The sequence below is a fragment of the Rhineura floridana genome, chromosome 1 (genome assembly GCF_030035675.1).
Source record: "Rhineura floridana isolate rRhiFlo1 chromosome 1, rRhiFlo1.hap2, whole genome shotgun sequence".
Classification (NCBI taxonomy): domain Eukaryota; kingdom Metazoa; phylum Chordata; class Lepidosauria; order Squamata; family Rhineuridae; genus Rhineura; species Rhineura floridana.
Genome location: NC_084480.1, coordinates 117117604 through 117222827, shown reverse-complemented (window position 1 = coordinate 117222827; position 105224 = coordinate 117117604). Strand labels below are relative to the sequence as shown.

The 105224-nt window shown below is 41.3% G+C and overlaps 2 protein-coding genes across 20 annotated transcripts; both read left to right on the top strand.

The window, feature by feature from the left end:
* The first annotated feature begins 3168 nt into the window (after positions 1-3168).
* Positions 3169-11669, top strand: CER1 (cerberus 1, DAN family BMP antagonist). Of its 3 annotated transcripts, XM_061630130.1 has the most exons (3): positions 3169-3782; positions 5064-5396; positions 9730-11669. In XM_061630130.1, the coding sequence occupies exons 1-2, from the start codon at positions 3270-3272 to the stop codon at positions 5355-5357; spliced, it is 807 nt and encodes a 268-aa protein (XP_061486114.1). In that variant the 5' UTR covers positions 3169-3269; the 3' UTR covers positions 5358-5396; positions 9730-11669. The 3 variants fall into 3 exon arrangements, with proteins under 3 accessions (XP_061486114.1, XP_061486118.1, XP_061486110.1); XM_061630134.1 differs by lacking the exon at positions 9730-11669 and having other exon boundaries at positions 3169-3776; positions 5064-7683; XM_061630126.1 differs by lacking the exon at positions 9730-11669 and having other exon boundaries at positions 5064-7683.
* A 646-nt stretch (positions 11670-12315) lies between these two features.
* On the top strand, positions 12316-93462 carry ZDHHC21 (zinc finger DHHC-type palmitoyltransferase 21). 17 transcript variants are annotated; one of them, XR_009763147.1, is made up of 13 exons: positions 12316-12422; positions 21437-21847; positions 24030-24110; positions 26983-27083; positions 27973-28176; positions 30172-30270; positions 37589-37700; positions 38762-38900; positions 49319-49435; positions 63926-63969; positions 64453-64596; positions 83953-84013; positions 86050-86273. XR_009763147.1 is itself a non-coding variant. In XM_061630125.1 (9 exons), exons 1-8 carry the CDS (start codon positions 25433-25435, stop codon positions 63939-63941), a joined length of 798 nt encoding a protein of 265 aa, XP_061486109.1. In that variant the 5' UTR covers positions 25384-25432; the 3' UTR covers positions 63942-63969; positions 64453-64538. The 17 variants fall into 17 exon arrangements, 2 of the variants coding, with proteins under 2 accessions (XP_061486108.1, XP_061486109.1); XR_009763140.1 differs by having other exon boundaries at positions 21434-21847; XR_009763167.1 differs by lacking the exon at positions 21437-21847.
* Positions 93463-105224: the final 11762 nt, after the last annotated feature.

Here is a 105224-nt window from a genome sequence, read left to right as displayed (position 1 = left end):
TTTACAAGGGCACTCCATCGCATAAACATCATTGGTACTACCACATGTGGAGAAATGATAAAGGAGATAGACTCTTTTGTCAACAGGATTAGGAAAAAACTGGCACTTGCGGGCGTGCTCACAGAAAGCACAATGACCACAGGGATGGTACCCTGTGGGTGCAGCCAGTGGAGGTGGAATACTCCACCAGTTTGTCTAATCCTCTTTAAAGCCATTCAGCTTGGTAGCCATCACTATCTCTTGTGGGAGTGAACTGCATAGTTTAGCTATGTGCTGTGTGAAGAAGTATTTTCTTTTGAGTTTGGTGAGATTCCTAGATGTGTATAGGGTAGTGCCTAAAAAGATGCTCAGGAACTTCTGTGGATGAGAAAGATTACTTCTTGAGGAGCCTGACCCCTGAAATTTGGTGCACTCATAATCCAATTATGAGAAGAATCTGAAAAGAGGACACTTACATTCTTTTCACAAAATGAGGGACTCAAATTGAGTCCCCAAATTAGGGTTCTTCCATGCTACCTAGAAAGTTGAAAGTTGGTACATATGTAGTACAACACATGCTAATTACTGGGAGTCTGAAAGGGAGACATTTGTAAGCTCTTAGAAATGAGGATGCAAGGTGTGTCTTCAAACGATAAAGGTATTTCCAGATCACCCAGAAAGCTGAAATGTGGTACACACATTGCTCAAGACTTACTCTCTTCAGATGAGCTTTTCTCACCCCTGTCTACATGAGCTACCTCCTATTCACACAATCACTGGATATAACCCAATGTGTTTAGGATTAATTTGCATCTCTTCAGAAAATATCAACTGCAGTCCCCCTTCCCTCCCCGTTACATATATAAAGCTGCCTAGAGATAAGTTTTTTTAATTAGTTTATTTTCTACTCAGCAGCATTTTGGACAATAAATCTAAGAGAGAGCACATTTTAAGAAATCGAAGTAAAGTTCAAGGCATTCTACTGGGCAAAAAAGTACTTTAAATCCATACTAAAATGTAACATTACTACTAATGACACATTGGAAACCGGAAAATGCTTTAGAATCAAGCTGATTTCTCAAGTAAATCTGCAAGTCATTTCCTTTGAGTCATTCCATTTGTAATCCCTGTGCAAACAACCATTTGTGTATTCATGATGCCATTTGCTGTTCCCAGGCATTCTGCTTGTTTTCATTTTGTCCTTTTGCCAATCCACAATTTGATTCTACTGATAGAATGCTTTCAGACAGTCAAGCAAACCCAGTATTAGTCATGATACAAAAAAACAGGTTCCTAAAAATAAAAGTTAAATATTTCATTATTTCTCTTATTTAAAAATGAATTATCTTTCTATTATGTATCACAGTGTGTGATTTAATTTTTTTAACCTAATTTATGTATTCAAAATGTTAGACATCAGCTATAGCTTGACTGTTAAGGCATTAATACTCATGAGCTGGTCCAGATACCAGGTGGCAGCGCTCCACTTGGCTCCTAAAGTTGATTTTATATGGGTCTGGTATACTGAGCTGTAATGTGGATATTTAGTTATATCCCAGAGTGTAAGTATTATTATTATTATCATAAACTTGTATTATATTGTACATTTAAAGTATCTGAAGTTTTTATGCACATGATCTCAGCACAAACAGATGCAGATGAGAGATGCAGTGCAGTGGGTAACTGGATTCACACCATACATGCGCTACAGTTCTCAAGAGTTCTCTGGGAAGATAGACTGACTGTTAAACTATTTTGGGAATTGTAGCTCTGTGAGGGGAATAGAGGGTCTCCTAATGACTCTTAGCACCCTTCATAAACCTCACTTCCCAGGATTCTTTAGGGGAAGCCATGAGTGTTTAAAGTAGAATAATAGTGGAATAAATGTATGGTGTGAATGTGGCCAGTGTCTGACTTAGCCTCATCCAACACCCCTCCTCCCCCTCAAAAAATTACACGAACAGCTTTTGGAGACATTTACTGCCCCTAAGCCAAATTCCACTGTATAAATTCAACAAGTTTGAAAAGTTTACTGGGGTGGGATTTTTGCCCTTTCTGGTTGGATAAAGTTTTAAGGCTATCTAGCAAGTTTATGTCTGAGGTAAGATTTGAACCTGGGACTTCCTAACTCCCCAGAAGTTGTGATAGCAAACAGGATTTTGATACAGGGTGTGGGTCTGGAGTGTACAGAGGTATATAATGGAGTTTGAAACTGCTTTGGATAGGCTAGTGGATGTTTCTGCAGCAAAATGTCTGCAGGTATAGGCTGCATATAATGCCAGACTTGCCTGTACATCACAAAAGACCGTTAAGAAGAGCCCCGCTGGATTAGGCTACAGACCCATCTAATCCAGCATCCTGCTCTCACAGTGGCCAATCAGATACCAATGGGAAGCCCCCAAGCAGGACTTGAGCACAAGACCACTCTCCCCACCTGTGATTCCCCTTAGTACACGAGTACTAGTGCTCACCAGTAGCTGCTTTTGAAAATGAGGCTGAGGGGTGGAAATGGGGCTTTATCTGTACACTTACAATAAAAAGCAGGGTTGTGAGAAAAAGGATGGCACTATTCTGGCCTTGTTTGTTTTTTCAGTTTGTTAACAGTTGTGACTGGACTTCTCAACATATGTTTTTACATGTTAACAATACAACCACCTAATCAAGTCACAGAAATTACTCTCTGTGAAGCCACATTAAGTACTAAAAAAATGTATTCACCACAGTGTATGAACCTGAAATGAAAGCTGTCTCACTATAATTTCCTTGGGATTTTAGAAATACATGCACACCTTGCTCAGAAAGATTTGATTTTGCCTGTTAAACTGTACCTGTAAATGTGGCACTCCTTCTTTTGGTGCATTGAAGCCTGAACTACTAAATTCCTTTGTTATGCTGCCTTGAGGGATTCAGCATGACAGAATAAGCTAATACACATATGGGAACTTTCCAGGATTCCTAGGCAGCAGCTAAACAATTTATCCAAACATTTAAAATCACCCTTGTCCTAAGAAAACACATTTTATGGCAGATCCAAACTTTGAATACACATTCTCCAACAGTAAAAGCAAGGATAAAATACCCTTATCGTAGAGTCTGCAGTTAATGAGTGTTAATGAGTGTCACTTATTGGTCCTCCTCTTTATCTCTCCATCTTTGTGTTCCCCCATGTGCAGCAGCTGGAATCTAAAACTTTAGGCCCTGTGTATAAATATAGCAGTCTGCCTTCCACCTTTTTTGAAACTGCACAAAATTGAGGAGGGAAAGGCACAGTGAAATAAACAGCCAGCATCATGTTTTTCTTATTGCTTCAGTTGCTGCTGATTTCATGGCTTGGGGCAACAGAGCAAAGGGAGGAACTACAGAAGAGGAGGAGGAGGAGGAGAATTCTACAGCTCCTGCCTCAAGACAGAAATATACTCCTGAAATATCTAATGGGTTATGAAGGAACTCTAACAGAGACTAGTTTGTTTATGACACACCTCTTGGCAGAACTGGAGAGCAAGAGGCAAGATGAACCCAAAATGTCTAAGTTTATTTTGCCATATATAGATAGTCATGCAGTTCAGGATTTGGGAAACAACACTTCTAGAAGTGCATCCCCACACTCGGGGAGTACAAAAAGTCCAGCTTCCCACCCCCACAGGAAAAGGGAAGCAGAATTGCCCTTCAAGAAAGACGCCAAGAAGTTCTGGGACCTTTTTATGTTGAAAACCAGGTCACGGTCTGAAGAGGTTGTCCTTCCAATCAAGACCAATGAAATGCACCAGGAGAGCTGCAGCACTATACCTTTTTCTCAGGTAAAGGTAAATCTTAAAATCAGCACTTAACTTCCAGCTTCTTTTCTATATTCAGGAATATCCAGTGAAGTACTGCTACTGTTTACATTGCACTTTTTAATTTGGAGAATGGTTCACCCCCCATAGCAACCCTGTGAGGTAGGTCATTGTTTTGCCAATTTTACAAAGGGGAAACTAAAGTGAGAGAGGTGACTTGTCCATCTCTCATTAGAAGTTTATGATAGAAGTTAAGACATTACAAATAATTGGGCAAGAGAGCCTGTAGGTTTTGCCCCTTAAAAAGTATGTTCAATAGCTTTTATATTTTGTTCTAATGAAAAACTTGGAAGCATGTAAATATTTCAAGTACCTGATTCCCATTTTACATTGATGAACTTCAGAAAAATCTAAGGTGAGGGCTTTTAGAAGCCTGAACACAGGAATATCTGTTTGTTTGTTGAATTTATTTAATTTTTATTTTATTTCAGCTATTATACCGCTTAATCATCAAAGTTTCTAAGCAGTATACATAACAATTACAAAAAGCATACCATGGATAAAATCAAATAAAAATTATCATCAAAACAGAAACTTTGTTAAAATGCCTGCTAACATAGAAAAGTCTTCAGCAAGAACCTGAAGTTCTGCAGGGAAGGAGCCTGCTGGATCTGAGCCAGGAGGGAGTTCCATAGAATCAAGCCCACAATACAGAATGCATGGATTCTGGTGGATACAAGCTGTGCATCTGAGCAGGGAGGGGCACTAACAGAAACTCTTCCATAAGATCTCAGATCTCGGGCAAAGATATAACGCATAGTTTAGAAGAACGGTAATTCAGAAGATTGGTTGGTCCTAATAAGTATACTATTTTACTGACCTTAAGAATTGTGTCAGTAGGAATGGAGGCCCCATTTCCCCCCCAACAATCATAGCAGCAAATTTTAAAATGTGACCTTTTAAAAAACTGCCATGCTGTATATGGAATAATGGTTTTACATGGAGCTGATGAAGCACACTAGTTGAGTGCATGAGATATATGCTTAGAAGTCCTGGTTCAAATCTATGTTTAGCTATGAATGCACTAGTAGTCAGAAGCAAGCCATTTCTTTGTAATATCAGAATAACCTTACTGGCCTACTGTACAGGGTTGTTTTACTGAAATACCTTTGTAAAACAATCAACAATTCATCTTTTGTATAGTGATTTCATACACCTAATGGTTTCAAATGATCACCTATATTATATTTAAAAGCAATTATTGTATTTATATGTTATCTAGTGCTTTAACAGCAGTGTGCTTTCTTTTAGAGCATTGTACATGAGAACTGTGAGAAAGTGGTGGTACAAAACAACTTGTGCTTTGGGAGGTGCAGTTCTTTCCATGTTCCCGGTCCTGAAGATCGTCTTTACACCTTCTGCTCCCACTGCTTGCCTACCAAGTTTTCCATGAAACATTTGGAGATGAACTGCACAAGGTCTGCTCCTGTAATCAAGGTCATTATGATGGTAGAAGAATGCAAGTGTGAGGTTCAGAAAACTAAAGATCCTGAGATAGGATTTCTACACTCAGATCTGCATGCAAATGTATATGAACACAACTGAGTTTTTCCAAATGAACTTCATCAGTAGATTTTATCACTGGTAAGAATAGCCAAAACTTCCATTAAATGCTATTACAACATCTTGTTTTTCTTTTTATAAAACATATGATGTAGTCTTTGTGCAAATGTGTGTGATGCAGAGAGAGAGAGAGAGAGAGAGAGATCTTCAAAATATGATTCAAGAGTTAGGTTCATCTGTTACCAGTCACTACTATAAAGGCCATTCATACATTACCTGTTTTTTAGGGGCACACCACAATTTTTTTATATGATTGTGATTTATAGCTAAAATTCTGCCCCTATTTATTTGTTAGGTACCCATGCAGTGCAGTGGGACCCTAGGAAACTGCAGGAGTAAGTAGGTTTAGAAACATCTTTGAACTGATGAAACCTCTTAAAAGTGTTTTAATTGTCAAACTGTATCATATTAACAATGTTTAACAAACGGGGGGAGGAGTTCAAAATCAAGGGGAAAGATTCCTTCTACACATAGCTGTCTCACCACCCAAACTCAGGACCTTACGTCTTTAGCTCTCTGAATAAAGGAACCAGTACCCAATTTTCTAAACTTTTATCACCAGGAAATTCCATCCAGATCAAAGGAATTATTTACATGGAAAACCTGTGGATTGGGCCCTAAAGTGTGAATATGCACCATTTATTAGAAAGGAGGTGTAAAGAGAAAACAGCAGCTGTAGTAATTGTTAATTAGATTAGTGCCTTAGCTTTTGGGGGTGAGTGTTTAATTAACCCAGCAATGATCAGCTGCATGTAATTAACACTGTATTCTGTTATATCAAGGATGTGTTAATTGGATCTGATTTTCAGAGTCAAATTCCATATTCAGAGCAAGTTGAGCCTAGGTGCTAACGGAATATTGCTCCAAAAAAGGAAAGAAGAAAAAACAAATTAGAGCCAGAGGGCAGTGGTCTTACATAGACCCTAAGGACTTTAACTGTAGTCACACTGGAAATGTAGAGGGGCAACTGTTTCTGAAAAGTTTCCTATGATTTTGATTTGTGATAAGAGTTTTATTTTAATTTACAGAGGTTTCAGAGGTGTCTCTAACGGGGCGGGGGAAAGAAATTAACAGTTTCCAATTATTGCAATGCTGTATCTTCTGTAAAGACTGTTGTTTTAAATTCAGTTAATTGTCGGCCTCCAGAGTACACTATATCTCTGCTTCAGAAAATCAGATTAATCATCACAAATACCAGCACAGCTTCATAATGCCAGTAAAGTCTCTAACAATGAATGAAGTGCTGCATGGTTTGTTGTTAACACAGCTTCTAGAGACAGCTGTTAGCAGCTGTAACCCCTTGAAACTCTGTAGTCCTTCCCAGGAGCACAAAACCCTTTCTGTGCCATTTAACAACTGGATTGTAGCAACTGATACTGAAAGATCTACTGTTTTCAAGTTAATACAAGTGGAATACTAATATAAATATAAATGCCATCATATTTCCCAGAGATCTACAAACTTTCTGGATAATTGAGAGTTTGATCTCCATTAACTATGACAATTATGAAAGCTTTTTTTGTATCAGGAACAGATTAAAACACGCCCATTCGGTCCATTAATTAATCTGTAGTAGCTTTGATGCATAATATACAGCCACAAGAGTGGCTGTATACTATAGCCAGCATGGATTTTTCGCATTCCACAATGTTAAATTGAAAATATTCCCCATACCATTCTGATGCTTCCCATAAGGTCATTGCAAAACAAAACCTTACAAATATATAGTCCTGAACTCAGAAATGCTTGCTTAACAACACTCTACGTTTTCATGCTGATACACAAAACACTCAGAAAGAACTGAGAGTTCAAAGTGTAAAACAAGAGGAAAAAAATCCAAACCACTGTTGGACTTTTTTTATGTCAGTGGTCTCATAATTTGTTGAAATTAATTAAAAATCAGCCATGTTCACAGAGTACCTGTAATCCTATCACTGACCTTGCCCCGTACTCTGACCTTCGTCTTCTGCAGTTTAAAAGTTTTTTAAAAATGCCTGGCTGGTTTTTAATTAATTTAAGAAATTTAACATTGAAGTCAATGATAAACATGGGCATGCTAAGTAATAACCAACTGTTAGTGTTCTAAAAGCCAGACTCACAGCTGCTGGGCTTGCCTAATCAAGTGGCTACACCCATGCCAGACCTTTATTTCATGGCTTCCCCCAAAGAATCCTGGGAATTGTAGATTGTGAAGAGTGCTGAGAACTGATAGGAGACTTCTGTTCTCCTGACAGAGCTCCAGTAGCCAGAGTGGTTTGACAGTCAGCCCCTCTTATGGGGATTGTAGCTATGTGAGTGGAATAGGGCATCTCCTAGCAACTCTCAACACCCTTCACAAACTACACTTCCGAGGATTCTTTAGGGGAAGCCATGACTGTCTAAAGTGAAATAAAGGTCTGGTGTGGATGTGGCCAGTGACAGCTTTGGTTTAAATTTGTGTGGGAGACTACATATGCATATTGTAGAATAAAAAGGTGGGGGAAACCCTGAAGAATAATATTGTTCATGTTTTCCTTTTGTAAAGGAAAGGGGCTTTCCTTCTGCCCACTGCCCACCCACCCAATCTCCTCCCCTCCCCCTTCCTCCCCTTCTCTCCTCCTCCCCCAGGTCAGTTTCACCTATCCTAAGCATGATCGTACAGGAATAAATCCCACTGAACTCAATAAGCATGCAAATGATCAATCCATTCTCAGCAAACTTGCGCAGGATCCCATTTCTTACCTCCCGGATTAAAAAGCAGAGAAATTCATTAACAGGCAAAAAACCTTGTGGTAGGCACGTTACCAAATTCTTCCAAGCTGCACAGGAAGTGGATTGGACTGTGAAAGACCAACCCAAATTGTGTCTGCATTTTTACAAATGTGTAGGGCAGCAGAGTATCTCAAAGAGGAGGTCAGATCTCCTGCTCCCCTGGTACATTCACTATAGCTGCCCAATTTCCCTGCTTTTTAAAGTTTGATAGAAATATCTGATCTTGCTGTGTGGCATAGTTGTAACTATATGGTTATGTTTTTTTTAGTTCCTGTGCCTATATATAAGTAACTTAGGCTGCCGTCCTATACTTCATTCATGTAAATACCCCCATGTGTATGTGGCTCTAATATGAGGAACCTGTTAATTCCATGTCTACTGTTTTAATTAAACCTAAAGTCCAGGGGTACAGATACAAACTCACCCTTGGACAGGAAATATTCACATGTGCATATGTATCACTTTGTGATTTAGTCCTAACTCTCTGTAAAGTGGTAATGTTGTGCCAGGTCTGTATCACTTCAGATTACAGGTGGGTGACATGGGACTCACACGTGACTGAATGCTCCTCCCTATCAAAATAAAATAAAATCCTTGTACAAGCCAAGTAACATGTCAGGGAGAAAGATAAACTAGAACCCTTCTCCTTATCATTTGGTTTTCTATGTACAGGAGTCATTATAGCTGTACCAAAGTGCATTCAGTCATGTGAGCTCCCACCTGGAACACCCCAGTGATAGGTTGTTCTAGCTGTTGCTACAGACATTCAAGGATGGACATTGCTGTGTCAACTTGCCATCCTTGGGAAAGTCAGGATCTCTTGCCCTCATATCCATATTTGTTAAATGGGAGCACTGATCTGCCTCAGAGGACTGTTGTGAAGATAAAGATTTTAAAGCATATTGCACATTAAAAGTCCTATGTTGGTAATAATATTTTACTGTGGTTTCTAAACAATATCCAGTACTGTATGTGGTCACTAATGTTTGGCAGCACAAAAAAACCTTGGTGAAACTAAAATATAATCATCCTGTAAATAATAAATGGATCCCAATATGAGAATAGTTACCCACAGGATTTTCTTATCTAGCTACCTAATCTGAAAGTAAATCTCGCTTATTCCAATGGCACTTTATTCCAAAAACATATGATTAGGATTGTAGTCCAAGGCATGCTTCCAGTGCTATTTTTTAAAGAGATGGGTGTGCATGCCTGTGTCTTGAGGGAAGCCAACATCATGTTAGATGAGTTCCGTGAATATTATTTTTGTTTATTAGATTCATTAGTCGTTTATTAACTGAAGGTCTCCAAGCAACTTACATACAAATATGCTTTGAAAGTGGAAAATGCTTCTGTCCAATCAGTATCAGGAAGTTTGCTAAATGCATATCTGTGGAGTGAAAACCTCATATATGTAACCCAGTGATACTGACATGCATCTTAAAACATGGGTGTGTGTACTCATGACAAGAAAAAGTGGAGATTCTGGTTCAGGGATCATGCCTAAATGCACTAGAATGACTGAAACCTGCATTAGCATTGCAAAATATCCCTATGAAGTTGGAGGCTTATAGATAACAAAGTGCAATCCCTTCTCTTGCAGGCTGCCTCCATAAGAGAGCATCAGCTGCTACTACACATGGCATGATTTTAGCATACTGATTTAATATTTACAGAGTGCCAATAAAAATTTTATGATGACAGCTGGTGGTTCCTGTGGTAATTTATAAACAACAACATAACACAGACATCAGGGAACTCCAAGGAAGGTTCTGCATGGCTGTGCAATATTTAGGAATAGCAGATACAAGGTTGTTTTTTCAAACATAAGAAGTCCCCCCCCCTTTGCAGGTTTTAAAGGATTTTTAAGGATTTCAACATTGTTGAAATACTTACTACAGCTGATCTGCAGTTTATACTAAGCTTGTAGAAATCAAAGCCATATTACATAGATGTTCTCTAAGACACCTCTTACAGTTGATGTACTTTAAGAAACAACCTGGGGTGAACTTTACACAAATACCACGTAAAAATAAGAAGGTATATATACACTTCCTGAACCAAATTTTCATAGGCCTGTGTCTACTTTCCTGATAAGTCTGAAATTTCTACCTGGCTGTGAGATGTATGAAATCTTGCAGACAACTTAATTCCAGCTAAAAGTTCCTTTCTGGGGGAAGTGCAATTTCTCAGCACTCCAACTGGTAAACCCAGTTGGGAGTAAGCTGCAACTCTTGCTTCAGTAAGCATCACTGTCACAAGTGCTTCCCCTTCCCAAGCTATTTTTAATAAACGTTTAATCTGTTGTTTTCACCCCCTTTTTTTTTGGAGGCCTCTTTTATAGCACTGGAGTGCATATCTCCAACAATTAACACCCCCACCCCCGCTACTATCTCCCATCAGCATGGCTGGTTGTCACTGCAAGGGAACAGAGTTATCACTTCACGTGGCTAGTGCCAGTAAAGTGTTGAGAAAACAGGATTAATCCTCTCATTCTCCAGGAAAGGCTCATAGTCTGTCTAACCTTTCCAGTTCCTAGTTTGTACTAAAGATCACCAGGCTCAACAAGACTGCAAACAGCCTAGGCATGCAGCATCTCATTATTTTTGCTTTGAAAACCGAAAACTGGCATGCCATTCAAGAGCATCATTCCACTATTTTCCCATTTTGTGTCAAACTAACATTTGCCACTGTTGCAATACAGAGTTCCTTCCAGTGTTGTGGTTTTTCTAGAAGAAAAAATGGAAATTGCTTTGCTGCCCTAAATTAATGGAGATCTGATTAAGCACGTTTCATTCACTTAAACTGAGTAAACAAAAAATTTAAAATGTTAATTTTATATGCTGCATAGATATCTGAAAAGTTGTTCCAATAGCCAAAAATAAATGAACTGAAATATTTGATTAAGTGGAGCAGGGGGGAATCCAAGTGTACATCCTGTGATGGGAAATGCCATGTTCAAACTAATTCAAAGCTTGACTTGGAAATTATTTTTACTGAAAATACTTACAATTATCTCAAGACATGACAATTCAATGGCATATGCTTTAGTTACATGGTTAGATTTTAAGGGAGGGGACGTAAGACACTAAAAACTCTCAACAAACTAATTTTAATGTCTTAAGAGCTGTACACATAAGACATGGGGAAAGGCTGTAACTCAGTGGTAGAGCATCTGAATTCCATACAGAAGATTCAATCCCTGGCATCTCTAGGTAGAGCTGGGAACGTCCCCTGCCTGAAACTCTGCAGAGTCACTGCCAGTGTTGACAACACTGAGCTAGACAGATGACCAATGGTCTGACTGAGTATAAGGCAGCTTCCTACTTTTCTAATTTCCTATGTGATTCCCAGGGAGAGTCACCTGACAAAAAGTGAATTACAAGTTTTAAAGATTTTTTTATGATGTTCATAATATTGAAAAGTTGTTTTTGCTTGCTGTTATACTTGTTATGTTATTGCTTTATTATTTTTATTATTAGGAAATTGTTTTTGCAATTGTTTTTGAGATGTATTTCTGCTTCCCTTGTTGTAAGCCACCTTGAGCATAATTTTTGTGGAAAGGCAGCATATAAATAAAATGATGAATGAATGAATGAAGTTGGCTTTTAGATTTGAATGTAAGAACGTAAGACTAGTAACCATAGACTAGTAACCATCCCAGTTGCCCATTTTAACTTGTATTGTGTTCATCCATTATATCACTAATTAATTTTATGAAACAGTGCATTTCTGAAAGTGGTTGCTTCCCAATGCTAAGGGGTTTTCCAGCCGGGTCTATAAATTATGCAATCCAAAGAGACAGTGCCCAACTAGGCTTCCTACAAAAAATGATTTATCACCCCCACGCACCTGTTCATCCTCATGTTGACTCCTCTTTGTCCTAGCAGAAGGTCCCTGCAATGTTGCACACGGAGATTCTCCATGTAATTACTATCCACACGGTAAGCAGTTCTAAAAATCACAGCCAGGACAGAGATAGCCATAAAGAGGTTGCTTTCAGGAGCTGAGCAGCCAGCGACGAATGTAACATGTACACTAATCCTGATGCGCACAGTAGGGTTATATCACAACGTAGTACCGCCAGTGTTATAACTTGTATTTGGAGCATTTATACCAGCAGGGTCATGTCATCATCTCCAGTACAAACTGGAGGCACGCTGGGTGGTGGACAATGATGACGCATTGTGTTGCTGCCATTGCCTGAACCTCGGCAGGGCAGGCACTTAAGAGCCTTGCTGGGCTAGGCCGATAAGAAATCTGCAAGCAGGGCAGCACGCCCAGGAGGAATAACAGGTATGGTCTAAAACAGCTCGAGAAAGCACCAAGGGGGGTCTTGTGGACACCTCCCCTGCCTCTTTATGTTAGCGTAGGTAATGAAGAAGGTAGTTTCGCCCTTTCTTGTGTGCGGATCCCTTAAGACGAACAGCGGTTTTGCCGCCCCATCACCACAAAGGACGCCAACGAACCTTCAGCCGCCCCGACAGTGGCTGCCCAGTCGCCCTGGTGACGCGCTCGCGGGATCCTCGCAAGAGACCCGGCAAGCCCGTAGCGCAGGCGTAGCTTGCTGCCTTTGCTTTCAAAGGCGGTGGGAGAGGCCTCCCTGGTTATTTTGGAAAGGAGGTGGGCTACGGGTCGGGAGCGGGCCCTGCTTCGAGTATAAAGCCCTGCAAGGGCCAGGCTGATTTTTCATAGCCGAGAGATTGTATAGGTGCATCAGTTGTGGGTGCTCAAGGCACAAGTCCCTGCTGGGAGCAGCGAAGCTGGCGGCAGATGAGCGCCGCGAGGAGAAGCCTGGTGGCAAAGGGGGCCGCGTCCCTAAAATATTTGACATCCTGGAAGATGCTTTAGCAGGGAATCTGGTCAACTTAACCTTTTGCTGCACTCAATTTGTTGGTCGTTAAGGCAATACAAATCCTTCGTTGTTTTTACTACAACACCCGTTTCCTCTAGAAGCTACACATAGGAATGACTTCCGTGTTATCTTACGAGCCCTCCCCCTCCCCCTGCGGGTCTTATGTCTCAGAATAATAATAATTAAGGCTGTAGTCCTAGCCCCACTTACCTGGGAGTCAGCCCCATTGAATTCAATAGGACTTAGTTGTACGCTGGCACAGTTGGGGTTGCACTGTTTGTTGTTGTTGTTATGTGCCTTCAGGTCGATTACAACTTATGGCGACCCTATGAAAAAGCAACCTCCGGTAGCATCTGTCATGAACCACCCTGTTCAGATCTTGTAAATTCAGGTCTGTGGCTTCCTTTATGGAATCAATCCATCTCTTGTTTGGCCTTCCTCTTTTTCTACTCCCTTCTGTTTTTCCCAGCATTATTGTCTTTTCTAGTGAATCATGTCTTCTCATTATGTGTCCAAAGTCATCATTTTAGCTTCTAATTTTTATTTATTTATTTATATATACCGCCCCATAGCTGAAGCTCTCTGGGCGGTTTACAGCAATTAAAAACAATAAAAACAAATATACAAATTTTAAAACACAAAAAACAATTTAAAAACAATTTAAATTTTTTTAAAAAACAATTTAAAAACACAATCTTTAAAAAATTAAAAACAATTTAAAAACACATGCTAAAATGCTTGGAAGAAGAAGAAAGCCTTGACCTGGCACCAAAAAGATAACAGTGTTGGTGCCAGGCGCATCTCGTCATCAAAATCATTCCATAATTTGGGGGCCACCACTGAGAAGGCCCTCTCCCTTGTTGCCAGACTCCCAGCTTCCTTCCGAGTAGGCACCCGGAGGAAGGCCTTGGATGTTGAGTGGAGTGTACGGGTGGGTTCATGGCAGGAGAGGCGTTCCATCAGCTATTGTGGTCCTAAGCCGTGTAAGGCTTTATGCGTTAAAACTAGCACCTTGAATCGAGCTCGGAAACATACAGGCAGCCAATGCAAGTGGGCCAGAATCGGTTTTATATGTTCGAACTGTCTGGTCCCTGTTACCAATCTGGCTGCTGCATTTTGCACAAGCTGCAGCTTCCAACCATCTTCAAAGGCAGCCCCACGTAGAGCGCATTGCAGTAATCTAACTTGGAGGTTACCAGAGCATGGACAACTGAAGCCAGGTTATCCCTGTCCAGATAGGGGTGTAGCTGGGTCACCAACCGAAGTTGGTAGAAGGCACTCCTTGCCACCGAGGCTACCTGAGCCTCAAGTGACTCAGATGGTTCTAGGAGAACCCCCAAGCTACAAACCTGCTCCTTCAGGGGGAGTGCAACCCCATCCAGGACAGGTTGGACATCCACCATCCAGTCAGAAGAACTACCCACTAGCAGCATCTCAGTCTTGTCTGGATTGAGCCTCAGTTTATTAGCCCTCATCCAGTCCATTGTTGCAGCCAGGCACCGGTTCAGCATATTGACAGCCTCACCTGAAGAAGATGAAAAGGAGAAATAGAGCTGCGTGTCACCAGCATACTGATGGCAATGCACTCCAAAGCTCTGGATGACCGCACCCAACGGTTTCATGTAGATGTTGAACAGCATGGAGGACAGAACTGACCCCTGTGGAACCCCATACTGGAGAGTCCAGGGTGCCAAGCAATGTTCCCCAAGCACTATCTTCTGGAGCCGACCCGCCAAGTAGGAGCGGAACCACCGCCATGCAGTCCCTCCCACTCCCAACTCAGCCAGTTCCCAGAAGGATACCATGGTTGATGGTATCGAAAGCCACTGAGAGATCAAGGAGAATCAACAGAGTCACACTCCCCCGTCTCTCTCCCAACAGAGGTCATCATACAGGGTGACCAAGGCTGTTTCTGTGCCAAAACTAGGCCTGAAACCTGACTGAAATGTATCCAGATAATCAGTCTCATCCAAGAGTGTCTGGAGCTGGCCTGCAACCACTCGTTCAAGGACCTTGCCCAGAAATGGAACATTTGCTACCGGCCTATAGTTATTAAGATTTTCTGGGGCCAGGGAGGGTCTCTTCAGGAGTGGTCTCACTACTGCCTCTTTCAGGCAGCCAGGGACCACTCCCTCTCACAGAGGCATTAATCACTTCCCTGGCCCTGCTAGTTTTTATTAGCCAAGAAGGGCAAAGATCCAGCACAGAAGTGGTTGCATGAACCTGTCCAAGCACCTTGTCAATGTCCTCAAGCTGTACCAACTGAAACTCATCCAAGAAATTGGGACAAGGCTGTGTTCTGGATACCTCGCTTGATTCACCTGTGATAACACCGGAGTCTTAAGTCCTGGTGGATGCGAAAGATTTTATCCTGGAAGTGCCTAACAAATTTATTACAGCAGGCCTCAGATGGTTCTACCATGTCCTTGGGGCCAGCGTGTAATAGCCCCCGGACAATTCTGAACAGCTCCGCTGGGCGGCAGATTATGATTTGATAGTGGCAGCAAAATATTGTTTTTTTGCTGCCCTTACTGCCCCTAAATACAGCTTTCCATAGGCACTTGCCACTGTGTAATTGCATCCACCAGGAGTTTGTCTCCATCTGCACTCAAGGTGTCTCCTATATTGTTTCATCGCTCTCAGCTCTGGGGTATACCATGGAGCTGTACGAGCTCTACACAGGAGAGGGCGCTCAGGAGCAATCATGTCAATCGCCCGGGTCATTTCTGTATTCCACAGTTCAACCAGGGTTTCGACAGGAGCGCCAGCCCTATCAGTCAGAAAACTCCCCAGAGCCCTTTGGAAACCATCCAGATCCATTAGTCTCAGGGGGTGGACCAACTTAATAGGTCCCCCACCCTTGCAGATGGGAAAGCTCTGTGATAGTTCTGGTTTAATTTGTTCTAACACCCAATTATTTGTCTTCTTTGCAGTCCATGGTATGCACAAAGCTCTCCTCCAACACCACATTTCAAATGAGTTGATTTTTCTCTTGCCCACATTTTTCACTTTTTAGCTTTCACATCCATACATAGAGATCGGGAATCCATGGTCTGAATGATCCTGACTTTAGTGTTCAGTGACACTGTTCAGTGCACTGTTTAGTCGTCTTCAAATCCCCACCTCTCAAGAGTCACCCTTTCAGAATTATATTGTGGAGCAGGATACAGAAGTCACCATTTATTGCCAGACTCTGCTGCTGTATGTTAATGTGAACAAGCCCAAACTATTGGGTTGTATTTAACTAAGTCCTACTGTGAGTAGGACCATTGCAATTAATGAACCTAAGTTAGTCACGACTGTTAACTTCTATTCTATGGGCCTACTCTGAGAACTAGCACTGAATGTGACCCAATGTTTATTGTCAATGCAACATTATTCTACTTTATTCCCAAATGTTCATCTAAGCCATCCTCAGAGTAGCCCCACTAAAAGCAATGGACTTATGTGTATATAACAGAATTAATTGTAGAAAGATTTAAGTGATTTACATAAAGTTACTTTTGTCCATTCATTTCAGCAAGGCTACTCTTGAGTGTGACTGACATTGGATATCAGTTTTATATTCCAACTGAGCCATGCAGGTTCAGTGAAACTGCATTAAGCAGGGGGTTGGACTCGATGGCCTTATAGGCCCCTTCCAACTGTTCTGTTCTGTTCCTCCTACTTTATAGATGTATATAATACATCTTATCCAATAAGTACATATTACAGTACATGGTGATCCTCTTAAAACTGCCCATTTCAGATACTACAATTTAGGATCTGTTTAGGACTTCTGTTGCAGGGTAGAAGTCAGACTAATTTAGAGTGGGCATTATGCCACTCAGACAGATGGGGGGGTGATTTTTCATAGCCAAGAGACTGTGTATGTACATCAGTTATGGGTGCTCAAGGCATAATTCCCAGCTGAGAGCAGTGAAGCTGCTGTCCATTCTGAGCTGCCTATGGCTATAAGCCATCACTGATTTGTCTCAGGCCAGAATTCACTTACAGTATTTCTCTTTTATAGCCATAAAAGGGAATTTACTGGACTTGAATAATGTGCTGACAAATTGTACTTGACCTTATCTTTTGTATTTTTGTCAGAAAATAACTTCATGAAGGTGAAATGTGAGATACAAACTTACTTATTTTAAGTAGGACTTCTAATATTTTGTGATATGTAAAACGGATGGCAAAAATGCCCACTGGACCAGAGCTTGGAAAAGTTACTTTTTTGAACTACAACTCCCATCAGCCCAATCCAGTGGCCATGCTGGCTGGGGCTGATGGGAGTTGTAGTTCAAAAAAGTAACTTTTCCAAGCTCTGCTGGAAACAATGAGAGCTACCTGAAGGCTCATAGAAAAATAATGGGAGCTCCAAATTCCAATTGACATGACTAGGGTCTATTGAAATACAAGAAAGGTACAAATAAAACAAGAAATGGATTCTTAGAGGGAATGAAATGGACCACAGGAATAGAACATCCCGTGGTGCCCCCATGAGGACTGGAATGATGATCCTTGGGAGTGGTCATCATTTCACTCTGTCCCATTGACCACAATCCTAATACCAAATCTATTATTTCAGTCCCAGGGGCAACATTCCAGTTTCAAATCTGTTCTAGTCTTAGGGGGCATTATTCTAGTTTCTCAAGGTTCATTCATTGGCAATCACTCGTGGCCAAGTAAGATTGTCTTCCAAGATAAGGTCTTTAACAGTGGGTCCGTAAGTGACTGTGCAAGGCCAATTCTGGATCCACACAGCCTCCCACAGTGAGGACATAGGTTTCCAGATGGAAGATAGTCACGATGAGGATTTGATTGATGTGCCTTCCACTTAGCTCGTTTGTCCCGTTCGCCCTGTATTCGTGCTTCTTCAAAGTCTACAGCACCGCTGACCTCCATTTGGGACATTCATGGGCCAAGACTTCCCAGTTGTCAGTGTTCATGTTACATTTTTTTAGATTCGCTTTAAGAACATCTTTAAACCTCTTTTGCTGTCCACCAATGTTCCATTTTCCATCCTTAAGTTGGGAGTAAAGTAGCTGCTTTGGAAGACAGTGATTAGGCATTCAAACAACATGGCTGGTCCAGCAAAGTTGATGTTGAAGGATCATTGTTTCAACACTGGTAGTCTTTGCTTCTTCCAAAATGCTAACATTAGTCCATCTGTCTTCCCAATAATTTGCAGAATTTTCCAGAGGCAGCGTTGGTGGAATCTTTCAAGAAGTTGGGAGTGGTGTTTATAAATGGTCCATGTTTCACAGGCTTACAGTAAGGTGGGTAGTACAATGGCTTTGTAAATAAGCATTTTGGTCTCCCAGCAAATATCCCGATCTTCGAACATTCTACGCTTCATTTGGGAGAATGCGGCACTCGCAGAGCTCAGAATTTCAGCGTCAATGTCAGCTTTTACAGAGAGATGGCTGCCGAGATAGGAGAAATGATCCACATTCTCCAGTGTCACACCATTAAGCTGGATTGATGGTGCTACAGAGGGACTAGTTTGCACCTGTTGATGAAGCACATTGGTTTTTTTAATATTAAGTGAGAGGCCAAGCTTTCCATATGCTTCTGCAAAGACATTTAGGATAGTTTGAAGATCTTTCTCTGAATGTGCAGAGACTACATTATCATCGGCATATTGAAGTTCTACAACAGAAGTTGACATTACCTTACTTTTTGCTTTCAGCCTACTGAGATTAAAAAGCTTTCCATCTGTTCAATATATGATTTCCACACCAGTAGGAAGTTTCCCCTCAATAAGGTGTAGAATCATAGCAATGAAGATAGCAAATAAGGTGGGAGCAATGACGCATCCCTGTTTTACGCCTGATCCGACTCTGAATGGATCGCTCTGAAAGCCATTGTCCAAAATTGTTGCTGTCATGTAGTCATGAAGGAGTCGCAAAATACTCACAAATTTATCAGGGCATCCAGTTTTCAGAAGGGATGGTCCAGAGGACGGTTCGATTCACAGTATCAAAGGCCTTAGTCAGATCAATAAACGCCATATATAAAGGTCAATTCTGCTCCTGGCATTTTTCTTGAAGCTGTCGTGCAGTGAAGATCATGTCCACTGTCCCCCTGGAAGGGTGGAAACCATTTTGAGATTCAGGGAGGACATCCTCTGAGATCAGCAGGAGGCAATTTGCGAAGATCCTTGCAAGGATTTTACCTGTGGTAGCAAGAGAAAGATGCCTCGATAGTTCCCGCAATCTGTTCTATCACCCTTCTTAAAAAGAGTGATAATTATGGCATCCCTAAAGTCTTCTGGGATCTCCTCCCTCATCCAGATTTTTTCGATGAGCTTATGAAGTTGTTGTGTAAGTTCAGGCCCACCTTCTTTAAAGACCAGCAGGAATCCCATCAGGTCCACTAGCTTTGTTGTTCTTCATTTGATTGATGGGTTTTACTGACTTCATCCAAATTACGGGATACTGCAAGCTCGTCTCTAGTTTGTTGTTGTGGAATTTGAGAGAAGACCTCATCAGCCATGATAGAGTTACGATTAAGGAGGTCGTGGTAGTGCTCTTTCCAGCACAGTGCAATAGACTCTTTATCCTTAAGAAGTTTGGTACCATCCATTGAACGTAAGGGATTTGTACCGTAATTTGTTGGTCCATAGATGGCCTTTGTGGCATTAAAAAAGCCCCATGCATTATGAGTATCTGCAAAGTGTTGGATTTCTTGAGCTTTCTTTATCCACCAGGTGTTCTTAAGTTCTCTAGTTCTTCTTTGGACCTCAGCCTTTGCACTGGCATAGATTTGTTTTCTTAGCAGCACAATTAATGTCTTTCTGCCATATCTGGAAGGCTTTCCTTTTCTTGTTGATGATATGTTCAATCTTACTATCATTCTCATCAAACCAATCCTGATGTTTCTTAGTTTGGTATCTAATAGTTTGTTCATATGCTGCAATAATGGATGTCTTCAGTTTAATCCAGTGTTCCTTGACATTTTCACGGAGTTCAGTCAGTAGATGTTTCTTGAGAGTTGCTTGAAAGCAGGCTTGCTTAATAGGATCTTGAAGGGCATGGATGTTCATTTTACGCCTTGGTTTTCTTCCTTGGAGCCTACATTGAGGAACAATATTAATGGCCATAGTGGATCAAATTAATCGGTGATCTGTCCAGCAGTCATCAGCACTCGTCATGGCCCTAGTGAGAAGTACATCACGACAATCTCTGGCACGGACAATTACATAATCCAGGAGATGCCAGTGTTTTGACTGAGGGTGCTTCCATGTTTTACATTTATTATTATTATTATATTATATTATTATTCCAGTTTCTCAAGGTTACCATGTGGTTGATGATGCATTCTATTCCTGTACCAATTCTATTCTCCCTAAAGATCCATTACTCACTTGATTTGTATGTTATATGTACCTGTTTTATTTCACTGGAGCCCAGTCATATGCAGTTGGCCTTCAGAGCTCTCATTAATTTCTATGGGACTTTACATTGCTTCCAATGAGAATTCTTGTCTTTCCTATGAGAAGATTCCCATTGTTTGGGCACATATTGCAGATAATTTATCACAAACGAGTTACTCCCCCTTTTTTTTACTGCCTTCAAGTCAATTCCGACTTATGGTGACCCTGTGAATAGGGTTTTCATGGTAAATGGTATTCAGAGGTGGTTTACCATTGCCTTCCTCCGAGGCTGAGAGGCAGTGACTGGCCCAAGGTCACCCAGTGAGCTTCATGGCTATGTGGGGAGTCGAACCCTGGTCTCCCAGGTCATAGTCCAACACTCAAACCACTACACCCTTAAAATAATTTAATCGTTCTACACTGGCAGAAATGCTGGGGAAAACAGCAGGGAGTAGAAAAAGAGGAAGGCCAAACAAGAGATGGACTGATTCCATGAAGGAAGCCACAGACCTGAACTTACAAGATCTGAGCAGGGTGGTTCATGACAGATGCTCTTGGAGGTCGCTGATTCATAGGGTCGCCATAAGTCGTAATCGACTTGAAAGCACATAACAACAACACTGGCAGACAAGTAGGGTTAAAATTTCCGTTCTTTCAGTTCTTTTTACATGAAAGACCTATAATTAGCATTAATAACGAGTTACTCCGCATTAATATGATGTAAGCCAGCTGGAGAGGACTAGCCTCAGAGGAAGGCAATGATAAACCTCCTCTGAATACTTCTTACCATGAAAACCCTATGAATACAACCAAAAAAGGATTCATAGAGTTGCCATAAGTTGGAATCGACTTGAGGGCATATATAAGAACAACATCATGTGTGTTTAGGATTACAACCAGAACTCCAGCTCACGGTGACAAGCACAGAACCAGCCGACATCAGTAATTCCGAATTAATGATAAAAGTAATTTTCAACTTGTAACATTTAACTAAAAATTGGAGTTTTTAAAAATTAAGACTCAGAGTTATGACGCTAACGTGAAAGGTGCTTTGCTGAATCGCTTACGAAAACCCAATTTTTTTTTTAGCAGTTTGGATCCACAACCAAAGCTCCAAATCACCCTGATGCCATTTGCAAGTGGCATCTCTCCATTTACTCAGAAGAGAGTCTCACTGCGTTCAGTGAGCACTTGCCCAATTTCCATAGTTCTACTGCTGCCTACATACTTCCAGCTTTTTGGGGGGGACAGGAGGAACGATCACCCTTTACAGACTCCCGTGTTACGAAGCCTGCAAAAGCGCCAAGAAGTCGCCGATCTTTTACCGCGAAGGGCGTGAAGCGCGGCGTCTCGCCCAGCGAGGTGCGCCCGCCCGCCTGGCCGTGCCCCTCCCCCTCCTGAGAGCTGAGTTTTTTCTTCCATTTGGTGCGCATGCGCATAACTACTGCGGAAGCCGGAGCACGGCCGAGTTGAGTACATGAGGGTCGGCTGAGCCTCCCACCGGTGAGTGAATGAGATAAGAGTGACGCCAGGTGCCGGGAGGCGGCGCTGTTGCTAGGACACTCCTTGACCCCCTACACTTCGCTGCGGGTATGGGGAGGGATCTCTGGTCTGGAAGACTGGGAGGCGATCTGGGGAAAGGTGAGAATGGGGTGGTCTGGGGACATTGTTTCCTCTTCTTCCTCCTTCTCCTCTCTCCCCATCACAACTGGAAGGGACAGCAGCCCTGGGCTGCTTATTGAGAAGCTTCAGTCTCCAACACCAGAACAATCTGCAAGTCCAATATATCTTCCTCATGGTTGACATGACGGTCAGCCAAAGCCTTTCCCCAAAGCTTGGATCTTGGAAGGTGCTGAGGATCAGGGCACAAGTGATGAAATGAACCCCTTTCACCTCTGCAGCTCCAAGTCGAGAGGAAAACTGGAGCTTGTTTTTCTCACCAGAGGGTGGTGGCACCCTCGCTGTGGCAAGCAAAAACATGTAAGCCTGTAAGGTTTCCCAGATCCACGTTTGGAGATGGAAAGGGTGGCAGGGGTTGCCATTTTGGCCACTGTAAAGTCAAGGTGCTCCAGGTATAGTGGCCAAGGACAGCCCCACTTTACATATACACAGAGCTTGCTGGTGTAGCTGCTGTGCAATTGAGGAGATCCAGCTGCCTTGGCCAGGCAATGGCCAAGAAAGTTATCTTCAAGGAGGCAGGGAGTTTGCTGGTTGGGCTACCTGTGCTGCTGAGGTGTTCCTGGCTCCTGGACAGCAAGTGGCCAAGAAAGCCACTGCTCCCTTCTTGGGTGGCAGGCAACTTGCTGGCTTGGCTGCTGAGATGCTCCAGGAGCCTAAGCAGTGCAGCAGCGAAGGAAGCTCCTCACTCCCTTTTCTACTATGAAACAGGAAGTTGGGTGTGTGTGTACTCAGTTCAGGCAATACCCTTCTATTGCCTCTGTGATGCATAGGGCTGGTGCCAAGCTTGAATGGACACTCAGCATAGTCCTACTGCTGGCCTCCATTTACCAGCCTGGGCCCTCACCCATGACTGCTGCCAGTGCCCCCACTCCATGGGGCCCCTGTCTGATATGGCTCCTGCCATGCACACCTTCCTCTCTTCCCGAATATGCTTACCCAGCAGTGTTTTTGGCTGCTGTGTGCCAATCAGCACCAGGAAGCAGCCATCCTCTATCTCCAACAATGCAATGCCTTATTTCAGGCATTGCATTTTGGGAGATGTAAGATGGTGGCTGCACAATCCCCATCCGAATGCACAGTAAGCACATTCAGAGGGAGGGAATGACTGGCACGCTAGTGCTTGTATGTGTGTGTGTGTGTGTGTGTGTGTGACCCAATGACAGGGAGCAGCAATACCAGGTGGTGTCAGAGGTTGCAGTGCAGTAAGCATCAGCCCTGGTGGGCTCTGCCTAATGGTAATTTCAGCAGCTGCTGTAATGCTTGGAGCCATCAAACAACCCCAGCCTTTCACCCAGTGTTAGAGCTGGGGTGGAGGTGGGAGTCACTACACAACTACCAGGACAATCCCTGCCCACACCTGTACTTCCAAGGCTGAGAGAAAGGCTGGAGCTTGTTGCACTTGCCAAAGAGTGGCAGTGTTTTGTCCGCATGCCCTATTAATAAGGGCTGGCCCTACTAATAGGCAGAATGAGGCAGTCACCTCAGGCAGTTGAAAGGGCAGCAAAGTTTTCATTACTTAATTATTGTTTATTTTATTTTTTATTTAACAAAATTTATATACCCCTTATAGAAACAAAAACTCTGTAAGTGGTTAACAAAGGACAATCTAAAATAATCCTTAAAAATACCAATTAAAAACAAAATGCCAACTAAAAAAAGTTACATTTTAAAAAAACAATCAGTAATTTTAAAACAATTATGCTTACTAAAATTGCATTTTAAAAACTGCATGCTAAAATTACATGCCTGGCTAGGCTTGCTAAAACAAAAAGGTTTCTTGCTGGCACCAAAAACAATACAGCAAAGATATGTGCCCAATATTAACTGTACTTTTACTGCCAGGGAAAGGCACTTGTGGGACTCTCTGGGCAAAGTGCCTCCAAGCTTCTATTTTTTCAGGTGACTGGTGTAGTCATTTGGCATCTGTAGTATGTCCACAGTATGTAACTGATTCTTTGAAGAATTTACATTTCTCAATGTTTACTCGTAATCCATATTCTTTCAGTCTCTTGAAAACGTGTGCCAGATTCTTCATATGATCTTCATCACTGGATCCTGTAACAATGATGTCATCTGGACTGCAACTGTGGGTATTCACCAACTTCTGTAGTAGGCCTGATGGGAATAATTGTTACTGGCTATGAAAGCATGGGCTTCAGTTCTGGAGTTGGCTGAGATTTGCAGTATTTGATACTGGTAGTGTAATTGAAGGTGGGAATTGTCTACTATTGTACATATTTGTGTGGCCTTAGGATTATTTATTTCATTATATTATTTACAAAAGGGTGCTTGGTTTACATCACTGTCACTTTGAAAACACACTTACTGCAAAGAAAAAATTACCAACACCCTGACAGTCTTTTTTTATTATTACCCACAGAAACAGGTTGAATTTATTTATTTATAAAACACCTTTTACATGCTTCTCAAAGTTATTTGTCAACACACGATAAACGTGGCTAAGAATAGTTTTTTTAAAAAAAAACCAGTACAAAACGTGAATAGCTAAAATAGGTTTCAAAACAATACAAAATAAACCCTTGAGGCAGCTAGAAAAGCTTATTGAAACAAAAATGTCTTTGTTTTCAGAGAGTACAGATAATGAAGGAGTATTCCCTCTCTACACCACTTTGATAGTAATAGTCCTATCCTCTGCAGTTAGGGTTGCCAGGTTCAGGGCCTGAGACTGATCCTGTATCTTTAGGAGAAGAGAAAGTCAGCCATGTGCAGGTGTTCTTGCAACCCTGTAATGGGAAAAACCACAAGGTGGAATTCTCCCTTCCCCCTGCACAACTTTTAAAGATACAGAAGACCTTTTGGACCAAGAGGACCTAAAGATACAGGATCAGTCTCAGGCCCTGAACCTGGCAACCCTATCTGTAATTCTTGCTTTTTTCTAAATTCTGTAGCAAGTGGTTTCACAACTCATGCTCTTTATTGTTATAAGTATTTGTGGGCCTAATCACTCTTGCTGCCACCAGGAGACTAATTGGCAGATAGGCAACTTACAGCATGATCCTAATCATGCTTGCTTTGTATTCAGTGGTGGTTATTCTCTTAGAAGCATTTAGGATTGTCACAGCTATATAGGAGCTTACATCAGTATAACTCGGGGGTGGAAAACCTCCAGATGTTGTTGGTCTCTAGCTTCTGTCATCCCTGACCATTGGCTGTGCTGAATGCGACTGATGGGAATTAGAGTCCAACAACATTGGGATGGCCACAGGATTCCCATCCCTAGTGTAACTGGTTGGTATCCTATGCCTTCCCAGGATCAATGGCAAAAGTACAATAACAGTGGTAAAAAGGAGAACTGATCTAGCAGTGATGATGGCTGCTCCTAGCAATGCCATTGCCAGCCAACACCTCTGTGATAAGAAGAAACCTTATAACTATGGCAAAAAGAAAATGTTAATGCCAATTGCCCGATGGGGTAAATATTGTAAGACATACAAGATCTGTTAATGTGAACAGCAAAGAAATTAGCTGAAACAACACCTAATGTTGTTAATAATGAAGTAATGAGTACTTCTGGCAAAATACAGCAAAGTGCATTTGGCAACTTCCTCTGTTTTTGGTTTCATGTACTTGATGGAGTTCACAGAAATAAAGGAGTTGCAAGAGCTATTTAAAGCTAGATGCTGGGCAATTTATAAGATTAGAAAGCCTGTTTATGCAATCTGTGAGATTCCAGGAAGGGAGGAATTTAGGTGGAGTTCAGTGACAGGGTGTAGATGCAGCAGAAGAAATGCAGTTTGACACGTAGGAAGGTATACGACTATGCAATACTTTAAATTTAACTCTCTGAATTCTTAATTGGATGCAGCTGCAGAATTTAAATAGGAGGTGTTTGGGGATTGGGGAGAGATATATGAAACACATTTGACTGTTCTTTGGGTTTGGAGCTAGAGTGTGAAATTAGTTGCTGTTTAGTATAATAGCAACTAGTATAACTGCTGTTTAGATGCACCTTTAATCTGTTTAAAATCTGTGATCGCTTACAGCCTGATCTTGAACATGTTGATTTAATTGTACCTGTGGGAGTTTGATTCCATTGCCATGATCAATCGCTTCCTGGTGAGATTAAGACTGACAGTAGTCTCCGTAGGAATGGTGGACATATTAGGATTGTCTGGCTGATGTAATCTGAGGCTGATGGCAGCTGAGAGATTTTTTAGGCGCCTTGGAGTTTCCATTTGGCATGGCAAGCACTCTTGTTGAAGCCCTAGCCCAGGGATGTTTGTTTTTGCCCTGACTTAGATGCCACAGTTTCTACAATTTAGTCAAGGGATATCTTTAGAACATCTTTTAGTCTGGTTTAGTGGGATCAGACTTTAGGATATGGATGAGGTGCTTAGAGAGGTGTCTGCTAGATCCTTGCCTGTTGTGGCTAATATCATCTGCCAGAAGGGGATTATGCAGCTGAGTCCAGGATGTGATTAATGCCTCTATGAGAGGGCTGTTCCGACTAACTTGATGGTTGTGATACTACTAAAAAAAACTACACTGGGCCCCTGCAGAATGCAACCACCATCAGCCAGATGCAAATATCTCCCTTTTAGCCAAGGTGCTAAGCAGATGTGCAACCCTGGGCACTGTTGAATGAGTCAGATTATCTAGACCTGATTTGATATAGTTCCAGGTCAATAAAAATCTGTCTGAGGAACCAAATTAAAACCAGACTCCTAAAAGGGGTGGGAAAAAAGAGATATGAAGTGGGTCTCCTCCATTGCAGTGGTTCTACTGCTATGTGGATGGCCAGTTCCAGAAGGTGGTGTTGGATGACCGATTGCTCAACTGCTTGGCAGTGGTGCTATGAAGTTTCACACGGTTCTGTTTCGTCCTGTCTCCTGTGTTCTCTGACATCTCCAAAAAACTACTGAGAAATCCAGGAATTTAGGTACTATTTGTATCCTGATGACATACAGCTCTTATTTCAGTTTTACATCTGATTTCAGATGAAGCTGCAGAACTGTTGAATCAGAGTCGGGAATCTGTAATGGACTTGATGAGAATCAGTAAACTGAAGCTTAATCCTAACAAGGCAGAGGTTCTGTAGGTATGTGACTTGACTGTTCAGGGATATAGAAGTCAATCTCTTCTGGCTGAGATTGGATCAGGATTGTCATTTGGAGGTGGTTCTCCATTAAAGACCAAGTGGTCTTAGTGTCACGGAGTTCCTCTGAGGTTGGGATGCCAGTTGCATCGTCTTTTGCGTGGAAAAAACGACCACAGTTGTCCACAACTGAAAGTCATTTCTGAGGGCCTTTACCCTTTAAAGTAATGCAAGTAGCAGCTGGGTTTTCTATGCTGACGCCCTGCCTTTGCAATTCCCTTCCCAAAGAGAATCACCTCGCACCCGAGCTATCTTATCAGCACCAGGCAAACACTGTTTTATTTTCCCAGGCTTTCAAAACTTTCAGTTGTTTCACTTTTTTAAAAACAAAATCATTTATTATTGTTGTTGTTGTATTTTATTGTTAAATGTTTTGTAAACTACCCTAGGAACTGTATGTTGCAGATAAACCCCCCTAAATACATAATTATAATTTTAAGAAATGTTTACTCAAATGTAAATCTCTTTGAATTTAATGTGACTTGGTCTCAAGAAAGCGTGCATAGGATTGCAAATTTAGTGGACAACAGGAGATGGGGGATTGGCAGTCTGTCAGATTACTTGATTGTGAAAGATTGATTCTGAACAATATTAACTGAGAGGCTAAAGGTCATTCACTGATTTGGGTAATCCTGTTTGATTTCTTAAAGTATATATAGTGGCATCTCTTCTGTGAAAGGGCAGCTTCCTGGATTTAAGTTTTTCTTTTCATCTCCAGCTGAAGAGTGCTTCCTTCACATGTGCTACCATTCATTTGTGTATTACCGACATGGCTTGGGAACTTTCATAATACTGCTAAACTAATTATAATTACAATTATTTCCCTCTTTAGGCTTATTTTCCTCTTTCTGTGTGGAGCAAGCTGCCTCCAGATTATGTACAATGGGACTCCGGATTCACTTTGTTGTTGATCCTCAGGGCTGGTTCTGTATGGGCCTGATTATTTTTGTCTGGCTTTTCAACACATTCTTCATTCCAAAAATCATCCTCCTTCCACACTATGAAGAGGGGCATATATCAGTGGTTGCAATATTGTGTAAGTCACGTTTCTCACTACTACTTTTATTCCACCCAGATTGTGTACCAGTGCAGTCAGTTAAAGATTTTTAATTATTGTCTGTTTGGCTTTTAGCTAATTACCCAATTAGTCAATCAAAGGCACATATTTCTACACTTTAGTGTACTTAGCTTTTTGATGATTCTGAAGGAAGAGGTCAGTTTCTTTAAAGAGAACTTTTAACTGAATCCATAAAACTTACCACTCATGGTGAAGAGGGAAAAATTATCATTAATCTTTTCATCACATTTTATAAACAAAGCAGCAGTGATTCTAACTGTGTTCAGATAAGCTAATTTAACAAAGATTGATATTTCTGCAGCATTTGTCCGATATGCTATGTATCAACCTTTTGCACTGACTATATTCTCAGGAGAAGAGATATAGAAAGCAGTGTAGCAGACTGCATGGAGATATAAATGGGAGCAGGAGTGAGAAGGTTGCTGGCGGTAGATGAGATTGTGCAGAACAGATGGAGCAAGGAGAAGACAAGGGAGAAAGAATAATCAGGGCCGAGAGGTGATGAAGATCCATAACAGTAAGGATTAGAAGCTGAAGTTGACATAGCTTCTGTGACAGGAAGCCACTGTGATGATGTGAAGAAAAGGGAAGATGGAGAGCGCTGTGCCAAAATTTTGCTTGTAAACAAGTTTGAGAGTGATTTCAGGAATATCAAAGGGTTCTCCCAAACCCCCTACCTTGTTCTCTTGTTGCACATTTTTCCTTGCCTCTGCACAGCCATTCTGCAAGTGTCTTCACCACATTATCCCAACCAGCCTGGAATCACAGAGACAATCAGAGGATGAGGGCAAACAACTGACGAGAATGTGCATTTGTATGCAAACAAGAATGCAATTTTGAGTATGCTTCCAAGTGGTGATGAACATTCCCCTGTACATCCCAATGTGCATCCAGGCCAAGTGGGAGGGGGCATATTTTAGTGGAAGAGCACATACTCTGTGTGCAGATGATACCAGGTTCAGTTCCTGCCATTTCTAGATAAAGGATTTTGGGTAGCAGGGCTAGGTAATACTTCTACCTGATACCTTGGAGAGCTTGTGACAGTCAGAATGGGCTAGATGGATCAGTGTCTGACTGAGTGCATGGGCAGGCATCTCCTAGTGCAACAAAATAATTGCTTTTCTGTTTTATGCTACAAGCAGAATTGCCTTTTGCTTTTCACACTCTCGATGACATAGTGCTTGTTGTGTGTGTGCCTCCTGCTATGTTCCATCCTCAGATGGGCAGTGTTTGTCCCCCCTCCCAAACGGCAATCTAGAATTGAGTAACTTTTAAAAATGTGCTGCACTTAACTTTGGCATTAATTCACTAAAGTAGCCTTGAGAGGTACAAGGAATTCACAAACCAGATAAGGCGTCATTATGCTGTTTTGGGATTAGTGTTCCTGGCATGATACCTTCTGGTAGTATTGACTGACTCCTGTGGTAATTGATTATTGTCATTTTCCCTCAGTGCCATTTGTATTGGTAAGATTATATCAGTGATAGACAGCCTTTTTCCCCCCCAAGTATGCTGCAAGTAAAAATCCAAAGATTGGGATAGCTCCACTTTATATGGGCGGCAGTATATATGCAGTGTGGCTGTATTCATAGTCTGCTAAGCTGGGAAGCAATATGGGAATAAAGGAGAGGAAAATAATAGTGTAGGCAAGATTCTCTGCCATTGCCATGTCTGTTGGCCTCCCTTTTCCTGACCATGAGTGCAACAAATCCTGCCTCTGCCACTGGTGCTGCAGATTGGCCCACCCATGGATTATATTATTGCTGTTTATTATTGTAGCAAAACTTGGTCTGTTTCTCTCTCCCCCCCCCCCATTTTCTTTTGCTTCCATGTAAGAAAGGCAGAGTGGTTTGATTATGAACCTTCCGAGACGTGTATATAATTCCTTTTCCTCAATAATATCAGAAAAGCCTGTTCAATTTCCATTCAGAAAACTGCCATTATTGTTTACAGGTTACTATCTATTTGCACTGTTCTGTGTTGTCTCATTACTGAGAGCCTCAGTAGCTGATCCAGGGAGACTACCTGAAAGCCCAAAGATACCAATTACAGGTACAGACATTACTTTATGTTGTTGTTGTTGTTGTTTAAAAAAAGGTGTAGTTTCAAAAATATTGATTCATTTCAATCTGAGTTTCCAGCAGGGTTTGTGGTAGAAACAACCGTGGTCACCCTGAGCAGGGCATGTGATTCTGTTGATTTTCCCAGATCTCTCAGCAGTTTTCAATATAATCAACCAATAATATCCTTCATGGACTGAGTGAGCAGTGCAGTGCATTGCAGTGGTTCTGTTCTTTCTCACAGGGAGGTTCCAGAAGGTGATGCAGATAGACTACAATGTAATCACCTGTGGTATTTTGAGGGTTCTTCTGTTTTATTTCCCATGCTCTTTAATCGCTACAGGAAACCACTGGATGAGGTTGCCCAGGGATTTGGGGCAAAGCACAGTTGTTATGCTAATGGCATCAAGCTCTGTTGCTCCTTTCTGTTTGCACCAGGTGTGATGGTGGCATTTATTTAGTAGCAGCAGTAATGTCAAAGACTATGTGTCCTGCTAATCCATTAAAAATACTTGACATTCAAAGCAGTGAACAACAAATTAAAGTAATAATGTATATTATTAAAGTAAAAATGCATTGGTAGCCAGTAGCAGCTGGTGTGGTGTAGTGAAGCTGTCCTCCTGACAGCAGCATCGCTGCAGCGTGCCTGAACAGGGTTGGGGTGGTGCAGTGGGCTACATGGACGCACCATCAGAGTCATTCTGGTGCTTCTACTGGTGCATCTGCACACCCCGAATCCCGCCTCCCTGCCCACACCCCATTCCAGTCCTGGTAATCTGCAGTGACACCAGTGTCAGGAGGTCAGCTCCCGTACACCAGTTCACTGCTGTCAGTAACATGCCCAGAAATCAGACCATTCCCACATACCTTTCCAAAGAGCCATTTTTTTTAAATAATTTTTATTCAAATTTTCAAAAACAAAAAACACAAAACAAAAACAATTATACAAAAAAATATGTTGACTTCCGATTTGTCGCAGATCAACCATAGATCTACAATATATAACAATCCTGTCTCTAAAATTATATTACAAAATCACTTTCCTCCAGTAGTTATCTTAATTAATCATCAAATCTCATAAACATTACTTTATTCTTTCCACAAAAAGTCCAAAAGAGATTTCAATTCCTTGAGAGATATATCTTTCAATTTTTCTCCAAATAAACATGTCGCTTAATCCATCTGATTCAAATCTGTTAGGTCCAGTAATTTCAATAGCCATTCCTCCATTATCTATATTAATTCCATCTTCCATCTTCAATAATCCTGTTAAATCCAGTAATTTCAGTAGCCATTCTTCCATTATCAGTATCCCATAATAATCTTGTTGTCATAGCCATAATCCAAATAAACATATCGATTAATCCATCTCGTCGAATCTATTAGGTCCAATAATTTCCATAACCATTCTTCCATTATCAATATTAATTCCATCTTCCATCTTCAATAGTCCTGTTAAATCCAGTGGTTTCAGTATCCACTCATCCATTATCAGTATCTCATGATGATCTTGCTGTCATAGCCATAGTCATATAACAAGAGTCTGATGGGAATTTCCCCCTTCACAAATATGTCCTTGCCATCAATTCTAAATATGTTGCTGAAATATTGTTGTAAAGTCACTTCTCTGCTCTTCTTTTTTACAAAATGCACTGGCTCATCTCTTAAGAGTTTTTCCATTGTCACATATTTGTAATTAATTCCATAGATTTTTTCTATGTCAAGCTCCATCACATCATTCCAGTCAAGAAAATTATCCAAGACGTTGATAACTTTATCACTAATATCTTCATTAGTTTCTTCAGAGACAATGTTGAATTCCAAACAGTAAACTTTATTTCTAACATCCGTAAACTCCAGATCTTTTTCCAATTCCTCATTTGTTCCAGTCTCCATGGCTTGTATCTTCCCTTTAATTTTTCTTTTCTTATCTCTAATCCCATCAAAATCCTCTTTCACAGAATCCCCTATTTTTTTAAACTCCTGCATCATTTTGCTAAGTTCAATTTTCATCTCCTGTCTGCCCTGTCTCAGGGTTTGTTTCATTATCTCAATCTCACTCATTATTTTCTGAAACATAATTTCTTCCATGGTCTCAGTCACTTTCCTGGTTGTCATTCTTAAAACCACAAAAACAAAAAATTATTTCAGCCACAATTGGGTTAATGTTTCAGGCTTGCAGACATCAATACAGCCTGTCTTATCTCTTATATATTCCGGAAAACAAAACAAGTTTAGTTCCCAGCTTCAAACAGTTAGTGGCGTCGTGAGTAAGCAGATTCATCAAAATGAAATAGACCAAAAAAAAAAAATAGTTCCAGACATAATACTCCAAAGTTCATAAATCAAATTTGTTTATTTTTTTCCCTCCTCGAAATAAAAATCCCTCTTCCGTTAATATCTTTAGAATGCACTTCCAGGCCTGCTTTTTGCAATAAAAACAAAGATAAGCTTTTTTCGATTTCTTTCCTCCTTAGTTTCGTGAGTGAAAGAGAAATTTTTTAACTCACCCAGTTCTTTATAGCTGATTCATTGACAAATCTCTTTTTGGTGCAACAATTTAAACCAAGTAAAAAAAAAAATGGAAAGAAGGATGCTTGCCTTTTAGTTCGTTTTTCTTTGAAGAAAAGATAAACGTGTCGCTTAATCAGCAAGAGCTTTGATGGAAGTCCGTCCGGCATTCGCTGGCTGAACTTTCTCTCATAAATTAATGAAATCCAGTCCTCCCAACAAAAACAGGCTTTGTGGTTAATCTCACGTTTCTCCCTGACCGGGAGAAAATCTTAACCAGTCAAAAAAAACACATTCTGACTGATTAAAGCTGAAAAAGCTTCTTCTGAGACAAGAGCTTGTCTCAGAGGCAGCACAGGCGAATCACCCTTCCCGGAAGTCCGTGGCTAGTACCAAAGAGCCAATTTTGTGTTCTGGTACATGGCCAACCAAAGATTGTACTGCGCAGGCTTTCCTGAGGATGGCTTTCCAAAACTAATGTGCAACTACCAAGAAAACACCATTGCGCATGCTTATCCTTGAAAGCTCAGATGGCAGCAGGACATGGGGGAGTGCCACTGGTGCTGAGCAAAGTGTGAGAGTAGGTTCATATGGGTGGAGGCAACCCTTAAAGTTTCCTGGATTCAGGCTGTTGGAAGACTTTAAAGGTATAAAATTATAAAAGTGGAATCCTTGAATGATTGAAGTCAGTAATGGACTGAAGGAAGGTAAATAGACTGAAAATGAATCAAAGGAGATGGAGATGCTGATGGTGGACACTTCAGTTTACTGAGGTTTAGGGAAAATGCCAGCTGTCGATGCAGGTTCATAGTTTGGGGTGTTCCTGGAGTTCATTCTGATCAGGAGAGTGTTCTATCAGCTTTGGTTGATAGAAATTAATAATTCGGTCACTACCATAGGAAGCTGCCTTATACAGAGTGAGACCATTGGTCCATCTAGTTCTGTACACTGACTGGTACCGGCTCTCCAGGGTTTCAGGCAGGGGACATTCCCAGCCCTGCCTGGAGATGCCATGGGGGATTGAACCTGGGACATTTTGCACACAAGGCTGACACTCTACCACTGAGCTACAGCCCTTACTACTGTCATGTGTGCACTGTTAATCCCTTGACTTGATCATGTAATGTGCTTTACATGGGGATGCCCTTGAAGCCAGTCCAGAAATTATAGGTAGCCCAGAATGCAGCAGCTTGACCTTTATCAGTTTATAGCCACTGAAAACATATAATCTGAATCCTTCATGAGCTCCACTGGTTGTCAATTTATTTCCAAGCTAAATTCAGTTAGGTGTTGACCTTTAAAGCCTAATGCAGCCTGAGTCCATGATATCTCAGGAAGCAGTTCTTCCATTTATACCCTGCCTGCCGTCCTCCATATTGCAATTACCTGAGAGGATCCCCCATTCCCCACTCAGGATTATCATTTTCTGTGATTTTCATCTTAATGACAATTCTAAAATTGAATTGTCCTGTGTGCTTTTAAGCTGCTCAGTTATTGTGCCAAACAACCACCAGGAAGTGGTTCCGGATTAGGGTTACCAGGTCCATGGCCTGAGACTGATCCTGTATCTTTAGGAGAAGAGAAGGTCAGCCAAGTGCAGGTGTTCTTGCAACTCTCTAAGGGGAAAAACCACAAGGTGGAATTCTCCCTCCCCCCTCCCCAACTTTTAAAGATACAGAAGACCTCTTGGAAGCCTGGCCTGGCAACCAAGAGGTCTTCTGTATCTTTAAAAGTTGTGCAGGGGGAAGGGAGAATTCCACCTTGTGGTTTTTCCCATTACAGCGTTGCAAGAACACCTGCACTTGGCTGACTTTCTCTTCTTCTAAAGGTACAGGATCAGTCTCAGGCCAAGAACCTAGCAACCCTATTCCGGATATATGCTACTTTGACCTTTGGCTGAAAGTGTCAAAAGGGGTGAGGGCTATACAATGCCTATGTGTAGATTTGAAAGGGGGGGAAGAAGCTGTTGGAAAGGATGAGAAATTAAGTAGCAAAGGGGCAGGAGGGAGAGGAAGGAAGGTCTGGAATAGGAAGGGGGCAAAGGCTGGAAAAAAGAGTCACAGGCTGAAAGCAACAATAGAACAATAGAAAGATAGTGTAGGTTCATGTTTGGTGTAGAATGATGGGCGCGTGACAGGAAAGGACCTATGGGCACTCTCTGGATGAAGCAGATTCTAGGGTTGGGATACGATTCTAGAATTTCTAGAATTGCTATAGGTGGAAGCAAAGTGTATTAGTCAGTAAGCCACTATAGGGTTATTTTAGAGGTTCAGAAAAAGCAAGAATGGTTTTTAAAGTCACGGCTCATGCATCAATACCACTGTAAATGGTTCCAAGAGATTTGTACCAACAGATTTAAATTCTCCAGATTTACTTTTTAATAAAACACAATGTACTTCGCTACTTCTACTTTCTGATACGCACACTCCTCTGGATTTCACTGAATTAAGAGCTTTAAGTAGTTTGTTCTACAAACTTTGTTTTAAAATAAAAATGAAGGAGATTATGGATGATGTTTTGTATCCTGGTAATATAGACTGTTTTGTGTCATGTTAATATACACTGAATATTATTTCAGATATGATTTCATCTCTTTGTTTCTGTATTACTGCACAAACTGGTATGGTCAGATGCATTTTGTTGCCTGTTTTAAATCACATTGGAAAACTTGCCTTCTGTTAATGGTAACTCTCTTATTAAAGAGTAACACCTTTGTGACATTGGCTTTATGGGAACAGATTGAAAATCAGTTTCCCATCTGGCATTATTACTAGTTTAATGATCTTGAATATTGGGTTTCCATACTGCCAATGTGTAAATGATATCATTTTTCAGCAAGATGAAAAACATGGCAGCTTTCAGCAGAAGACTTAAAACTGAGTCTATATATATAAATCCAATAAGAAATTGTTGAAATATTCTATAAAATAATTCTGTATATGACTTGTGTGTAGTGAGAGGCATTAGGCCATGTAAATGTCATTTTGTCTCATTGCATATCTATTTTAGAGCAGGTCACTTTTATTTTAAGCATTAATTTTGACATGCTCAGGCATGAAAATAAAATTATGCCACCTCTTCATATATAGCAAATAATCATTCCTATGGGTTACATCCAAAGGTTGCCTTCCACCAGAAGAAGGAAATCTTTGGATGCAAATCCTTTTATTTGTGAATGAGCATTTTCAACATTAAATGCATTCTCAGAAGCAAAATTAATGTTCAACCCATTGCATATATAGGTACAATTCAGTTAGATGCATCTAGATAGGGCGAGTGTGTCCCTATTAATCCTCCTTGATCTCTCAGTGGCTTTTGATACCATCAGCAATGGTATTCTTCTGGAGCGGCTGTCCAAGTTGTAAGTAGATGGCACTGCTCTGCGGTGGTTCTGGTTCTGCTTGGATGGTCGCTGTCAGGGAGTGATGCTTGGGGAGCCTCCAATGTGGGGTTCCGCAGGGTTCAATTTTGTCTCCCATGCTATTTAACATCTACATGAAACCACTGAATGCGGTCATCCAGAGATTTGGAGTAAGTTGACGGCAATATGCTGACGACACACAACTCTATCTCTCCTTTATAACTCCAAGTGTGGCAGTGGATATGCTAGACTGGTGTCTTGTCTCAGTAATGGATTGGATAAGAGCCAATAAACAGAAGCTGAATCTACAAGCTTCTTGTAGAAGAAGAGTGAGGCACTGTTAGCGCATGGTTCCCTAGACCAGATGGAGGGGTTGTAGCCTGATCTTGATGGAATTACACTCCCTCTGAAGGAGCAGATACGTAGCTTGGGAGTACTTCTGGATCCACTATTGTCACTTGAGGCTCAAGGGGCCTCGGTGGCTAGGAATGCCTTCTATCAGCTTCAGCTGGTGGTCCAGCTGCGACCCTATCTGGACAGGGATACCCTGACTTCTGTTGTCTATGCTCTGGTAACCTCTGAGTTGGAGTACTGCATTGCATTATACATGGGGCTGCCTTTGAAGACAGTGTAGAATTCACGAGCCAAACTACTCACTGGGACAAGGCAGTTCGAGCACATAATACCAATTCTGGCGCAACTGCACTGGCTACCAATTAGTTCCTGGGCTCAATTCAAAGTGCTGGTTTTGACCTATAAAGCCTTATATGGCTCAGGACCCCAATATCTCAAAGACTGCTTCTCCCTATATGTACCAACCTGAACCCTGTGCTCAGCATTGGAGACCCTTCTTGTGCCCCCTCTGAAATGCAGAGGGTAGCAACACGAGAACGGGCCTTCTCAGTGACGCACCCCCTGTTTGTGGACCGCTCTTCCCAGGAAGGTACGCCTAGTGCTATCATTATTCATCTTTAGATGCCAGTCAAAAACATTTCTCCCAGGAATTTGGTTCTTAACTTTGGAAGGCTTTTGGAGGGCTTCTGTTGTGTACTCTTCCTAAAAAGTGTTGCTCCACTGCCTTTTGTACTGTTTTTGTTTTTAACTTTTTATATTTTTTATTCTTTTACTTTTATTTTTTATTTTAATTTTTTATTAACCATAAGTCTCTTTGAATGTGCATATATGTGTAGAAAAGCTTAAAAAGAGATCTATACAACACTTTCAAAAAGAGTTCCTGAAATCTCAAAAACAAATGTGGATGTTTTGAACTTAATCAAGCAAATAGACTTTCAACTATTCAGGTTACCTCTTCAAGGTTTTGGATGAATATGAGGGACATTTTTGTACTCTAAAAGTCTGTTTTCTATTCCCAAAGGGAAGCAAAAACAGTGACAATTCTTTATTTTCTTTTAACCTGATCTGCATTTTCTTTTTTTAGAAAGAGACTTTTGGGAATTATGTAATAAATGTAATATGATGAGACCAAAGCGTTCCCACCACTGCAGCCGATGTGGACACTGTGTTAGGAGAATGGATCATCATTGTCCATGGTAAGACCTGTTTATTGCCCCATTGCATCCTCTTTTGGCACAGTGACTACTAATTTAATCACTGTTTGACTCATGATGCTTTCCTAATAGTTGCTAATTTCATAGCAATGATATCATCAGGAAGATCAGGAACCAAAAAAATGACTTTAGGATTTAAGGTACAGTATAAAAGTTGGTTTTCAAAATTAAGCTTTGGAAATGTATCATTAATACTAGAGTATAAATTTTATTTCCAAGTACCATCTGAACCTTTTGCCTGCACTTGTAGCCCCTTCTGTCCTCCCTTCATGGTTAACCATTAATGAAATCCAGATGTCTCCAATTAACCCATTTCATCTAAATAGGAAAACTGTGGTCACCAAGTTCAGCTCAAGCCAGAATCTTGAGACATGGTTTGAAGTTGACTTAATACCCAGGTTGTTCTGAGCCTGGTAACCATTGTTTCCCAGTTTGGATGAAATGGGTAACCATGGTTAATTGGAGACTTCTGTGTTTAATCACTTCACACCATCCAAACTGGGAGTATATGTTGATTCTGATTACAAAATAGAAGCCTGATTTAGTAGAGGAACATAGGAAGCTGCCTTAAAATGAGTTAGACAATTTGTCTGTCTAGCTCAGTATTGACTACACTGACTGGCAGCAGCTGTCTGGAGATGCCACGGACTGAACCTGGGACCTTCTGCATGTAAGGCAGATGCTCTACCAGTGAGACCTATGGCCCTTCCCCTAATCCCTGCCCCCACCCCTTTTGTAGCAAGAATGGTAGATTCTCCCTCAGATCCCCCTATATACCAAGAACCGCCTTGGCACTGTCTGTAAAAGGCCGAGATGGCTAGTAGGACTGGGCAGCTAAAGACTCTACAAACAGAGGCAAGTGAAGGAGCAGAAGTACAGAGCAGTAATGAACATCCTTCCCTCTGCCCTGCTTCTTTTATCTACCAAGAGATGCCATGTTTCCCTGCTTGAAGGTCATTGGTTTGGCTTGTCAGGGCTGTTTCAGAGTTAAAATGTGGAAACCACTAACACACCATTTCCTCTATTTACACTGTTTTCTGCAGGATTAATAACTGTGTTGGTGAAGATAATCACTGGCTGTTTTTGCAGTTATGCTTCTACACAAAACTTCTCAGTGCTTATACACTGCTACTTGATTTCTGTCACTGTTATTACTTTGAACCACTTAAAAAAGTTAATTGGGTAAGAAAAAAGTTTTACTTGCAAGATACATGTTAGTTATGTTCACTGACTGATGAATGATGACTTTGTTAACCGTATGATGACGTTTTAATATTTGAAGCAGTTCTTTATTTTATGAATTTGGATTGACATTTATACATGTACAAAAGTGTTTCCAGTGATTTAGCAAATGAAAAGTGAATCAAGGAGGATGCTATACACAAAGAAAAAAAATTAGCTCTGAATACATAAAGTTACTACAAAATTCATTAGACCTTTAAGGAAAGGCATGCAAATCTATAGGAGAAAGTAGAGTTCACCATATGGATCTTTGGATCACATCCATGACATTGACGCAGATGCCTGCCAATTCTAAACTGTGTTTTAAGCAAAGCAGTTTTATGTATTTATATAAACATTTCTATCCTGCCCTTTAAGTGCCACTCAGAGCCATTTACAACAGTTTAAAGTCACAATACAGTAACAATTGCTAAAATACAAAATGCAGTAAAGATACATAAAATGCACGATAAACTACGCAGCATTAGTTTTAGAGGAACTACACATGTTATGTGGCACACTATTGTTATGCATTTACCAGTGTTACATTATTGTTTCCCATATCAGGTTGGAGACAAGCATGTGTGCCTTTCAGTAGCTGGGTACATACACTAAAGCACCCCAGATGTGCCTATCAGGTTGTTTAAATAGATGTGTTTGAACTACCAGCCACGTTACCATGTTTTGTCCATACAATTGTGTTTGCCACATAATACAAAGGTGAAGATGTGCTAAAATGCAGCTTGTCTGTTCGTTGGCAGGAGTTCTAGAATACAGGTGATAGTATCTGGCTTCACCTGTGCAATGTCCACAATGTCTTATCAACGTAGGGCCTTTGAAAGGTTCTTGCTTTGGGGCATATTAATTATTACTGCTGTTTATATGACTAATATGTGTAGGATGACAGAAAAATACCAGTCGCAATTAAAACCATAACTATGTAGATTGTTCTGGACAGCGGTGGCTAACTTGTGACTGTCCAGATTTGCTGAACTACAACTCCCATTAGACTCAGCCAGCATGGCTAACAGCCAAGCATGATGGGAACTGTGGTTCAGCATCATCTGGAGGGCCACAGGTTAGCCTCCTCATGGTTTAGTAAGTGATAAAATGTATTAATGGGAAGGTAATATATAAGATGTTAGATATGTGGAGAACCATGAACAGGTTCTTCCAGGGATATACAACCTCTTCTGTATTCTCAGGGGCCATTTTATTCCCCAGATAGTAGTCTGAGGGGTCAGAAGTGCATTTTTATTTTGCAGCTCAATCCCTTTATAGAAGCTTGGGCTCTATAATAAAAAGCCTCACAGATATGGAGCACAATTGTTCATCCTAGTGCAGGCATTGCATACAAAATTCAAACAGATGTAACATGAAAGAATGGACTCTTATCTGCTTTTGAAAACAACTTATTTTTCTTTATTGGGAAATGTCTGTGAAAAAATAATCTCTTGGGAATTGGATGCAGAGAAGGGCCTCAGATGACGAACAGTGTCTCGAGTGTAGTTATCAGCTTTTGAGCAAGCCAGGATCAAACCAACTTAAAGCCATCGTTTAAGACCTGACTTGTTCCAAAGTTGGTAACCACAGTTTTGCAGTTCAGACAAAATGGAAAATTGTGGTTTATTAAATATTTCTAACTTTAATCATTGCTCACATAAAGGGAAAAGCAAATAGGCTGCATGCGTGGGCAATAATCTCATTCATGTCTTGGCTTATTAAACTGAGATATGAATTTCTCAATAGTGGGCCATTGTATCCCACTAGTATTAACAGGAATGTCTTGTTCTGAAATAATTTACTTGGTTTGAGTACAAGCAAAAGTTGTGTTAAAAGGAACATATTTTTCTAAAAGGTAAAATGTTAAATAATCCTTCTTTTTAAAAAAAACCCTTGTGTGTTATTTGGGATATTACTTGAAGTAATTTGTTATCATTGTACAGCATTCTACCTAATGAATATTATTGTGGAACAAAAATGAATTATTGTGGAATACTTTTAATACAAATGCCTGAATAACAGGGCAATCCAACTCATGGGAAGCCGGTGGAAGGGGTGCTGGTGGAAAGCTCCGTGGCATCCAATAGCTGTTCAGGAGGCTTTGGGCTGGCGGAATACCAGACAGCAGAGCTGCCTGTAGGGACCAGAAAGCATGAGCCTACACTTCCAAATACCCCTATGGGGGAGTAAGAGCCACAAAATGCTAGTCTGCTCATCCGTGGCATACAGACACAGGAGTCTGTGGCCGGATCATTAGGGGGAAAAACACACACCCCAGCCAAGTGCCCATTGCCATGGCGGCAGCAGCATAAACCACCAAGAAAACACAGGGGACACACCCCGGGTAGCCTGCTGATGGCCGCCAGAAACCCCACATGCAGCCCCTGGGAAGCGCCCCAGGATCGGTAGCACTGAAATGCACATGTACATGCACACTCCATGGAGTTGAGGCGACTGCCTGACAGCCACAGCAACAACCACCCTGTCAGCAGAGCCCAGGGGCACCACTCTCAAAGCATACGTGCCCACTGCTCTCTCTATCAATCACCAGCACTCACACACAGGCCAAACAACACAGCAAGACTGGGTAAAGAAACACGTCTGGAGACCTCCACCATGCACACACCCTCTCAGCATCCCCAGCACACACAGCCACCTGCCACCCCAAAGAGCACGCACCACACATGGGAAGATGCAGAAAGAAAGTTTATTGAAAGGCGCCAAGCACAGACATATCGCCACAGCTCTGGCACACAAAGCTGCCAGGGAGGAAACCCCTGCCATGCTCACCCCAAACACACCATGGTACATCGTGACTACCATTTCAGGCTAGGGCAGCCTCACGGACGAGCACCCTGCAGCCCCCTTCTCCCCCACCTCGTTCTCAGCAGGGGTAATGTACCCTCATCCGTCCTCCTGCAGTCACCCTCCACACACCTGTGTCCATGGACATGGCCAGCCCCATCGCCCTACACGGCCTCCAGCAAGGCACGGAGGAGGGGGGGTCAACATCTCCTGTGGCCTTTCCTGATGACACCCTATCCTACAGACCTGCTTGGCTGCATAGCACAATACAACCAGGCTCACTGCTCAATGAGGATGGCAGTTCAGCATGTGTTTGGGATGCTCAAATCATGCTCCTGCTGCCTCCTCTTACAGGGGGCCAGGTGATGATGCTGGGCTGTGCGATGCTCCACAACATTGCCATGTCAACACTACTGTGAACATCAAGCCTGGCATGCAGGTACCCCAGGAGGCCTTGGAGGAGTTGGAAGTCTAGCCCCCCCCCCCCGCGTTGCCCCACTCAGAGCATCTGCATGTGACTGCATTGTTAGGGAGTTCCTTGGACTGTGACAACACACACCTCCCCATTCCCTACAGCTTGTTCATGGTCCCTTCCTGCTTCCCCAGTGTGGGAGTTTTGCTCCTGCCCTGCCTCTTGGACTTTCCACCCCCCTCACTCCCCTCCCACTCACCCATGCCCAGGGGGAGGTCTTCTTTGGTCCTGGCTGTGCCCACCATGCTGCCATGCGGGTGGAGGGGTGTGTGTGCAGGGTTTCCTTGCCTCTCACCTCCAGAGCTCAACTCCCAAGGAGCCAACCTGCAGAGCAGTCACCGGCAATGCCGCCTCCTGTGGCTTGTGGCCTGCAGTCACATTAGCCAACCTCCCCTGGTGTGGCTGTGAGTGCTGCTGCTGCTGTCTCTATGGGGATGGCGTGCCTGCAAGGGAATTGCACAGCATGATGCTAGTGCGGCCTGGTGGTTGGGGCCCTCCCCACCTGACAGGCTCCCCTGGCCACTTTAGCGTTGTGGCCATAGGGCCCATTCCCCTGTGCAGAGGTTGTCTGGTGACTGCATGTAGGGATGCTGGCGCTGCCTTCCCCCTTTGCGTCGGTGGAGGCTGGGGGTATGGGCGTTCACTACTGGGTGGTCTGTGCTGGGGGATGGGTGTCCGGGGTCAACTCCAACCCTCTGTGTTGGGGATGGGGGGGCTCTGCGAGGGAGAGCACCTTCCCTGACTGACCTTGTTTGCAAGCTCCCTTGCCGTTTCCCATTATGCATCTGTGGTGGTGATGCTGGCTACCTCGAACTGTAGTGGTGCTTCTGGTGATGGATACCAGACTGGGAGGGTGGACTACACAGAGAAATGTTAGCATACAGGGCGTATTTGCTCCCCCTTTCAAGGGAAGTGTGGAATTTGTGGGGAAAGTGCTCAAAGTGCCCAGTGTTCATGGAACGTATCTTCCCAGAGCAATGTGCCCTTTCCCCAAGTGCCCTGATCCCCTTTCCTGAGTGCAAAGTGCCCCCATCGGAGGCCAACCGACAGCATACTGTGCTGTGCAAGTGAATGCATGGAGTGGGGAGGGGCTGAGGCATGCTGAGTTTAAATCCTGCTACTGTTGCTACTTGATTGGCCGCAGACTCCGCCATTTCCAGCAGGCTGTTTCAGACAGGTAAGGGTGGAGCTGGGGCTGGCTGATGTGTCTGGGCCTGATTGGAGGGGATCGGGCTCTCCCCATTGCCTTCCATTGTAAATATTTCCTTAGACCAGCTTTTTCCTGGCATAGCTTTTCCCTGACTCGGGACCTTGGAGGCTGCTCCAAACACGAGTTGGATGTGGCCTAAGTCCCCCCCCCACCCTCCTCCAACACACTCCAGAATGCCCCTTTTTCAGGCATTCTGCCGGCTCCCCTTCAATCTGCTGATCCAGGGTGAGGAGCTTCTGCTGGCAGAGCCCGGCTGAGCCAGGACCTGCCAGCTCAGCCAAGACTCGACTCTGCTGAATCCAGCTCTCCTTAGCCCAGCATAAATACGAGTTGGATTGCACCCTAAATCACCAAGACCCTGCATTTGAGTGATTGAGAGTCTGAAAAGTATGATGGTCACATTTTATTTACTTATGTGCTGATTAAAGGGCCCAAATGATCAATTTTGTGAGCCACTTCAGAAAATTAGGCTTTTGGAATTCAATGTTGTTTGCATTTTGCAAATGACTTGGTTCATATGATTTGATAGCCACATTTTTTAAAAAAAAGTATCTGCAGAACTGGTAGCTGAGTGAAAAATATAATTTGTTTGGGAACTGAGCCAGAGTTACAGCTTCAGAAATGACATAAGTGTATTATTTTCCTGATTTCTGACTTGTGTAGTTAAGGATTTGATATTCTTCATAAATGTATGCCACCCAATCACTCATTCCGCTGTTTGGCACTAAGGGACACAAACAGCAAGCAGAATCTGTTTAATCTTCCTATAAAAATTACATACAGGCTGAGACAAAAGTTCAGTCCAACATTTCATAACAGAAAATATCCACTGTCGGAATAGATGCTTTATTTGTTTTTTGTATTTTAACGGTTTTCTAACAACATGATCAGAAGCAAAGGCACTGGCATGGTGATTTGCAATGCCAGTCCAGCTTCTCTATAATGCTAATGGTGACAGGAAGATTCACAGGTACAAAAGTTGTCACAGGTCCACATACTTATTTGCTGGCATTGCAGGTTGTAGGATCACACTGTTAATTATAAATTGTATTCCTCACATTTTAAAAACTGACAAAAATAGTCTTTACTTGTTATGTAATTCGTAAAATCTCACTTAAATTAACACTAACCTTTAAACATTTATTTTTAACCATCCCATCTCCATCCCATTATTTTTATCTCTCATCTAAACTAAATAAGATTTAGTTTAATAAAATAGATAATTATTTGCGTGATCTACAGGAACCAATTGTTGCAGGATAAACACTAAGCGTTAAAAAATCATAATCCTTAAAGGTATCAGATGTATTCTATCATTTGTTTAGTGGGCTGCAGATAATGCACCATTTGTCCAGCAGGTGGAGTACTATTACTGCAAGAGCTCCCTAAAAAGAAACTGCATAAAGGAGTTTAGACATTGTTGATTTTTATGTTCTGGCCATCAGAAAGCATCAATTACTTCATATCTGACAGCTATAACTTTCTCCAGAGAGTGCTGTACTTCCTGGAAATTATGAAAACACCATGTGTTTAATGTTGCTTGGCCAGCACATACAGCCACAGTGGTTAGGCATGGGTCTCTACCTCTGCACATTGTGTATCTTCTTAAATTTGCTGGAACATTAGTGAAATATGGAGCAGAGTCCAGCCATTGTCTCATTTAGCCCATTATTGTCTGCTCTGGCAGCATATTTCCAAGATCTCATGAAGAGATCTCTATTAGCACCTGCTACTTTAGAACCTTTAAATTTTAACTAAAGTTGTGGTCTACTGCTGGCCAGGTGAAGCAACTTTAACTGCAAAATCAAGTTTTGCTTGCATCTGTACTATTTCCCAGATATCCTTAGTTCCTGGGTCAGCTGGGAATCAAAATAACTTTAATTTGGCCCCAATTTATAGTAGCCATGTTCACACATGTAGGTAGTACATAAATGAACAGGAAGGAACCACTGCAAGCCTTAGGCTCACACAGCCAGGAGGAGGGCTTCAGGAGAGGTTAGTACAGATCAAGGATCATGATTTAAAACTAATTCTGGTTAGTTGAATAAGCCAGCCTCATGACTTGTGGTTTGAATTTGGCTTGTTTAGAAACTGACCAGAGTTCGTTGCACACCATGATCTCTGGTTTGTAAATAATGACAAACCAAAGTTGTCATCCCAGACGTGTGGAAGCAAAATACGTTATTTTGTTTTGAGGGAGGATAGTTCTAATCTTTAATTTGAAAGTAGTGAGCAAAACTATAAGGGGCTGTAGCTGCTTTTTAAAAATTGATCACAATAGTTTTTAAAGTGTGAAGTTCACTAACTAAAAGCTCAGTTTCATGCTGTGTGGATTACTTGAAACCTGTACCAGGAAATTCCATAGAAAAAATGAAAGATCGCCCAATACAAAGCTCTGCGGGCCAATTCCAACATTTATTTTTATTTTTAAAGGCGCATTCAAATATCATGTGGGAAGAATAGCTGATGCCTCTATTTCTCAAGAGAAACTGGAAGGCACTTCTCTATTTCTCAAGGGAAACTGGAAGCTTGAGTTCTAAGGATCTTGTGTTGCAGGGGAACAGGAGCAAGTGGCTGAGTAGTGGCACATTCTATGGTAGGTAAAGAGCAGCCTGTGGGTGATCTGATACTTATGATTGGTCTTGCTCTTGAGTTCTCAGTGATGCGCTACATTTTGGCTTGCCCTATTTTCTCTTTGTGGAATGCTGTACTTGATCTTGCTCAAATTTATCCAAAACTGTCCATTTTCTTGGTGATCAGTTTCACTTTTCACACGCTGCTGTGCGGTGGTGCATAAAGTTTCACTCACTGTAGGTGCCAGGGAATGGGTCTTTTGGTTAGAGGTAATAGAACAGATGGAATCTGGAAGTGGAGAGGAGGATGTACTTATTGACATTCTGTAGCTTGACAAGTGCTCCATTGGGTGTATGCATTTAGCTGCAGTAGTTTTCTTAGGAAATTGGTTTTCTGTCACTGGTCCACAGGCTAGTGGAGATTTATCCTGTTGCCATGAGGGACAGTCTGTTCTCTCCTTCCTCATAAACGCAGGCCTCCATTCTTCCATAAGTAAGAGACCAGGAGCCTGTCTGCATGGACCCTTTTTCAAGGATCCAAAGTAAAGGTTTAGTATATTTAGTTTAGTAAATGTAACCCATGCCAAACTGAGAAACTTGCCCAGATGATCATGTCCTACATATTGATATGACCTATGCTTGTACAGCTGTGTGTACTGGGATTTGTAAAACCTACCATTTCCTTTCCACACCAGTAAGTACCTGACGGGCAAATATGGCTGTAAAGGGGCTTTCTATGCTGCTGGAAGAAAAAGAAAATAGAGATATCATCCAGCAACAGAAGACTGATTTGAACTTGAACGGAACCCTATTTACCCATCCATTTCAAACTAGCTAATGGTTTTATGAGAGCCAGTGTGGTGTAGTGGTTAAGGTGTCGGACTATGACCTGGGAGACCAGGGTTCGAATCCCCACATCGCCATGAAGCTCACTGGGTGACCTTGGGCCAGTCACTGCCTCTCAGCCTCATGAAAACCTTAGTCATAGGGTCGCCGTAAGTCGGAATTGACTTGAAGGCAGTACATACACACACACAATGGTTTTATATGTTTGTATGTTTCTATAAAGTTTGTGGAAGGAATGTGTGACCTGCTATTTTAGATTTGAGATAGAGTACAGATTCAAACACCTGCTCATGAATATTTTCAAGAGTAGATGGCAAACCTGCTGCCGCCATTTCAGTCCCAGGACTCAATTTCCAAATCCAGGGCAACATCCTGGCAAGGCATAACCCATGCCTCCCTTTCCAGGGCTGAGTAAGCCAACAACAACCATGCAAGGTAGGTAGACTGCCACCACCCCTTAATCCTGGTCATCCACTCTGGGCCAAGGGGAAACCCAAAGTGCCAGAAAAAGACCTGGCAAGGATTCCAAAGACAAGAAGCAAAGGTATACACCTTGTCTTGGAGCCTTTAGGCAAAATACCCAAATATACAGTCATCTGTGGCCCATTGGCCAAGGTGCTGGACTCAGAGCCAAGTCTCCCCTGCAGTGAACACACACTGGTAAACAAGAAGTAGCTTTATGAAATAAAATATAAGTCCACAAGTATAATAGCAAAGTAATTCCTTAAATCTCACACCCCTGAGGGCCAGGTAAAATACAGAGAGTTACAGTCACAGATAAAAATAACAAAACTGTCTAGCCTAATCTATACTCACAGTAGAGGTAAACAGCAAACCACCTCATGGTTCCACATCTCCTCAGAGCTGCATAGCCTGGATAGCAGATGGAATACCACCTAGGTAGTATTAGCAACCATAGGAGAATATTGGGGAACAAAGGCTAAGATCTGAATCCTATTCTTATGGGGAAATGCCCAACAACAGCCAGGAATTAATTAGCCAATCGGGGGACTTTCTGATGATGAAATCTTCTGGAGCTTCCGTGCCTTGAAGTACCAGTCTCCACTGATAAGCAGGTGTTTTTGCTTATAGCTTAATTAACTAGCTTCAGCTGTGAGAGCTGCAAACTCATGGCCTTCTCAGAGGCTTTATTTCAGGCAAGATGTTTCCCCCACAATTCCTTACCTCAGAACCATTTTAGAAACCGTGCATTCTTGACACCCACCACCACCATCCAATGCATTTTGTTTGGTTTTCCCACCCCCATTGTGACAATGGCAGTGTTATCAATGTACATTGATCATTAAGAGTTACCAAGGAAATTGATTTGTGTGTTTGGTATGTGAGCCTTGTACTTGGGCACATTTAATTGTTCATAACAGTACCTGATGAATAGCTAATATGTAGAATGGGTGAGTTGTCCAGAGATATAGGTAATCTTGAGGAATATTCTCATGTGACCTAAAACCATGCTCTTTGAAAGATCCCCCTTGGAGCAAGAGTAGACATGATGAAAAAATTACCCAAACCCCAGTGTTACACATTGTTCTTTCTCTGTTATGTCTAACAGAACATCTCATATCCTGGCATCATTAGGTAGAGTGATTTCCAGCCACAATTCGAAGGCATTGGCTTCTACTGGTGAAGGGGCAAGGGAACACCATATTGCTGCCAGGGCATAAACAAAGTTCTACTTCTAGATGTTCCAGAAGGGTGAAAGAGAAGAAGGAGAATCCGTGGTTGCGGTTTTTTTCATTTTGTTGCTGCAGCAGCTGCTTTATATTTTTGTAACATTTATTTTATTTATTTATTAAAATGTATATACTGCTTGAATATAAAGACCTCAAAGTGGTTTACAAAAAGCACAACATTCTAGCTCAAGTTTTGGGCTCGGAACATTAGGTTGCTTTCCTAGTTCTCAGTGAGGTAGTAAACTTGTGTGTGGACTGTACCACTTCAAACTACAGGTGGGAGCTCATGATTGAATGGCTTTCCATACAACAACAACAAAAAATCCTGTATACAGAAAACTAAGTATCAGGCACAAGAATTCTACCCTTGTCTCCTCCTTGCCAACTAGTTTTCTGTGTCCCAATTATTTCTGCCCCCCTCCCCAATGGAAGACCATTCACTCATGTGACCTGCAGCCTGAAGTGGTACAGCTCAGAACTTTACCATCCTCATTGAAAAATTGACCTTAAAAAATCATATAGCAGCCTCTATCATCATTGACAATTTAGAGGACAAATGTTGTTCTCCTTCATCAGCCAGTTTGTCAGCTGTACATATTCAGAGGGTTTATGTAGAGATAAACAGTACCTACCAAATATGTAAATCTTGTTTTAATTGTACTTGCTGTGGCTAGACCTATTATCCTGATCATTTTTTCATGTTTTGGAGAGCCTTTGGGCATATTTGTTTCCAGGAAAAAGAAAGCTAATTTTTTTTTACTATTTTCCTTTATTTATAGGATATCTTTGTGTTTAGACATGAACTTGCCCTGATAAGAATATCTACCTTCATGGGTCTGATAATGCTGGTTGGAATTAGTGGACTCTTTTATACACAGTTGATTGGTATATTCAATGTAAGTATTTTCTCTTTCTTTTGAAACAACATTTTTTTCATACATGTTCTTGCTTAAAGTATACTAAGCTGCATAATGAATAAAACATTCTCTATCAGGTGCAGGACCCATCCACATCATACATTTAAAACCACTATTATACTGCTTTAGCAGTCATGGCCCCAAAGAATCCTGGTAACTGTAGCTTGATAAGGAAGCTGAGAATTGTTAGGAGAGCCCTCGCAGAGCTACAGTTCTCAGAATAGTTTAACAGTTACTCCTTTTCCATAGGAATTCTGGTAATTGTAACTCTGTGAGGAGAATAGGGGTCTCATTTGTTTGCTTAAATCAGGGGTAGGGGACCTTTTTTCCATCTAGGGCTGTATTCTCTTGGAGGTTATCTGATGGTCACATGTTGGCAGTGGGCAGAGCTAGACCCAAAAGTGTCCTGGAATAACTAATCCACCCTGCTTCAGTTCCTCAGATTAGAATTCCAAGTCCTATGCAGATTTACTCTGAAGTAAGCCCCATTTGATGGTATTACACTCAAATTATACAGATTTTTTTTCCTGTGCAACAGGCCAGTACAGCCACTGTTTCTGAAAGCAAGTTAGTAATTCCTTTCTGACTTTAGCTTTCCTCAGCTCCTTGTGTTTATTTAACAAACAGCCCAGTCTTATGAATGTATATATGGAAGTAAGTCCCACTAAGTTAAATGGACTTATCCCATATCAATGTCCATTACAGTTACGTAGGAAGTAAAGCCAGGAAGGGAGCTCCTGAAGAGCCCATCAGTTGACCTTGGAGGGCTGTATTGCTCTGTGTTTTATAAATGAATGATACCATTTATTTATTTTGATATTTTAACATTGTAAATTGCCTTGGGTGCTTTGGCAGAAAGGCAGTATAAAAAGGCAATAAATAAATAATACAATTAGCACTTACGAATGCAATGGGGCTTGTTTCTGAATAGGATCAGAGTATAAAATGGATATCCAAAATGTCTCTTGCTCAACCTGAACAGTGGAGGACTCTATCTGATTTGTATTGAGTTCCCTGCGTTCTACTAAGGTCTTGCCTAGGACCCAATCCATGCAGCTGGGTGGGTGGGGAGAGCAGCAACAGCAGTGGTCCCCACGACAAAGAAGGGAAACTAGCCAGCACTGAGGGGAAACCTCCTCCCTCATTCTCCCTCCCCCAATATAACACATGAGACAAAGAAGAGAAAGCCCAGGCTACCTGACAGGAACGGAGCAGCACAATGGCTGGCTACACAGAGCACCATGCAGTCCAAAGTCTGAATGTCTTCCCCTGCTACATTGTTGATACGTTAGAGCAAAATTGCACTCTAAACTTTAAAATTATTAATGAAGGAAGCCATTGCTTTTCAAAAACAGAGTGAAGGGTGCTCTATTCAGTGCCATGTGGAACCACCATTTCAATTTCACTTCTAGCCGATAGTGTTGTGCCCTCCAGATGTTGTTGGACTACGACTCCCGTCATCCCTGACCATTAGCCATGTTGACTGAAACTGATGGAAGCTGTAGTCCAACAATATCTGGAGAGCATCATATTGGCTATACCTGTTATAGCGGAACCAGCAACTTCTCAGTAGCATTAAAAGGCCCTGATCTGGAAGGAGCCCAAATCAACAACTTTTGAAGGTGTATTTTTTTTAGTTTTTATTACTTGCAAATGGTTTTACTTACCATTTTAGATGAGATATTTATTACATGATTTACAAGCTGTTTTCACACCAATAAACTATTCCTCTTGTGACTCTGTTGTAGGCTCTGGCAGCACGCTGCCATCAGAGCCATTGACTGCCTTTATCTTTTTTTTTTTCTTTCTTTCTTTTGCTTGCTTCTTTTGTTTGTCTAGATCCTTTGCCGTGTATATGGCAAATCTCTTGTAGTTGGGGCAGTTGGAAACTTCAGAATGGGGTGCATGCTTCTGATTTTAGGCATTTAGGATTCAAAATAACTGTTGTTAGAATAATAATTTCCTAATATGCTAACTTTCATAACAATTCTTATTCTAAGCTCATCAATCTATGTTTCCATCATTCATCTGTGCTGAATTGTTGTTTTGTATGAATATGTACATATGTTCAACAAACCATTAATTACTGACACACCTTCTTTCATGCACTCTACCAAGTTGAATTACTGGAGTATAATCACACAAAAAGATATGCTTGTTTTACTTAGCTGCAATTTAGTGTCGTGTCTTACTGTTTGATTTGCCAATAGTTTTGCAGACCAAAATTCTTTTTTCTTACTAGAGTCTTTCTTTGATCCACTACTCCGGATCATTTGACCATTTTTCCCTGTGTGCAAATGGAAAATCCAGCTTTCCAGTGACTGGAAGGTAACAGGATAATCACTTAAGTGATCCTCTGAAGTCATTGTGGGAGGCCAGTAAAAGCAGATTATCTGTGACCCAGATAAAATAATTAGAAATTACTTGGACACTTACAAAAAACATCTACTAATCTCATTTCCAAAGTTAAAAAAAGTCTGTCTCTCAATGTAACACTACCAGATGTTTCAGTTGAATTGCGTCCTTTGAAGAGACTAATCTGAAGCCTAATTTTAAGGATTACCTTTGATTGTTTTTACTTAAAATTCTAAACAGGATGCATTTTCATTTTTCCATATGTCCTTGCAAATGATTAACAGAGTTAAAGGATTTTTAAATTTAGCTCAGACATATCATTCACTCAAAGACAAACAAAAATATGTCATTATACAGGTGACATATTTTGCTTTTTTTACTGTTTACAATGTAATTTGTGTTTCTCCATCTGCTGAAAAATTTCTAGATACATTTTCATAGTTTTGCTTAATAGGTATTTTGCAGTATTTTCAACTGGGTATGCATTGATACTAGTAATTTGACTAATGCTACCAGGGTTTCTTGTTAATTAAATGTTTTAACAGTACATAATATGATAGCACTGTTTGAATATAAATACTGAACAGTTGGATGGGATGAAAGAAGATTTCACTTTGTTTACAGTGGTTTAAGAAGAAAAAGAGTAACAGTCAGTGCATGATGAGGCTCTTGTTTATATTGTATCATCCACATGAGATAGTTATTCCACTTGAAACAGTGATGGCTTTCCCCAAAGAATGCTGGGAAGTGTAGTTTGTGAATGGTGCTAAGAGTTGTTGGGAGAACCCTATTCCCTTGATGGAGCTCCAGTAACCAGAGTGGTTTAACAGTCAGCCCCTCTTCCCAGAGAATTCTGGTTATTGTAGCTCTGTGAGGGAAATAGGGCATCTGCCCACAATTCTTAGCACCCTTCATTGGGGAAGCCAAGACTGTTTAAAGTGAAATAAATGTCTGGTGTGGATGTGGTTAAAGTTATTGCTTGTATTTGATGCCGTGTTGTATATTAAATTGAATGTTAGATTGTTAATTTACACTTGCTACTGTATGTCTGTTGTATATTTGTGTGTTTTGAAAAATAGAAGCAAAAGTGGTTAGAAATCATGGAGTTCCTTATCAAAAACTCAAGCTCAAAATAAAACACAATACATTTTCTGAAGTGAACGAGTCAGCATATGATACACTGGACAGAATCCTTTGCAAATTTCTTAATAAAATTGTGGAAGAGCAACTTACCCAGTAAATGCTCCCAGTGTGTTAGCTTATTGTACTGTATACCGTTTCTCTGATTGGCCACTCCATTCCACTGAACAAGGGCAGTTTGTGCCTCCATTGGGGCTGCCTCCATACAGGAGCTGAGAGCGCCCATTTGATTTCCAACAGAGCATGGATTGTAGTGTTTACTTTTAGGATAGCTAGAAAATTCTATTAAGGCTACAATTAAAAAACAAATTATATATATATAAATGGAGTACCTTCAAGTCGATTCCGACTTATGGTGACCCTATGAATAGGGTTTTCATGGTAAGCAGTATTCAGAGGTGATTTCACCATTGCCTTCCTCTGAGGTTGAGAGGCAGTGACTGGCCCAAGGTCACCCAGTGAGCTTCATGGCTGTGTGGGGATTCGAACCCTGGTAGTCCAACACCTTAACCACTACACCACACTGGCTCTCTACTAAAACAAATTACACTTATACTATTAGTGCCCTCAATTGAATGTACATTACAAAACTTCTGCTTAAATAGCATTGCCCTAAAAAGCTCTCTTGCTAGACACCTCATTTTATTTAATAATACTTAAATTAGTTAAATAATATGGTGATCACATTATTCTTTTTATTAATCTGTTCATAGTCTAATTGGCAAAGTATTATAATATAAAATTTAATATAAATTACAAATATAAAAATTGTTTTTAGAATATTAAAAATGGTATAATTTGTGACTGGGCAAAATTTCTTAAAAGCAACCATTGTGAAGAACAGCAGTTTTACAAAAAACAAGTGATTTTTAGATTTGTAATTGGGGGTAAAATAACGTTCTGATCCCAGTACTGTATAGTGTTGATTCCCTGCTCTGTAATAGATACCAAACATTTTTGTATCACGACGTAAGACCAGAGGCTGAAAAAGCTATAATGCTTCTCATCTCAACAAATATCTTATAATATAGCAAAATATTTTAATCGTATTCTTAATCAGATAATCTATTAAATACTGTTTTGATTAGTTTAATAATTAGAGCTTTACTTGATTTTCAAACATGCTAGAAATGTAATCAAAGGCAGTATTAATCCTTATAATTAAGTTTTAGCAGAGCAACAATCAGGATCAGGGTAGGATGTCAGCATTCTAAGACATATACGTATTACAATATAACATAATTAAGCCATGTTTGTTTTTGTGTTGGTGTTTGTTATCAGATTGGTCCTATATGTTTATTCATCATGGATTTATAAGGCATATCTTGTTTTTCATTTTACTAGCTTTTTCAGCCTCTCCTTCTTTTGACCCTTCTTCTGAACTGATTATTTATTTATTTACAGGCATTTATTCCACACAATAAACAATAATTTAATTGTTTAAAAATTTATACAACTTTGACAATGAAATGGTCTACATCAAATAAAAAAGTATTCCAACTACTTATTGTGACTTAGGTCTTGTTCCATCTCAAAGGCTCTGTGTGGATTGCATCTGTTTAAGTATCTTACTAACATGGAAGGATATTGCGAGGGCTAGATGATTTTATAAATTAAATTGGCAACCAAAATCACACTGTAGCCTTGAAGTGGAATTGAGACATATCCAGGGCTGGCTCCAAAGGGCGGCCAGGTGGGGCCCTAGCCGAGGACCTCTGGGGCTATAGGGGCCCCTTCTGCGATTCGTAGCAGAATTGCTGCTGCAGATTGCACTCCGAGAGCTCTGGAGCCCTCGCAATTCCCTTGCTGCAACCTACCTTTCTTGGTTGTTGTGTGGTTGTGCACGCAGCGCTGCCCTCAACCAAGATGGTGGCCGAGGTTTCCCTAAGGGGCTGAAGCCTCTGCCGCCATCTTGGCTCATGGCAGGGATGCGTGCACATTTTTTTTAGCTTTTCAGTCCAATAGAAACAACTCTAAATTTACAACTGATCTGAATATTAAAACCATAGCTGCACCAGTAAGGGATATTTGCATAATTATTGCCATTTTAGAATGCTTAGAGCCTTATTATTTTGTTCTCCCTGCCAATTATTACTATCTTCCATGGTTCACAATCATATGGAGAATCTGTTCAGGTAGAACAGGCTCCACAATGCATATGTTCAGCCACCAACATATGATAACCTCAATTTCATCATTTTACCTTCTAGTGATAGTTCTGGTTTAATTCGTTCCAACATCCAATTATTTTTCTTTTTCACAGTCCATGGTATGCGCAAAGCTCTCTTCCACATTTGAAATGAGTTGATTTTTCTCTTACCCGCTTTTTTCACTGTCCAACTTTCACATCCATACATAGAGATGAGGAATACCATGGTCTGAATGATCCTGACTTTGGTGTTCAGTGATACATCTTTGCATTTGAGGACCTTTTCTAGTTCTCTCATAGCTGCCCTCCCCAGTCCTAGCCTTCTAATTTCTTGACTATTGTCTCAATTTTGTTTAATGACTGTTCCAAGGTATTGATAATCCTTGACAAGTTCAATGTCCTCATTGTCAACTTTAAAGTTACATAAATCTTCTGTTGCCATTACTTTATTCTTCTTGACTTTCAGCTGTAGTCCTGCTTTTGTGCTTTCCTCTTTAACTTTCACCAGCATTCGTTTCAAATATTGATAGTTTCTGCTAGTAGAAGGGTGTTGTCTGCATATTCTAAATTATTGATATTTCTCCCTCCAGTTTTCGCACCTCCTTCATCTTTGTCCAATCCTGCTTTCCATATGATATGTTCTGCATATAGATTAAACAAACAGGGTTATCAAATACACCCTTTCCAATGGGGAATCAGTCGGTTTCTCCATGTTCTGTCCTTACAGTAACCTCTTGTCCAGAGTATTGGTTGCACATCAGGGCAATCAGATGCTGTGGCATCCCCATTTCATAAAGCAGTCCATAGTTTTTCATGATCTACACAATCAAAGGCTTTACTGTAATCTGTAAAGCACACAGTGATTTTCTTCTGAAATTCCTTGGTCCATGCCATTATCCAACGTATGTTTACAATATGATCTCTGGTACCTCTTCCCTTTCTAAATCCAGCTTGGACATCTGGCACTTCTCACTCCTTATATGGTAAGAGCCTTTGTTGTAGAATCTTGAGCATTACTTTACTTGCATGGTATATTATGGCAATAGTTTGATAATTATGACATTCCACAGGATTCCCTTTGTTTGGAATTGGGATGTATATTGAACGCTTCCAGTCTGTGGGCCATTGTTTTCTTTTCCATATTGGTTGACAATTTTTTGTCAAACTTTGGACAGATTCAGTCTCAGAAACTTGTGGCAACTCTATTAGTATGCCATCTATTCAGTGATTTGTTTCTTCCAAGTATTTTAAGAGCAGCTTTCAACTCGCATTCTAAAATTTCTGGTTCTTTATCATACGGTTCCTCCGTGAATGAATCTGTCATCCTGGCATCTCTTTTATAGAGTTCTTCAGTGTATTGCTTCCATCTTCCTTTTATCTCAGATAGTCAGTGTGTTCCCCTGTGGATTATTCAACATCCCTACTCTTCGTTTAAATTTCCTTTTAATTTCTCTAATCTTTTGGAATAGGGCTCTTGTTCTACCTCTTTTGTGGGCCTCTTCTATTTCTATACAATATTGTAATATTTCTCTTGGTCCCTACATACTTGTTGCTGTATTATTGCATTTAGGGTTCTGTCCGTGTTTCTGTCTCCTTTTGCCTTTGCTTTTCTTCTCTGTTTAACAATTTTAAGAGTATCTTTAGTCATCCATTGATGTCTTTCTCTCTTTTTAACTAGAGGTATTGTCTTTTTGCATTCTTCCCTGATAATGTCTCTGATTTCAATCTATAGTTCTTCTGGTTCTCTATCAACTAAGTTTAAAGCCTCAAGGAAGAGGAAATTTTATTGTTTGTAGCCAGTGGCCATCACAATATAGTACAACCAATCAAATAGGAAAAGGCGAATAAAACCATATAAACTGTAAAGACTCCTATTACAAGAGATCACACACAATACCTAAAATACATTAAAAGAAAAACAAGCCAAGGGGCTTATAGTTAAAGTAGACGAGTCAGGGGCGGGCTCCGGACGCATACCCACAGTTGCTAAATGACCAGCTCTCAATTGCCCTGCTGCCAAGGCAAATTTTGCCACTTGAAGTATTACCCATGGATCGGAGGGAGCAAGAAGAGCACACGTTTGCTCCAAAGGTGGTCTGTATCTCCAGGAGTATAAAATGGCGGCAAGGAATTTCCTTCTAGGCTCGGTATACAGCGCACATCGTAGTAAATAGTGTGCGATGTCCTCCACTTCAGGAAATTCACAAATACAGAGTCTTTGATGAATAGGGCGTTTTGCATATCTCCCCTCCAAAAAAGCGGAGGGCATAGTTTGAAAGCGTAAGGCCGTAAAGGCCTTTCTTAAAGCAGTGGAGGTCAGATAGACGAAATATTGTTCAAACCCAAAAGATGTTTTAACTAAGGGATACCACCGGGAAAAGGCTGACTGAGTGGAAGCAAACACGTCCTTCCTTCTTGAGTAGAACAGAATTCTGTCCTTATAAAGAAATCTTACTTGAGGGGTGACACAGGAGGGCAAAATTTCTGTGTTTATCCCATATGAGGACAGCATTAATTTAGTGCGCATAGCCCAAGTGTTAGAAGAGGGGCTCTGTAACTGCTCCGGAAAGCATTTCTTAATAAGGCGGGCATCATTCGAGGATGAGAGTTTTAGCCAGTAACTGGCAAGGGCCACATGTACAAGGGATTCTATGGACTGGAGCCCAGTTTCCATCCTTAGAAGCGGGGCAGGCGTGCCTCTTTGGAGGGCAAGGATGGAGCGCAAAAAGGAATTCTGTATTATCTCAAGAACAGCAAAGTTGTCATGCCCCCAAATTTGGGCTCCATAAAGGAGCTGAGGGATCACTTTTCCCCGGAAAACCTCAATCATACGGGAAACTGAACTGCCCCCATTAAACCTAAAAAAACGAAGAAGAGAGTGTACCGAGGGGGATGCTTTTAATTTCACTGCCTGCAGGTGAGATTTCCAAGATTGGTTGGCCGTGAAGTTAACACCTAAGTATCTAGCATGGTGGCATTGGGCAATAACCTGGTTGTTCAATTTCCAGCTATGGAATTTCCTTCTCTTTCTGAATACCACTACATTGGTTTTTGAATAGTTAATTAAGAGATGTTCTTTGTTGCAAAATTATCCCAGAGCTCTTAGTAGCCTCCTCATTCCAACCAAGGTGACGGTGACCAAGGCCAAATCATCGGCATAAAGTAAAACTGAGAGTTTAGTGCCCAAGATGGAAACAGGAAAGAACTGTGGGCCACTCAAGTCTTGCATGATATCATTAACATAGAAATTAAAAAGAAAGGGTGCCAAAAGCCTCAAATCTGTTCCTCGTTTGATCTTTATGTTCTTCTGGGACGTTATTTAAATAGTATTTTGGCATTATGATTTCTTTGTTGTTCTTCTTTAGCTTTACTATGATTTTCGATATGACCAGTTCATGAGCTGTATCGCAGTCTACTCCTGGTCTCATTTTTGCTGAAAGTATAGAACTTCTCCATCTTTTGCTACCAATCATATAATCAGTTTGATTCCTATATTGACCATTTGGTGATATCCACAAGTACAGTCATCTTTTTGGTTGCTCAAAAAATGTGTTTGCAAGAAACAAATTATTGGCTTCACAGTATTCACTAAGTCTTTCTGCTGCTTCATTTCTATCTCCTAAGCCCCATTTCCCCACAATTTCTAGTTCTTCTCTGTTCCCTGCTTTTGCATTCCAGTCCCCCATGATTATCAGCACATCTTGTTTTGGTGTGTGATCAATTTCTTCCTGTACTTCTGTGTAAAATCTCTCCAATTCCTCTTCTTCTGTGTTTGCCTTTAGAGCATAGACTTGGATGATGGTTATGTTAATAGGTTTCCCATTTAATCTCATTGATATCACTCACTCAGATCTTGCATTATAGCTCCTAATTGCTTTTGCTGCATCACTTCTCACTATTAAAGCAACCCCGTTTCTTCTTAATTTCTCATTTCTTGCAATATTTTGTAGTTGCCTGATTGAAAATGTCCCATTCCCGTTCACTTTAATTCACTCAGGCTAAGTATTATAATGTTGATGCGTTCCATTTCTCACTTGACAATTTCTAACTTTCCTTGGTTCATGCTTCTCACATTCCATGTTCCTATTGTGTGCGCCATACAACTCCAGACTCTCCTTTCGCATCTGTGCACATCAGCCCTTGGGCTTCCATTCGGCTTTGACCCAGCTGTGTCATTAGTCACAGTGCTACTCGTACTTGTCCTTTGTTCTTCCCCAGTAGCTCATTGAGTGCCTTCTGACCTGGGGGTCTCATCTTCCAGCACTATCTCGTGTTGCATTTTGGATACTCTGTTCATAGGGTTTTCATGGTAACAAGTATTCAGAGGTGGTTTACCATTCCCTTCCTTTGAGTCTGGATGCGTCTTAGTTTGGTGTCTCAGCTTTGACCATTCCACCTTGGGTGCCCCTGCTAGGAGTCTAGCCTGTTGACCTAGACTCCTGACGGCATTGCTCTCAGCTCTTCTTCGACACTCTCAAATCCCCTCACTATGTTAAGGTGTGCATCCTAGAGGAGGAGTTGCAGCACTAGATGGGTCTTAAAAGTGCTAAGTATTTATTTATTCACTGTATTTTTTAACATTTATTTCACCCTTTTTTCATCATTAGGGAACCCAAGGCAGCATGCATGTGGTTCCTTAGGCAGTTACTCATCCAGGCACTGACCAGACTCAGATCTGCTTAGCTTCAGCAAAGTGGTGGTCTTGTGTGCCTTCAGATCATACCCTGGGACAGCAATACTATTGCTTAATCTAGAATACTGAAAACAGAGCTTCTGTTAACACAACAAAAATGTCATGGCCTGTTGTGGTTTATTATTTTGTTGATTCATCACATTTTTAATTATTTATCTTTATAGAATTATCAGTGTGCATGAAACTTAATAGAAGACAGGACACAAGTGTCTGCTCAGTATCCAGTGTAATCAATGTAAATTCTTCTTGCTGGCACCTAGTTATTCCTTATCTTTCACTTGTGCATTTAGGAGTTTAATTTTGTAGTATTTTCTATCTGTCCAATTTTCTGATTCTAGTTCGTTTTGTAACTGTAGCTTTGTGTGTGTGTGTCATGGGTATATCTAAATTTGCTCCCAACTGATTTGTAGAAGACAATTAAAATGTTGAACAGCACTGGGCTCAGCAATGTTCCTTGAGGAAAGCTGCTAGATCGGTCTTTCCACTCTTGATAGATCATTTATTGTCATCTGGAGAGTGCAGCTATTCAGCCAATTGGGCATCTATTCCATGGATTCTTGTTCTAGAATTCTGAGAATTCTAGTTCACAATGAGTCAATTGCATAAGCCTTTTTCAAAAGTATCACTGATGTTGTTATCAGTTGAATGCTACCAAATCAAGTATTTCATCAAGGAAAATCCTGTGGAAAAGTTCTAGCATACCTAACAACTCCTGCTATCAAATACTCCAGATACATTTAAACAGATTCAATACTGTACCACACATTTTTCTCATTATTGAAGATGTCTTTCAGCCATGCCACTTCAAGCTCAATCAGGACATATTAGACAGCCCATGTCAAGCAGAGAGAAAGACCAATGGAAAATATATAGCATACAGTATCAAAACCAACATTCTATTTAACAAGCTTTAAAGATCTACTATTAATGTTTAAGAATTTATCTACTGACCAAGTACCATTGACATTAACCTCATCAAGACAAAAAGCAACTCATCTGATCAACCAGAAAGTGTCCTTATTAAGGGAAAAAACAAGCATTCCCTTGCGCCCATCTCCAGCTGGGATCTCCTGAAAAGTACTGAGCTAAGCAGGGTAATTCTGGGTCAGTATTTAGATTCAAGACTACTAGAGAAAGCTTAAACACCACAGGAAATATTGGCAATTCAGAAAGTGAAACATTTCCTTCTGAGCCAGTATTGAATCAATCAATACTGTGTTAAGGGCTGCTGGGCTGCTGGATATCTGGGAGATATGTGTAATATAGGCTTTGCCCATCTGTAAATGGAAATGGACTGCCTTCAAGTCGATTCTGACTTATGGCGACCCTATGAATAGGGTTTTCATGGTAAGCGGTATTCAGAGGGGGTTTACCATTGCCTCTCTTTGAGGCTGAGAGATAGCCCAAGGTCACCCAGTGAGCTTCATGGCTGTGTGGGGATTCGAACCCTGGTCTCCCTGGTCATAATCCAACACCTTAACCACTACACCACACTGGCTCTCTGTACCTTCTTATAAAAACAGTAGAGCTAAGCATCTAGACATTTATTTAGCATCTTTTATTTTTGCCTACATTTACCATTTATTTTTTCCATTTACCTGAATTAACTTCATGCCCTATCTTTAACATGTATTTATGTAGTGTTGCTTCAAAATATTAGATAGTGCACACTGGGAAAACTAATATTTTTGGCAGTGCAGTTGAACATCCTGGGCATAAGCAGAAGCCATTTCTGTGCGTGCCTTAGGGGTCACTGGTTCCCCTAGCCTTATGCTTGCTGTGCCCCTTCATGCTGAATTGCATGCTCACTCTAGAAGTTCTCTCATCCATCAAGAGCAGCTTTGGGGAGGCAGAGTGAGGAGCTGACGTGTGAAGGGTAAGAGGAAAAGCCTCAGTGTGCAGCTGGCAATCTATATGCAGCTGTTAGGATCCCAACCTTAGATAATGTGGATACTGAGGTTTTAAAATGTTGTTACCCAAAATTTTTATCCATATATTTTCTTAGATTCAGTCTGCATGTACATATATATTGCAAAGCATAAATATTGAAAATATATATTACTGTTGCAGGAAAATTTCAATATCTCCATACCTGATTGGAAGCCTGAAGATGACATTGGAAGCTTCTACTTGCTGTTTCCCTTGAAACTGACTTACTGTTTTATCTGATCCAAGGATTGTGGTTTAACATTAAACTGTGTATTCTGAAGCTGACTTTTAAAAACTTACCACAGTTAGTGTAAACTATGATCTCTACTTTGGATGAAACAATGAGCTGTGTTTAAGGGAAACCAAAAATTAAAGCTTCTGAAGTTCTCTTTCCAGCTGCTCTGGGGGAGGAAGGGGGAGGACATGCTCCCAAGGTTTGCTGTGACTTGTGCTAAACATGATAAATGAACGCTGCCCATAGAGTGTATTGTCAACAGAGCATCTTTGACTGTTCATGAAATTCATGATGAAAATAAAGGGCAAGAGATGGTAGCAAGTTTAGTACAGTTGGACGTTTTACATGCCATATAAATGACAGCTACAAAAATTAAAACAAAACTGACACATTTCTGCACTCGCTGCTTAAATTTTGTTTTCTTGAACAGTCACACATGGCCAAAATATGAGTGGCAAAATCTTGGCCTTGCTATAATTTAGCCTGTTTGCAAATCTAACTTTATACAACTCCTGTATTGCTATTACAATTTTTTCCTCAACGATCCTAGACTTTAGAGAGTAACATTCCTTTCAGCATCTGAGAGTCCCAAATAATTGGGACCTTCATATTGGTAGACAGCCAGTGTGGTGTAGTGGTTAAGGTGTTGGACTACAACCTGGGAGACCAGAGTTGGAATCCCCACATAGCCATGAAGCTCATTGGGTGACCTTGGGCCAGTCACTGCCTCTCAGCCTCATGAAAACACTATTCAGAGGGTCGCCATAAGTCGGAATCGACTTGAAGTCAGTACATTTACATTCATATTGGTAAAGGGACCTTATAAGGAAGCTATTAAGGTCTGCTGTCCATCATTTGTGAAGAGGCACAAATGAGTGAAGGGCACATTTCACATGAGGGGGTGGGACTAATGTTTTAGGAATGAGATTTTAATACTTTTACTTTCAAATTATTGGCTTGACTTTCAGTTGCGGTTCAAAAAAAAAATTGAACTGCTACATCTGTTCCACTTTCATGAGTTTGTCTCCTAAATTACTTTGGTTGCTCTGAATTTCTTTTTTCACATAAGGTAAATTAGTTCACTTCCTACTGAAAGCAGATTTCAGATTTACCCATCTGCTTGGCAGCAGTGCTTTGCAGGTGGGTGGGAGACAATCTTGCTTCTGTGCATTCAGCTATTCTACTGTTTTACTTTCAAAGAGCAATGGTTTCTTTTCTCCCATTCCCATTCCTTCAGTCTGTCCATGGTGTTCAGAATGTCAAATAGGCTATTGATTGTCCCAGTTCAGGTGAGGTGAATGAAAGTTATTATCAGAATATGGAGTATTGATTATTCCAGAATTTTAAAATTTAAAAAGTTCTGCATTAACAAGATGGGAGCATATCAGTTTGGCTTTGAAAAAAGTAATTTTGTTATTGCTGTTCAACAATTGAGAGTCAGAAATCCTTGCTGATCTACTGCAAATCACCCAGAGACCTACCAGTAGATCTTAATTCAACTTTTGCCTGCCCCTGCTCTAATGTATTTTTATACTTCTTAGTACCACTCTATTAAGTAAGTGATACAGTTCATTTTGGCCACAATCCTAGACAGCCAAAGCAGGGGAGAAGCACAAGTGCAGCAGAATTTTTTGTTTTGTTTTGTTTTGTTTTTCTTGCTTCTAGTCACCCACCTAAGCAGGGAAGCCATGTTTAAATGGAAAAGCAATTTGCTAATTTCTGCTGGATGACTGACTACAGTAAAAACTTTCAAAACCTCTTAAGGATTGTGGCCTTTGTTGTGGAAAATCTGTGTTACCATTGGTTGCATTTTAAAGTGTTATTCATATATGTCCTATAACATAGACATGTTTGTTAAATATCTCTAATGCAATTAGAACATTGTTCATACATTCTCTTCCATATGTGCTGCTTTTGTATCTTCATTGCACGAGGGAATATTTAAGAATGTATTTTCCTCCATAACAGGACACAACAAGCATAGAAAAACTGGCAAACTGTTGCAAAGACATGTAAGTATCTCTGTTTAAATTTGCTGCAGCCTTAATTGGGTGGAAGCGAGGGTATACAGTTAAAAGTTGTGCATGTGAGAAACACTGAAAGCACTCCTGAAAGCTTTGCATGCCTTACTTTACAGTGATTCACGTGGCCCTTTAATGAAAAATAACTTTAGATTCTTTCTTTTCGAAAGCCATGAAAGCTCTCTTTTCAAAGCACAGGCCAGAAAGAGTTTTTGCTCTGTTTTCTTGGCAAATGCTGTGTTGACCATGAGGATCATCTTAGCGTTAAGTCTGTGTTCAGTTGATACAGATGCAGTTCGTGCTTCTCATAGTTAAGTCTCATCTGCATGCATAGTGAAAGGAAAGCTGCGTTTGTGGTGGCTGGGATGCAATTCATCAGTCACGTAATGGATCCCCAGCCAACCTGTATTGTTCTAGTTGACTGAAGTGCACCATGGGAGTGCTGTCTTTCACTAATAATGCTGTCGTCTGTAGATCGAGACCTCGAAAGCCATGGCAGCAGACCTTCTCAGAAGTTTTTGGCACTCGCTGGAAGATCCTGTGGTTTATTCCTTTCAGGCAAAGGCGACCACTGCGAGTTCCCTACCACTTTGCCAATCACGTCTAAACAGATGGATGGTAGGCACAGATGGGTCGTCCATGCTGGAAGTGCATTGCACGTTTTGTGATAATAGAACTATGACAGTCCTCAAGTCAATTAAAATCTACCCACCAATCTTAGACGTCACTATGTGCCCCAGGTTTTATTTTAATAATAATGATCTTGATTCCGTTTTGGGATTAATGCACATTTTTCTGTTTACCTTTAAAGTGTACTTGCTTTAAAATTAGCTTTCCAGAGGAATTACTTTAATATTTGAGGTTAATAACAAACACAATTGATGTACAAATACTGCATTTTTTTAAATATTGGATAATATCCAATAGATGAATAGATTTGAAAAGTGTCTTTTCTGCCTAGTCTGCCTTGAATTTTATATTCTTTTTTATCAATACTTACTGGATAATGTGGAGAGACCCTTTTCTTGCTTATCTTGCTTAACATCCACAATGCCTTCTTTTATTTATGATGCACGTTATTAATTGAGCAGTACTAGAAAAGGGTGGCATTTTAACACTGGGTTTTTTAAAGCAAGGGCAATTTTGTGTCTTATGTCCTCAGTTTTATATTTAAAAACGTTTATTGTTCTTGTGTAAAAACAAAACAGAAGAACTCAGCCTCCTGTTAGTCTAAAAGGGAAAATAGTTCCTTTCCTCTTTTTTGTAAATGCAATAATTAGTCCTGTGAGGTAGATGTGTATTTTTAAAAAATCAGGCCATGATCTAGCCAAAGAAGTATTAAGAGGACTTCCTAATGATTTTGCAGGGGTGGTCGAGTCACCTGCCCAACAGCTTCCAGGGTGGTAGCCCTGCTAGTCTGTTGCAGCGAAACCAACAAAAAGTCTTATAGCACTTTAAAGACTAACAAATCTATTGTGACATATGTTTTTGTGGGCTTTGGCTGCAATCCTCAACACATTTACCTGGGAGTAAGTCTCATTGAACTCAGTGGTATGTACCTCTAAGTAGCCATGTGTAAGACTGCGCTGCTTAATTTTGGTGGGATCATACCTATTGGTTTTACTAATCAGTATAATATAGTGATATAAGATAAAATACTGTGTTGTCGCTAAAAATGCTTGTTTTGTATAGTCACTGCTAGAAATATTTAGAATTTAAATTTCAGGTGTTCATAGGTTGGGTAATATATGTGGGAGATATTTTTTAAAGTATTTATACAGTAAATATGAATGTTAAAGATAAACATTAGTTATTGTGTACTAATTTATTAAATTCAGTAGATTATTAAAAGTGAGATGAAGGAAGCATAGCTATATAGCAAGATTAGATCTGATCAAATAGTAATCTGAGTCATAGATCCGTAACAATTTTGATTTCAGATTTATGTCAATTCCTAATCAGTATATGGAGGAATTCTTCCAGATTTTTAGCAAGATACCTCCCTCTTAAAGGGATGCTTCCTATTAAAAAGGCTGATTCAGGGAGCCAGTTCTGTGAGATACTCTGTGAAAACAGCAGTTCCCTAAGTAAAGGGGTACTATCACAATGCTTATGCAAGGACATTGTAGATTAATCCCAGTCTTACTGCTGATAAGGAAGCAATGTCTGCATTGCTGTGCTAGTGCTTTTCTTTCTCCTGACCTTATCATAGCCATTCACTTTCCAGTGTTGTCACCTTGCTCAAATGTTGTGTCAAATCAGTCAGGAAGTGCAGGCTCCCTTCAACCCCTCCTTTTATGACTTCTTTTTGCGGACAAGAGCTGCATGTCCTGACATATCTAACATTGAGTCAAGAAGGTACTGAGGGTGGGTGGTATTGGCAGGTGAAGCAAAACCAGCTGATTCTTTGGAATGTGCCACTTGCTAAATTTAATATCTGACATGGGTGCTTACTCTTTGTGGCACTTTAACCCCATGTAGTATTTGCACACCAGTAGTGGTTAGAGTGTTGGACTACGACCCAGGAGACCAGGGTTTGAATCCCCACACAGCCATGAAGCTCACTGGGTGACCTTGGACCAGTCACTGCCTCTCAGCTTCAGAGGAAGGCAATGGTAAACCACCTCTGAATACTGCTTACCATGAAAACCCTGTTCATACGGTCACCATAAGTCGGAATCGACTTGAAGGCAGTCCATTTCCATTTTCACCATGTAGACTGCAGATTGTTGCCATGCAAAATCTGCTTGCACAGGTGAACACTTTTTATATACAAAACCAACTGTGTGGAACACTACACAGATAATCTTTCCCTGGGCAAAGCACTTATGTTCAAATCTGGCCCAAATGCAGATCAGTCATACAAAAATAGAACTAGATATCATGAACTGTATCTGATAGAGATTTAACGTGATGATGAAAGCTTTAAATTGTGGTTATTAGCAAATAGTTCCCAAACAATAAGACAGAGCTTGGAAGATTACTTTAAAAAAGTAATAAATTACAGTTACAGTTACATGGCCCAAAAAGTAGTAATTGCCGTTACAATTACAACTGCTCTGAAAGTAACTGATTACTTTACTTTTCTTCCAAAGTACAATTACAATTACACTACAATTACATTTCAGTTACTTTAAAAAAATGCCTACAAGGTGCTGGCCTTGGCTGCTGCACATCTAAGTAGCTTAAAACAACATTAAAAATAAACACACACATACAGAGGTAGTAGAATAATTCTTTTTATCCTTATGATAGCAATGGTGGTCTCTCCGCTGGTAAGTGTGGTGGGGAGGGAGACTGAGGCCACTACTCAGATCTTTGCACGTCAAACCAAGTGCAACCCCCCCACTCAGCCAGCCAGCATAATCTCTCTCACTTAACCACCTCCCAGACCCTGCCCTGCCACCAACTAAGGGACACTCACTCAAGCAAACATTTTCCCCTGAGATGCAAAAAAGTTAAAATACTGCAAATGCCACACAGTAGCCAGAGAGGGTGGGGGAGGCCACTTTGTGTGCCAAGTGCAAACACAGTCCTCTCTCTCACACACACACACACACACGCACGCATGCATGCACGCACGCGCGTGCGCTGTCATCTTTCACCTGCACAGTTCTTTATCTCCATTCTGCTGCTGCCTCCTTCTCCTCCTTTATCCATGTTCTTTTTTTTTTCAATTAATTTTTATTCAAATTTTCAAAATCAAGACAATACAGAAAGAAAAACACAAATTAAAACTAATACAACAAAAAGAAAAAAAACGGAAAAAAAACTATTGACTTCCGATTTGTCGTAGTTCAGCTATAGGTCTATAATATATAACAAACCTGTCTCTTGATAAATTATAAAATCACCTTCCTCCAGCAGTTATCTTAGTTGGTATCAAATCTCATTAACATCATATCATTTTATTCTTCTACAAAAAGTCAAAGAGAAGTTTCCAATCCTTGAGATATATGTCCATCAATTTTTTTTCTAGATAGACATGTCAATTAATCCAACTCTTCAAGTCTATTAAATCCAGTAATTTCAAATCGCTCTTCTTCCTTTATCTGTGTTGATTCCATCTTCCATCTTCCATCTTTACGCACCCAATAATCTTGCTGTCATAGTCATATAATAAGAGTCTGATAGGGATTTCCTTCATCACAAATATTTTCTTGCCATCATTTCTGAACGTATCACTGAAGTATTGTTGCAGAACCGCATCTCTGTTCCTCTTTTTTACAGAATGCACTAGCACATCTCTTGAAGGGTTTTTCGTTGTCACAAAACAGGAATTAATTCTGTAAACTTTCTCCATTTCAAGTTCCATCAAATCCTTCCAGTCCATGAATTTTTTCGAACCGATGATATCTTTATCGCCAATCTCTTCACCAATTCCTTCAGGGACAGCACTGAATTCCAAACAGTAATATTTGTCTCCAGGATCCATCACAGCCAGGAAATCCAAATCTTTTTCCAAGACCATATTTAATCCAATCTCCAGGGCTTGAACCTTCCCTTTAATTTTTCTTTCATCCTTTTTTAATTTTCCAAATCTATCTTTGTTCTCCTTTCTCATAGAATCCTGAATTTCTTTCAGCTCCTGTCTCATTTCACCAAATTCACTTATCATCACTTGTCTGTTATGTCTGAGTTCTTGTTTTGTTAGCTTAATCTCATTCATTATTTTCTGAAACATATCTAAAGAGAAAGTCCCTTCTTGTACATCCATGATCTCAACCACCTTCTTGATTGTCATTCTTAAAACCAAAAAAAACACAATCCCTTCAATTTCCAGTGTCCCAAGCAAAGAACAGTTTATTTCTTTATCCAGTTACAAAGGAGTTAATCTTTCAAGCCAGCTGACGTCACCCTCTAGACAAGACAAACTGCCTTATCTCTTGTATGTCCAAAAGTGCCAAAACAACTTTAATTCACAGCATCCAAATAATTAGTAGCAGGAAGAATGAGCAGATTCATCAAAAAAAAAAAAAGTAAACTGGAAAAATAGTCCCAGACATATATTACTCAAAAGTCTTATAAATATAAAAAAAATTCTCTTTAAATTAGAAACCCCTCAGCCGTTTGTAATCTTTATAATGCTGAATTCCATGCCAGGTTTTTGCAATAAAAATAAAGATAAACTATTTCTATTTTCTTCCCCTTAGCTCCATGAATAAAAGAGAAAGCTATGACTCACCCAGGGTTTCTTAATTGCTGGTTCTTTGACAAATCTCTTTAGCTGTATTGATAACAAAATAATGAGAAAAGACAGGAGAATGCTTGCCTGTTAATCCGTTTTTCTTTGAAGAAGAAAAAAATGGCTCACTTAATCAGTTGAGCTGGTTGGAAATCCTAGCTCTGTCCAAGCTGCTGGAAGACCTTCTTTCACAGAATTCCAGCCTCCAACAAACACAACAAATCTCTGTAGAAAATCTCTACGTTTCTTCCTTATCCAGAAGAAATTTTCCCCAGTCAAAAAGCCCTTCTGACTGTTTTTAAAACTGAAAAAGTTTCCACCAAGACGGGAGCCCTTCCCAGAGGCAGCACAGGCGGAGTGATCCTCCTGGGAAGTGATCTCCTTTATCCATGTTCTTGACCTCCGGATTCTTTTCCCCTCCACTCTATTCTTCACCACCACTATCTGTTTTTTAAAATAATTGTTTTCTCCACTCCACCCCATCTCCTCTTCCTCCCTTGTCGCCTCCTACCCATCCACAGAGCATGAGGAATGAGCAACACTGCACAGAAGCCCAGTTTGAGGCACATGATTTTCATCCACAAATCAGAGGAGTAGAAGACTTCCCCTGAACCTCCCCACAAGTAATGCCCAAAAGTAATTCTGGAAACGTTACAATTACTCCACAAAAGTAGTAAAATTACTCCTAGTTCTGTTACAATCAAAATGTAAAGGAATTACCCACTCGTTACTCAAAAAAGTAATGAATTACAAGTAATTTGTTACTTGTAACTAGTTACTTCCAAGCTCTGCAATAAGAGCATGCTGTTATAGTGCAAGTGAAGCAACAGTCAGTACTTTGCTCAGACTTCTTTACAAATCTTCCAGCCTCTTTTAAGCACTGGATAATTTGGCAATTCTATCTGCATCACCATAAAAATGATGAAGACTTCACATTTTGAAATACTGCTCTGCTATTTTCATTTTGAGGTTGTGCTTGGTACAGCATTGCTAGGCTTTTAGGAAACCTTAAATAAACAATTTCTTCCAGGCAATTTGATTAAGAAAGAGATGAGGTGGTAGTCTTCCCAAAGTCACAAAAGCTATTCAGATTTTGGGACTAAATCAGGGTATGCATTTTCCTTTTAAGGAACACAGTTCTTGATTTCCTTTTTTCTAAGATTGTAAAGTGGCTCCTGTAACTCCATTTTAACACACTTTAAAATAAGTTGGAACAGCTGTTCTATGCTGTTATGTTCATTAGTAATATTTATTTTGAAATCAAATTCAGGATAGCACTTCACGCAAAACATGTATCATACCGTTACTGCTTGCTCTTAATTATCTGTTGCATCCTGTTGCCTAAGGTGGGGTGAGCAAATGCTATGAATGCATGCCCTTTGCAAAGTCTAAATGTGATTTTGAATGCATTACACCAACAAGCTCAGTCATTCTAAAAGTTTCCACATGCTATTTGAGGTTCAGAGGTCTTTCGTTCTTTTGTTCTCAAAGTGCCCTCTCTTGGTTGAGTTGTGTAATGACATTGATACTCCACCCTCGAATAAAAACAGTGTTCTAACTTCAGAAAACAAGATTAGGAATTTTTATGTACTACTTTTTCATACTTGAGTATTGATATTTTTGCCAAAATGGTGTAACACGTCTGTATTACTTGACTTGGAAAATCAGTCGCTGTGTATCCAGGGGGAAATAAACTCATTCTGATATTCTTGTACTTTATCCAGACATGATATCCTGACGCTATGATATCCTAACAGAACTGTTAAACATTCTTAGTCAAAGTGGTAAATGTTCATTAAAATGTTACAGCTTTTAAAAATACCTGTACTTCAAATATTAAGTGTCCATCTTCATCCCATATTAAAATGCGTTGAGATGATCAGTTTACAGGAAGTGGGGAAAATAACTGCTCTACAATATTACCTTCCTTTCACATTGATAGATAGTCCTGTGGATTCTCCCCATAATCAGTAAACTCCAGATTTATATCCTAGGAAATGCTTCTCCTGGTGGATCTGAAATATAACATTAGGATAATAAATTGAGAAATTAGTTGGAACTAAATGTGTTTTAATATGACAACAGCAGCTGCTTAGTTTTGTGCCCTAATTTGCATCTGTGCTGTTTGTTTATAATCTCTTGATTTTTTTATGGCTGAATTGAGGTAGTTTAAAAGGGCATAATGTTCATGAAATGCTAAACATTAGTCATTGTGAATTGGGTAGTTTTGGGAAATGTCTGGTATTTGGCACCTAAAATAATTAATGATATGGGGTATACATATTTTAAGGCCTAGAATTTAGGCAAAGTTTATTTATTTAATTAGAAAACATTTCAACAACTTTTGTCTATCACTCCATCACAATAGTTTTGGGGTAATTACCAAATTGCTTTCATGATTATGTGTTCTGCGGTTTTAAATCTTCTATTCTCTAGCTTACATATTGAATATTTCAGCAGTGCTCTGACTCAATACTCTATAGCTGCCAGTATCCATGTGCATTAGAATTTCCATTGTCCAAATCTAAATTATGTCAAAAACTTGATGCGAGTCCTTTATTTTCCATAACAAACAGTGGCCATGATCCTCCCCTTTGCATGCTTGGCAGAGCCCACTATTGCTTGAAGGGAGTTTTGCTAGGATGTCAGGGCTAATTATTAATTGAAGAGACTCAGGGAGGCCTGGTTCCGTTATTGACGGCTGTATAGTGATGAAGGAATAGTAAGGCTAGCTTGGGTAAGAATGGCATATCCATTCCCTTCCATCACCCTCAGCCCGAAGTAAGAGAACAAAGACTACAAACCTCACTTATTGGTGGAAACCAGGCACTTCAGTCTTCCCATGTGGACCACAGTCAGGTCTAGAGGTGTGCAGTCCCGTCTGTGCGCTGTGGACAGCCTGTAAGTTAGCCAAGGCATTGGGTAGGGCTCACAGTGTTCTGTACATTAATCAGATTTCTGTGTAGTTCACTGCACATGCACCCTCCACATCATGCTTTCTGCACACATTTCACAGGTGCTGGACAATCCCATTGTAACCCTGTGTTGATCTCACCACATCAGTGTGACTAATTGCAAGCAGATTCTCCCTTAATTCTTAAGAGATCTGAGGTGAAAATGTCCTACCTTTTTTTTTTTTTACATTTTCTAATCTAATTTATAAAATTAAGAGGAAAGCACTATAACTGGGATTGTAAAATGAAGCAGATGTATGCAGAAATGGCTCTGGCCTTAACTTAGAAGGGGGAAAAACCCTTATAATATTTCTTATAAATATAATCAGTGCCATGGAACATATTCGCAACTAGAAATAGCATCCCAGTCTTGAAAAAGATGTAATGCTCTGAGCTTAGCGATGAGAGCTCTATGCTGGAAGGTGTAGTCTAGCTTTATGGCCATGTTTCCATACACATTCCTTTCATTTAATGAGCATCTGGCTAGTAAAGTTAAGAATTCACAACTTGACTTTTTCCAAAGAATTAGGCATTTGTTTTTATCTGCTTGGGAGCTTTATACTACAACACACACAGCCGTCTTAAAACTGGCTTTGTCATATCAATGTAAAATGATAAACAGATTTACAGTTCTATACCTTGTAAGCTTCGTTAGATTTCAGAGTATACTTTTTAAAAATCTTGAGGTAATCCAAGGATAAATGTGTAGGCTGCTGTAGCACTACTTGTGCCACTGCCACAGATTCATAATGCAATGCCTAGGAAAGGCAGGCAGAGCCCAGAACTCACTATAACTTTTATTCCCCTGGAAATGTGGCTGATGCAGTTTTGCATAGCCTCCATAGGCTAGGACATGTCCTGTTTCTAGGATTTGAGCATTCTTCTCTCACTTGTCCTAAGGCTCTTGTGTTGGATCCTGTGCAGCTTGGGTTGAGTTGTTAGATAGCCAAATCTTAACATTATTCGAAGCTACATTAGATCACTGGATTTGAAAGATAGTTCCAATCCAAATATGAGTGATGGATTTGTGAGACACACAGGCCAATCCTATGCACTTTTACATGCAAGTAAGCCCCATCGGTGTTAGCATCCACCATCCTTGAACAGCTTAGAAGGGCCCACAGCTGACACCTTCCTTTGGCCCCCCTTTAAACATTTTTCCCCATGCCAGTGCTCTGGAGCATTATGAAAAAAATTAATGGCAGCTAGACACTGCTTAGAACACTGCTTCTGTCATTGCCACCCCCATTAAACTCATTAAGACCCTCTAATGGAGGAGGAGGAGGCATACCAGAGGGCACTTTATCGTGGCCCCCCAAACTTGGAATTGGTGTTGAGTCCCATTGTGTTCAGTGTTCTTGCCCAATAAGAGTGCTGTGTACATTTTTTAAAAATCAAAATTGATCCAGTCAACTCACAGGGTATCTCAGCAAACCTTAGTGGCAAGCAAGTTTAGAAAAATATTAAAATGGCAGAAGAAACTTGGATTGTGATATGCCTAAAAATGATGCAAACTGTATTTGATAGTACAATTGATAATGCTGTTGATAGTGTAAATTCCTTACATGCTCCAAAGCCAACCAAATGGTCTGGAATAAACCAGGAACACTTTGTTTCTTCTGTAATATACAAAAATATATTGTGCAATTCCACTGCAAAATAGGTATTTTTAATATATTAAATCAGACCTATTCTAATATTAGCAATATTAATTTCAGTTGCTGGGAATCAACAAATGTTTACATACAGAGATGCTATACAGGTGATCAAAGCATGCTTAATGAAACAAATATAAAAATTAGGTTTTGAAGTATTTGGTAATGAAAAAATGCAACATTAAAATATTTTTGTTTTCCAGTGATTTAAAAATTTCATAAGCTGATAAAATATAACAATTAGAAGTGAAATTGATTTTAAAAATTCACTGTTGCACCTAAGACAATGAGATATGAATGGAATGCAGCAAGCTTAGTATCAATATATGATTAACGTTAAAATTTTATAAAGTTACAGCTCAGTATCAGCTATGTATTCTAGATATGCTTTTCAATGTGTCTTCGTTGATCAGGAGGAAAATAGTTAAAACTTCATAATCCATACTAGGAATAATACAAAGCCTCTCTAATGAGAAAATCACTGGTAGAATAAAAGCTAAATATTTTGGGTGAAGTTCAGCATCATTAAAACCGGTGGGAATTTGGCCATTTGAGCTGAAACTTGGGCTCAGAAGCTATTTTCTGTGCAATCCTGTACATGTCTTACCCCTTATGTACCCTGTCTATCACTGCGCTCTGCAGGTGAGGGCCTCCTGCAGATACCATCTTATCAGGAGGTTCGTTCTGCACAATATAGGAAACAGACCTTTAGTGTGGCGGCACCTACCCTGTGGAATTCCCTCCCCTTAAATATTAGGCAGGCGCCATCTCTGCTATCTTTTCTGCGCCTTTTGAAGACTTTCCTCTTTCAACAAGCCTTTTAGGTTGAGACCTATCCTAGTCTGCATCTGTGTTAGAATTGTTTAATATGTTTATTTAATAATGTTTTTAACCCTTTTTTAAAAGTTTTTTTAAAATGTTTTTAACACTTTTGTTTTAATGTATTTTAAGATCTGTTTTTATGATGTTTTAAAGTGTTTTTAGCGCTTTGTTTGCCGCCCTGGGCTCCTGCTGGGAGGAAGGGCGGGATACAAATTAAATAATAAATAAATAATAAATGTCTGTTCAGAAGTAAGTCCCACTGAGGTAGGTGGGGCTTATTCCTAAGTAAGCATGTGAGAACATAAGAGCCTGCTGGATTAAGACAATGGTCCACCTAGTCCAGCATCCTGTTCTCAGTGGCTAACCAGATACCTATGGGAAGCCCACAAGCAGGATCTGAGTGAAGAGGACTCTCATCTCCTGTGATTCCCAGCAACTGGTTTTCAAAAGCACACTGCCTTCGACCAAGTAGGCAGAGCATAGCCATCATGACTAGTAGTCCCTGATAGCCTTATCCTCTAGGTATAGGATACAGTCTTTAAGCTTGTAATTAATCCTATTAAGGCTGAGATCCTATGCACACTTATCTAATTATGAGTAAGTCCCATTGACTTTAGGGGCACTCACTTTCCAGTAAGTACGCAGGGGATCAAGCTGCAATTTGTATTTTGAGTAAGGTACCACTCAGGTGATAATACCAACATTGCAAGTAGTTATGTGTGTTATTTAAAATAATCTAAGTTACAGTAAGGTATTACCTTACTACAGGTCTGGGGAACCTCTGGCCCGCAGGCCAAAGTTGTGCCACCAGGCTGTTTTTCCCCAACCCCGACTACCTACCCCACAGTTATATGTGATATCAGGGAGAGGTGTGGCTGGAATAGCTGCTTGTATAGCCAATCTCTGCAGAAAGCAGAATTGAAACCCCTTCTCATCAGCTGATGTGTGGGGAGTTCAGTCCTGTTTGATCACTATCTCTCCCCACCCCCATGGTCCAACTTTGACAAGTAGGCATCATTATGGTGTCATATGTTGCTTTGCTGCTGCTGCTGCTTGGCCAACATCTCTGCTCTCTCCTTCTTGGGCTCCTGCTCTGCACGTGGGCACCTTGCAGGACCAGGCTCCAGGTACTCAGCCAGCTGTGCCTGATACTGTTCCACCTGTCCCTTCTCTGGAGGGGATATATAAGCCGGCTGGCTGAGGGGGCTTGGGAGATCCAGTGCCTGCAAGGGAAGAGGACCATCACCGCCCAGGGAGGGAGAGCCATCTGCCTGCTTTGCTGCTGCTGCTTGGCCAACATCTCTGCTCTCTCCTTCTTGGGCTCCTGCTCTGCACGTGGGCACTTTGCAGGACCAGGCCCCAGGTGGCGTTATACGTGGGAAGAAGAACGGTCTTAGAGCTGGCGTTTGGGCGCACAGAATACGGGACTGTGTCTTCTGTGTGGGTTTGAAGTGGATGAATGGATGTTATATGAGTGTATGTTGTGAGTGAATGTGTATTTTTATGTATATGAGTTGTTTGTATTTATAGTTTATCATGTGCCTCGGGAAGAGATTTTATCATCAAGAGGGGAGACCTGAGGGGGCCCCAATTGCCGTAGTGACGGGTAGAGGGAGGTATGGTGATATGAGAGGGACGTGCCAGGTAAGGAGAACGCGGCCCAGACATGTAGTGGCTGTGCCGCGTTCTGGTCCTTCTCATACCCGCAGGGTTGTTGGTTGTCCTATCAGCCAACTCTCAGATCTCCAGTTGCTGCTCTTTAATGCCAGATCGGTACATAATAAAACCTCCCTCGTCCATGATTTGATTGTAGATGAGGTGGCCGATCTGGCATGTATAACCGAGACCTGGGTGGGCGAACAGGGAGGAGTTAGTCTCTCCCAGCTCTGCCCACCGGGGTATCTGGTTCAGCATCATGGTAGATCTGAGGGTCGGGGAGGTGGGGTTGCTGTGGTCTATAAGAGTTCCATCTCACTCACCAAGCACCATGTCCATGCAATCACTGGTCTGGAGTGTTTGCACCTTGTGCTGGGCCAGAGGGACAGACTGGGAATCCTTTTGGTGTACCGCCCACCTTGCTGCCCAATGGCTTCCCTAACTGAGCTGACGGAAGTGGTCTCAGAGGTACTGTTGAGATCCCCCAGACTATTAGTACTGGGAGATCTCAACATTCATGCTGAGGCTATTTTGTCTGGGGCAGCTCAGGACTTCATGGCTGCCATGACAACCATGGGGCTGTCTCAATATGTTAGTGGCCCAACACATACATCGGGGCATACTCTTGACCTGGTCTTTGCTACCGGACATGGGGATAGTGATCTGGATGTGGGGAGTTTTACATCTCTCCCGTTGTCATGGACAGATCATTGCTTGCTGAAGTTTAGACTTTCAGTAGCCTTTTCCCTCTGCAAGGGTGGGGGACCTATTAAATTGGTCTGCCCCCGGAGACTAATGAATTCTGAAGGTTTTCAAAAGGCTCTGGGGTTTTTTCCGGCTGATAAGACTGGCGCTCCTGTCGAAGCCCTGGCCGATCTGTGGAATACAGAGATGACCTGGGCTGTTGACACGATCGCTCCTGCGCGCCCTCTCCTGTGTAGAGCTCATACAGCTCCTTGGTATACTCCGGAGCTGAGAGCGATGAAACAAGACAGGAGGCGGCTTGAGCGGAGATGGAGACGAACTCCCGACGAATGCAATTATGAGCTGGTTCGTGCTTCTACTAAGCTCTATGTAGGAGCGGTGAGGGCGGCAAAAAAACAACATTTCGCCGCCTCTATTCAGTCATCTCTCTCATGCCCACGGGAGCTTTTTAAAGTGGTTTGTGGCCTACTCCATCCAGGCCTACAAGATACGGCAGATACATCGGTAGCTCGATGTAATAAATTTGCTGAACACTTCCAGCATAAGATCTCATGCATTCGCCGGGACTTAGACTCCTATTTAATAGCAGTTAATCCTACTGAGGTGTCCGGAGCACAGTCTTGTCATGTTTTGTTGGATGAGTTTCAGTTGGTTCAGTTCGAGGACGTGGACAAGGTGCTTGGACAGGTTCGTGCGACCACTTCGGTACTGGATCCTTGCCCCTCTTGGCTAATTAAAACTAGCAAGGAAGGAACAGTTGGCTGGGCCAAGGAAGTGATTAATGCCTCTTTACGAGAGGGAGTGGTCCCTGGCTGTCTGAAAGAGGCAGCAGTGAGACCACTCCTGAAAAAACCTTCCTTGGACCCAGAGGATTTCAGCAGCTACAGACCAGTAGCCAATGTTCCGTTCCTGGGCAAGATCCTGGAACGTGTGGTTGCTGACCAGCTCCAGGCGCTATTGGATGAAACCGATTATCTAGATCCATTTCAATCGGGGTTCAGGCCTGATTTTGGCACTGAGACTGCCTTGGTCGCCCTGTTTGATGACCTATGTCGGGAGAGAGACAGAGGGAGTGTAACTCTGTTGATTCTCCTTGACCTCTCAGCGGCTTTTGATACCATCGACCATGGTATCCTTCTGGAGAGGCTTGCGGAGTTGGGAGTTGGAGGCATTGCTTGGCAGTGGTTCCGCTCCTACTTAGCGGGTCGTCTCCAGAAGATAGTGCTTGGGGAACATTGCTCGACACCGTGGGTTCTCCAATGTGGGGTCCCGCAGGGTTCGGTTCTGTCTCCCATGCTTTTTAACATTTATATGAAGCCGCTGGGGGCGGTCATCAGGAGTTTTGGAGTGTGTTGTCATCAGTATGCTGATCACACGCAGCTCTACTTCTCCTTTACATCTTCTTCAGGTGAGGCAGTCGACGTGCTGAACCGTTGCCTGGCTGCGACAATGGACTGGATGAGAACTAACAAACTGAGACTCAATCCTGACAAGACTGAGATGCTGTTGGTGGATGGTTTCTCTGATCGGATGGTGGATATATACCCTGTCCTGGATGGGGTTACACTCCCCCTAAAGGAACAGGTGCGTAGTCTGGGAGTCATCTTAGACTCTTCCCTCACACTTGAGGCTCATGTAGCCTCGGTGGCCCGGAATGCGTTCTACCAACTTCGGTTGGTAGCCCAGCTACGTCCCTATCTGAGTAAGGAGGACCTCACATCAGTGGTACATGCTATAGTAACCTCGTGTCTGGACTACTGCAATGCGCTTTACGTAGGGCTACCTTTGAAGACGATTCGGAAGCTACAGCTAGTGCAAAATGCAGCGGCCAGACTGCTAACAAGAACTAAGCGGTCTGAGCATATAACACCTGTGCTAGCCCGTTTGCACTGGCTTCCAATATGCTTCCGGGCCAGATTCAAACTGTTGGTACTTACCTATAAAGCCTTATACGGCGTGGGACCATGATATCTGTCAGAATGCCTCTCCCGATATGAACTGGCCCGTACACTACGGTCTACTACGAAGGCCCTCCTCCGGGTTCCGACTCATAGGGAAGCCCGGAGAGTGGTGACAAGATCTAGGGCCTTTTCAGTGGTGGCCCCCGAACTATGGAATGGTCCTCCCAAGGAGGTGCGCCTGGCGCCGACACTATCATCTTTTCGGCGCCAGGTTAAAACCTTTCTCTTCTCTGAGGCATTTTAATTCCTGTTAATTCTAAATTATTATATTTTGATTTTAGACTGTACAGTTTTTTGTACAGTTTTGTATTGTGATATACTGTATTGTGTTATTTTTATTGTATTTTTAATGTTCACTGCCCAGAGAGCTGTTGCTAGTCGGGCGGTATATAAGCTTAATAAAATAAATAAATAAAATAAATTAGCCCGGGGGGGGGAGAAAAAGATCTGGCCTGCTGGGCTTAAAAGTTTCCCCACTCCTGTTTTACCATTAGGATTAAAATGTCTGAAACAGTGAGCAAATTTTCGAGTTTCCAATCTTCATGTTGAATGTGAAGCACCAAAATAAGAGCCCCAGATTTGCGGGTGAGAGAAAAAGCTGGGAATTGTGGAAAGCCCCCAGAATTTGCGATTTGTAACAGTCTCAAAATTGAGTGGAGGTATTATTTGAACTTAATTAGATTAGCTCTTGCTGGGTGCATAATAGATTTCAGGCTGGTAATGCCTGCAGCATAACAGTTCCATCCTAATTTTTTGTCTGTTTCTGCAAATCCTAACATTTGTTGAACAAAACCTTTATGTGCTTTTTGAAAATGAGAAATTAACAGTGCTGCAATTCTTTTGTACAGGGTAAATAAAAGGGAGTATATGTTAGCAAGAGATAATGATTGCACACACCATTCTTCCTAAGATTGGGGAACCCTGGGCATGATGAGACACTTGATTTCAACAAATTTTGTTGTACTCCCTTTTAGTCAATGTCTGCCTCAGGTTGCTAATATCTATCACAGAAGGGACAAAAACTGTGTTCTCTGACCTGACAAACTGAAAGCTTAGATTTGGTAGTTAAGATTTCCGGACAAAGCAACTCTGTAAAGGAAATGTGTATAGGATTAGTAATTGCTGGATTTAAAACAACTGGTCCAGGCACAAACCTTTGAAAAGCTCAATGTCAAGGGTTTGGGTCTGGTTTATGGGAGAGCGGTTATAGATTCAAATCCATAATATCTGAGGAAAAGTAGTAAATATGTTTTGGATCTATACAGGAAGCTTATATCTTTTATTTCCCTGTGTCCGTGAGTATGAGAAACATGTATTAGTCGTGATTTCTCAAGAGTTGCTATGTTGCTGCCTAGAAAAGTAACGTGTATTTTCACATTAGAGTGAAAATTATTTTCAGATGATATGTTTTCTTCTATGATCACTGCTTTATCATGGTTACTCACTTAACCTCGATAAACTATTGCACATTGTAGCAACTTGCTACAAATGACAGAGTATCTGTGGAGTGGGTTCTTCAGCAATAACTGCTCTTAACTGAAATGTAGACTGGAGCGGAAAACAGCCTCAGAGTATCCTTCATTGACAACTTACTACATAAGATATAAATCATTCCCCTGTTATGTCTACCACAATCCCACTTGACTTCCATAGAGTCATACATGTATAACTATATATACATTATCAGTGTGTAATGTGAAAATATGAGGTTTGGCATTATGATAGCTGCATGTTTGTTTGGGAATTGGGGGTGGGGTACACAAACACAGTACTTTCTTAATATACTTGAAGCGACTTTTCCTTCTCTGTTATACTAAAAGTCATATAAGATCTTCTCAATAATTTTCAGCCTGCCATAATAAAGTATATTGTGTTGTGGCACACATAACATTTTGCAACAAGAAATTCAGCATTTTACAGCATACTTAATCTGAGTGTCATCTCCATTGCTTTTTAAAAAACATCTCTTGGACCGAGACTACTTTCAAATAACTCCAAAAATGTTTACCCTTGGCATTGTGAAGATGTCTAGTACTTGCATTTGACTAATAAAAGGTGACTGGAGAATGATGTGTGATATTACTGGGAAATGTAAATGTGAGAATACTACCAAATAAGGGGAATCATACTGTGCTATTACTGTATAATAATATCCCAAAGTAATATGTGTCTTCTTTATAAACAGTATTTTTGTATTTGTTTTTGTTCATGTAACATTCCAATTTTCCTTTAAAATTGTTGTAGTGATAATTATTTTTTACTTCTGTTAAGTGGTATTATGTACTGTGTTTTTGGAAATCTTATTTTTAAGTAAATATAACAATTGTATGTTAACTTTTCCTGTTATAATCAATATGTTGCCTGTGAAAAAAATAATAGTATTTAACTGATTAAACTGATTAAACTGTGATATGTTCAAATTTATGAATCTCTTGAAGAAATAGTTAAATTCTAATCATAGATTCCCTGAAGAGTTACATCTGTAACAAACATGCCACTAATTATTTTATATATAAGATTTAAACAAAAATACAGCAAACATAGTTGTGGGTTTCATTTGCAAAATACAATGGTGAAATAAACATAATCACAATGTAACAGGTTATTTGTCATTCCAGTTTTTCTTTGTCAGTACCAGAGTTCAACTATGACTGCTTCATAGAAGAAGAATGTTGTACAGAAATGTTGTTCCTAAGAGCATATGGGTGACTATTGTTGGGGTCTAAATACTAGATTAGATAGTCCTTTGGTGTGATCTAGCAAGGCACTTTATATGCTCTTGCATTCCATGTACTCTCTGCCATCATAATGACAATATACTAAGAGATTACAATAGCAAATGTACTCATCACACATAAAAGTGATATACAGAAGTTCCAGGAATTCTATTTAGGAAATTTATTTCATGTGAACAAGCTATAACACTGACCTCTACTAATGTATATATTTGCTTTTGGTATCTTTGAATGTAAAATAATATTTCTCTATGAATATGTTTGCTATTCCCATTTGTCTGCCTACTGCATAATGTCCACAGAGATTATTTGAAGGCTTGTTCTTCTTTTCATGTATTCAACAGTATTTGGAGGTTGAAAATTCATTTTGAGAAGATGCCAGGTAGTACAGATGAACAAATGTATGCTAACACTGCTGTAGGCTGACCAATTACCCATATGAGCAGCAATTATATTAGCGCGCAAGGGCAATTGGAAGGAAAATTGGACCCTCTGGACATCCAGCTGAGTAAACAGGCTGGAGGAAGGATAGAGGATGTGTTAGTCTGAATAAAATACAGCTATGCAGATTTTTTTAAAAGACTTAAGAGACAGTAAGTTCAGAACTAATTGCATAACATTTTCTATTTAGTTTCCTTTTCTCAAAATATTCCCTTTGCCAAAGGGTTGGTTTGTGATCTGCCATGGCTCCAATCCCAAGTCACCCATGCAGATCTCCATGCATGCATTTGGACCCCAGTAGTAAGCAAATGTGCAGCATCTTGACCCTGGTACTAGCTCCCAGAATGAGCCTGAGATGTATCCTTCTGATTAACCTTTAGAAAGTGTTCTTAAAATTAAACACTGCCTTTACTGAACTGTATGTGCAGTTCCCTGCCCATGGAGAACAATGACTGTTGGTGCAATTTCAGTGGATTTGACTATGGCATGTACTGTAATACTGTGTTTTGCTATGAGAACTAGGTAAGTCAAAATATAAATTTTGCAGGTGCTACAGGAAAATCAGCTCTCTTTCTCTTCAAGAAAAAGAAATAATTTGCCACTTGATATGACATAGTTTCTTTGATACTAAGAATATCGTACTATGCAAATTAAACATCATCCTTGTGAAATACCCAACATTTCAATTTATTCCTGTCTGGGACTTGTTTCCAAGTAAACATGCTTAGGATTTTGCTGCAAAGCTGCAGTCCTATGCACACTTCCTTGGGACTTCAGAGTAAACATGCATAGAATTATACTATAAATGTGTTAAGTTGCTGACAGTTCTTTTGCATATAGTCTGTTTCATATAACATCTTGGTACTTCCCCTCCCCCCCCCGGAGAGAGAGAGAGAGTGTGTGTGTACACAAACATCTCTTATTAGAACTTGCTTACTCCCAAGGGAAAGTGCATTAGATTTCATCCATAGTCAGTCTTAAAGGTTACACAGGAGTCTTTGCAGTATTTAATACAATAATATCAAATGAACTCTTATATCCTACTTAGCAACTAAACTATGGTTGCAGTCTAGTGCACTCTTACTTTTGAGCAAGCCGTACTACATGCAATGAAACTTACACTCTGAGTATAATACTGTGCTGTAATATATTGTGAGCTTTTGTAGACAAGAACCTATATAATTGATGTGTAAAGTGGAAACTGTATTGGATTAACTTGCGAGCAGAATGTTTTGGGTTCACACGTTTCCAGTATCATCACCATTTGTATATCTGTAGGCCACTTTCCATAAAATTCTGCTGAAAGTGGCTCACAACATATCAAATGAACAATAAGTGTAACAATTCAACAACCATATTAGAAACAACAATATAAATCAATAAAATTCAATTCATAAAACATTGTATAAAACAACACAAATAAACTAACCTAGTTTAATAGCTTAAATTAAACAGCAGAGGGACTAATACCAACACAAAAATAGAATAGTAGTATATACTGAATAACATCACTCTGCTCCAAATGCTACATCTTTATAAAATAGTTTGAATCTGAGACTCAGTCTTCAACCATCCCAGGACCCCACCCTATCTCTCACCTAGGGTACTATACAGACTCCCACCCAAGCTGTTGTCAAAGGGGCCTTTTGCCCACTTTTATTGTGCACTTTCACCCCATATGGCAGCCACTACCTTTACTTCCACACTCTCCTACCAAACAACATACATTTATCTAGTTATGGGGGCCATAAACAAGGTGTGGGTAAAGTGCCCTCAGTCTTATAGCAGTCCCCAAAGGGGAAACTCTCCTTTGGTGGTGGCCTGCTGTGTTACTATAGTCCTCTTTTTCTTTCATTACAGGATACTCCCACCAAGCCAACCACATCAGTATCCAGTATGGACAAAATATATGCTTTTCAAGGTGAGTTTAAAAGAAAGGAGAACCTATCTCAGTGTTGTGTGCTGCCTGTGATACTTCTTGTTTTTGGCCTCCAAGAGTGAATAAAATATGTAAAAGTTGGGAGACAAAAGTTTAGTTTGCAGTGAAAGAACACCAGCTAGAAGTGCAGCCTAGCTGCTTACAAGCCTAGCTGCTGTAAGAGTTAAACATTTTTTTCACTCCTCTTCCCTCCTCTCTATCTGAAGACTTGGCAGTCACCCACCTCTCTTTGTTTACACAGCTGCTAGAAGACTGCTGCTGAATCTGGGAAGACAGCCAAGAGGGAGAGACGAGTATATGCAGAAGTGATGCCTTGTTAAAAGCCTACAGCTCAAGCCCTGTCATGCTTTTAAAAGGCAACACACTAAACTAGTTAAGCCTCGGGGGAAGTCCCCATGATGTGTGCAGCCTTGAGACTGCCTATGAAGGAGCCAGAATAGAGCTGTTCGGGGCCAGTCTTAATGACTGAGCCAAAGAGATAAGATTACAACACCACAGAAGCTGCTGAAGAAAATTAAAGCAAAGGCTACCAAAGCAAGTCTACTACAGATGGTTGAAGATAATGAAGCCCAGCCAAAGCAAAGACTGCCACAGACACTGCCTGACACTGACCAATGGCTGCTTAAAACCCAGCAAACAGCAAAAGCACCACTTTTCCAGAAGTGAAAAGTTTTTGTATTGAGGTTTAGCAGGTATTTAGCACTGCAAAGAGAAGCTTTTTGGTCAAAAAGAGACTAGAAATAGAGAATATTATGCAAAGAGTGTAAGATAGATAGATACACACACTGGTGGTGCAGTTTCCAGACCCTTTTCCTGAAGCTAAAAAGAGTATATTATACGAAGTTTAAAACCCTTTGGTTAAGACCAAAGAGGTTGTTTGTACAACTAAGAAAAGGCTGTATGAATAAAAAATAGATAAATCTGTCTGTAAGGAGTGTATAGGACTGTTCATAATAAATGTTTACTTGTGTAACTGCATCGCAAATGTAAGCCTCACAAATACAAGTACTAACTAGTGAACTTGTTAAAGCTAGCCATGTGCTGCTTTAACTCTTTTGTTACCAGTTAAAACTAGCTATGGGCCACTTTAACCACTTAGTTCCAAGTGGAAGTCAGCTACGTGCTGCTTTCACCTGTAAGTTATAAGCTAAGAGCCAACTACTGTATACACTTGTTTAAATATTATGCACTGGCTATGGCCAGCAATATGTCTCTATTTAACTGTTAACTTACTGGCTAAGGACAGAGTTTCTCTAAATCATGTATACACAATTTCTGTATTGGCTGAGACTAGCTACTTGTATGTCTAGTCTGCACCAGACCTTAATATAGATATAAAGAAATATTTGTATTTTCTGCTGTGGAACTCTATCATGAAAATTGTAGTATGACACAACAAAGAGATGGGGCAGCTCTCTGCTTCAGCTGCTGTTATAAATTAGTCCAACATTTGAGCCTGTCAATACTTCCTGGCACTGGATGCTGGGGGGGCTGAGCCCTCCCAGGGGAATCCAGGGGGCACACTTGAGCCCCGCAGCCCTCCCCCAAAGTTTACACCTATGGCTGGTGGGCCATAATGCTTTGTTATGGTTTAAAAACAAACACTCTCTGAACACAGAAAATAGTGTGTCAGAGAGAAGACTAGGCTAGAACTTTTCTTTCTGACATGTGACATGTCAAGTTTCTGTGTTCAATGCGCATGGGGGGCTTCCCTCCATTTGGTCTGATGTGGCATAGCAAGAACTATGTGATGCACAGCATTACTATGTAGCTAAGCCAACACTCCTATCCACACCTACTAGGAGCGAACCCATTTGAACATGGTAGATAGTATTCAACTAAGTCCTACTCAGAGTTGACCCACTGAAATTAATGAACCTGCATTAGCCATGTCTGTTACCTCAGTGGGTATACTCTGAGTAAGACTAGCATTGAATACCATCCAGTGGAACTTACTTCTAAATAAACATGCATAGGACTGCGCTACGTTTTATTAAAAAAATCATTTTATTATTCAGAACTTTCAAAGACCTCTGCAACAACCTCCAGCAAATTTCATCAGGTCAACTCATTATGGAATACTTCCCTTCTAAAGAAATCTCTTCATATCTCCATGCTACAGATCATTCTTCCCTTTACTTGCATTATGTATTTTTGGCCCACTGCCTATCTCTACTGATGTATTCCAACACTATGCTTACTGATTTGATTCTGACATTAGCTAGGCCTCAAAATAAATAACTCCATGGTGATTGTGTTTCATTTTTCTTTCTTTGACTGTTATCCTAAAATTATCTTTTTAAAGGTTTTTGCTTTCAGAAAAATCTGGATTTGCAGAGTAGGAAACTGTTTTGGCCCTGAGGGCCACATGCAATGTGGTAGGTTGAGTGGTAGATCGAGGACCACACAGAGACTATCTGTCTCACATACATACACACATCTCTCTCTCTCTCTCTCTCTCCCCCCCTCCCTCCAATGGGCTACTGATGCTCGCAGCAGCAGAACCAAAAATGAGATTACACAGATAGGACCAGGTTTGATTTTGGTCGGGCTCACCAGTTGTATGGAGCAGATTTAGCTCCATCTCAGTCCTTTCCCTGGGCATATTGTGATAAAGAAAATGGCTGCCATTAGCATAAGAAGAGCCTGCTGGATCAGGCCAGTGGCCCATCTAGTCCAGCATCCTGTTCTCACAGTGGCCAACCAGGTGCCTGGTTATCATTTAGATTATGAAAATTAAAGTACTGCACTAGATGACACTGATGTGGTGAAGGCCAAACCCAGTCTGCACCGTTGTTACCACCGTTGACATATGCTGACGGGTGTACAGGTCCTCTATTACCTTCCCATCTGTCCATCATAATGGTGACCCCTTAGCTATTAAGTAAATAAAATCCATTCCCATTATTATGATTTGTCAGTCACCATGAAATTTCACTACATGAACTTTAGATGTCATGTAAATGTATGGCAACAATCCCTAGCTTAAATGTTTTATACTGATTTCCTTTACTGAGGAATGGATGAGCATTGGCAAAATCCATGTCAATTAACTCTTTCAAAATGCTTCTAACTTAATTCAAGCCATAGCATTTCCCCCAATTGCCATATCTGTTACCCTTTCCTAACATAAAGACCCTCCGTGGCGCAGAGTGGTAAGCAGCGGTAACACAGCTGAAGCTCTGCTCACGGCCGGAGTACGATTCCAACGGAAGGAGGAAGTTGAAACTCCAGTAAAAGGGGTCGAGGTCCACTCAGCCTTCCATCCATCCGTGGTGCGTACCTGGCATACGCTGGGGGGTAAAGAAAGGCCGGGGAAGGAACTGGCAATCCCACCCCATATATACAGTCTGCCTAGTAAATGTCGCAAGACATCACCCTAAGAGTCGGAAATGACTCGCACTATAAGTGCGGGGACACCTTTACCTTTTTTGCCTAACATATTCATGTATTTTCACAATGTACATGATTTTTAGAACATTTTTAGCATTCTTAAAACTCATGAATATATGATTTAAAAAATATATATATCAGGGTTAGTGTTGTATCTCTGTCACTAGCTCCTGTTTATAAAAAAATCAATGATATTCAGAAGTAAACAAATGTTTGCAATTGTGATAGTGTATTCTGATTGATAGCTATACTGATTGCAAAGGAAAGGAGGGGGAAAGTGACTGGGAAGAGAGATAAATGTTACTTTGACGAGGAGAAATGCAAGATTTTTATCTAAAGAAGGGCCATTGTGCTCCTCCAAACATGAAAACAATGGGAGCCTTATGCACTTCACCCCATCAGCAGCTCTAATACGAAAGCTTCAGTAAAAGGAGTAGAGGGGAAAACCTTTGTACAAGAGAAAATAAAGAACAATTCATAAGCACAGGGAGTGGGAAGGTTTGTTGGCTGACAGGTATTTGCATTTCATTAAAGGAAAGGCAACTTCGAAAGGAGGACCTCAGGGAGATTAAGGTTTACATTTGATGTTGAGTATCCAGGGATATCATAGAAAACTGTATATATAACTTGAAAGTAGTAGACAGGTGTGTCCCCAGTATGCACCTCACTAGGAAATGTTGCCTATGTGTGTACAACAGATCATGTTCCATAGCTTAACAAGCAAGCTTTTTGAAAAATGAGTAAGGAATACTAAACTTGTTGGGGACATGTAGTTTAAATACTTCTTTGGAGACTGAAAGCACATTTCCTGAAACATATTTCTAACATGTATTTATTATCATAAAATCATAGAACAGTAGAGTTGGAAGAAGCCTATAAGGCCATCAAGTCCAACCCCCTGCTCAGTGCACAAATCCAGGTTAAAGCACACCTGACAGGTGGCTGTCCAGCTGCCTCTTGAATGCCTCCAGTGTTAGAGAGTCCACCACATCCCTAAGTTATTGGTTCCATTGTCATGCTGCTTTAACAGTTAGGATGTTTTTCCTGATGTTCAGCCAAAATCTGGCTTGCTGTAACTTGAGCCTGTTATTCTGTATCCTGCACTCTGGGATGATCAAGAAGAGAAGAGATCCTGGCCCTTCTCTGTGTGACAACCTTTCATGTACTTGAAGAGGGTTATCATATCTCTCCCCAGTCCTCTCTTCTCAAGGCTAAACATACCCCATTCTTTCTGTCTCTCCTCATAGGGCTTTGTTTCCAGTCCCCTGATCATCCTTGTTGTCCTCCTCTGAACTTGTTCCAGTTTGTCTGCATCCTTCTTAAAGTACAGTATCCAGAACTGGATGAAGTACTCAAGACGAGGCCTAACCAGTGCTGAATAGAGGGGAACTAGTACTTCACGTGATTTGGAAACTATACTTCTTTTAATGCAGCCTAAACTAGCATTTGCCTTTTTTGCAGCCACATTGCACTGTTGGCTCATATTCAGCTTGTGATCAACAACAATGCCAAGCTCCTTCTCACGTGTAATATTGCTGAGCCAAGTATCCCCCATCTTATAACTGTCTGTTTGGTTTCTTTTTTGCTAGGTGTAGAACTTTGTGCTTATCTCTGTTAAATTTCATTATGTTATTTTCAACCCATTGCACCAGGCTATCAAGATCACTTTGAATTTTGTTTCTGTCTTCCAAGCCATTAGCAATCCCTCTCAACTCAATAAGCATTCACTGCACCTCATCCAAGTCATTATTTAAAATGTTGAGGAGCACTGCTGCCAGGACTGAGCCATGTGGTACCCCACCTGTTACCTCCTCCAGTTTGGGAAGGAACCATTGATAAGCACTCTTTGAGTATGATTCTGCAGTCAACTGTGGGTCCACCTGAGAATTGTTCCATCCAGCACACATTTAGCTAGCTTGCTAGTCAAAATATCATGGGACACTTTGTCAAAAGCTGTGCTGAAGTCGAGATATATTATGTCCACAGCTTTCCCACAGTCTACCAGGGAAGTTACCCGATCAAATGAGATAAGATTAATCTGGCAGGATTTGTTCCATGTTGGCTTCTAGTAATTACTACATTGTTTTCAAGGTGCTTACGGACTGACTGCTTTATAATCTGCTCCAGAATTTTCCAAGGAATTGATGTCAGACTGATGGTCTATATTTCCCTCCTTTTTGCCTTTTTTGAAGATAGGGACAATATTAGCCCTCCCCCAGTCATCCTACACTTCAGCCATCATCCATGATTTTGCAAAGATAATTGACAGTGATTCCGAGAGATTTTCAATCAATTCTTTTATTACTCTAGGGTGCAGTTCATCAGGCCCTGGAGATTTGAACTCATTCAAAGTACAGTAGGGCCCCACTCATATGGCAGGTTAGATTCCAGAGCCCCGCCGAAAAGCGAAAATAGCTGAAAAGTGGATCACCAACAATATAATGGCGCTGGACACCCAGTGGTGTACCAAGGGTGGCGCAGTGGGAGTGGTCCGCCCCAGGTGCAGGCAATAAGGGGGTGCATGGAGAATCAAGGGAGGTGCCGCAGCTGCCAAGGCATTGCCCCCACCCCCTCAATCCCACCCAGCCCAGGTTCTGGTGGGTCCCTGCAGCAGTCCTTGCAGCGGGGGGGGCATCGAGGAGGAGAGACAGAAGTCACCTCATAGCTAGCCCAAAAATTGGGGGGAGGGGAAAATGTAATAGATTTAAATTCTTTTTTTGTAAAATAAAAATGGGTGGACAGAAGGAGCCCCCCTGGCTACGGCTTGCCTCCTCGCAGTTGCTCTCACTCCCCCTGGGAGAGAAGGGTCCTTGCCATGCAAAAGACACCTGTGGCGCCGAGCGTGGATTTGCTGTGATCCTAACCCCACTGGCCGAGGGAATAAGCCCTATTGGAGTCACCAGGACTTACTTCTGAGTAGGCATGGTTAGGATTGTGCTGATGGATACGGGATCCAAAAGGCGCTTACGTGGCAACACCCGGGCCCTGCCCTCGAGGAGCTTCCAAAGTGGCTCCCTTCTGCGGGCCCAAGGCCAACACCTCCTCAGGAAGGGCTTGATCCTACCCAACTTCTCTTGCACTGACTGGGAGGAGGGGGTGGGAGAGGCACGCTTGCCCCAGGGCCATTGGTAACCATTCGGCGAGAAGGCAAATGGGCCGGGAGGGGGGCTCCTCTTGAGCAAAGGCGGGCTTGCATTCACTCCGTCTTCTGCTGTGCAGAGGGGAGCCTTGCTGGCCACAGGTGCGCAAGGCTGGCCTAAACAGCTGTACCACCAGTCCTCCCTCTCCCAATCGGGGCCATCCACTCCCCACCGAGCCTCTTTGCCGCAGGACCTGGAGGCTTCCCTCCACCAGGCTTGCAAGCTGCTCCTTCCTCCCCCAGGAAGGGGACTCAGCATGTGCACCCCCCCCAAAAGAAAGCTTTGCTGCTGCCTCCAGAGTTTGCTACTGCCGACGCCCTTCTCGGACTCAGCTGCTGAGCACGTCATGCCGAAAGATGCCGAAAAAGCGGAACAAACACCAAACATAATGAACATGGCTATAATTGAAAACCATCGTATTAGCAGAATGCCGAGAAGCAGAACACTGAAAAGGGGGCCCCTACTGTAATTAGATATTCCTTGATGATTTGTCTATCATACTCAACCAGCACAATCCTGCCCCTTCAACTTATACTTCACATTTGCCAGGAGGGTCATAGACCCTCTTTTGGAAGAAGATTGAGACAAAGTAGGAATTGAGCACTTCTGCCTTTGTCATCTGTTAGCATTATACCATCCTTGTTGAATAGCTGAACCACCATTTCTTTTCTCCTGGATGTACCTGATGAAAGCTTTTTTTGTTGCTTTTAGCATCCCTCTCTAACCTAAGCTCATTCTCAGCTTTAGCCTTCCTGACACCATCCCTGCAATTCTGTGCTACTGTCTGTAGTCTTCCTTTGTGGTCTGGCATTCTTTTCACTTCCCATATGTGTCTTTTTGTTTTCAGGTCATCTCTAATGACCACATAGGTTTGTTCTGCTGCCTTCCACCTTTTTTCCTTGTTGGAATTATTTGCTATTGCGCCTTTATAATTTCATTTTTAAAAACTCCCACCTATTTTTGACTCCTATTATTAGACTCACTTGCCATGGGACCTTAAATATCATTGTTCTGAGTTTATTAAAATTGGCTTGTCAGAAGTCCAGGGTATACGTATGGCTATACTCAGTTTTTGCATCCTTTAAAATCAAGTATAGTTACTTTCTCCCAGAGTTCCCATAACTGCCACTTCATCCACTAAGTCATCTCTGTTAGTTAGAATTAAGTCAAGGATAGCTGATCCTCTAGTTCCTTCCTCCACTTTCTGTAGGATAAAGTTATTAGCAACAGAAGTCAGGAATTTCTTGGAGGGGCCATGTTTGGCAGAATTTGTCTCCCAACAGATATTGGGGTAATTGAAGTCCCATCATACTTCCTTGAAACACTGGCAATTTGCTTTCCAAAAGTTTTATCCTCGTCTTCTCCTTGACTGGGTGATTGATAGTAGACCCCAACCATCATGCTCCTTTTATTCCTTGCCCCATTAATTTTAACCCAGTGGGGCTACCAAGCTCATCCTCCTGTATTCCTGTGGAAGGATATGTATTTTTAATATATAGTGCTACTCTGCCTCCCTTTCTGTTCCTTCTTTTTGAACACGTTATATCCTTCAGTTGCTGTAATCTTGTCATGGGAGTCCAACTTAACCAAGTTTGAGTTAAACCTAGCAAGTCGTATTTACCCTCCTGTATTAAGAGTTCAGGTTCATCCTATATATTTCCCATACTCTGAGCATCAGTATATAGACACTAAAGACCATGTGATTTGTGATCTGGCTTCCTTCCTATATTTTTATGAAGAGTATTATTGGACCACACTAGGACCATTCTCTCAGTTCCTCTTACTGTGCATAAGCCTTCGTCAATCATTACCTCCAAGTTTACATCTTCCTCCTCCTTAGGACTCAGTTTAAAGCCTTCCTGATGAAGTTCTCCATGCTGTGGCCAAACATATTCTTCCTGGTCTTTATGAGATGCAACCCATCACTTCCCAGCAGTCCATCTTCCCGGAAGTGTAGCCTGTGGTGCCAGAAACCAAAGCTCTCATGTTGGCACCAACTTTGTACCCAATCATTCACCTGGAGTATTTTTCTATCCCTTTCTATTCCTCTTCTGCGTACTGGACAGATGGGTGACAAAATTATCTGAGCTCCAAAGTCCTTGAGTTTCCTTCCTAGAGCTTCAAAGTCTGACATGATTTCTTTGTAGCTCCGCTTGGCAGTATCATTTGTTCCCACATGGATGAGAAGAAAGGGATACATGTCAGTGGGCTTTATGAGTGTTGGCAACCCTTCAGTCATATCTCTAATCCATCCTCTAGGGATTCAGCATACCTGGCGAGTCCATGGGTCTTCCTGGCATACTTGGGTTTCAATTGCACACAACAGGGAGTCTCCCACTACTACTATTCTTCTTTTCTCCTTGTAGGGTGTGGTTTCATTGCCTCTGCTTGACTGAGCTTCAGCTTCTTGCTCTCTGTCCTGCGGGGTCTCCTGTAATTCTTCCTCTGCAGGCTGTCCTCCAGTCTCATCCTCATACAAGGGAAACAACAGAAAAAGGAGAGCTTTTGTATTTCTTTGTTATGCTCCTCCTGCCAAAGAATCCTAGAAATTGTAGTTTGTTAAGTGTAGTTTGTTAAGACTTTTCTATTACTGATGTCTAATTCCCACCCCAAAAAACATTCCCCAGAGTTAACTGGGAAGAGGGCATGTTTGATAAGATAGTTGCAAGTCTGTGGTGGAGATACTCTTATCCATTTCACCAAATGTCTAAAATTGGCAGTTAGCTATGTTCTTATTTAGATATAGATTTTAACCCACATATAAAGAAATAATTTATAAAAATAAAATGCAACTCTGTATGCATGGCCTCCTTGTGGATAAAATCTATTTTTTCCTCAGAGAAGGACTGAATCGGAAAAAAGAGTTATCTCACGAGAACTGACGCTGCTGGTATCCGAGGGTCGAGCCAAGGCAAACAAACAAGCAAGCAAAGCTACCAGTTGAGGCAGAAGCAGCCCTCGTGCGCTGCGGGGGAGGACAAAGAGCGAGTGGCCTCTTCCGTGTTGCTGCCGGCACCATGACAGAGAGGCTCCGAGGCCAAGCCGGTGCCTCGGTGGCGGCAGCTGCAGCTGCAGTGGCAGCCCCCACCTGCTCGCTGCATAATGGGCTGCTGCACAATGGCTTCGACGGGCTGCCTGGCAATGGAGAAACTCCCTACCTGCTGCTCTTCCAACAAGACCCGCCCCTGCCCAGCCAGGGCTCCCCGACTAAGAAATGCAGGATGCACCGGAGGATGGACTCGGGCAGAAAAAACAGGCCACACGCCACCAGGGAGTTGCACCCACTGCCCTGGAAGAGCTGCAAGACTACAAGGCCTGGGAGCTACCACTGCAGCGTCGGAAGGCCCGCGGGCCAGACCAGTTGGTTGGTCTGCTGGTTGCTGCCGCCCTGTTTTCACTTTACCAGCGGCATTGGCGTCCTGGGCCAGGGCATGCAGACGGATACCCCCAGCGTTAAGCTGCACTACCCTGGCCTGAGCTGCAGGCCATCACCATTTCGGACTGGTGTACTGCCCCTTGAAATAGCTGTAAGTTCAGGCGAGCTGGAATGCCTTTCCTGGATATTTTTTCTTAATGTTATTTGCTATTTAATTTTTTGTACAATGTATTGCTTTATTGATGTATTGCCTTGTTGATCTATTTTAATATTTGTGTTTACTTTTTCTGTAAGCCGCCTTGAAGGCTGTTTGGCTGAAAGGCGGGGTATAAATAAACATTAACAAAACATAGCATAACCTTTTTATGCCAGGAGGTGCTGGAAAGGAGGACTAGTGCTGGGCAAACTAAACTAGAAACTAAAGCAAAACATTCAGAAGGGAGCTGCTAAGAGAACCAACAGCAGAGGCCTAGTCACTCACATACCTTTTCTTTATCCCATATAGGGATAGGATCCGCATTTTGGTGCCGGTTCAATTTTTGCTCAGTCGAACTTCCTTCTGGTACCACTTCATAAGTGATCAATGTTCGCTATTTGCGATAAATACAGATTTGTTTTTTTTTCTGCAAAAATATCAGTATTTATATTGATATTTTGAAGGAAATATTGATATTAATATTTATATTTTATGCATTTTTAATTTTTTTTAAAATCCACTTCACCTGCAGAAAACCTCTAGAAGAAAATCTGGTCCGTGAGGACAAAAAAAAGTGAATAAATAGGGAATCCAGTGTCAAATATTTATTTATTTATTTATTATACTTGTATACCGCCCCATAGCCGAAGCTCCCTGGGCGGTTTACAGTAACTAAAAACAAATACAATTTAAAATACATTTTTAAAACACAATTTAAAACACAATTTAAAAATTTAAAACAATATAAAACACATGCTAAAATGCCTGGGAGAAGAGGAAAGTCTTGACCTGGCGCCAAAAAGATAACAGTGTTGGCGCCAGGCGCACCTCATCAACCAGATCATTCCATAATTTGGGGGCCACCACTGAGAAGGCCCTCTCCCTTGTTGCCACCGTCCCAGCTTCCCTTGGAGTAGGCACCTGGAGGAGGGCCTTTGATCTTGAACGTAGTGTACGGGTGGGTCTGTATCAGGAGAGGCGTTCCATCAGGTATTGTGGTCCCAAGCCGTGTAAGGCTTTATAGGTCAAAACCAGCACCTTGAATCGAGCTCGGAACATACAGGCAGCCAGTGCAAGCGGGCCAGAATCGGTTTTATATGTTTGGACTGTCTGGTCTCTGTTACCAATCTGGCTGCTGCATTTTGCACAAGCTGCAGTTTCCGAACCGTCTTCAAAGGCAGCTTCACATAGACTGCATTGCAGTAATCTAATTTAGAGGTTACCAGACCATGGACAACTGAAGTGAGGTTATCCCTGTCCAGATAGGGCATAGTTGGGCCACCAACCGAAGTTGGTAGAAGGCACTCCGTGCCACCGAGGCTACCTGAGCCTCAAGTAACAGAGATGATTGTAGGAGAACCCCCAAGCTACAAACCTGCTCCTTCAGGGGGAGTGCAACCCCATCCAGAACAGGTTGGACACCCACCATCCAGTCAGAAGAACCACCCACTAGCAGCATCTCAGTCTTGTCTGGATTGAGCCTCAGTTTATTAGCCCTCATCCAGTCCATTGTTGCAGCCAGGCACCGGTTCAGCACATTGACAGCCTCACCTAAAGAAGATGAAAAGGAGAAATAGAGCTGCGTGTCTTCAGCATACTGATGGCAACGCACTCCAAAGCTCCGGATGACCGCACCCAACGGTTTCATGTAGATGTTGAACAGCATGGGGGACAGAACTGATCCCTGTGGAATCCCATACTGGAGAGTCCAGGGTGCTGAGCAATGTTCCCCAAGCACCACCTTCTGGAGGCGACCTGCCAAGTAGGAGTGGAACCACTGCAATGCAGTACCTCCCACTCCCAACTCAGCCAGTCTCCCCAGAAGGATACCATGGTCGATGGTATCGAAAGCCACTGAGAGATCAAGGAGAATCAACAGAGCCACACTCCCCCTGTCTCTCTCCTGACAAAGGTCATCATGCAGGGTGACCAAGGCTGTTTCTGTGCCAAAACCAGGCCTGAAACCTGACTGAAATGGATCCAGATAATCGGTCTCATCCAAGAGTGTCTGGTGCTGGCCTGCAACCACTCGTTCAAGGACCTTGCCCAGGAATGGAACATTTGCTGCTGGCCTATAGTTATTAAGATTTTCTGGGTCCAGGGAGGGCCTCTTCAGGAGTGGTCTCACTACTGCCTCTTTCAGGCAGCCAGGGACCACCCCCTCTCACAGAGAGGCATTAATCACTTTCCTGGCCCAGCCGGCTGTTCCATCCCTGCTAGCTTTTATTAGCCAAGAAGGGCAAGGATCCAACACAGAAGTGGTTGCACGAACCTGTCCAAGCACTTTGTCAACGTCCTCAAGCTGCACCAACTGAAACTCATCCAAGAAATCGGGACAAGGCTGTGCTCTGGATACCTCGCTTGATTCACCTGTGATAACACTGGAGTCTAAGTCCTGGCGGATGCTAAAGATTTTATCCTGGAAGTGCCTAGCAAATTCATTACAGCAGGCCTCAGATGGTTCTACCATGTCCCTGGGGCCAGAGTGTAATAGCCCCCGGACAATTCTGAAGAGCTCCGCTGGGTGGCAGATTGATGATTTGATAGTGGCAGCAAAATATTGTTTTTTTGCTGCCCTTACTGCCCCTAAATACAGCTTACCATAGGCACTTACCAGAGTGTAATTGCATCCACTAGGAGTTCGTCTCCATCTGCACTCAATCCGTCTCTGATATTGTTTCATCGCTCTCAGCTCTGGGGTATACCATGGAGCCATACGAGCTCTACATAGGAGAGGGCGCTCAGGCGCAATCATGTCAACCGCCCGGGTCATTTCTGTATTCCACAGCTCAACCAGGGTTTCAACAGGAGCGCCAGCCTTATCAGCCGGAAAACTCCCCAGAGCTGTTTGGAAACCATCCGGATCCATTAGTCTCTGGGGGCGGACCAACTTAATAGGTCCCTCACCCTTGTAGAGGGGAAAAGCCTCTGTAAGTCTAAACTTCAGCAAGCAGTGATCTGTCCATGACAGACGGACTGATGTAAGGCCCCCCACATTCAGATCACCAACTCCATGTCCAGTTGCAAAAACTAAATCTAGAGTATGCCCTGCTACATGTGTTGGGCCAATGGCATATTGGGACAGTCCCATGGTTGTCATGGAGACCATGAAATCCTGAGCCGCCCCAGATAAGGTGGCATGGATGTTGACATCCCCCAGAACCAACAGTCTGGGGAATCTCAACAGTACACCCGAGACCACCTCCGTCAGCTCAGCTAGGGAGTCTGTTGGGCAGCGGGGTGGGCGGTACACCAACAGAATCCCCAGTCTGTCCCGCTGACCCAACATAAGGTGCAAACACTCCAGACCAGTAGTCACTTGGACAGGGTGCTTGCAGAGGGAGATGGAACTCCTATAGACCACAGCAACTCCCCCTCCCCGACCCTCAGGTCTACCCTGATGCTGGACCAGGTACCCAGGCAGACATAGCTGGGAGAGACTGACTCCTCCCTGCTCACCCACCCAGGTCTCGGTTATACATACCAGATCGGCTGCCTCATCCACAATTAAATCATGAATGAGAGAGATCTTATTATGCACCGATCTGGCGTTTAGGAGCAGCATCCAGAGACCTGAGTGCTGGCTGATAGGGCAACCAACAAACCTGCGGGTGTGGGGAGGACTGGAACAAGGCACAGTCGTTAACTGCCTGGGCCGCGTTCCCCTTACCTTGCAAGTCCTCCTCCCAGGCACATGACTCAAGACCCACAAAAAGGCAGGCAAAATATGAATTTTGCAAAATTTGAGCACATTCCTAGTCCCATATTCCCCCTGAAGCAGTTGAACATCCAAACAAGGGAGGGATTGCAAAATCGGAGACCTGTCTGTGGCCACTGGTTATGCAATAATCGCTGGTCAAAAAGAAGGGCTGTGGAGATTGAGGCCTAACAGCCAACCTGAAAGGCCTATGGCTATTTCTGGTAAGCCCTGATTAGTGCCTGACTGGGGCTATTTGAATGCAATAACTTCTTTTACAGTATTCAAATTGTATGTACAGTTTAGTTCAAATTTTCCAGGGTGGGGGAATAAATCTGATTTTCTTGGCCTTTTGTAAAATATTATGAAAAGGTTAAGATCGGGAAGAGGGGCCAGTGTATTTGAGTTGAGAGACTATTTTTATTCTATTATCTTTATCATCTGGTTTATTTCATCTGGTTAGAAGGAACATAGAAGGGTCCTGGGCTGGGGTCACCTCAGCCTTGGCACCTGGCATTGGCAGTCTTATTGGTTCACAGTCTAGGGTTGCCAGATCAGAAGCATCCCAAATCCTGAGATTTTGGGAGCAGGCCCGAGTGATGTCATGGGGTGGGTCCAAGTAATGTCATGGGGCAGGTCCAAGTGATGTCATGGGGCAGATCCAAGTTACATCATGGGACGGGTCCAAGTGATGTCACAGGGTGGGTCCAAGTGATGTCATGGGGTGGGTCCAAGTGATGTCATTAAACATGATACATTAAGCCTCAACCACAGTTGCTTGGTGCATACAATTCATACAAAAATATTTATCTGATTGTAAATTAAGATAGAAATCTTAGCTAAAAGATGGAGCCTCAGTAGGGAACATTTAATCTAGCCAATTCACTTCTGGCAAAAAGGGTTCAAGTGCCGTCAGGCTAGGCCAGTCCAGTCACCAGAAGGCCATTGTAGGAAGAAAGGAGCCTAGTGTTGTAGAGATGTTAGATGGGAGCACTCAGGAGTAAAGATGGATGCCCCCGAAGAGCTGTAATTGTAAAGACACTTACTAAGGGACTAAGTCCCATAGAACTCAATAGGACTTACTTCTCAGAAGATATGGTTTGGATTGTGGTGTTGGTAAAGCTTGACTAGGGATCCTCTGAAAAGATATCCATATCCAAGTAGGGTTGACAACCCCCTGCCTGGAATGCCCTGCCCCTACCTTTTAACATCCAAATTTCTTTACAGATTTGACCCTTCACTTCAGAGAGAGGTCTGAGTAATAAGATTTTCTACCCTTTTCTGTCTCGCCTGTGAGCTGCTATAAACTCACTTTATCAGCCAACCCAATTCCAATGAATATAATTGACAGAGAGAACGCACACATGATTTGGTCTACCTTCATAGGCAACAGCTTAGGAACAACAACAATTGCAGCCATGCTGCCAGTATGTGAATTCTCTTTTACCATCATTGGACAAGAAACAAACAAGGTACATCATCAGTGGGTTTAAGAAGGTTGAGCAGAGCACATGGAACCACTGTTGTTGCTTCTATGGATGAAAGGGAGTGAGGCTAAAAGTAAATGAAATGCAAATAGAAAACGAACAAAAGACAGTGATGATTTCTTAAATGCAGTACCATACCAACCACAACAAAATTCCTTCGAGTAAGGCAGAAAAATAAGCATCTCACAACCAGTCAGGATTCCTAACCAAAAACCAAAAATATGAAAAATGAAGAAATATTTGTATAAGCATGACTATCAAATATCAAATATATTTATTATTTACAGAACCTGTAAAGATAGTGCAATCCTACGTTTATTTATTCAGAAGCAAGCCCCGATGTATTCAGTGGGGCTTACTCCAACAGGAACAGAACTGTAACTTCAAGTGATAAGCAACTTCATTCATGCAACCCAAAATTCAGAATCATGCCACTTTAAGTTGTTTTGCAACTGTTTATACTTGTTTTTATGGTTATTGGATTTCAAAGGGATTTATTTCTTATTGTGAGCTGTCTTGGTTTCCAGACTGCAATGCTACCTCGCAGGGTTGTTGGGAAGATTCCCATATATATATATACACACACTGGAGATGTAAAAATACATACACCCCATATAATAGTTTATTGTCAAAACCAGTTGATCATTGCAGAACATAAAAAAAAAAATCAGTATTAGTTTCCTACATAATAAAAACAGTGATACCTAAGTAAGCCCTGCCTAATAGCTTTAAAAATAGGATTGGAGGGGGAGAGAAAGATATACAACACAAACACAATTCCTTCCTATGTTCACTCAAAAGTCCCATCAATTTACAGCACAATCCTAACCATGTCTACTCAAAAGGAAGTCCTATTGAAAGGGCAGGGATTAGAGCAGAACTTGGAGCAACTAAGAAGTTGTGGGGAGGCAGCTGACATTTTGGTGTATATCTAGGTAATCTGAGAAACTTACTTTTTTAAAAAATGAAAGCTGAAAGTCCGGAGATTAAGGTGAGTCACCTGGAGACCCAGAGGGAACCCCCCAAAAAGGGAGTCTCTGGCTAAAAAACAGAGGTCTGGTAACCTTATCACAGTCACTTCATGGTCAACCTCTAGATCTTACAGCTCTCCCCTCCCTCATAACCAGACTTGAGGGGGATGTGGAATCCCAAATAATTTCCAAGAAGTAATCACATGCTCATATAAGATGTTTTAAAGCATATTTAAGAGGGCAGTTTGTTTTTGTTTTATGCTTCAGAAAAAACAAGGGGCGTATTAGAAAGTTTTCCAGGATATAAGAAGATTAGAAATGGAACCTAAGCGATCGGTTCTTTTATTTATTTATTTTTTTAAAGAGTCTTGAACAACTAGACTTAGAGCACAAGTAGATGTTCCCTACATAGGATCCCTTAGATATGGAGTTTGTATTCAAATATTAATGTTTTAGATATAGATCTTAACCCATATATAAATAAAAATATATTTTTATTAATTTCAAAGCCTTTTTATTGGTCAATGTCATATGATGGTGAAGACAGCCTTTTGTGTTTCACTGGAGGTTATGCTCTGTTTCTATTTTGGGCACATTAACAGTTGAATCTGAAACTGCAGTTTGATGTAAAATCAGACCGATTACATTATGTTGATACTTAAGCAATGACTCTAGCTGTTGGAAAAAACAAACTTGGCCTGCTCAAAATCATAGCATCATAGAATAGTAGAGTTGGAAATAATATCCCTTTAATAAACCTACAACACAGTTCAAGATTTATACTGACTCTTAGCGATGGTGACATCTTACATCTAAAGTCTTCCATACACACCATTAGGAAGGTTTAAAAAAGTATTTTGTGTGAATTGGTGGCAGAGAAAGGGTTACAGAAGCCTGTTTTTTTGCAAGATCTATACCTCAGTCATTTTTGTTTTCCTGAATTTTAAAATGTATTTATTTATTAAAGTGAGATGCTTTCCCCTCCAATTATTAACTGTAGTCTGCACCCTCCTTTCACTCTTACTTAAAAATGAGAGGAGTAACAGGGTGACTGTATATCTCTTCCTTGTAGATACAGTATGCCCCAACTCAGTATTCGCAGGGTGAGCAGTAGAGGCTGAAACTACAAAGGTTTTTCAACTACTGAGTTCCAGAAGGAGGATACTGCGGGCGATAGTGAGCAAGAGGGTGCTTCCGGACAGGGACTTAATATTGCAAAAGGATTGATCAGATATTGCAAACAGGTTGTTGGCAACATGTTTTTTATATATAATTTATTAAATTGTCTCAGAAAGGGTAAATCTGGATTAAATGGAGGGATGCAGGGTGGCATTTTGATCCCAATGAGGTTGTGTGGTTCCTGCAAAACACTTGGATGCATGATGTGGATAATGTGACGGTGACCGCCCTCCCCTTGCTAATTAATCGGATGTTCTTTCTTTCTGGAATGGGAAGCAGAAACTCTTGCTGATGCCCCCATTCAGAACTAGAAAACACTCTCCCAATAATGTACTCTAGCTTTTTCTGGCAGCCTAATTTAACTGCTGTAGTGCATCCTCCCTCCAGACATCTGTCCCCTGGGCATTGTTACTCACCAAGATCAAAGACCTCCTGCCACTGGCATGTTGAAAACTGGTTTTGTCAAAAACTGAGGTAGTCATTATTTTATTTTATGACAATTGGGAGGATTTTTAATTACATGAGTTTCTGCCTTTGTTATGGTTCTACTACATAAAGGCTTTAAATTAATGGCAATTATTTGACAGCACAGTTGACTATCTCTTTTGTTTTATCAGCCCCATGTTCAAGGCTACTTGCAAACCCTACTAGAAATAATACATGATTTTTTATGTCCAGTGTTTCCAGTGTATTTACGGAAATGATATTTCAATAAGTAGGATGGTTTGGCATTTACACTCCATGTTATGATGGCCTGTGTTGCTATGTTGGTGTAATCTGAGGCTGAGGAAGGTAGTTAGAATGCAGTACTGTACTATCACTAAGCTAAGAAAAGGACTGTCTGTATTACTGGACAGTAACTTTGAAAAACTACATAACTGTTATCTTGTTTTGCCTTAAGACAAAAAGTAGAACAAAGCAGCGTTGATTAGGTTCCCCCCTCCATCCCTTACTACATTCAGTGGTAAATGAGTGCACACGAGGGGTGGAGGGTGGGAATAGTGCTCACCAATAAACATTTGCCCCTTGCAGTAAAAGAGTCATAAAAGCAGACTTATATAATGCTTACTCTACTGCATTGTGTTACTTTATAAACAACAAATTAATATTCATAGGGTCATATGTCCAGTGCTGCTGTTCTGCTAGCACAGCAGACTTTTGCTTGCACAAGGGAACTTTCTCCTCTCTTCTCCCCTCCATGACCCCTCAAAATCTGTTTTTATAATTTATTGGATTGTCTCAGAAAGGGTTAATCAGGATTAAATGGGTTGGAGGGCCCTCTGGAGCATATTTTGAGGATGAACAGAGAGAGGAGAGTGCGAGCATGCAGCACTGGATAGAACCCAAAGTATTTCCTGAAATAAATGGAAATCAGCTATAACTAAAATAACTACAAATTTTAAAGATCTCAAAATGTTCTTTTCACACCCACCCACAAGGTTTCCATTCAAATACTAATGAGCAATTGCAGTCTGTACTCTCCCTTCACTCTTATTTATTTTAAACTCTTATTTACAAATACAATGCAGGGCTAACAGGGTGAATGTGTGTCTTCCATATAGGTATGCCCCAGCACCTCTGTCTCTGCATGTGTTAAGTAAGACAAGTGCTCATAACCATGATGGGTGTTACAACAGCTTGCTGCTTGTGGTTTGCTACCACTCAACCCACAGTAGGGTGGGCTATGGAAATCTGAGTTTCTGTTCATGATGAGCAGAATTGGATACCTTTTTCATAGCAAGTAGACCACATGTAGAGGAAAAACTGAAATTAACACAAACAGCAGTGGTATGACTGGCCTATGGTTTTGTAATTCATAATCAATGTTGCTTTGTTTTCATTTGGTTGGTTCAGATGTAATGTTATGATCCTCCAAACTATTGGGAACATGCTTTGTGCTAGCATGCTTGCTTTTCCACTCACCTTCTTCAACTTCTTTAGATGCATAGATTCAATTCAATTTGTCTACCAGTTCAGGCAAATCTATGTTTTCTGTTATGTTCAAATTGCTAAAATGTAGCTCTTCTTACCATCCAAACCAAGATTGGAGTAGCTTTCAGCCACTACTGGTTCAAGCATTACAGGAAGTATTTTGTAGTATTTGTGGCTGTTTTAATCATGTGCCTGTTGTCTCCAATGGACCTTACTGCTTAATTAAGCATGCTTCGGATTGCAGCCCAAACTGTATACTTGCTCCAATTGGGACATTGTTCTATTCTTTTTTAAAAAATTAATTCTTTTTTCATTGTGTGCAGATTGTCAGTGTAGAAAATATACCCCCACATTCTATTTTAGCATATGTCTAACTTTAGTTATTTGCAACAAAGAATAAAAACTGGGTGTGTATTTTGATATAAAAACAATTGAATTGACATTTCACTTGGAAAAACCAATGTTGTTTTGTATGTCCCAGGCAGTGTGCCTTCAACACACATCCACCAAACTAATAGCAATATCTGCCCCTTATCTATTGGATTATTTTTGCAAGGTAGCTATCTAACTTCAGTACATCAGAGCTTTGAAGTGGATGAGGGTATGGGCAGAAATGTGCTATTTGGGATAGTTTCGAAGCCCCCCCCTTCTGGGGGGTATGCATCTTGTTCTTTTGGTTTTTTTAAAAAAGAGCAAACTTCCTAAGGACAATGTTTGGACATGGAAGCTTCAGCCTTTGTACTTGTTATGGTACAAAACTTGATATCTTGCCCCTCTGCTTCAAAGGGGATCTTAAAAGTAGGAAAGAAAATGTAACTTAGTTTTAATTATATTGTAACACATTTTCTACTTCCTTGAGAGGTGAGAAGTCCATTGGGGTTTTGTTGTCTTTGGATGACAGAGCACTGAAGAATAAAGGTGTCTTTGTAATAGTTATTTGGTTTTCAAATATTATTTGTAAGTGCCTATTAGAATGTCTGTAAATTGCAGAGTTTATCGGAAGCAAATGAACAGCTACAAACAGGGAGCAAAACTGCTGATCTTGCCTCCAGCTCCGAAAGTTAACTATTTGGACCATCCACAGCCTCCCAAGAACTTCCAGGTCACCCTCCCCTCTCAGCTGCCTGACTTTATCTAAATCCAGACTGCAAAACTGGTTCCAAACTGCTTCTCTGTTCCTTGCTCTAGCTGGAGGCTCCCACCTTCCAAGGCTTGGAAGAGATTCCTGAATTTCATGAGAATATTGTTCAAGAACATTAGCAGTACAGTCCTATGCATGTTTATTTTTGATGTAAGCCCATTATTTTCACGGGTTTGTCCAGGAAAGAGTGCATAGGATTTCACCTGAGTTTCTTTTGTTAAATTCCTGGTCACTCAGCAGCTGTCCATTCAGAAAAATCAAAAAAGCCAAACTCACATTTTTGAAACTTATTCCTCAGAATGGTACCTTAGTTCAGTACATAGACCACAGGGAGTGTTATAAGTTAATTAAATATTTAAAGTACTAAACAGTGAATATGTAACTGAATGGAAATGTACTTGGTTTGTGATACAGAATGCTTTCAGTGATTCCATTATAAGGATGTTTATTTATTTAACAACATTTATATACTGCTTCGAATCCCCACATAGCCATGAAGCTCACTGGGTGACCTTGGGCCAGTCACTGCCTCTCAGCCTCATGAAAACCTTATTCAGAGGGTCGCCATAAGTCGGAATCAACTTGAAGGCAGTACATTTACATGTTATATACTGCTTGAATAAAGACCTCTAAGTGGTTTACAAAAAACATTAATATTATCAGTAAAACAGGTTAAAAAGA

Excerpts from the sequence above, each read along its gene's own strand:
- CER1 (XM_061630130.1), top strand. The coding sequence starts at position 3,270 with ATGTTTTTCTTATTGCTTCAGTTGCTGCTGATTTCATGGCTTGGGGCA. Across the intron at positions 3,783-5,063 it reads TACCTTTTTCTCAGGTAAAG|AGCATTGTACATGAGAACTG; the intron begins GTAAATCTTAAA and ends GCTTTCTTTTAG.
- ZDHHC21 (XM_061630124.1), top strand. The coding sequence starts at position 25,433 with ATGTTAATGCCAATTGCCCGATGGG. Across the intron at positions 37,701-38,761 it reads ATGGATCATCATTGTCCATG|GATTAATAACTGTGTTGGTG; the intron begins GTAAGACCTGTT and ends TGTTTTCTGCAG. Across the intron at positions 38,901-49,318 it reads CACTTAAAAAAGTTAATTGG|GATATCTTTGTGTTTAGACA; the intron begins GTAAGAAAAAAG and ends CTTTATTTATAG.